Raw genomic sequence first — 128,474 nt, forward strand, 5'->3', positions numbered from 1 at the left:
GCAGAAACAGCCCAAAAGTGAGTTTTATAGCACCCTGTCGCTCAGTTTTATTTGGATTACTTTGGCATTCCCAGCTATCACCGGCCCCTCCGTACAAGAAAGTCACTGAGGCCCTGGAGCATGTCCAGGGAAGAGCAAGGAAGCTGTAAAGGACCTGGAACACAGGTCTTATGGGGAGCAGCTGAGAGAACTGGGATTGTTCAGTCTGGAGAAGAGGAGGATCAAGGGAGACCTCATTGCTCTGTACAACTGCCTGAAAGCAGGTGGTGGTGATGTGGGGGTCAACCTCTAACCCCAGATAACAGTGATAGGATGAGAGGGAATGGCCTCAAGTTGCTCCAGGAGGAGTTCCGGACAGACATTAGGAAACATTTATTGTCAGAAATAGTGGTGAGGCGCTGGCACAGGCTGCCCAGGGTGGTGGTGAAGTCACCATCCCTGGAGGCATTCAAGAAACATGGAGATGTGGCACTGCAGGACATGGTCAGTGGGCATGGTGGGGATGGGTTGGTGGGTGGACTAGATGATCTCAGTGGTCAGCCTTAATGATTCTGTGATTCCACCAAGTTACTAGGAAGATTCTTTATCCTTTTATTTTCTAAGAACTGCTTGGTCTACCCTGTTTTGCATGGGAGACATATTTTTAAGGGCCAGGGAAAGGAGGGGACATGGATAGAACCTCACCTGCCACTCTCACTTATCTTCTGAGAGGAGTATGTCTTTTACATCTTTGGCAAGGCGTCGGTATATCCAACTTCATGCAAGTAACTATCAAAAGAACTACCACAGAGATAATTTGGTATTGATCACCATCTTTCCAAAGTAAGTTTCCAAGCCTCAAAGCTAAAGAGAAGCACCAAACTCCATTGGATAGCAAATATTTTCTTATACCGATGATAAAGTGGTTGAAGTTTCATTGAAATACAATACAAGATCTTCTGCTTGGAGTAATTTTAATGTACATAAATACTCTGGGGTTTTGTTTAAATTTGAAAGGAAGGGGTTAGAATAACCTCAGGATAGTTTATTATTCTCATCTTCTCTAATTTTAGCTGTAGAAAGCTTGCAGCTGCTTGGATTGCATCTCTGGTAGCGTAAAACCAAATAACAGGTTGAAAATACACTTGCTCAAGGAAACATTTTCCAGTATGGCATACTAAGTATTTAATACATGCAGCTCATACAACCTTCTAGTGCAATAACACAATTAGACAACCACTTCCAGTATGAACTTGCTTTTGAAGCAGTCCTTACTAATGATATCTTATAAGATGTGGAAGTTCTGAGGTTTCAATGGTATCAACAGAAATCAGTGGGACTGAAGCCATCACTGATTAATCTCTAGTGAATAACATAACAGAACCCATTTAAATTTCAATAGCTAACTCATACATCTTTTGAGAAAAACATGCCAACTTTAAACGCTGCCTTATTCAAAAGTTAGCAGTTTGGTGAGAGGAGGAGCAGAGGAGGAGGAGGAGTTCAGTAGATAGAGAAGGGTATGCTGCAACACTACAACTCCAAGGCTGGACTAAGCTTTAAATATTTTGTATAGTCAGAGAATATATATATATATTAGAACTAGGAAACCTCGGGAGAAGGAAAATAAAAATCATCAGAGACATGGAATAGTTTCTTCATTTGGAGCAATGCAACAGTCTGGGGAGTTTTGGCAGGGAAGAAGAAATAACACAAAGGGATATGTTAGTGGACCATGAAATCATGAGTGGTATGGAGAAGATGGATGGAAATTGACTGCTTCATGTCTCTTTTAACACAGCCAGAGGCTGGTAGGAATTAGATAAATAAATAAGCAATCAGCTTTTCACGCGATGAATACCAGTTAGACCTGTACAACTTTTGTCAAATTATGCTGTTGATTAAAAACAAAAAAAAACAAAAAACAGCCAACAGTGCTCTTGTGACCAAGAAAGCCAGTGGTAAAACGGTACCCTGGGCACATTAAAAAGAGCATGGACAGCAGGTCGAGGGAGACAACCTTCCCCCTCTACTCTGCCCTGGTGAGGTCACATCTGGAGCACCGTGCCCAGTTCTGGGCTCCTCAGTTCAAGAAAGACAGGGAATTTCTAGAGAGAGTCCAGCAGGGAGGCACAAAGATGATTAAGGGCCTGTAGCATCTCCTTCATGAAGAAAGGCTGAGAGACTTGGGGCTGTTCAGCCTGGAGGAGACTGAGAGGGGACGTTATCAACACTTATACAAAGGGCAGAAGTCAAGTGGATGGGCCCAGGCTCTTTTCAGTGGTACCCAGGAACAGGACAAGGGGCAATGGGCACAGACCGGAACACGGGATGTTCCATACAAACTTGAGGGAAAAATTATTTGAGGGTGACAGAGCACTGGAACAAGCTGCCCAGAGAGACTGTGGAGTTTCTTTCTCTGGAAATATTCAAAACTTGCCTGGATGCCTTCTTGTCTGACCTGCTGTAGGAAACCTGCTTTATCAGCAGAATTGGACTAGATGACCCCCAGAAGTCCCTTCCAACTCCTACAATTCTGTGATTCTGTGAAAAAGTTCACAAGTTCAAGTACTTGGGGAAGAGGGTCACTGAGATTAACTGAAAAGACAACCAGATCAGGCTCAGAAAATCTACTGAGCTCAAAGCAGCTAGAGGCAGGGAGAGAATTCAGCTGCAGTTTGCCAAGTCCCTGCACATCTTTAGGCATCTGCTGCCAGCTCCCTCTAGAAGGCAGGAAACCGAGTTCTGGACCATTCTGCTGAAGCATTATGGCTGTTCTCATGTTCACCATAATCAATCAAAGCATCCCTCAGGGAGCCAGTAGCCCCAGATCACTAGGGAGTTTCAAAAGTTCAAATGACTCGTGAAATTCTTGGCTTCTAGTTACAGACCAGTATTTGGGGGTACCTATTTCGAAGAATATCTCTTAACATAGGTAGTATAGCCTAGACATACAAGATAATAATTAGAGGAGATTACATGTCATTAAGTATTACTGGGTTATTAAAATTTACCTAGAGCAAGGTAAGAAATAATAGCAAAATATAGAAGTGAAAAGATTTGCACCGTCTGATTAATCTTTTACTTCTATTTTTTTTTTTGTTTACACAATTTCTAGGTTTACCAACATACCTTTCTTTTCTTAAAGACTTACCTTAAAAAACTGTCTTCACAGCTACTGTACATCAAAATAAAGAAAATAACTACTTGCTACAGGAACATTCTCTCTACACCAAAAAATAACAGCAGTTGATGCTGCTGTGTCGACGAGTTACTGTCTTCTGTCTCCAAAACATGCCTACCACGTAAGAAATACAGCATTACGTTCCTCTAACAGAGCTCCCACACGCTCCGGTACTGCACAGCAGGGCAGGCCGCCCACAACCAACATGGCGCCTGAACCTCACCCTGCCCTGGCCCAAGATGGCGCCCCACCCTCGGCGCCGGCCTACCCGGAACCAAGATGGCGGCGGGACGCCGAGACAGCCTTTGGACTACAAGTCCCACAGGCGAGCGGGCGTGGCCTAGCCACCGCCCTCACGGGGTAAGCGGCGGGCAGGGAGTCCGGCGGCGGCGGGCGGAGCTGGCGCTGCCCTGGGATAACCCCTTCTGGGGGCGCCGGGGCTTGGCGGAGCTGTTAGCGGGGCCCCGCAGGGCTGGGCCCGGTCCTGGGCCCGCCGGGAGGTAAAAAGCGGAGGGCGGGGGTCGGGGTTTCAGGGGTCTCCGGGCCTGAAGGCGTTGTGGGGCCTCCGCCGGGCTTGGGCGCCGCGTCGGGCCCCGCTGTCCTTCAAGGCGGCCCGGCAGCTGCCGGAGAAACGGGCCCGGAGCCCCGGAGGGCGCGGCGCCGCGTGCGGCTGCGGGAGGCCTGGCTGTGGCGGCAGGTTGCTTTAAGCTCCCGCTGCGGGGGCCAACGGAAGTCGGCGTAGGCGTGAGATTTCTTTGCTGGCTGTGGCGCCGGAAAGGAAGCGAGCATCGGTACCCTCTGTTTCCTTGTCGTCTGGGCACGATCCAGGTCAGCGCCTCTTTCAACAAATTCCCGACTTCTTGCAAGTCAGTGCTATTCTGACTCGTTTCAAATAGCCTTTTAGAGAAGCTAAAGTGGCATGCAAAGTGACCTTTTGTAAAAGTTGTTCTGCTGAGCACTTGGAAGATGTGGCATTGAATTCAACAAGGTGGAGAAGGAATTGTAGATAGTTATTAAGAGGGAGAGTGTGAAAATTAAGTGGCATTTGTATCCTTTTCCCTCTTCAGCATAACAAGATTGGTTCCTGAGGTCTCACTTTGTGAGTCATAGAGGTAAAGGTTTACATTTCTACATGGGCCAACTACATTTGTAATAAAATGTAAATAAGAGGTGATAATGTGTAAGTGGTATCTAAAAATGTGATTCTTCTCTCATGTAGCTGAACTAGAACTAATAGAAAAATGAATATACTGTATGCGTTAACTTGTAGAGAGGGAATAGCTTTTATAAATCATGGCCTGGGTGACTTGCATCTACAGCCTTCTACAGGCACATTTCATTGCATTTAAGTAATAAAACGTATACTTTCTTTGGTAGACACCCCATGCTGCCCCGTCATGTGCAGAGGCTGGGCCGAGACTGGATCACCCACGTCAACGGTACTCAGGTATTTGCCTTCAGCAGCCCAGTTCCCACCTGTATGAGATGGGCCGGACACTGCCCATGGGCGTCTTTCCCTCTGCCTGTTCCAGCTGATTTCTCAGCGAACTGGAGGCTCCCACCGTTTTTTGGACCTTGGAGGCAATTTCAGAACTCTAATTGGCAGCTCGATAACTTTGCACAACATTCTTCCTTTCACCTACCTAACCCCAGTATGAAAGCTGAGGGAGAAGAACCCTTGACAAAGAAGAGGAGGCTTAGTGCCCAGCCAGATACTCCAGCCCTTGAAGAAGAACCAAACTTCTCTGATCAGAAAGAAGCAGTATGTGTTTCTGTCTCACAGGATGAAAACAGTGAGAGTAACAAGAAAGGTAAAAGATGTTTTTTGCTTCTTTTCTGTGTTTGTTCCTATTACTAAGAATGTAGAACTTGTAACAACTTATAGCGAGTTAGAGGCAACATTGCCCACATCTTTTGAGTTACTATTTTTCTTGGCACCTCTGCCAGAAAACAACTGTTTTAAAAATGTTACAGTGTCTTATTGCTGAGACCTTTCTTATCTGCCCTTCCCCTTAGCAAACACATCTTAATGTACCTATATCTGAGAGAGTGGTCGTCTTTCATTCACATGTTGTGACAGTACATAAAGGTACTCAAAAAGGCACAGTGTGGCTTCTCTCCCACTGTGAGAATAGTATCTGAAGTCTTGCTGAATTCGTTGCAGATACATTACATTGAGGATGTAGGGGCAGGCAGTGATATAAGCCATAAGTGTCATAAGTCAGAGACTGGATTTGGCTTCCAGGGCCCACAGCATTCCTGCAAGGAAGGAGCAAGGTGAGGTGATACAACAGCAGTGATCTCCTTAGAATGTGCCAGTTTCCTGTTTTCAAAATAATTAGAAATCCAGGGCATGTAATTTGTTTTCTGCTGTGCTGTTTACTGATTCTTATATAAAGATCATCTCCACTGAAGATTCTAAGCCATTACTAATCAAATGAGCTTTTAGAATTGGTTAAGCAATTTCCAAGGCAAATAGTTGTCAATTGAACGATTTCTAAGAGCAGTAAGAAGTCGTATGATTTGTTATGTAACTTGTTTTCTGCTGTGTGTGGTTTTTAACAGGAAATATCAAAAGACACTGGGAATATTTCTGTCAGCGCAGCAGGACAATGAAAATCTTTGAAAGTGCAGAAACTGACCAAAGCAATAGAGAATGTGAAGCCAAATTTGACTTCACAGTCATGTCCTACAACATCCTCTCGCAGAATTTGTTAGAAGATAACTCCCACCTGTACAAACACTGCAGGCAACGTTTGTTAATCTGGACATACAGATTTCCCAACATTCTACAAGAAATCAAACAGCTGGATGCAGATGTGAGTAGAAAACAAGCGTGTGGCAATTAATAAGAACTGATGGAATGGGGTAGCAAATCCTTGCTGGTTTTTAGTTTAGTGGATGGGCTGTCTTGTGAATCTAGCCGAGCCGTTAGTTATGTCATGCCTAGCAGTAGTTCGGATTTATGTTTATGCAATTAATGCATTCCTTGTAGTCCAAACTTACAGGAAAGGCAGACTGTACCGTATATAATGCTCACGGTTGCCTTTTGTCCCTGACTTCGTAGAATGGTCTTTTTGGAATGACTCTGTTCTGCTGACACACAGCAAATTTTTTTTTTTCAATATTAGAACCTTCTTTCTTCACATAAATCTCTCTCATTTTGTCTTTAATGCATGCTTGAATAGTGTGCAGTAAAGAAGGCACTCAATTTAAGAACAGCAATACTTGCATAAGCTAAAGGTCCACTCAGTCCAGCGTCGTATCTTCAGCACATCTGATGACAGATGTAGAGTAGGAAAATAGGGCACCTTTCTTCTGATAGTCTCAGCTTCTGAACCTCTAGAGCTGAAGCATGTGTCTTCAACTGTGCCAGGGGTTATTTAGTGCAAAGGACATGCAAGACTGAATGGCTGTTTTTTACTGGCAAATATTTTGTTTTAAGGAGCATTTTCTTTTATGGGAGAGTGAATCCTTTTGTAGGATTATGGGGGCAAAGAAAATTCTAAAATCTTCTTGGGTTTGTCTGAACATATGGAGACTGCCAACAGAGATAAATTAATATTTTTATCTGGTTGCGTCTTTTAATTGTAAACTTCTGCCTTAGGTACTTTGTTTACAAGAAGTCCAAGAAGACCACTATAGGAAAGAGATCAAGTCAAGTTTGGAATCCTTGGGTATGATGAAACTCTTATGGCCAGTACGCTTTTTTTCTTAATCACTGTAATGCTTCACAGGTAATATCAAGAAAAAACCACAAGTCCACTTTGATGTGACTTGTGATTTATATTTTGGGTTGTTTGGTGGTTTTTCTTTTTTTTTTTTTTTTTTTTTTTTCCCAACGTGAATAGAGAAGAACATGCTTGGTATCTCAAACTATTTAAATGCTTATACATTGTAAAGGGTATTACACCAAATTGACTGCAGCATTTAAACTGAAGTTGGGACAGGAGGCCTCTTGTGTTCACTTTCCTTGCTGAATCATATTTTGAAGCCTTTATAAGTAAAGTCAAATCTTAGCATACAGAGAAGGAATGACTGCTAGTGATATTTGATTACGTATGTATTGTTAGTTACGTTAAATAATTTCTCATTTCAAGAATACAGGATAAAACCTTATTTAAAAACTTACATTTTTACATTTTTAGCTGAAATTTATTTGGGGCAGTTAATATTGAACTACTTCCTGACTTGAGATGGCAGCTCAATGCCTTGCTAAAGCAGTTATTTTTGGAAAACAAGAAATAATGGGGATGATCACCATCATCTTGAAGGATGTACAAGAACTAAGTTTTATGTAAATTTCTTTTTATCGTGACCCAGTTGTTTTGGTATTTCTGTCAGAAACCATTCAGGTCTGAGTTCCTCATAGGGAATTTGTGATGGATATTGTTTATGAACTCTGCTGTCAGCTTTGTATTTAGTGACACCAAATAATTCCCACTAAAGTCATTTTTCCTCCAAAACAACATAAGCATGAGAAAATATAACCTCAAAAGATGCAGAGTTCAATGATGGACATTAAAGAAGGGAATGTAAAGAGAGCAGTGAACTTCCCTTAGGCTTCGGTACTTCAGACTGGGTCTTGACTGCACTGGGAGGGTTAGGGTTAGAGGAAAAAGTAGCATGAAGTCTAATTTTTTTGAAAAAGAATCTGTATTTTTACAATAGTATTTTATGTTTTTAATTACCTTTTTTGCAGGGTATCACTGTGAGTATAAAATGAGGACAGGGAGAAAACCTGATGGCTGTGCTATTTGCTTCAAAACTTCCAAATTTAGCCTGATCTCATCAAATCCCGTGGAATTTTTTCGCCGTGATATTCCACTGTTGGACAGGGACAATGTTGGACTAGTGTTGCTTTTGCAGCCTAAATTTCCATGTAAAACTAATGCTGCCATCTGTGTAGCTAATACACATCTGCTGTATAACCCAAGGAGAGGGGACATCAAACTGACCCAACTTGCAATGCTCCTGGCAGAGATTGCTAGTGTTGCCCCTCAGAAGAATGGTACTTTCTGCCCAATTATCATCTGTGGTGACTTCAATTCTGTTCCTGGTTCTCCGTTGTACAGGTTTATAAAGGAAGGAAAGTTAAATTATGAAGGACTTGCTATAGGGAAGGTAAGCTTTTCATCTCTTACCAGAAAAAAGTTGATTCTGATTAAAGAGAATGGATAGAAATTTGCTGTGGAGTTAAGCCTGGGTCTGTTAGCTGTGCCTTACAGGATGTTGTATCTGCTTCATCACTCCAAAATGAAAAATCTGCCAAATAAATTAATTGTTCTTAAAAGGCAGTAATCTGCAGGGTGATTGTGTCGCTGTTTCTAAGTGCTCTGGTCTTTAGGAGAAAATAACCACTTAATCAATTGCATTCTGTGTTCTCTCTGAGAAGATGACTTTTGTCAGCTTTGAATTACAGTGGTTAGAAAATTGTAAAAATCAAATACGTGATTGGGTGCTGAAGCTAAACTGTTTCAGGTTAGATGATTTTCTGTGTAAATTCTCGTGTGCCGTAGCTCTTGGGTATGTCAAAAGCTATTTAAGAGGAAGCATTGAACTACATACAATGAGAAAAGGGAAAACAGCCCCAGTGGTGTTTGTTGCCAGTGGGTAGTTGCTGTTAGCTTATCTTTGACCTTACTTGATCCCAGAAGAATAAGCATTAAAAAGATGAAATAAGATTCTGCTAGGGTGATGTCTATACTCAGTCCTATTATGTTGCTAACTGTGTTCTCGGTAATCTCTCAGCTTCATGTCACAACAGCTATCTTGGAAAATTAGGTAGCTGCAAAAAAACTCAATAAGAGTAAATAAAGGGAATGTACATTCTGATGAGACCCCACTGGATTACTACGTTCAGCTCTGGGACTCTAGCACAGGAAGGACGTGGACCTGTTGTAGTGGTCCAGAGGAGGCCTTGAGGATGCTCAGAGGGCTGGAGTACCTCTCCTGTGAAGACAGGCTGAGGGAGCTGGGCTTGTTCAGCTTGGAGAAGAGAAGGCTCTGGGGAGACCTCATTGCAGCCCTTCAGCACTTACAGGGGTTCTACAAGAAAGATGGAGAGAAACTCTTTATCAGGGAGTGTAGTGATGGGACAAGGGGTAATGAGTTTAAACTAAAAGAAGGTAGATTTAGATAGAAGTTTTTCACAGAGAGGGTGGCAAAGCACTGTCATGGCTGCCCAAGGAAGCTGTGGGTGCCCCATCCCTGGAGGAGCTCAGGGCCAGGTTGGATGGGGTTGGGAGCAGCCCTGCCCACAGCAGGGGGTTGGAACTGGGTGATCTTTAAGGTCCCTTCCAACCCAAGCTGTTCTATGATAAGGAGCATTTAGTGTTTTTATAGAGACTTGACAAGCCATTATAAAAGATTTGTTCTAGGGGGCTGTTTTTTGCTTACGATTTTAATGTACAGAAAATGTGTGGTCGTGTCAGGGTTTTCTTAATCAAATTTATTCTGAAAAAGCTTGTTGTCTTCCTTAGGTCTCTGGACAAGAACAGTTTCCAAGGGGACAAAGAATCTTACCTATTCCAATTTGGCCCAAAAAATTAGGTATTTCACAAAATTGTGTGTATGAAATAAAACAGCAGCAAAAAGAAGAAAATGCAGGTCAGTTTCGGGATTCATGGATTTTTTGGTCCTTTGAAAACACCCTTCAGGTAGCACTGAAAAACAGATCATCTTTTCTAGTAGAAGGGAAAAAATAGCCTTGAGCTTGCACAGTCTGATTGTTGGACTTGTTAGAGCGTAAAGTTATTTGTTCCTGTAGGCATGTGCAAATTTAAATATTGTACAAGATAAGCATTTTCAGATTTAAATCTTTGAGAAGACACAATTTGCCATTCAGGAGCTGACAGATAATCACAAAACTACTTTGTTTGCATCAGGACAACTTCTTGTGCTGTGACAGGGAGAAGAGAGAGGAATGCAGCATGTGTGTAGCGTCAGCCTGCTGCTCCTGCGTCCGTGTATTACAGTGAGAGTATCTCATGGGACAGATGGGAAAAGCAAGCGATTCCTTGTTGAACATTATTGCATCTTTCATCCACCTTTTTTGTGTGTCAGACAAAACAATTTGAAATGAATGTGATGTAATTTGAAAGATTCTTTGAAGGGAATCTAAATAATGGAACGGAATAATTTAACAGCTTTGTGAATTGCACCTTGCTTGCCGCAGGAAATAAACATACGTGGAGATATTCAGATATTCTATTGTAGCTTTTCAATACTGGTCTCACCTACATCCTATTTTTTAAATGTAAACTGAATGTATTTTTATTTGACAGGAGAAAAAATGGAAGAAGCAACGTCAGATAACACCAAAGAGATTGTAATAGCATCTGAAAAGTACGTGCTGTTGGGGAAAAAATGCAATCTCTTGACTGGATCTTAGATTTTCTGGGGAGGTTATATTGGTTTTGTTTTTAGACCAAACCTGTATTTGATTTCAGACATGGATACTAAAATGCACACTCATCCCAGTCTGCCTATCTGGCAAAATAATCAATAGACTGCTGTGAAGAAACATGTCATTTTTTGGAAAGGAAGAATATATTTGCATTTACCAAAGTGGGAAAAGCATGTAAAATAAAGCAAAGAAGAAGGAAGCTCCTGTAACAGTATATGTGTGATGTCAGGCACTAAGCCACATCTTATCAGAATTGAGATCTTGGTATCACTGCCAATAGATTAAAACTTCTGGTAATCAAAAAGGCAAGGAATAACTGTTCTGAGGAAAGGAGTAGATAACAGTACAGAAAATGCGATGCTACAGTGTAAATAAATCTATAGCATGCCCCGTGTTGAAGACTGCTTGCAGGTTTTTTGCTTCATCTCATAAGGGAAATGAAGTAACAAGGATGATCAAAGTCATTGGAATAGCTTTGATCTGAAGAGTGACTAAATGGACTTGGGTCTCTTGATTTAGAAAAAAAAAAAAAAGCTGGGAGGGGATTAAGTGGAAAATGATTAAGGGCTAGCAGAACACAAGCAAATATTGAAGGGGTGTGTAATGAATACACTGATCGTGACAAATTTCCAGACAGTAAATATAAAACAGACAAAGGTTCTTCGCTCTCAGCACAAGTAAAAGTAACTGCTAAACAATGTTGTACAAATATTTCAGCAATGGTAAGGAAAACTCATAGAAGAAAAATCTGTTGTACGTGATGTAATTGGTGTAGATGCAATGATTGTTGGCTAGGCTGTGAGTCACAGGATTGCCGAATGTTTTACCAGTTCTCACTCCCTGCCTAACCATTTGGCACTGGCTGGTGTCAGGCTTTCAGGGCAGGCTCTGCTGACTCAGGAAAGCTGCACTTCTGCTAAACACGGATGGAAAATGTCATCAAAATGCAGAGTGCGGAAGTCTATGGAAGCTGCAACATATAACCATTGGCAGTAGAATCAATTGAAAAGAGGAACTTATTCCCCATCCGTTTCCAGAGCAGAAAATACTACTTTCCTGTATTGTACCCACTGCCATCCAGGCCAACTTAATTGATTTAAAAAAAAAAAAAAAAAACTTGATTTTAACCAGAACTTACAGCAGATTAGGTTTAAAATGCAGCCATGCAGAGCAAGGCAGGTACAGCTTAGGAAAGGGTAATTTGCTGAGCTGATGGGAGCAAATAGTTGGGAGGGAGAGAAGAGCTCTTCTGCTGAAAGGTGCAGTTGTGCCTTTTTTTTTCAGGATTGAATATACAGATGAGATGAGATGAGATGAACTGAAGAGGAACAGAGTGGCTGATGATGAGGAAAGGCAAAACAGGAGCCTGAGAGCCTGAGTAGAGGAAAGTTTAGCCATAGCCTAACTTGAAAACAGTTGAGTTTTAGTTCAGGAAAAAAAAAATTCTTTACATACTGCAGGGCCCAGGTAGAGACGAGTTCATAGTCAGTCCCTTTCTTGTAAGCTTTTCTTATGTGAACATTTCTAGAAAAAAAGGTGATGAGACTGAATGCTTAAAAGATACACCGGTTTGCATGTGCAGATGATTCTTTTGTTTGAACTGGAAACCATTCAATTGTTTGTTTGTTTGTTTTTCCTAGGAAATACAAGAAAATAAAATGTTTTTCTTTGATTCCTGTCTAGATTGTCCTCAAAATTGCAGCACCATTTTAAGTTGTCTTCAGTCTATTCTCACTACCTTCCTGAAACCGGGATCCCAGAAGTAACAACTTGTCACTCCCGCAGTGCAGTCACCGTGGATTATATTTTCTATTCTGCAGCAAATGATGATTCTGTTGCCCCACCAGGTAAAGAAACCAACTTTTAATTATTTTTCAGAAATGCTAAAAGGGAACTTCTGGATCCGGTTGTAAGGGAAATGCGATAATTTGATCCGTATCGGGTACCTCAGAGGTATGGCTGCCTTGTCAATCTACCACAGCTGGAATGTCACACAGGGCAAAGTCTTTCACCTAGAGAAATATTCCTGTAGTTGCCATCTCAGCATGGAAAGCAAGAGCTGAGGCTACAGAAAATCAGTGATGTAAGTAGCACCTGGAAAATACTGTTGACAGTAACTCGTGCAGGATCTTAGTGGCAAGACCTACAACAAAGTAGTTTTTCCAATCATTCAGGCCATAAAATGGCAATTTACGACGTGCATTAAAGTTGATAAATGACCTTAACTTTTCAGGTAGCCTTGGTGTAATTAATGTCAAGTGAATGGTCTTTCCTCCGAGAGCAGGCACTGGCAGATGCCCAGTTGTCACTCTCCTGATTGCAGTTGCAGCTAAAACTCACCAGATGGTGCAAGAAAGACGTGGTGCCTCTGCGGGTGCTTTTCTTGGTGGGGAACGGCATTGCCTTGATCATAATTTGTGCGCTTAGTGCGGAACTCCTGAGCAGCAGATTTTTCATGTTACAGTTTGCTGTGTGTTTTATGCCATTATCAGACATCAGTGCGCAGTGGAGTGCCACCAGATAAATGGCTCTGCAGAACTCTAGCAAAGAAACCTGGATTCCACTCCTGCTCCCAGTGCAAATGGCTGCTGATTTTTGTGAATTAACATTGTTCATGGTAACTGAAATGAAACTTGCACCTTCATCTCTCAGACCTTGAGTCTAGATCGTTAACATTCATTGAGTCAATGTACCATCACTTGTCATAGCGCATACAGCAAATGTTTAGTGTAAAATATCAAATACAAAAGCTTAAAACAGAAATAAAAGTTTCTGAAAAGTTTTTTAAAACTTTTATTTCTGAGTGTCTAAATTCCTCCTGAATTCTGTGCAATCTAAGTGCTGTGTGATTTAAAAATTTATGGTATGCTTAGCCAAGAACTTAGTTTGGTGTTCAGAATTTACTGTGAAAATGAGAGTTAGTACTTACACATGGGTCCTGCAGGATTCCATTTGGCTGGTTCCAGAGTGCCCTGAGCTGGCATGAATCACTGCATACAGACCACGCTCTGTAACAGTGAACTGCTGCTCTGTAGATGTGTAGGTGCTGCCAAATAATACATTTGGCTCAAGAGCTGAGCAGACGTGTGCTTTAGAGATGTTGAGGCATTTCTGCAGCAAGAAGGATTTCCTTCAAGGCAGCAGTAAGCAGCTGTTGTGTAGAGGCCTGGAAAGCTAGCAGTTGGCAAAGGGGTGAAACTCCTGACCTCTGCAAGGAGTTTAATAGTTGCTGGGTGATCCTTTGTATAGTTCTACTTGTAATCCAGCCCTTAAAAGGTTCAGCTGGAAATTCTAAAAATCTGATCACTTTCATACACATTTTTGTGAAAGTTGCAGCTGCTGTTTTGGGGCCATTCCTGAAAAGCACTCGGCCCCCTCTGTAGTATCTCTCTGCTCTGACACCAACAGGTAGGGTTGCAGAATAGTCTGCTCTCTCAAGGAGGCAGCTCAAGAAGTCTAAAAGTTTGATGCAGCACTGAAGGATTTCATTTTTAAAGGAATTTTTTTACTCGATGCAAAAAAAAAAAAAAAAAAAAAGCTTGCTACTTCTTGCTGCTGCTTCCGGCCTTGTGTTGTGTGGTTTTTTTTTGTTTTTGTTTTTTTTTTTTTAATGAGGACACATTTTTAAATGTAGCATAATAATAACAAGGCTGTAAGAGGCTGTCATTCATCTTCCCCTCTTCCATGAGCAATGTGGTGCTTTTCATTTGGGGGAGGGGAGGATTTTTTTGGTACTTTTATTTGCTTGTTTGTTTTAAGGCTATGATAGAAAGTAGCAGGAAACACTGGGAAATATCCATTTCTTATGCTGAGCAATTAGGAATGAAGATGCCAGAAGGCTTTCATCCTCAGCAGAGAGAGAATTGCCTGCCTGCTGGAGAACTGCATGCTTGAGGATATAGAAATGTTATGTGTACTAATAACTCTTATGACATTCTTAATTTTGCAAATGTCAGCTCTGTACAGCCATGCTGCTGTGCTAGAGAATAAGACTGGATTGTATGAGGCTTTTTCAGGGAAGTTACAATGAACAAATAAACAAATCCCTTTCCCTTATAAGCTCAGTTCCCTCCTGCAGAGTGGAGGGGCTGTGTCCTTTTGAGTGCTGCAGCTCTGCTGGGAGCAAGTCCTCCTGTGAGGGAACGGTGATAGACTGAAAGAATTCCAAACCATCTTATTTGTGGTTTTACATGGAACAATAACCAGATTATTTGTCATGTTTTCTTCTTTCTGAGCGCCATTTGTTTATTTATTTTTTACTTTTTAGTTTAGTCTACACTGAATGTTTTTGTCTGTTTGTTTTCACTTAGGAACGGAGGATTCTCTTCATGGAGGTCTGAAGCTTCTCGGTAGGCTGGCGCTTCTAACAGAGAAAGATCTCTGGACTGTTAATGGTCTTCCCAATGAAAATAACTCCTCTGACCACCTGCCGTTGCTCGCAGAGTTCAGGCTCATTGAACGGTAACACCCAAAGGACTTTCCATGCAGCTACAGTTACTTTCACCTTCTCTCTTAACGTGATTTTTATTTTTAAAAGTTAGTTCAAGCACTGCTGGTTCGGTTTAAATGTTTTGCTTGCATGCTGATTTGGTAGCGTTGGGTAAAGTAGACTTTTTAAAGAGACTTTTCTAAGTGTTTTAATTACTTTATGAAGTCTTTGAGGCAAAAAATAAGGAAGAGTTTACATGAGATTCCTCTTTGATAACGGAAAACATCTGTGCCAGTCTTAAAATGGCATTATTTTTCACAGAGATGCTGTAAATGGTCTTTATTGTAAATTTGAGTAAAATTGATTATTCTCTGAGAACTGTGTGTTTCTTCAAGCAAAAGGGAGAGAGTTTGTGTGCACAGCACAGTTTGTAATGAGCTGGAAATAATATTCTGTTACGGAGTTCCTTTTCAGCCACTTTCATCTGAGTACTTCTGCAAAGGAATTTAACGGGAGAAGATAGGTAATAGAGAAGGATCATTCTAAATAGTAGGACTTAACTTGAGAATCCCTTGTCCGGCACTCAGAGAAGTATTTGCTTAAAGCCTCAGCTCTTTCACAGGATGGGTTTCACATGAGTTCCAATCTCTTCTACACCAAGAAGTACTTACGTAGACCACTCCAAACATCCTGTAGGGTTGGTCTGAACCTTAAATTTTACACTAATTTAAAAGTAAATGCTTTAGATGTGCACATCAATGGTTTTCATATTTGTCTTGTATTTAAATACTCTGCGTCACTGTGACATTTTAAAAACAACGTGGGTGTTTTCTGGAATATCACAACCTGGACACTTCCCAACAAGAGCTGGTGTTAGACAAGATAAAAGTAACCCTAAGTCATTACAAAGACTACCATGATATTTTATTGAAGTTTCACACTGTGCGTAAGCATACAAGTAATGAAAAAAAAAAAAGAGCAGCATGCATGTTTTCTACATTATTTGACCATTTTGCAGGAAGTTTAAAAAAAAACAGCCACTAGAACCACCATTAAGACAAATGCCATAATAAGCAAGTTTCAAGAGAATATTTCAGTTGAATAAGAACCACCTCAAAACAGCTCTGTAGCATAGAAGAGCTTCAGTAAAGTTAGAGGTTAAGAGAAAACTTGGATTGCTCTGGACCCTGGTAACAGCTATATACCAACACCTGTTACTTGAGTTAAAGAGTAGTAAACTGTGGTTCCATAGAAAAAACTAGAAACATACCAGATACCCTCATGCTATATGATACAGCTGATCACCATGTCAGTTTTTCTACAGTATTTTACCCATGAGAAATCTAAGAGACACAAGAAGCAAATTGTCACGAGACACTGAGCAGCACAAAGTGTAAACCAAACTCTGTAGCTGATGTCAAATGACACAAGAATTTATACTAAAAGAATTCTTCCCTCTCTTCAACTTCACTCCTGAACCAAAATTCCTGTTGTGAACATAGGAGCGAAAAAGGCTGGGGAAAGAGGGATGAAAAAGGCCTCCCTGTAACTGATCAAGTAATCTTGTATAAAGAAGTATAATACATTTGAAAAGCCTTCTTTCCAGGCCTCATGAAGACTGATTACTGAAAAGCCTTTTGCTGTTTGTAGAAGATTGCTGGGTCTCTGTTGGCTTCCTGTCCTAGGTAGATGAGTTCACTGACTCTTCTGAGCAAGCAATGAGGTTTAGGTATGTGCACTCATTTCCTTCTGTTTTCATTCGTTTCCTAGCTGATACAGGAAGAGTTCTAGGAGCTTACATCATTCCATTTCATTCAGTATTACTGTCATTGTGGTACAATGCCCTGTCTTCTCTGAGATCCCAAAACACGTGCGTGCCCAGAAGAGGAGGTACACAAGGCCCATAGCAGTATAATTCATAAGCACAGCACGAAGGGTAGAGGCTGGATGTTTGGAATAATCCAGTTTCTATTTAGGCACCTAATGAAATATTTTCAGGAATGCAGCGCTCAAATGCTTCCAGAGAACTTCACTAATGTGAAAGGCATGAAAGTCTCTTACCACGTCACTTGTGAACGCTGCCATCCATCACAGGTCCTTAGCCAAGTCTCACAGCAGAAGGGCAGAGGAGGGAGGAAGCAGACAAGCCTGGTTCTTGGTTATTTCAGCCACACAATGTATTTTATTGCTGAACTTCTTCCAGTACAAGCTTCCTTATTCAGGTCTGACTGAGCAGTTGTTGTTACGATGCATACAAGAGAAACTCCCTAGGCAGCACGGTGGAAGCTTAACTTCAGCCTGTGATGTCTGATCTTAATATAAGATGTCAAGGCATCACTATCTGAGACCACTTGGCCTTTCAAAGACAAGGTTCAAAGCTGCACACAAATCTTGAAAGAAATGTGTAAAGACTCAGCAATTTGGACATTTTTTCCATGATTCCAGTAACGTATACAAGGAACAAACCATTATGTGGATTCTTGCCTCTACAAAAACAACAATCTCTTCTTCTTGTGCTTCAGCAGTGTAGTCAGGAAAGACAAAAAGCTTGTGACAAAGTATAAAAAATTATGAAATTTTAGAAATTCATTATTCATCAATTACCATTTTTTTAAAAAAAACCTCATTTCTCCCCAAGAAAACGTGTTTAAGAATACACTTGCATATTACTATTACTTAACATCTTTCAGCAACATGCACAAAACAATAATAGAGGTGGCAGAGCACGTCCAGTGCCATTTTAATACTACCAGGAATGCTGGGAAACAGTACAAACTTGTTACAAAACAATAATACTGACAGTTTTGCATATCTATCAAGTTTTGTGAGGTAATGTTGACACTTCAAAAAATCATGCCACTTCTGCACTGGTTGTTTTTATTGCTGAATTAACTATTAATACTGAATATGAATTTTTTTTTTTAAAACACTGCACCCCAGCACGTCTTAATACTAAGAGTATGAGTTGTAGCCACCCCAAAGGTACCACCCAGCACAATGTCCAAATTCAATTAATGCTCATACAGCAAAACTCTATTTGTAGAAACTCACATACAACTGGTGTTACGTCCTACACGATAGAGTGAAGGTTCTCTTCACTGATGCCTTTTCCATGAACTGAATGAAAATAAATACTGCCACCAAGAAAAATCCTCTCCGTTCTATTTTCTAGGTAAAACCTTTACTATAAATGTCCACAAGTTAATAAATAGTCCCATTCCTTTTTCCTTCCAATGGAGTGAGGGTAAAGTGCAGTGGGAAGCACCGAGGAAGCCCTCTGTCCAGCCTATGGCTTTGTTAGATGCGGAGCTGGTAGCCCACCTCGTTGAGTGTAGCCAGGTCTCCCTTCTTGTCCACCACCGCAGGTCTACAAGGAGAGGAGGGAAGAGGGCTGCTCAGCAGTGATCTGGCACTGCCACGCAGGAACAGAGAGCACCTGCAGAGCCAGGTACTAGGGCTGACTACATCCAGTCTTCTCACTGCAAACACAAGCATGCTGAATTTCTTACACAAATGAGCATAACCTGAACTACTCATGTAGGCTCCCACTATAGCCCAGCACCAGCAAAGAACAAGTTGTCCATCCTCTGGCTTTTACAGTAACATGAAAACTGCTGAGAGTCAGTGGGCAAGGTTTCTGATGTGGCTGTCATCAGAAACAGCTGTCTCAGCCTACTCCTCCCCCTCGCCTGAGTCTGCATGAAATCTAGAGCCAGCCAAACAGAAAGCCTGAGATGAAGACCTTATACTTTCCAGGCATCTTACAGATTGGTACTATCAAGCCATTCACTTCAGTTATCTCACTTAAACACACACTGTTACTATATCCACAACTCCAAGCAAATGAAACTTCAAGACTGAGCAGTCTCTCCCTATTTAGCATGCAATGGAAAAGCTCCTGCAGCAACATTCTTAAACCTAAATAATCCTGGCAGCGTATAGTTTATGGAAGCATTTAATTTGATAGCTGAGAGCCTGGAATAAACTATTCTCACAGCAGAAAAGCAAACATGTCTCAGTTTTTAAGTACTTAACAGAAGAGAATTATAGAAGCAGAACCATCCAGGCTGGCTTTAATTGAAGAGAGGGAGGGTAGAGGGATGGGAATGGAAGAGCATCCTTTCCTAAAACAGAGGAAGGAAGAAAGGACACTGGGAACTTCATATAGTGCATCTCTCGCTGGTCTCAGATCCTGCTCACAGCACCAGTGCTATACATCCCCATGAGATAAGATGCAGGGATTGGTTCAGAGTACCATACAACCGTAGATACGGCCACAGTGCCTACATTGCACTTCTGTACTGCACTGGGAGAGATGCAGAGGGGACCCCATAACTCCAAAAGAACCCAGCAGATGAGGCCAGGGTGGAGCAGGGCCTGCCACAACTATGATTATTCATGCACTAAGCAAGGAGCTCACAGTGATGACGCCTAAAGCACAGCATCGTGGACCGAGTATGAATTCACAAGTTAAAATAAAAGCCTGCTGTGGAATCATCTGGTGCTAAACTATCTGGAAGTTATCTTTAGAAAGTTAGCCTAATGTCTTTGTTAGCCACTTTAAAATAAACAAATAAGTGCTGAGACAGCAGTCCGGGAGCCTATTTAAAAAGAGGTGATCATAAATGCGTGACTAATCTGGGTGACGTCTGGGCTTTCGCAGTTGTCAGCTTCCTGGCACCAAGCAGTGCAGCTCGAGCGCGACTCTTCCGCATCTAAGGTATGGAGTCTGCTGGTGGCTGTAAAAGGCCCGGCAGCTCACTTCTGTCCATTTAGAGGTATCGCTAGCGGTCGGAGTCCGCTCCTCCCCACTCCGTCGCAGAAAAACAAATAGCTACGAAGCATGAATGAAGTGGCCTGGTTTTTTAAACCAATTAAAATCAAAGGTTTACAGTGGAAGAGGTATTTCTGCTTTGGCAAGAAGGCTGACTTCTTCCACAATCCCCTAAGCTGGATAGCAGCCCAATACCAATGCTACTCATGGGAAATCCAACTTCTTTTGAGGCAGTGATAGCTGAGCACCCCACACCACTGGGAGGTCTTCTCCTGTTTCTAATACTTAGGCCTGAACACCCCAAAATGTGATCAAACTGCTTTCCTCCCTGTAAAGGCCTCCTGCACCCCAAGGTCTGTTATTTGTTTCTCATAAAAATGTACTGCGTAAAAACTGAAAAAGAATAAAAGGTGGAAGCCACATTTCTACTGTCACAGCCATCCAACACCCTGTAGAGCTGAACCAAACAGGTGTCACCAGGGCTTCCAGTGACACCATACAGAGGAGCCATCAGGGACAACAGCACCAGGACAAGCAGCACTGCCAGCCTGGAGAGTCTCTCAGGCAGTCAAGGTCCTGGTACAGTTTTCCTATATATGTCAGTGTCTACATTTTGTACACTGTCAAATAATAAATATACCATGCCCCCAACCTTGTACTGCCAGTGATGGCAGCAGTGACAGCACAGGAGTACTCACGATTTGTCTCTTCTGAACGGCCGTCTCGGAGGGCTGGCCTGCCTTCGGCGAGGGGACAGCGACTTACCCCGCGACCTCTCCTTCATGGGAGAATGGGCACTTGAGGGCTTCAGAATCTGCAGGAGGTGGGGAGGGGAGGGAGAGGTGTTCCATGAAGGCAACAATTCATGAAAAAATAAAGATTAAATGAAGGGCCTTAGACAGTAGCACAGATGGCACACACAGAGCCCTCAGTCCCTTGGGGTTCGTTCAAATGTTGCCCAGGTTAAGAGGAAGCCCATCGGCACAGCACTCATGCTTCAGGCTATTTTTAAGATTCAATCCTCCAAGTCAGACCCCTTGCAATGTAAATGCTCCGAATTAAATGGCTCAAGCTCTGAATTAAGTCATCTTGTGACTGACTTAGAGGAGGTCAAGGTGGCATAAGGCACAGACTTAACTCATGTGGGCAGAGCTCAGCACAGGGCTTTCAGCCCTCAATTGTGTGGGGCTGTGGTCCTGGGCTTGAGGACAGGACACAATGGCACAGCTTGGTACAAACACAGAGCTGGTGCCTCTATCAGAAGCAAGCACAAAGTTCAGGAAGCTGTCCACCCGCATGTACTTCTTTAACTAGAGCCCATTCAAGTGTTCTGCTCTCCAGATGGTATTAGAAGTGCATGAAAAGAGAAGGGCAAAAAAAGCTTTATTACAATGTAACCAAGCATATTTGCCTATGATGACATCAGGGTACAAGCCGGCATGGCATCCTATCTGTGCCACTGCCCCGCATGCGGTCTCTCCTCTGAAGCCCTGTAGATCACTTTGGCTTCAGCATCTTTCACTGCTGCCTCCTCCCCCTGCGCCCCAGGCACGTGCCCAGCAGCGAGCACAAAGTCATAGAGGCAGCAGTGATGCTCGCTGGGCCCACCTGGCTGCAGCACGGCTGCAGGACACAGCCCTCTCTGTCCTGGTGGGAACCTTGGGGGACTCCCAGAGATGGACATGCACCAGAGGCAGAGTGAGGGCACTGCTCACCCCTGCCGCCCTACTTGGCAGCACAAGAGAGGGCTGTCCTGCTGTCACAAATGCCAGCAGCAGCACTCCGTCAGGGGGCAGGGAGGCTGTCTCAGCCCCTACCAAAAAGGCACATGGCTGCCATGTACGAGCCATTCCTCAGCAGGGCAGGGTGTGGGAACTCAGAATAACTTGCATACCTCTCCAAAAGAGCCAGCCCCATACTTAGCAATGCACCTGCTCAGTTCCTGCTGCCAGCAGAAGGCTGGAGAGGCCCCAGCTCCCCTTTTGCCTGAGCTGTGACCGGCTCCTTGCCCACAGCCGTGCTGGCAGCACGCTCAGGGACACCCCTCGTCCCAAGGGCAGCCAAACCCCGCAGCCCTATGGCAGCGAGCCCTCTCTCCCTGTGCTTCCCTCAGTCCTGCCAGGCGTTTGCTTTCCTTCCCTCCCCACCTCACCTACCTCGTGACTGAAGCACGGGTGGTGGGAAGCATGCCCTACATGGAGAAGTGACTCTCCTCAACATGTGCTCGCATACCTCAGGGACTGCCATCATGCTCCTCTACAGACTTGCACCTCTCAGCAGATAGAGGAAAGGCCCACTTCCCTCTGCTGCAGGCATCCACCTCTATGTAATGCTGAACCTGCCTGATTTGGAGCTGTACAGCAACCCCCCCCAGCTCCAGCCCCAGTGGCCTCCTCTGGCCACCCTCATCCAGAGCTGGGAAATATACAGAGAACAATCTGGGTGCTAGCTCCTCGACAGCCAGGGAAGAGTGTGGTGTTCCAGTGTTTCACAGGCTGAAGGAGAGATCCTGGAACTAAAACCAGGCACCAGACCTACCTTCATCCTCATATCCCTGGCAAACTTCTCCAGCTCCTTCCTGACTTCTGTGCGCATCATTTTGGACACATTGAGGACCAGCTGTTTCCACTCAATGGGCTGAAAGCTGTGTGGCTCATGTGGGACATACAATCCGATTTTGACTTTTTTGACTGAATGCAAGTACTTTTTATAGGAGTCTTCAAATTCAAAGATGAGGTCGCTCAGAGTTCGGTAAGTCAGAGGTTTGTCCATTAGATCCGAGCGCCTGCTCATACCCAGTGAGCCGTACCGGCCATTGCAGTAAATTCCAAGCACCACATGATGAAAATAGTTCCCTGAGAAGTGGGTTTTAAAGCTGATGGGGAATCGTTCCACAGAGGGCTGCCCATTTGTTAGGTATCTGTGTGCAATGAGTCAAAGAAAAAACGGGGTTGAGAAGAGTGCACCACGTTACAGCTGTGAGACCTCCAGCAGTTTTCACTGCCAGGACCCATGCAAACACAAATGTATTCTCACTGTGCCCCAGCAACAGTCAATACTACTAAAGCCCATTATACTGCCTGGAGAATAAGACGCAATTGTTCAGGCAGGAAAGGGCCTGACTCTACCATGCCTGCGGGGAAGAACAGAAAAACAAAGCAACAATGACAGTGCTCAGTGCAGTATGCTGGAGGAGAGCATCCACCCCGAGTCCCTGGGAACTCCTTTATCTGACACCAAAACCAAAAGGGAACTGCTGACACTTGGTAGGACTCAGGCCGTTTATCCTCATTTTCACACATCTCGGCAGCTGTTAAGCAGTACAAACAGATCAGAATCCTCTCCGGGGTTACAGATCTGGCTTTCAACACCATCCTCAGTCAGGCCACTCCTCATACAAGACCAGTTTTGTACATGTAACACGTTGCTGAGATAAAGACAAGCTCTTGGGTTGACGATTACTGTTTCCAGATTAGCACAGACACATGGCCAGGAACAAACCTTTTAAAAAAGCAGAATTAGTCCCTGAACTGCTGGCTAGCCGTTCCAAATGCACCACAGGAAGCAGCCGAGGGCCAAGCTTTCTGACAGCAGTATGTGATCTCAGATGCGAGCTGCGTGCTGGCCCAGGTGGTTTCCTCAGGACATCAGTGACACTCGCAGAAGGGGAAGGACAGACAGATTCCCTCACACAAGCGAGTCCGCATCAGTGCTGAGTCTGTGCAGCTCCCTGTTGCTAATCCCGAACAGCTGAGCCCCAGCTCCAGGCGCTGAGGCTCACAGGGTCTGCTGGCCCTAGACAGGGCAGGTGCAGTGACAAGGAACAGCTGCAGCACACTTCAGCACCTTTGGGGTACATCATCCACCCAACACTTGCCAAATTTCACATACTCAAACATTTTTGCCACACTCAGAATCAGGCCCAGCGCTATTGTGACAAGCGGAAAACTCAGCCCACTGCCATCTCGTTTAGGTCACCTTGCTCCAGGCCCTAAAAGGAGCATCCTGCATCTATCAAAGTCACGTTACAGTAACTTGTCCTACAGACAGTTTCTTACAGAAGCCCATTGTATTTATCAATCCGTGTAACTGAAAAAGCAGTATCTTTTATTAACACCTATGAAGCATTCGAACATCACCACTATTTTCCTTTCATTATGAAAGAGTTTCCTCTCGCTCCCCAGCGCCCTTCTATTGAGCCCACACAAAGCGTGGCGGCCGCCTGCCACACATACACACTTCCGCCACCAGGCCTTGCAGAAGTTGCAATTTAATCTCATTAAACGCTGGGTAGGAGTAAAAGGCTCCTTTGAGGATGGAAATTACCCGCCATCAAACAACTCAGCAACAACTGCTGTGGAAATTAACCTTTAGGTACAGGTTGCTTCTGCCGAGGGACTGCTTAATGAGAGTCCCCACCCGAGATGAAATACACAGCAAACGGGCTTCCCCTCCGCCCGTGTGTCATTATTAGTTCTTTTCCTTTCTGCTCTGCCCAAGTAGAGCTGTATTGTAGCAAACAAAAGGCAATGACATGCTGACACCACGGCTGCAATCACATTTCTGAGCCAGGCCTGTAACTGCGGGACGGAGAGTCAGGGAGTAAATTACACGGCACAATGCTGACACAGCACGGAGCAGGAGAGGGCACAGGCAGCTGAGAGGAGAGCTCGGTGCACTCCAGATCCCGGTCCCGGTGCAAGTCCAAGCAGCTTCCCAAGGTCTGGCCACGGGGCTACACAGCCAAAAATCAGTACTGAGGGATGCTGATCTCCTCAGACATCACCCAGGACGGCTATCTGTCACCTTCTGGGTAACCACCTCCTGCTCCAACACAGGAAACACATAAGGACAACACCTGGAGCTCCACCAGGGGACACAGTGATAGGACAAGGGGGAATGACTTCGAACTAAGAGAGGGGAGATTTAGACAGAAATTCTTTATTCAGAGGGCAGTGTGAGGCCCTGGCACAGCTGCTCAGAGAAGCTGTGGTACCCCATCCCTGCAGGTGCTCAAGGCCAAGTTGGATGGGGCCCTGGGCAGCCTGAGCTCGGGGGGCAGCCCTGCCCACGGCTGGGGCTGGGTGGGTTCTGAGGTCCCTTCCAACCCAAACCATTCTTTGGTTCTATGAACATGCTGAGCTAAGGCATGATCTGAGTCAGACTCTGTTTTAAAACTCTGGAGCAGAACTAGATTCTGGATGTTTGGTTTTTTTTAAATCTATATACCTACATGATGACTCCAGCAATGCTTTACAGTCAGCCCTTCTGAGTTTTAATTTATTCCCTGGTAAGCTCCACTACCAAAAAAGTCCCACAGAAATCCTAGCATTCTTCCGCCCTGTTACAGACCATTCCCTAAATAGGTGCTCCCCACTGAGGAGTACAGAGCAGCTCCCAGCCAGAAGAGGAACTCTTCATCTCATTCATTTGCCAGAAGCAAATTTAGAAAGGGTTTTCTCTATTGCTTTTTTTTATTTTTAAGTACATAATCTGAGCGGGATCTTTCCATGTGCTAGCACTGCGGCTCCAAGCTTTGGACACTGACATTTCTGGAAATAGGCCTTAGCAGCTGATGCCATCTACGCAGCAGCAGCTGGCTTCCCAAGGCTACCCGACCTTGTGCTGCTTATGACCGGCAGCCTCCTGCAGCCGCTGGGAACTGTAGCCAGCTCAACAGGTGGCAAGGGGACAAGCTGTGGGGGTGCCAGCCCACCGGTGCCCAAACCAGGAGAGTGACTGTCACGCACCCTGTGACAGCAGGCAGGGAGGCTCAGACAGCGAGCGCAGGCCAAGGCGGCCCAGTGCCAGGGAGGAGGACAGGGCAGCCTGGCTGGCTGGGCACAGCCGCTCATGGGCGCCTGCAGCTGACACAGCACTGAAATCCCTGCTCTGCATGGCCCTGCTGACTGAGCAGGGAGCCAGTTCTCTAACGCCCAGGTGCAGCTTGAGATGACTAGTTCAAGGTTAGGCCACGAAGATGAAAGTGATGACAAGCCCTCTGAGCTCTTCCCAGCTACCAGAGGGGCTGCAGCTCTTCAGCAGACCCCTCCCTGCCTCTATTCCAGTTAGAAAACAGGTCAGGCTGCAGACAAGCTTGTAGAAAGCAAGGAGGGGATGGAGGGGATGTCAATATCCCAGACACCCTGCAGTGACCACAGGAAGAAAGTCTCCCCCTTACCGAAGCACTTGCTCCCAGCCAGGAACTTGCCTGCAAGGCAGGAGGGACTCCAGCAGTGAGAAACATCACCCAATGATTAAATGGTTAGAGTGTAAAGCCACTAAATCATCTCTCCTCCTAGGGCACCTCCACTCTCCCCATTTAATGACATTATCAGACAGCAGGAGGTCTCATACACTGCACAGGTCTGCTGGTTACCTCGCATGAACCAGGACAGGGGCACTGCAGTCAGTGGAAGTAAATTAGATTCACCTGTCACAGACAGCACTCTGCGGACCCCTGAGGTTCTGTACTCACCCTCTGTTATTTTGCTCTCCACATTTTAATAAAGAATACAACATGGATACAATTCCCTCGCCACCTTTTGGTTTACTACTCCCTATCCTGAGCACAAGTAGTTTCGATCCTTGCTCATAATGGATGTAGTGAACGCACCATTACTCAGCTGATCTGCAGCTGAACTGAGAAGCATCCTGGGGAAAGCAGCAGGAGGAATGCCTCCGGTTAGGCACTGCTGAGCAGCCCATGAAAGCAACATGACACAAAGCCAGTTCAGACAGCTGCGCAGATGAGATCTGTGCAGGCTGCTGCAATCGATATAATGCTGGAAGATCTGTACGAGCTCTTGGTAATCTCACAGCAGCTGTTCCCTTGCTGTGTGCAGACAGAATAGCTCAGTATTTTACTCACTGCCAGATAAAAATGCTTCAAAATCCAGTGCGAAGGCAATTATGCAAAACTTAATTCTGCACCAAGAGGGACTGCTGAAGTATTTTATAAGAAGTCACACTGCAAAGGCAATTGCACAAGCCAGCAAGCAGCTCAATTAAATGACACCTTGCTAAGCCACTCTGTGCTAGCTGAGCTCTGAATGGAGGCTCACACTGAGGGTCCACCGTCAGCAAAGCTGGGCTTTGCTCCTTTCGGTAGCCAAGCAACAGAACAAGGCCTGTCAGCACACCAATCACAGCAGTACCCTATTTCTGGAGGCAGAAAAGAGAACCAGAGGTTAACACACAAGCACTAGGATGCTCAGCTCAGCTGGATGCAACTCATTGATGCGACACCCAGGAGAGCGAACAGAGGGCAGCAGCATCTCTCATTTGGAAACTGTCTGGCCCTGGAAAGCATGTCATAGCTGCTGCTTCATCGAGTACACACCTGGGAGGGTGACTGAAGATCAGTCTCACAGCTGGTGAAAAAAAATCAGCCAAGGACATGTTATAACAGAGATCTGCCCCAGAAACACACCTGGAGCACACCATGGGGCTCCGCAGGGACACAGGCTTTGTAAGGGCCACTTCCAAAAAGCACACAGTCAGGTGGCCCATCTAATTGTCACTGATATTCTGTGTGCCCACACCTCGCCTTTAACATAAAACCTAAATATTTTGTTGGTATCTTTTAGCTTCCTTTAACAAATGTGTAACTAGACAACCACCTCAGCAGGCAGCGCCCCTGTTCTCACACAATGGACTTCCAACGCAGGAACTGGAAATCAAAGGAAAAGAGACAGCCCTGTCTCACTCTCCCCTCAAAGCCTTCTCACGAGGTAATCTCAACTAAAAGCCTTCCATAAACATTTTGAAAGTACTATCTAGAGACAGAAACACTCATTCAAAGCTCAAAAATCCAACACCAAAGAAACTTCAGATGATACCAAATAGTATAATCCAGAGCTTTTAACTGTTTGCCCCCAACCAAAAAAAATGAAATCATGAAAAAAAAAAAAAAAAAGCACGAAAGTGACGAAAGCAGGAAAAAAAACTTTGGAAAAAAAGGATTTTTCAGAAAACAAAAATAAAAGGGTCTAAACTTTTCAACCAGCAAGAATACTCTTAGGTTACCATGGTCATCCGTATGTCATCACTGTACTCACCCTCCGTTTGAGTTCTATGTGGTTCAGTACTAGAAGTACAGCACCAGAATACACACTGACACTTACCAGTACTGCAGAGCAGCATCAGCTCCTCCTGGGGATTTCCTCCCTGCTTTGTTCCCCAAATAATATAAGATAGAGTCCTGACACAGGTAAGCATGACAGGCCTATAGACACTGGTGTCAGCGTGAGCCACCTGCTGCCACCAAGCCCTCAGGACTCCAAAGCCGACAGCGGGCCCTGCCAGGGCAAGCGGAGGCAGCAGCACGTGGGGGCGCAGCTCCCAGACACCCCCTCACCAGCACCGGGCACTACAACACATGCCAGTTCCTTCTGCCACGAGAGGGGGCAGCAGCAGAACGCGGCAGAGACGTGCCAGGAGCCGCTCTGCGTTGGGGTTTGGTTTTCTTTGTTTGAAATCAAAACTGATCCGTTGTGGTGAGGTATATCCAGTGTACAGCTGTACTTGCAGGCCTGCCTTGCCCTTTTCCAGCGTTTAGGGAGAACGAAGTTAGTTTATCAGTGAGAGCACAAGGGGGTCAGGAAGCGAGTCAGCCTCCCAGTGAAAATATCCTTGTTATTTTCTGAATCTGAGTAGGAAATAGACATTACATTAAGGTAAAGGATAAACGCTTTACTACAGTATACACCTGTTTCTGCACAAAGCACAACTGTGGGCTGAGACAAAAAATAAACACAACTTTGTTATGCAAACATTACACAAACACAGTACAGAACTGATGGTAATCATGTGTTAACGAGCTCCAACAGCAACTGGCAACAAATGACTAAAATAAGGAGGGATCACACGGACAGACACTTATGTGGGCACTGTGGGTCAGATCCTGATGTTAGACGGATTACTAAGGCAGGAGGCAAAGCCAGCACGGCCGCTGTAACATCAGCTGATGCTTGTGAACAGCCTCCCACCTCCTTCTGACACATCTGGACAGCTCGCCGATCCACAGCACGGACAGTCCTCAAGCTGCTTACACTCACCTTTGCCTGTGCACATCTCAGACACCCTCCAGGAGAGGTGATATGTTCAACAGTGCTGCAGAGTAAGAAGTGACAGACACATGAAAGGATACATCCCCAGGATGACTGCTTCAAGGCATTTGATAGGTAAGGACTCCCTGGTCATTTCTCTTGCTGTTTCCATCAACCTAGGACAGAGACAAAAAGCTTTTAGTCCTTATGGTTGGAACAAAGTTTTCTCATGCTCTGGGAACCACACATCCCATTTCTCATCTCTGCAGGAGCTAGAAGTGATCTGAGGTTCGCAGGGAGCTCTTTCAGGTCACTGCGTGGGTCTCTGGGGCTGGAGGGGCCTCAGAAGATACAGAGGACACAGCCTCCTGCCGGGTAAGTGCAATGACCGCAGCAGCGCCTTGTGAGCGGGAGACAGCTGTCCTCAGGAGTGCTGGAAGAACAGCAGCCTCCTGCACCGCGCCATGTCAGCCCACCCCTAGGGCTGCCCGTTAGCAGCTCCCCTGTGCACCACAATCCCCTCAGCGCTGCAGAACATGCCTGCACTGAGCTGATCCCCTCAGCAAATATGTCCCTCTTTCAGCTGATGGCTATAGTTGCAGGCTGGAATTTCAGGTGTTTTATCGAAGTCTGCTCTGCAGCAAGCAAGCTCTGCCAGCACAGACATCTCACATTACTGCAAGTTGAATTATCTTCCTGCTGCTCCCCATCTCCTCTGGGCTGCCCCAAACGTAGGATTTCCTCCAGGAATGCAGGAAGCGACACATCCCTGGGATCACAGCAAGCCCATGAAATTTAGTTACAATCTGGACTCTTTAAAAAAATTATCAGGAGAGAGAAGAGTGATATTAAATGGCAGGAAGACAATGCTAAAAGCCGAAACAAAGAATGACTTCTATTTTGAAGTCTCCTCTAACCCTCCCTGAGGAGAGCTTCATAAAAAGAGAAATATTTCTACCAGAGAAGATGATGAGAATATGCATCTCAAGCCATTAATCTATTTTCCCACTTCCCAATTCACCCATCTCATGCATTCTAAACCTCGTACTCAGTGCAGCTTCCACTGCTATTACTTCCTGTCACAGGGATTCCAGACTAGAAATTATCTTTTCATTTGTAAACAACTGCTCTTTACACGCTGCCTGTCGTACGGCGGGCACAGCAGGGCCAGCCTGCCTCCACCATGCTCACAATCAGCGACAGGAGCCCCAGCACCAAGCAGCAGGTCTGGCAGGGACACAATGGGGTCCCTTCATCCCCCCGCAGCAATGCAAGGCAATTCCTGTGGCTGCTGGGCTTGAGGTCACCACCTCATCACTGCACGCAGCACCGGCTCTCCTAACAGCCGCCTGCACAAGCTTCCTGCCATCAAGTCGTCAGCTTGGATATAACGTTAATGACCCCCCAGCCAGGGTGGGAGGCTTCAAAGTAATCGGCCTAAATGAGCAGCCAAATTAGCCCCGATATATCTGTCACTGCAATACCCATAGTATTTAAATACTGAGTTCTATTTAACATATGCTCTGCTTGCAAGTACAGCCCTTCAAGATGCTACATGATTATTAAGATACATTTAAATTGATCAGGAGAGGCATTCTGCTTGCTTAAAAAAAAAAAAAACAAAGTCACGTTGATATACTGTGGCTGTCCACTCTGAAGCTAGCAGCTGCTCTCCCATTCCTCTATATAGCATCAGAGGCTAATTCAGATTGGCAGGGAGTATGGCAAGTCCTCTTGTCCAGATCCTGCTCCCAGCATCAGGTCGCAGGAAACGCAGCCCTCCCTGGAAGGACAGACTGGGTGGGAAGCCCAGGGCCAGCTGTGGTCTGGTGGGCCTGGGGGCCATCCTGCTCAGGCTCTGCAGAACTGGCTCTCCGAACTCATGGGCTCAGCCATGCTCCACCAGGCAGCTCCTGGGCAGAACGAGCCCAGGTCTCACCTCAGCGTGGAGCAAGGAGGTGCTCAGTACCCCTGTGAGTTCGTGGAGCACAGAAACCAAGCCAACTGAGGGCTAAGCAGAGCCCTGAGGATCTCTGCATCCAGCAATACCACCCTGTCACGCCCAGTCCTGGGCAATACTCAAAGTTTACTTTTTCCTTCACATTTGCAGCACAGGCCACACAGTTTGTGAATGACCCAGTTCAATAACCACCCAGAACCTTTCTGCCACTCTTAACAAGCCTGAGTTGAACCACAGCCTTAAAAACTGCATTTGCATTGGAGACAGTCTTCAGAAAAACCCTAAGCCACTACTTTGCCCCAAGGTAGTACAAGCCAAACCTCAATCGCTCCTCACTGATAATTTTCCAGCCTACTTTGAACTCGGTTCTCAAAGGCTTGGGAAGCCACCAGTAAATCCATCCTATACTTAACCTCACATCTAAGAAGGTCCCCTAATGTTTAAACTAAATCTTTATTTTCGCAATTCAAATGAGAAGCTATTTCTGCTATCCACGGTGGACATGGAGACCATTTATTAACTCTCTTTTGCAATAGACATTTCTATACACAAAAGGCTGTAATCTACCCACTCCTCTGCAAACACGACAAAGCAAACCCACATTTACTATTATTGTTATAGCCCTCCCTCCCCAAGCTTTGCTGTAAGTCATGTTTTCTAGACCTTGGGCAATGTTTCTTGCTTTCCTTTTGTTCTCTTTTCACTTGTAGCCCTTCACTTGAGTCCACCACACCAGTACAAACGCTAATTATCTTCTCAATCCACCTACCCTTTTGCAAACAACCCAGTGTGCTGTTGGCCCTGCTGACTCACACTGAATGTCTTTAAAAATAAATACATAAAATCGGATCCTTCTCTGCAAAATCAGCCTCCCGTTCTCCATCGAGTATCCTCACAGTTGAAGATTCCCAAAACCATTCCCTGCAACTGCCCTTTTTAAAAATACTGCCTGTTTGTTCCAATCCACCTCCTCCTCTCCAAAATCCCTCTGAATCCCAGCTCAATCTTGCAAAGCCTTGTCACTTTGTTCAGCTTGGAGTGCAAAGCACATACATTAGCAAACAGATAGTCTTATCCACACCCTTAAAGAAAAAAAATCATTGACTTGGGACAGATATTGCACATCTCAACCAACAGGCTCTGCTAGACCAAGAACAAGGTATTGTCTACATGCCACTTTCTGAGCGCAGCTTTTCACCAGCTTGGGTCCTTGTGTCAGAATTGTTTTATTTAGGCTGGACATCCCCGCCTTATCTGGAAGCTACCTAAAGCCATACTGAAGTGATCATTTCTGCAACTTCTCCTTTATGCACAAAAGCCTTTACAATCTCACAGAGACAAAACGTGTCAAATTAAATTCATGCTGCCTGTTACTTACCACCTTATTACGTTCCAGACACTTGATTATCTGCACTAGAGTTTTTCCTGAGATTGCAGATAAATTGGAAGTTTCTACCTAAAATCTGCCAGGCAGGTATTTGTCCCAGACCACAGTTAACACTTCTGCCTCTGATAAGCATAGCTAACGTGAACAGGCTACATGCTTCTCCCTCCAGGTCCAGTCCTTGGCACATGGTGATATCTCCTTGTAAATTGACTCAAATCTATTTCAGAGTTTTTAGGTGCCCACTTGAATTACCATCCTTGGTTTCTCCATGGAGTTGTTGTTCCTGCCTCTTTAGGATGCTTTCCATTTAAGACGGCAGCGACTGCAGGCATCCCATGTGAAACACAAATGCCTTTTGCTCCCTGGTTCTTCACGAGGGCACCCTTCCCATCTCACATACAGGTTTAGAAAAAAGCTTCAAACCTGTTAGCATGCCCAGTGCTAGAGGATCTCACCAGCTGGTGCCTACCACACTCATTCAGAGATGAACATGCTTAGGAGAGTTAAACAGTCTTTCCTCACCAAGGTTCCTACAGATGTCAGTAAATCTCGTAATAAAATCCTCCCGCATATTTTCTACAAAGTTCTCCTTCTCCAGGCCTTGGGACTTGCATGAGGCCCACAGAACCTCCCTCTTCTTGGACTTTCAACAGCTCCTGACAGGTTTACTCTTCCCAAAGAAAGCAAAAAGAGACGTGAAAAGCACCAACAGGAGTAAAGAGAGATAAAGCAACAGGCACCGTTCTCATGGATCTTCTCAACACCAGTTTGTGTCAGTGGCAAAAGGGCTTCTCCCACACGCTGAATACAGTGATGTTCTCCCTCTGTGTGAGAAAGAAGCAGAGGTTCAAAAGCCTTCTGCAGTCTATTGTTTGGGAACGGGATGAGCCCATTTTCCTTCACAACTCCATCAGGGTTTCTTAATAACATGGTGCGCTGAAACAGTACTGTGGTTTTTCTCCTCCCTGTTATTTGGCTGCATGGTTCCCACGTGACTGCTTCTATCGCACTCCTCTTGCCATCGATTATCTGCCGCCACAGAACGGCTCCACCTTCACAGCTCAGAGCCAGCTCTGTGATATCTCAGAGCACCCAGAATCCATCATTTTTTGCTTCAGCTGGAGTTACAACGACCAAACAGCAACTGAGTGGAGGGAACAGCACAATACCACACCTACCTACCGTCCCCATTACTTTCTGCAGAACAGAGATGCTTGCTCCACATTGTGGCTCACGTGTCCTAGATCAGAAGCTTGCAGAGGGTTTATTGCTTGTTGTACAGCCAGTAATAAAAGTCTATTAGAACTGAATTAACATTTATAGACATTACTAGATATGTGGAAATACATTTTGTTTTTCTGAAGCTCTGACATGATCTGTGCTTGGGAGCTTTAAAGAGCAATGACTAAAGAATAACCAATTTTTAAATCAGAGTTGTTGTACAAACAGAAGCTGTAATGTAAGTTCTGCCAGCATAATCCTGTATGCAAAAAAGAAAACCAGTCCTGTCGGTAAGTGCCTGAAACACACACATCCCAGCCGCACTCTCACACCTACCATGTATCAGTAGAGCAGAACTCCATCGAGCATCCTTTACTTACCCAATATGGAAGGGCCCACCACAAAGCCTAAACCAAGGACATCGCCCTCGGTCAGGACACCCATGCTATGCCTGTAAATCTGGGTTCTGTACAAGTACAGCAAACCCAGGCAAGCTAAAATCCAGTTCTAGATACACGCTGCCAATACAATAAGAACGAGACAGTTTTTAGGATCACATCTCTACCACCCCTGACTTACAAAGCCATACCAACACAATCTAACATTTTCAGAAGCATCGTCTGTGGTCTAGACAAATTCACAGGGCATCAAGCCGTCTAGATGCAAGGTGATAGCTAACTGACTTTTTCATAAAAGAGATTATAAAGACAAGAGTTGTATCAAGCCTGCATTGCTTAATGTTACGTCTTCCTATGGATAATTCATGCTCTCCTTCCTAAGCCCAGCCAGGCATTTTTATTCTTTCATGTATCACACTGATGCTGACAGTAAATCTCCATAATAGTCCTCCCTCCATAACAGAAATACTCATTAATATGCTCCAGCTGCTTTAGGACACTTTCACGTGAATTTATGAATATTCATAATTTCTACCTAGCACTCAACTTCTTTGTGTCCAGCCACCACTCTCACAAAGAGAGGCTGCCAGAGATCTCGTAATACTTTCATTAGCCTGAGCCTTCATAATATGAAATAAACAATATGCTCAGCATCAATAAATCACCACTCTGGGAACAGTCTCAGCTTCCAAGAGTTGGTGGAAATGGATAGTGCAGCATCTTGCCAGATCCACTTGCAAATACAAACCTTGCTTTGCCAGTGGGCTCCTGCATCATTTCAGCAGCAAGTGAGGGATCCTACACACATCCTGTGCCAGGGCTACTTCTGTCCATTAGGTCAAGGAGCAAACCAGTGCAGGCTTAGCAGCTAACACTGTGCAAGTCCAACGGAAGAGAGAGGAAGACAGCTGTGCCTGGCAAGCCAGCCCCTAGTAGCCAGACCATTTCCAGGGGCCCTCGCTGTAGCTCTCCAGAAGTCCTGTCACCACAAAGTAGATTGCTCAGAAGTGTTGCAGTACAAGGAGAGAAGCCAAACGTGAGTACCCAAGCCAAAACATTAAGGGCAGATAAATGGAGGAAATGAGACCACTTAGAAGAGGATCAAAAGCCCTGATTACGTCTCCACGCTGATTCACTTTAAGGAAAAAGCACTGTTCTCATAAGCCAGACTTTCATCAAGCCAGGAGAACACAGACCTTTCAAGTAGTGAGTTCATCTTATCCTCCACTTCCTTGCATAAAATAGAATAAATTTAAAAATGAGTGACCAGCCTGAAAACTGGTTTAAGCCTCTATAAACCCATTTATCATTCAAAGCACAAGATTTCTTCTAAACAAGTTCCACCAGTACAGTAAAATTGCATAGAGAAAAGAAGTGGGAAAGATTGTTGTCAGCAAGACGAAAACATGAAGTCTGAGCTGTGATGGGAAGAGGAATTTACAGCAACACATTGTTAGTGACACACAGCTGGGGAGAGCTAGACAGGACAGCCTACGGGAGTCATTACATTCTGCTTATCTAAATTTTGCCCTATAAAAAAAGGCACAAAGTTGTCAATATATAAAAAAATATTAAAAAAGGCACAAAGTTGTCCCACCTCAACCTGCCAAGTTACTGGATCCTTTCAAAGAATTGTCATACAGCTCTTACATGCAAGAGGTCCCAACTCTGTTGCCACACTCCCTGCACACATGTTCATATTCATATTGTGCAACTCATTGTCATCCACAGCATGAGTCAACCAGGTGGAAGGAATGACAAGATGAACAGTAAAGGGAGAAGCAAGACCATGACTTGAGCTACTCCTTTGTGATCCACCAAGGTGAAATAACTGAGCTCAAGATAATGTCAAGATTTCTGCAGCACTGTGCACAGTTGATCTTTTCCTACCATCAGCAATGGTATTACAGCGCAAACCAGAATATCAAGACATACATAGTTTCCATAAAAACAGCCCAGCCCTCCCAACCCAACACCAGCAAACAAGAACTGAATTTTTCCAACCCTGCACATTCAAGCTTGGCCAGCTACACTGTGGCTACCGAGCAAGTTCAGCCCTTCTCCCTGCTGGCTTGCTATGAACCCTTGTGCCATGAGGCAGCAAGCTGGGACTCTCCTTGCAAAGGCAGTGACACACAGCTATGGCTGTGCCAGGGCAGACTGCAGCACTAGAGACCTCCCACACCACTACATTGCTTTGCATCAGCTGAGTGCCTGCAGCATTTATTGGGGAGTGGGACAGTATACCACCTCCAGAGACACTTACCCACTTAGAGGTCTGGTTTTTCTGATCTCGAAGAACTGAGTTCCCGTGTGATTGTATCTGAATTTTGAATGTTAAGGAAAGCAACTTAAACAGACAAACAATAAAATCACAATGCTCAAAAGGTTAATTTTGTTACATTACAGAGATGAAACCCTGGCATGAGAAATAAGACAATTACATTTTTCATCCATCCTTCTATGACATATTAATCAGCATTAGGTAGAGAATCAAGCGAAAAGGTCACTTGTCTAATATGACACATTTGGCATTTGGGAGTTGTGAATTCTCTTCTCCTCTAGCTCTCATTTGCCATTGGGTTACGTGAGAGTTTGAAAAAAAGTCTCCCCTTTGGACAAGAGCCCAGACCAACCAACATCATTCACTGTTTCAAACAACTAATTTCCTTTGTAAGATTTAATTCAGTCAGTCTGTAAACCAACCATATGGCGATACATCTATTTACACTTAGCAAATATAAATAATTCCCTAAAATACACAGTGCACTTAAAATGGAACTAGCCACCTAAGTGCAACTCAAGAACAAAAGTTAACACCACGAGCGTATGAGAGTTCATCATGAAAGATGCCAGAGTACAGCCACCCACCAGCCAAATCCCAGCACGGCACAACCAGCACAGCTGCTGGCTGCATGACCATGGCTATACAAATCTTCAGCTTGCATCAGGATGTTCAGAACTGACTTCAGTTAGAGTTCAGAGTTCTCCAGAGAAAAAAAAGAAAAAAAAAAAAAAAAAAGAAACATCTTTCCTTCCCTCCCACCTTTGAAACTTAATTCATGAGGCCCTTTCACAGAGCGCTCTGAAAACATACAGCCTCCTTCAGCCCTCAAAGGAAGCCAGGATGCTGCTCCCCAGTCCCAGCACACTTTGAAGCTTGTTTGAACACAGAGCCAAACCCGACCTCTGAGACTTGTTCCTGCTCCATAGCAAAGTGCAGCATTTCAAAACCACTGGAGGAAAAAATGGGTTTTTTTGAGCTGCGTGACATGGACTCCCCTCCAATGCAGCCCTCCTCCCTGCAGCCCTCTGCCCAAGGGGGACTGCACAGCACTGCCTGCCCTTGAGCTGCTGCCTGGGCTTTGATCCCAGCATCTGCCCTGCTATTTTTGGATGCTCCTCCAGCTGCTACCCACATCCCTTCCTAATCCTTACCAGGACTTCACATTCATTCCTCATCTTCGCCGCTTCCCCCAGCACACACACACGCACAAAAGGAGAGTTTAGAGAAAAAGCAAACAGAGAAGAGCAGCCAAGTCAGCATCCAGGCCAGCAGCTGCTTCCCCCAGCGTTATGTGTCAGCATGGGGAAGGGCTGGCTATCAGGCACAGGGCAGTGACAGAGCAGCAGGGAGGCCGGGTTGATGTGTGCTGCTCCAATGAAACCTCCAAGCTGGGACATTTGGAAAGGGGCCTTCCTTGTTATCACCCTTAACACAGCTCTCCCAGGGGCAGGCTGCAGGGCTGGAATGCAGACGCATGCTCCAAGACCTCCCTCCCTTCCACAGCTCCTGCTTTTCTGTGGCTCATTACAAGCTTCAGAAAAGGCTCAAGAAGCCTGTAGCAGTGCTGAGAGGTGTCCCTTCAACCCCGATGATCCCCAGCCCTCGTGATCAGCTCCAGCAAACCCTGCTAACCCGTGAGGCTGTGCTCCATGCTGGACACACGTCAGCCTTCTCTGCAGAGCTCACATTGTGCGGAGGATACTGCAGCATCTTCATGTAGCTCTGTATTGCCTGCAGCCATTCTGGGATGGACATGGACAGCTTGTAGTTGGGCACCGGCGGCACTGAAGGCTGGGCACAGAGAGAAGAGAAAGAGGTCAGACAGCTACTACTCGCCACAGGAGGCTGAGGTACTCAGACAGAGGTGTGCACTTAACACCGTGCAGCACTGCAACACACAACTCCCACCTGAGTGAACTTGGGCACCGGACAAAGCCATCCCACTTGTGACAGCAACTGCCCACACCCTGCAGCGTGGGTACAGGACAGGCCCCCATGCCTTTGTGGCTACACACACAGGCTCCTCACAGAAATGCAATTCCAGCACTTGCTAGGCAGGGATCAGTGGGGCCAAAAGGCCACCTGAGGGGACCAGATAGCTAACGGTATTAAGGCACTTAGAGACTGTACCATAATGGGATTTTTTCAGAAATCCCCTAAGGCATCTGCTGGTGCCAAAGCACCATCTGAAGCCCGGCCCTCAATCCACATCTAATCCCCACAGCTACGTGGCTCCTCAGCCCACAGCCACACACGGAAGGGGCAGCTCCTTGTCATCACCCCCCTCCTGCAGGGGCAAGGCTTAGAAACCAGGGGTCAGCACCTATTAAAACAGGCGGTGCCTCCATCACACAGACCTGGCTGCCCAGGCTCCCACCTCCGCTCCGAGTGAGCTGCTCAGCGTTTGCTTTGTGACAAGCACCTCCCAAGGAGACCGGCAACCGCATTCAGCTTGCTACTACTGTCAGACAATACACAGGCCTTGGAAAAGGGAAAGGAAGAGACTCACACTACTGACACACAAAAATGTGTTTTAAATGGGAAGCAGACAGATGGCTGTGGCTCCAGCGTGCTGCTAGCACTCTCAGTGCAGCAAGAGGCATGGTAACCCCACAGACAGCTCTGCTACCACAACAAGTCATGAGCGGAGATCGTGAGCGCTTCTTAGTCACAATTTCCAGGCATACGCTCTTCATTAGAGGTAGTTCTTCAGTTTCATCAGTTCCTTCCACCCCCAGCCCCTTTGGCTTGGATGGACCAGTGTGACAGGGCTCAAGTTTCAGGAGCATAAATAGTTTAAAAAAAAAAAAAGTGAATGAAGGTTTCCAGATGTAACAACTCCTGCTGCTCTCCCTCCTATACAGACTCTCCCATAAGATAAAAGCCTGCCTGCACTGCACATGCACAGCACACCGAGGCAGTGGGGCAGCCCTCACCCAAACTACAGGAGCTGGACTGCTGGAGAGCCTTTAGGCCCCCAGCTGCTGGGGGACGGGATGGGTGCTGGGACACACAGCCCCTGCTGCTCACAGTGCAGGCACCCTAACCATCAGGGCTGGGCTGGGCCCAGACCTTTTGGTGCTGAAACCTTCCGTGTCAACATCTTTCCCACATGTGTGTGAACTACACACGGAACAAAATCACCAGAGCACCGTGAGAGCTTGCAGCACGAATGGCTCTGGACTGCTCTGCATCTTGGGCCAGCTCCAGGCACAAACGTGGCTATGCAGGCACCAGGCCCACACTGGTCACACTGCAGCCAGGCAAGCTGATCTGGGCCAGCTGTGTCCAAGGTTCGTGGGCAGAGCTCCACCTGCCCAGAGCCCAATCCCTGCGTATTTCTGAGCGCCTGCAGCTCCTGCTAATACCATTGGAAGCACAGAGGTCCCAGCACACCCCAGAAGGTGCTGTACGCTCTCAGGGACTGGGCAGCATAAAAAATACTACGGTTCCCAGCTTCCTAACCACAGGTCCACCCCTGGTTTCCAGAAGCACCCACAGAGTTGGGGCACAGACAGTGGTGGGAAGCAGAGCGGGGATGGGAGTGGCAGAGGCAGGGCTGCAGCTCCTATCCCTACCCTCGTCTATCTGCGGGGAGCCTCTCCGTTCCTCTGGTCACACTTTACACCAGGCTCAGAAAGGGGAACTCCTGCCAGGGCTGTCATGCTGTCACAGCATTTGTTGCCTGGCATTGTCCTACTCCTCAAAGCATAGCCCCTGCAGAGGACCAGTCCCAGCCCACCAGCAGGGCAGCAGCCAGCCAGCCCCGGGGGTACAAGTGGGATGCCAGGGCTGCAGAGAGGAGACACAGATAGCGCAGTGGATCGCGTGTTTACAAAGCAAGTGGGATTCAGGAGCAGAGCGATGGGAGACTTCGACCCCGCATCGCTATTTCTAAGCAGCAACACCTCCACAGACAACAGAGCCGCTGCAGTGCGAGGGCTGATCCGAATAGCGCAGCGGGGCCAGCGACCGCCCCGTGCCTGGGAATACCAGGAGTCGGCTCGCCGCGGGCAGCCCGCACCGAACTGCCGCCTCCCGCCCCACCGCGCCCCATTGGGAGCAGGAGGCCGCCGCGCGCAGAGCGAGCGCTCCGTTACCCACCGCGGATAAAGCCGGCAGACTCGAACCTGGGGCTTTTCATTCATTACGGTCTGCGCGCACCAACCCACCAGCCCAGGCCCCGCACCGCGCCCAGGGCCCACCCTCTCTCAGCACCAGGCATCAAGGCCAGCTGAGCAGCAGGCAGGGACCCGCCACAGCGGATCGCGGGAGGGACGCGCAGCCCCTTCCCGCCCCTCGCAGCCTTACCCGGGCCAGGCAGGCGGCGCTGCGGATGGCGGCGGCCACGGCGCTGCCGTCGGGGTGCACCCTCTCCACGTGCCCCCACATCCGCTCCCAGGTCTGCCCGTCCAGCGGGAAGCCGCTCTTGTTGACGAGGAACAGCACCCCGCCGTCCCGCTGCTCCTCTTCCTCCGAGCCGCCGCCGCTGCCGCTGCCCGCCGCCCGCGGCTGAGCGCTCCGGGAGCGGCCCCCGCCCTTGGCCGCAGCCGACACCCGGCGGGGGCCGCCACCGCCCGCCGCTCCCGTCATGGCCCCGCCGCCATGCCCCGGGCGGGGGGCGACCGGGCCCCGCCGCCCCCTTCTATCAATAGAGATAGGTATAGACGTGCGTTTGCGCGCGCCGAGGCCCCGGTCTTAACGGCAGATACCCGCCCCCCGCGCGGCGTCCTGAGTCCCGCGGCCCGGGCGCCCCGGCCCGACCCCGGCCGCGCTGCGGGCTCTCCGCTCCATGCCGCCCCGCCGTTACCACGCTACGGCCGGCCGCCCGCCTTCGGCGCGCTCCTATTGGCGGCCGCAACAAAGAGGGGCGGGGCTAGAAGGCGGGGGGAGAAACAATTGGCGGAGACGCTGCCCGGCGCGGCCGCGACGATGGCGCCCCCCGGCGGCCCGAGGACCGTGCCCGGGGGCTGTGACAGGGTTGCCGCCCCGAGCCACCCGGCCCAGGAGCTGCCTGACCCCGCGGCCCTTCAGAGAGCCGTGCCCAGCCCCAGGTAGCCCCCCTAACTAACTGCCTAATAACAGAAATCCCACGTGTCAACGAGCCCCGTAAATGGCACCAAGTGAGTGAAAAGAGCTGTCCCCTCAGGCACCCTGAGGCTGGCATGTGCCCTGCCGTACCCTGTCCGCTCCATGACGGCTCTCAGAAGCCCTGGGTGTACGCCAGCCTTCTGCTATCGGCCCCCACAGGAGCTGGCATCCCCTGTGAGCCCTGCCAGCCACATTCTGTCAGCGTCCCGGCTGGAGGCTGGCATCAGGGACGCTGGAGAAAGGCTCTGCCAGCCAAAGCCAAACAAGGCCCTGCCTGCCAGGGCACCCATGCCCCGGAGCATCGTGGAGGGCACTGTGGTCCTCTCTTCAAGTAATAGGGCTGAGCAGCACTCTTAACCTGTGGTCTTCTTCCTAACAGAGCTTGGTGCCACCACAGCTGTTTTCTGGGCCAAATGAACTAATTTGATCATTAAGTCCTGCAGGAAGGTTCTAACCTTCATTATTTCCAATTGCAGACTCATTCACACGCAGCATTCAGAAGGCACTGCAGTGCAATTACACAACCAACGGAGGAAAAATTAATGGCTCTTAATTGCACCGTAGCAGCAAGGTGATATTAACATCGGCACTGCTTTCAGGAAGCTTTCTCCACAAGCGTGCAGGGAGCCCCAAACTAAGAAAATGGGGAGCTGCTCTCCCTGCTGAGACCAACGCAGACCCCTGTTGCCCCCTGTCCCCACAAAGCCCATTGCAGTTGCTGGGTGAGGAGTGGTCAGGTGCTGGCACAGGCTGCCCAGGGAGGTAGTGGAATCACTGGCCCTTGAGGTGTTCAAGAAACATTTAGATATTGTACTAAGGGACATGGTTTAGCGAGGAAATATTGGTGGTTAGGGGACAGCTGGACTAGATAATCTTAGTCATCTTTTCCAGACTTGGTGATTCTATGGAAAAAAGATAATGTGGGGTTGGAAAGTTTACCTGACACAACTGCATGATGGATGTGCAAACTTTAGTCCATTTCCTGGAATACCCATGGCAACCTCATTTGGTGCCTGGAAAGGAAAATAAAACTCATTTGCTTGGGCTTTTTGTCCTGACCTGGAAATCACGCTGGAATGGGATTTGCTTAGTAATGAACTGCAAGGTTAAATGGTGATAAGGATGTCACCATGGTAATATGTTAATTGCGAGTTTGCAGGAGTAGTTTGCGTAACCACTAAGAATGATAACTTTATGTATAAATCACTGTGATCATAAAAGCTGGGAAAATAAAAATGTAAAGTAGACTTAAAAAAAAAAAAAAGCAAGCTACGAAAGGAAGGCTTGAGGCTGTGCTACTTGGGAGCACTCCCCAAAATAACTCTTTCTGGAAACCCTTAACTGTTTGTTTTGTGCTGCTCTAGCAATACAGCATCAAACTGCTTCAGCTTTAGCAATGAACATCAGCAATGCCTTTTGATTTCTGCCTGAGCAGATCCAGGACCTCCTGCACTAATTCCACCAAAACACATCATTAGTGTTAATTTAGTTTAATGGGGCTCCACTTGATCTCAGTTTAATACAACAGGCAAGGTTTCCAGCACAGGAAACCAAAGTGGCAGGAAAAGCTGACATATCTGGACTAGCATGTAAATCCACCCCAGCATGCTCCCTAGAAATCTATCCTAGCCCTGCTGACAGCAACACAGCTCTTGCCCACCCTGTGCCCATTACGGTCACCTTGCTGACTTACAGCTAGTAGCACCACGTACAATGGACAACCACATCCTGGCTAGCCTGCCCTGCTGTCTTACTCCAAGGCTTCGGCCCCAGCCTGGGGAAATGTCTGCATTAACGCAACTTGTTGTGAAGGTCTCATTTGCCAGCATAGCATATGATTCACTCTCTGCAACAAGATCTGCTTGTAAAAAAAACAACGAAACACTACAGTAACCTTCCATAAATCTACACAAGCCATCTTTTTTGGACTGTTCATTTCCTCCATAACCTTCAGGCGCAGGGTGAACCACCCCACACCATCGCTTTGCTCAAGGGAACTGCATAATAGCAGCACAGGTAGCAAAGAAAGGAAGCTGCTAAAAAAAGGATCTGCTCCTCTGACACAAGATTGCTTCCATCTCCTCAGCAATTGGCGGCACCCCAGCTCTTGTCACAAAGGAACTGGAGTGGCTGAGTAGAGGTGAGAGCGGGGACTGACTCCATGCCAAGGCAAGGCTCTGTGTTTGAGTACTGAGTCACTGCTTCCTGCACCGGGAGAGGAGTGGATGCCGTGCAAACATTGCCTGCTTGAGATCAGGAGTACTTGAGAGTGGACTGAAAAAGTGATCAAGTTTAGCAATAAGACTTGTCATAAGCCCAGCAGCCACAAGCCCTTGGACTGAGCTGCTTTGTGAAATCTGCAAAGAAAGAAACGCATGATTCACTGTTCTCATTCCACAATAATGACAAAACATCACCGCAACACTGACGGTTTCATAAAGCAGCTTTTGATCTGGAGCAGCGCTTCAAGCTTCATTGGATGCCAGTGCTCCACAGATTAAAATTCCCCCCCTCAAGAAAGCAACGAACAGTAGACAAAACACTGCAGAAGCGCCTGCAGATGAGGGTAAAGTTCAAATACTGTGGTCACCTTCAAAACTTAAAGCCCTTAAAGGAAATACAGTCATTTGGAAAAAAATGATTTTTTTCATTCATCTACATTACACGCTGTCATGTGAATCATACCCATTTTGCAACTCTAGCAAGATTCTCACAGTCCATGGCAGAGCAGATGAAGTATGTTGGAACAAAGTCATCCCCAGCTCTTGGCTCCCCAGAAGCCACGGGATCTCCGTATCTCCACTGTCAGCTGCCTGGGTTGGGAGGCTTTGTCAGGCTGAGCCTCTGAGGGCTCCTCTACCCTTCTGAAACTTTTTTTTGAGCAAATACAAGAAGAGAAATCACGGGAGCTTTCGGCTTTAAGCATTAGCCTCCACATGAATTGTAGGCTTTTAGCAATAGGCCCCTAAATGAATTTCAGCTGCACTCTGGGAGCACAGGATACACAAATTGAAGTGCATGGAGCTGGTTAATAAGCCAAGGGCAAGCCATTCTCACCCCAGCAGGATGGTGCAGGTTTCTTCCTGCACCTGGAAGTTGTTCTGAATTAGCTGATGAATTATTCTGAGGAAGCCAAGTTATTTACCAAGGAATCAATGGAGAATATCAGTATGTACAAGCATAGAAAGGGCACTGTAACATTTTAATGTCTTCTACCCTTGACACCAGATGGACAATTCAATTTGTAAAATAATAAGGAACTCACAAGCGGTCCCCATTCAACCCGACCCAACAACTTTAGGACTCTCCCTTCTGATAAAAATCAGCGCCCTAGAGCCTAAGTACTGACGTTACCTGATATTCAGCAGGCACTATCTCACAAATCAGTAACCGTGTCTAAACACTGCCCACATTTTGCCTATTTTTTACTGAGATACAACTGCTGAAGTACTTTGTTATACAAAGTCCAGGATATTATTGTTTTGACTTCTAAAAGACGTTGTCTAAGCAAAGATAGAAATATTGATTCAGAACAAGGTCAGATGAGGTTAGTCAAGGCAGCAGGGAGGAAATCCAGCAAGCTCTAATGAGCCTTCTTAGCATAGGAAACAGCCAGAGTGTTCATTACCTGCACATTTTAACCGTGCAAAATCCAGTTTCTGGAAGCGTATCCCACTTGTTAGTTTTGGATACATAGAACACCCCTCCAGCTATAGAAACAAAGAACAGATTTTCTCTCAAGAATGGCTTTGACTCACAGTCAGGATGCCTTCACATCTCCCACATACCTGGTGAGGTTTCTTTTCTTTCAAGAAACACTAAGCGTCTGCCAAAGAATGAACTTTAAGGCAATAATAATTTGCTGTGATTGTTCCTTTCCGGCTGTGGGAATGTTTAAATTGCAACACTAAATGGGAATATAAGCCTACAGCTATCAGAGGGGTAACGTAAGAATACAGTCCTAACCAAATACAACTCCAAGTTAGCACTGACTTACCACACAAGGCTGGTGCGCCTGGTGCTCTGCACAAACTGCAGCCTCCTTCTAGGATTAATCTTGTAAAAAAGTAGCTCAGAGCTGTGTGGAGAAGGAAGGTGAAAATTAAAATCATTTTCTTACAGCGACTCTACTTTCTTTGAAGCTGGCTCCTTCAAACTTGCTTGGCCCCCAGCGCATGTCCTGGGAATCAACACTAATCATCTGAGAATAAAATAAGTAAAATAATCTTAGCACTACCCTGGAGGAGCTGACTTTTTGGACTGCCCTGCTTTAGGTCTCAGCCATACTTTTTCTCCATAGACCTCCTTCAAAGCAAAGGAGAAACCACTACATTAGAGCACTGCAACTTAATTACCGGTGCAAATACTTTAATTTCATACGCTGACAAAGTTTCCCTGTAAGCCAATAGTCTTGTGTGTAATACTTAGACAACATGTGTATATTCAGTCTGCATATAAATGTATGCGTGTTTATTAAGTGCACAGTATACAATTCACTTATAAAGCTTAGCTGTCCTACAGTAAACGACAGCTCTTGAGGGGGGGAAAAAATGAGTCATTCTTACACATCAGTTGTACCAGCAGCTTTGCTCCAATCAAGTTGCATGCTGTAAGCTTTCTAAGTGACATATAACAGTAAGGAATGATTTCACCCACGTATATACAAATATATAATACTGCATTCAGAGAATATTCATAGGGATTTTTTTATTTTCTTTTGAAACAAAGAATGGGACAATAACAAAAATTACAGCAAAAATCTTCACCATCTCCAAGAGAACAAAGATGAGCGGTAAATAACACAGGTCTTACAAGGAAATGCATTTCTCCTAGGCATATTTTTGCTTGTTCCATTCTATTCTGTGTATTAACATAATTTCACAGATTCCAGGCAGCATGTTATGTGTAGGGGGATAAAACGCAGATACAACAGCTTAGCTCGTGGGCTATGAACCGTTTGCAGTTTCTAACGCTTCAGGAGGTGTTATGTACAAGTACAGCAAGACAACAACCAACACTACATTCCCATTCACAAAGGAAAACCAATGAGTTCACAGAACGGAAAATCAGAGTGATATATACAGCTTAACCCTATTTCACTTAGTCATAGACACAGAAGTTAGTCCAAAGCTTTTTCAAAAAGCATTTTTTCCACTAGGAAACATAGGCTGATAACATTAAACACACACTCCTGTGATAGTTCCAGAGGCAACAGATTATCCTGAACAAATAGGATGGTTAAGAGGATGCGATCATGAAAGCCTTAACTTGAAATGACTCACATATATTCTTCCCACTTCCCTCATTCTTCCTTTTTAAAGATAAGCATTTAGCAACAGGAAGAGATACTGTGGGCAAGCACTTCTCTACAAAATAAATACTCTGAAAGAATTATCTTCCAATCTGTGAAAGGAAGATTCTGACTGCAGAAACCCCAGACTATGCCATACAGGTGTGATAGTTATGCACTTAGAGAACAGAAAGAGGACTTCAGGCTTACATTACAATACAAAAGTGCCAATGTGTCAGTGCTCTCTTGGTCTCTCCCACTTAAGTTAGCAAAAAACATAACATAGTCTGGAAGAAACTAACAGATTTCTTTGAAAGGCTAATCTCTGAATCCTGCAGCTGAAAGCATGCACTCTGATGGACCACGGATAACTTGCAAATGGACCTTTTGCTTGTGCTCAAAATTGCATGATAATCTCACAACCACCAGAATTCTCTTGAAACACCCAAAAGAAAAGTAGACTTAAAAAACACAAATTAACACATGGGACTGGGATGGCTCTCCTCACGTGGTTGCCGACTCCATCCTCTCATAGTTGGCATACACGACCCCATTCCTTGTCTGATTACTCTTTAAGCAGTAACGATTTTTAGCCTCTGCCAGGAGGGGGCTGAACCACAATCTCACGGTTCATGAAGCCAGAAACACTATTTCTAATTCCAGACACATTTGATTGACAAGATATTATTTAAAAACAACAACAAAAAAAAGCAAAAAATAAAGCTCCAATTACCCCAAACCTGTTTCTGCCACAAGCTAGAACCTCGGGGGTTTTTTTGATAAACAGACAATTATTGGTTTATTTGTTCCTTATTTCTCTACTTAACCTTTTATTTCTGTACTCAGTCCTCGCCCAGAAATAGCTTTCAAATAAATATATACTCACAGGTTTCCAACTTTCAAGTTCCTTTTGATCTGCATTAAATCCAGGATGTAATTAAGTCTTCATTATTAAGAATATTTTCTTTTCAGGAACCCTGCAGGCTTCCTAGCATGCAAAAAACCTTGTTTGGACAATTTCAGAGGGCAGCCAAGTAATTTGGCAGAAGATAAAAAACACAAGGAGCCAGCAGGGCTGGAATAGTTTTCAATAATCAAACGAAAACAACTAAACAAACTGGAAACAAGTGGGGAAAGGAATTTTAAAAATAAATTAAGAGCTCAGCCTTAGAATTTGAACAGTGCGTAGTAGACATGCAGAAAGTATTCTGGATACTACCAAAGATTCTACTGGACATTTGAAAGCACATCCCCCAAAACAGAATGTCCTGCTAAATTTTTGCTTTTAAAAGGGAACGTACATAGCAACCACTGTCTCTGAACACAGTAAAAATTTACTGAACCTGTATTCTGTGGAAGAGTTATATATATCACAGCATCACCACTTCTCTAAAGGCAAAAATCACTCACATCAAAAGAAAGGAACTTCCACTTTGCTCACTCAGGCTGAAAATGTGTACATTCCTGGATGGGGCAGCTGATATCAGTTAGTCATTTCATGTAAGAACTGAGATAAATAAATTGTCTCTGCTTTCACTCTTACACCCTTGCCTGCCATTTGAACATTTCCTTTCAGCTGTCTCACAGAGGACACCTCTCATAGAGCTTGTCTCTCCAGAAGCCATACAGTGTGCCCACTCCCTCTCTAGCACTGGACCTGGCAGAGGCACAGACTGGTTTTGGGAAGACAAATGTTCCAGATATGCTTGGCTTTTTCAGATATATACACTGCCATTCAGCCCACTCATGTCTGAAGCATTTATCACACAAAACGCTAAATTAAGAGCAAAGCTTAGAGGCTAAGTTAAGAAAGCTACATGTACAGGTTCTTTTCTATATAAAAAAAAAAATCTCTAAATCTATAGAGAAACAAGGCAGAAGAAAAGCATTTAATTATACTTAACACCTTGAAAGACTATCTTGGGAGTTGCAAAGTTCCCCATACCAAGCTGTAACCCACAGAAAACTTTGAGGAGGATTCAACCTTCTGGATGGCACTACAGCTGTACGAACTCACAGACTGCATCACTGATGGCACTGAAACTGCAGGCTCACCTTAAAGGCTGCTAAAGCCTCAATGCTGCTAACTCTGGCTGGACTATTCAGTACTAGAAGAGCCTCAGTATTACTGCAGCGATGTCAGTTCTGTAGCTGGGTAGATAGTACGCAAGGTGAAGAACAACAACATCAGAAGCACTGCAGTGAGAAATAATAATACAAATAATAATACAAAAGCAAAGAAGTATACTCCTTTTGTAGCTCAGATTCATTATTTAAACAGCAAGTATTTCATCAGACAAAGAGAAACATCACTATTTTCCTTTCAGTCACCCTTACAGCTTTTAACTGTGAGGAACAAGTTATACAACTGTTAAGTTATACAACGAGCACAAAAATTGTACACAAGACAAGTGATACAACACGTAACACAGAAATAAATGGAGGGGAAAAAACCCAACACAACAGGTAGAACACATTTTCTGATACTCCACAAATATTCAGGAGGTTTAACACGCAAAATGGAATTTCTTCAGCAGCACTGTTCAAACTCAAGATGAGGCAAGGATCTTCTTTACTTTGTAAAGGCACCATCTCTTTGTAAACATGTGTTCCTCTCATTTGAACTGAGAAAGCACTCAAAATATGCAGGAAGCAACCTGTGCAATCGTATTCCATTGCCTGTGAATACTTCACCGTAGATAGAGATCAGTGGTCTTTCTTCCTCTTTTCTTTCTATTTAATAAGAAATGTATTGTCTTCAATATGCCTAGTGGGAAACTCTTTAAATCTCCCCAGAAATGCTTGATGAATCTACAAAAAAGTATTTTCTCTCCTCTGCCTGCCAGTATCTAGCAAGAAGTTTCAAGGCAAAAGAAACTCAAAACACATAATTGCAGTCATCTCGTTTTCAGAATTGTGCTATAGACAGTTTCCCAGAAGGAAACACTGTCTTACATCAGAGACATTAAAAAGAAGTATGAACGCCCTCCAGTTATGCAGCCACCTACTCTGACTTCGTAAATGCACCAGAAAAGACTGAACAAGAAATTAACTAACTTTTGATTTCTCGGGGAGAAGATACTTCTGATCACGACTGTACTTTAGGATTCCAAATGCAAATTTTAGTGTGCATCCTAAATGTACATTTCTTCCTAGAATGGAGAGCATTTGGGGGTTGGACTCGATGATCCCCAGAAGTCCTTTCCAACCGCTATGATTCTGTGATTCAGACAGTTCTTCACTAGTGAAATGGCAAAACTTGAAATCTGTTAAAATAAATATTCCATACAAAGTTGTATTGTTTGTATCTTGGGCAAAATGAACGGAGCATCTTCATAGCTCCCACCACACAACTGTCACAAAATCACCAAACACACTTTACTAGCCATACGCATAAATCCAGTGATTCCACTAAATAATATTGTTCAGCATTCAACCAAAATTGTGCGTTTCTAAGCCATCTTCTTTCAGGTTTATAAATCTGACTGAATTTTTAATGCAGTACAAGTTTCACGTCCTACCGGATTGTCAACTGGTACCTGGGGGAAGAAAAAAATAGTAAGCAGGAATTAAGCTGTTACACAGCCAAAGCCACTTTCAACCTCAGCACTCTTAGGTAACTAAGAAGTTAGACTCCAATAGTATATGTAGCTTATTAGTTGGAAGAGACATTTATAGAAAGCCCTATTTTTCCTTCTCTTTCTGAAGAAAAAAAAAAATAAAAAATCCACAGAATTGAGTTTCTTCAGTATAACTCTAAAATACATGTTTACTGCATATAGATATTTATCACATGTAGATTAACTTCCTTTTTTTTCCCCCTCTATCATGCTTAAATACAGAAGAATCTTGACAATCAAGGTTTGGAATTGGTGTATTATTTTGTCTTCATTTACACAGGCAGCTGTTCTACGCTTATTAACACAGGCAGCTCTCATCTATGATAATACTGGGGCGAGAACTCCAAATTTTTGTTTTATTGTGGTTAATAGTAATGAAGTTGTGTGACAGTTGAGATAATTAACAAGGTAATGAGGGAAAGTGGAATAGTGATGGACTGCTATCTACAAGTCATCACATCCATCCCCATGATAACCCTAACCCAAGCTGATAAACTCACAGACTGTCATACCGTGCAAACACAGCCACGCAGGTGAAAGTTTGCTCATATGGCACCAACTTGCAAGTTTCTGAACCTTAAGTGCTCAAACTGATTGCAGTGACCAGAAACTGTTGTATACACAAGACACCTTTATAATAAAAAAAGGCATATACAGGGCCTTAAAATATCTGACTTCAGAAAGCTGTTTTCCTTATCTGCATCCAAAGGGTCAAGAAAATAACAGCATTGAAAAAAGTTTCAGGTGTTGGTCTTAGTTCTACTCGTGACTGAGTTAAGTTGTAAAAGCTGCTGACCCATGGTCTTGGAACCTCGTAAACAACAGGGTGCTCAGCAGAAGAATGACCTGGCTCTTCATGAAAACACAGAATAAGAACTGCAGCGTGACTTCAGTTCCTCAGACACCAACTTCACTTAAAGGGATGGCAGGTATTTAAAATAAAACATGTCATCTACAGCATGACCTCCCAGTGTGATATGCAAAAAAGGCTTTCACAGTTTACAAAACTAATTACAAACATGGAAAAATAAATAAATCCTAGACTCAAGAAATAAAATAAGAGATGAATACTAGCCATATAAAATTCAGGAAAATCTGAGAGCAGAGATTTTTCATGGAAGCTAAGGAGAGAAACATATCTGATGGCAATATCCCACATGGCTATGTCCTTACAAAGCAGCACAGAAACAGTCACATAGTAAGTTTTTGTCAATCACTCTTTTCTGTGAATATTATTATTTCAATAGAAGCCAATCATTCAAGTGTAGAAATATAATCAGTGTAAAAGAGTCACCACTTACAGCTTTAACATCCATATTCATAATTCCTGAATTCACATTGTGTCTTCGCAGATCTGATTTTATTAAGGCTGGGGAAAAAAAATGGAAAAAAGAAAAGAGAGAAAGTTGATTTCCAGCTTTATAATGACATGCATTTCAAGGGCAACATTCATACAGTGCAAGCACAAAGAAGTTGCTTTCAGCAAAGATTCAAAATACACGTATCGACGCTCGTAATTTGAAGCGGTGACAGTTGGAACTTGCTCCTCACAAATCACATGCAAAAAAAAAATGACAACAAAAGCTTTTAAACCATGAGTACGTAAAGCAAAGCTTGGTGGTTTTGTCACTTCCAGCATACTCCCAAGCACTGGCATGTCTAAATCACTCCTAGTTCAGGAATAAAAATCAACATTTCTTACATTTGAAAAACTGCAAACTCAATTTACCTATTTGCTTATGTTCACTATCCTACTTTGAAGGCAGACATCTGCCACAAATTCAGGACAAAGCTCAAGAAACGGGTGACAAATGGTTGTCCATCTATTAGCAACATCACCCTTAAAACAAAGCGTGTGTACACAGCAACTATGTAAAACTTAAACAAAACAAAACATACCCTGCACTTATTAGTCATTTTGGTCCTCAGCCCAGACAAGAAGTCATATACTAATACATATATATTCTAAGTGGTTGAAACATCTCAAAGAACCCCACATTTTTACATTTAAAATAAATCATTGCTTCCACTTCTGCTTAATTACCTGTTAAGATAATGCCCACAAACAGCCAAGCGCAAAGAAAGAGGTTTCCTGCACGAGGACTGTAGTCTGTTGTAAGCTTTCCTTGAACAAGTGTGAAGACAATTCCAAATATCTACAAACAAGTCACTTCATCAGTACCGCATAGAAAAGAGTCATCAGTTTCAGACCACATCGTACAGAACCAAATAGTAATTAAGAAATATATACTTTAAAAAGACCACAGCAACACAATGGAGACCAGCCAAACCTAAGAAAGACTTAGATTCTAGCAGAGCAGCCTTCCTGAACTTCACGCCACTTGAATAAACAAAGTGATATAACCTGTGCTGATGCGTTGAGGAGACCCGACGAAGTGCCCTCAGACTCTGGGTATGTGATTTCCACAGCAAATTCAAACCCAAGCGGCAGATAGCCAGTCATGAAGAATCTGATGAAGAAGAAAACAAGAGGATGATGGGTATAGCTTTCATCTGTTACTATGGCTATGAAAATCAAGCATCAACACCTGGTACTCTGAATTATCTGCTATTCTGAACTGTTTGTTTTCAAGATCTAATATGATTCAACACTTGCTTTGCCTGCCAAACAAACCACATCTACAACCTACAGACATAGGTTGAGAGCATGGTGACAGAACATGCAGTAGAAACAGAGCTAAAACAGCCAAATACTGTTTCTGAGCAGAACTGCAATTAGCCTTCCAGCCTCCTTTCATCGCTCACCCAAGCACTCCTCCAGTCACAAACACCAGTATAAGGTATCCGAGGTCCAGCGTGAAGGTAAATACCACCATCCCAATGAAAGAGAGAATGTAAACAATCAAAGTAGTTTGCCTGCAATGCAACAACAATAAAAATATATTAACATTTTAAACATAAGGTCATAGCACATTGCTGAAGTACAGAACAGTCATTTAAACATTATTTATTCCCTTGCTAACAACTGACCTTCTACAATAATGAAATTTGTTTCCTGTCATTCTGACTTAAACATATCATGCGTTTCAGTGAGAATACAATCCTTCCCCAACTCCTTACTGCCTTAGTTTCACAGCTGCTTCATTTAAGGCCAAGAGAACTACTCAGACTCTCAAAAAATGAATAACTGCACAGGAAACTACTACCTCAAGACTATTTTAGTTCTCCACTGTGCTGCATCTCTTGGCCATTCTGCAGCACAGTCCATTATAAAAAGATCAAAGCAGCAGCAGACAAATCGATATTAGTGATAAAAATCAGTCTAAGAAGCAAGTTAAAAAAAAAAAAAACACTTTAAATCTGGAATTAGGGATGTAATCCAAAACATTAAAGCATGCATCACTCATTTATAAGCCAAAAGGCATGCAGATACAATCTAAAGCACTAGCATCCTATAAATTTTTACAGTGCTCACATGTGAGAATCAGCAAGGGAGAACTCCTCTGCTGCCAGCAGCACTCCGGAGCACTGCCCACTCCTGGGGGGCACCAAGCCACAGGTGATGGACCCAAGAGCCCTTACGCCAAAGCAGAGTTCTGCTGCATGGTCACCCCCTGAATGAAAGCCAGTGTTATGCTTCTTAACAGGTCCAGGAGTAGTACAAGAACTGGGAATCCCTCAACTGGATGCTTCACAAAACAAGGAAGAGTAAGTTTTGAGCCTTTATGCTTTCCCTGGAGAAGGAACCTACCGGGCTACCTGGCCACTACATGTAGGACACACAATGCTTTTCATGTCAACCTAACACTCCCTGCAGAGACAGGAGTAGATGGAAAACCCCTTCATGTCTTTGCATTCTCCACAGCACATGCTATCTCATTTCTTTTGGCCAAGAACCAGTAACAGAGAGTCAGACTTCTACTGTAGCCTCTGAAACTCATCTTCATCAAGGCTGAAGAAGATCAGGGATGTGCTGCATTTTATCATCAGTTCACTTCCACACTTGCAGTATTTTTCTAACATGATTGCACCAGTCTCCTACCCTTAGCCCCATACATGCCTACCCACACTTACTTGTACGTTTTAGTGTAATCCAGCCACAAACCACAAATAATCGAACCCACCATTCCTGCCACCACCAGTGTCAAGCCAATTCTCCCAGCGTTCACTTCTTCTCCCTTTCAACAAATATTTATATGGTGCTCATTAATAACTTGTTTCTACTCAGAGTCAAGTTCAGACCTCTTGGCAGTCATACGTGCAAACAAACATTCCTATGACTCCCACAGCTGTATGATGCAAGAAACTGTATGGGGGGGGGGTACTAAGGAAACCAAATTTAAGTAATAAACACCATCACCTCTGCAAATATAAAATTAAAAAACAAACAATACTTACCTCATAATGAGTTACTATCATCTGGTTTAATAACGTGGAGACAGAATAAAATGTTCCAGTCATAATTCCTGCAATAGCAAAACAATAGCTTCAGTCATCCCACATCTAGCCACACAGATCTGCTACCACAGAGTTAATCTTTTGGTATTCAAGACTCAAACCAGAGGAATAACCTTTTATCTGCCATGTGAGATCTCTTCTCCAGACTGATAAATGGCATTCTGAATACTGCTGGGTTTTCCAGTATAGGCTGCTGAATACATAGTAGTTTGACATTTCCCTCCCTCAATCAAAAATCCACAACAATTAAACCTCACCATGCTTCTGGCACACATTGGAACTGCTCTGCCAGACAACAGCCAGATATAACCACTTACCATAGCTGATCAGCAGAAGTACAAATGGGACGTTTCTGACCAAATTAATAATCGACTGCTTGTAGGAGTAATCCTCAGGAGGCATAGCTTGCAGGAGTGCTTGAGAGTGACTAGGAGGGTATTTGGGTTTCTCTTCAAACACTAGGGAAAAAGAAGAAAAAGATTCTCATCTGCCTTTACCAAAGTCATGCTTGTTCCTTTTTTGAAGTATGAAGTGTGATAGTTCAATACATTTCACAAGATTAATTTGTCTTTTTTAATACTTCCATAAATATATATCCTAGATTTTCTCATGCAAGAAACAAGTCATGGCCAGAATAGACAAGTTAATTAATTTGTTCACAACTCATTGCTACCAGCATATGGTTAGAGACTGACTTCGTCTGCAATGTGTCTAGACCTTTACATCTGAATTGCGAGAATAACAGAAAGAATTTCCATTACATCATAGTGTCCTCAGGGGTCCTAGCAAAAAACCTGCATGTCCTGAGAGAGGTTGCTCCATGTGAAGCATGACACACAGTAAAGTTTGTCTCCTAACCTTGACACAACAGACAGTGAGCACAAGTAACCTGAGAACGGGTTACTTGAGAACTCCTGTGGGCTAAGTCAGATGGCTGAAGTACAACAGCATAAACACTCCCTGTGGCCACAGTACTTTCACGCTTTAAGAAGAGAACACTTACCAACGCCCGTTAAGAAGAACAGAAGTGTGGATACTATTGCTGTTCCATAGAACATGATGCTTATATTATGTGCCATTAGATCAATATCATCAGGGGTATTTGGAACCAGAACAGGTGGCAACAAAAAGCCAATTGCAGTGCCAAGCTGTAAAAGTAAGAAAAGAAACAAAAAATCATTTTCCTGACATTTTGGGTATATGTATAAAGCACTTGAAAACGTCAAGGAACACCAGCCTTAAATTACTCTCCAACTTGTCTCTGCTGCTCCTACAACTCCAGGCTACATTCTTAAGAGCTAGAACAAATTCTTGGACTTAAAAAAACCTGCATCCATTTCAGGTTAAAATAAATAAAATGTCAATGACTGTTAGAGCAGCAAATTCACCCCTCAGAGAGCACTCACACCAGAGGTGTGCCAGCAGGCTTTTCAAAGCAGCCTTTGTGCATTTGCCTTGGAAGTCTTTCCTTTCCTTTTTTTTTTTTTTTTTTTTCCCTTTTTTGCACAGGCGATCCTCACCCTTCAGTATATGAAGCTCATAAGCAGAGTACACTACTATGCTTTTTCTTAATGCATAGGGCTTTTCCCCCCCTCCCCCCCCCCCCATCAGCACAACCCTACGTGGTACCCACAATCATTCAGCGACACCATTTTTCACCTTCTCCATACAGACAGCTGCAGTACAGAGATTATGGTCAGAAGGATCAAGAAAGAGCCTGGTACACTCGATCTGAGGAACTACTTTTGAAAACCTGGTGCTCAAAACAACCCTTGCCGGGTGAACAGCCACGCTCTCAGAGATCTGTGTTTCACCTGCAAGTAAGCAGCACCTCGACAGATAATGTATGTGATGTGGGACTATCCCTGCACTGATGTTCCTCTCCTTCACCAGCATCAGAGCGATGCACAGTCCCACACCCAGTTTCAGCACTAGCTGGGTGGGCCTTGGCCACCTTACTGCCTAATGGAGGCCCCAGCAGCTCCTTGCCACTGGGAGGACTGGTGAGCATCTGGAAGTGCAGAGATGTAGCTGACAAAGAGACCTGAAACGTGATTCTGGAAAGCAGATGCAAAACTGTTGCTGGACTGCTAAAATATTATTATTAATAATAATTTTCAGTTCAAAATGGATTGTTTACTCGTTCAGAGAAAGACGCATAATGAATTGCTGTGGGAAAGCATCAGAATAGTTGCTAATACAGAAGTAGACTACAGCGAGAACCTTAACCTAAATATTACCACTAATAATCCAAAGTGCACAGTCATAAATCATCGGACTCATCAGATGGAAAACACAACCTATATTACCTTAACAAAACCACACCTAAGACCTCAGCCTGCACCAGTGACCTTGCTGGGAGTTCTACCATTTTGCTGCCACAGACAAGCAGGGTCGTGGGCTGAGAACAAGGCGACAGGGGAAGAAAAAGGAGCAGCACCTCATCTCCACCCTTGCTTCCAGAGGTGCCTGGCCCAGCTCTGATAAACCAGCAGGGGATGTGAGGAGATCTGACTCAGTCATACTGCCACCTCACGCCACCGCCTCACACCACACCATCACCTCATGCCACCTCGTATCAGGAAACATTTCTTCTCAGAAAGAGCGGTGCTGCACTGGCACAGGCTGCCCAGGGAGCAGGTGGAGTCACCGTCCCCGCAGGCGCTCTAGAACCGTGTAGATGTGGCACTGAGGGAGGTGGTCAGCAGGCACGGTGGGGATGGGACGGGGCTGGACACGATAACCTTAGAAGTCTTTTCAACCTAAATTCTTCTGTAATTCATGGCACTTCATGCCACCACCACCACGGCCATCACTTCGTGCCCACCGCCAGCACCGCCGCCGCCTCAGCCCACCTCCCCGGCACACAGGCTCGAAGCCAGCGCCAGCCCCTCACCTGGTTGCCCAGCACGGCCACGGAGCAGGCGGTGGAGACCTCGGCAGGGCCGAACCAGACGGAGGCGACGCGGGAGGGCAGCCCCAGGATGAAGACCTGCGCGACGGCGCACACGGCCTGCGCCGCCATGGTGATCGCGTAGCGGCCGGGCGCCAGGCTGGCGCACTTGAGCCACGCGCCCAGCGCGTTGAGCCCCGCACCCAGCAGCGCCGTGAGGCGCAGGCCGCGGGCGTCCAGCAGCCAGGTGGCGGGCAGGATGAGCGGCACGTAGGCCACCATGTACACCATGGAGAGCCAGTCTATCTCCGTGAAGGACACGCCGTAGAAGTGGACGAAGACGTTGCTGAGGATGCTGTACTGGATCCACTGGAAAGCGTTCACCAGCGAGTAGCAGCTGAAGACGGCCAGCACCGCCAGCCGCCGCCGCGACAGCCGCGTCTCCGGCCGCCCGCCGCCCCCTCCGGCCCCGGCCGCCGCGCATCCTCCTGGGCTGCCGTTCTCCGCTTCCTTGCCGGGGAGGAAGCCGTTGTGCTGCGGGGCCCCCAGCATCTCCCCTCTCTCTCCCTCAGCCTCCCCCTCCTCTTCCTCGCTGCCGTCCTCCACCATCTCGGCCGTCTCCCCGCCCAGCTTCCCGGCAGCAGCGGTTTCAGCTTGGCACAGCCGGCGCCCGCCGCCCCGCGAGATCACCGATCTGCCGCCGGGCGGAAAACGGCCTCGGGCACCCGGCGTGGGCAGTGGAAGGCGGGGAGAGGCCGGGGCGGTTCTGAGCGAGGAGGGGCGGGGCGGGAGGCGGCGCTGCGCGGAGCCGGGAGCGGCTGTGTCGTTCTGCGCGCAGCGGGGCTTTGGGATGCGGCGCTGAGAGTGCTTCCCGCTCGCCGTCTGCAGCTCCAGCTCCTGGTGTGGGATGTTTCCAGAGCGGGAAGGTGCTGTTTCTGTATCAACGCCCGCTGTCGTTCTGGGCAGAACAGTCCCTATTTATTTCAGGTGCTGAGTTGCATTCTGAGTGGTGGTGCTTGCCAGCAGGCTGCCCTTGTATTCTATGCTTACAGTCTTTTAGCCTGAACCTCTGAAGTCTCTCACTGCAGATGAGAGGAAAGCATATGGAGACAGAAATGACGTAAATAATCCCCACAGCGTCCCGGAGGTATCAGCAGCATAATCTCGTTCCCATAAGCTCTTTCTCAGCTTTTGCACTCTGTGCCACAGGGCCGGGCGGCTGCAGGCCTGTGCGTGGCGGCCCGCCCATCAGGTGCACTGCAGGCTGCATGCGCTGCTGCCCCGCCACAAAATGCTCCCGGGAACACAGCCCAGTGCTCCCCTCAGGGCATAGGTTCGTCTCTTTGCAGCTCCAGTGTGAAGAAATGCACTGATGGGTTATGACACAGATGGCAAAGATGGAGGCCTGACTTGAGGCAGAGGGTGCCCTGGACTGGCACCGTGCTTGGGAACGTGCCTCTACCTCAGTCCTTCGCTGCATCAAGAGCCATGGGCAAAGCATTCCTTGTTTCCACCCACCCTCCGCAGTTTGATGTGATGCACACCCCAGAAATCAGGCTGCGTGGCTCACATGTAGCATGTGTAGGCTGTCAGTTGTCACCTCAATAAGTGATGTTCCCTTAAACCTTGCCCGATACGTGTTTGTGTAGGAGTGGTATCTGGCAGCCCCACTATGATTTATAATTCTGCTGCTCTGGACAATGTGCCATTATAAAAATGTATTGTTCTTCAAAGAGCATTAGGAAAATACCAAAATATTTAAGTTTATTACTGGCTTCTGTGGAAAATCATTTTACATGTGCTCAGCAAATAGCATACCACAAATTGTTGGTGCATATGTTAGAGCCTAATCAGATTTGTGTATGAGTGGCAGATGGACTTAGCCACCCGCCTTAAGTTTCCTCGCTAATTATGATTTGGTATTTTAGTTAACATCAGGTGATCTATTTAAGCCACAGTTCCTGATCTAATTTAGACCATGAATAGTACTATGAACACATTCTTCAAAATGCTAACTTGGCTATGTTTGCTTTCCCTGAGCACTTAGCTAAGCAACGGTAGTGATGACTGCAGGCACTATGGATTTTTAGAGACTACAGGAAGCGAATCTTGAATTCACAGATAAGCAAACTGCTTTTTTTTGCGATTAAGTTACCTATACCAGATTCAGACCCTCCTTGCCTCCTTCATTCCTTCCAAGAAAAAGCCTGATCTAGTTGTACTTCTCTTGTATCTGATCAGATGCTGGGTAAATTCATTTCTTCTGCCCGACTTAAACTCTGAAGTGCTACTTGCTGCGGAAGCATAACCTTATTAAAAACAGGACTTTGTTTTGGTTCCTCTTCTTCTTAAACATCAAAGCAACAGAAGAGTCTGCTTTCACTTTAGGTGTGTCAGCATTACATGTCAGTAGATGTGCTGAAAAAATATCTTGAGACCACATCTCATACTTCCAACGGTATTTGTTCGTTGTCACTGGAGCCCAGCCGTCTACACTGCTCAACCACTAGAGCAATCCTTACCAAAGGGTTGGCCTGGGATAGTCACTGTTCAGTATTTAGTATGGACTGGGAGCTCCCATACCCCCCCGCTCATTCAGACACAGGAAAATTTCACACTGTAGTAGGCCTTGCAGCATAGTGAAAGGACTACAGCACTTTGGGTACACAGATATAGCTCTTGTTCTTTCCAAAGAAGGTGTAAACAGTGATCTGATTTCATTTAACTTTTTTTTTTCCCATTGTATTTTGGGTCACATTGCAGTCCACCCAATGATAATACTCACCCCTAAAGACATAGGCAATGAGGCTTTGTTCTTCTCTCATACTCCCTTCTCCTACTGTTACACTATTGACTCCGCACAGCAGGCAGAGTTAGTGCTGGCAAATATGCTCTGGGTAAGGTTCAAATTCAGCCTGTTCTAGAGTTGCACACATCTGAGCTTTCACTTTCACACCAAACAGACAGCATCTTCTTTGCATGACAACACACAAAGCTTCACTTGCTTTCTACACAGGAATCCCACACAGAAGAAATAACCAGACACCTTTCTCAAAATGATGTCTGAGGCAGTGAAAAAAGCACCTGGTTGCAATGGACACGATAAGGCAGTGCAGATGCTTGGTATGAGGGAGAACTAGCACAGCCTGGCTTGCACCTCAGAGGATAGGTTTCCCTTAAAGCCCTGGAGGTCATCAGGGGACTTTAGAGAAGAAGAGCCTAAGACTGACAGTAGAATGAGAACCTGGATGAAAGCTAGCTCCCACAAGGAATGTGGATTTTTTCCAGAAAGAAGTTTATTTACAACCGATCAACTTGAAGTCAAGTACATCACTGCCACAGCTACACTGACCTTAGTGAAGTAAAACCAGGTTGATTTTGATGAGATGAAGTCAATGCAATTTCATCTCTGTGATTTATCTCCAGAAGTACATTCCTAAACAGGAAAAGGCAGAACAAATTAACAGCACCAGGAAAAACTTTGATACTTGCATCCTAACTTTTTACACTGCTGTATTTCATAGGCTTCACAACCATTACTTCTGATTTACATCTGTCTGCATGAGAAGCAGGGCCAAGGATGTTGCTGAACAGCAGGAGAAAGTTATCCTGTGAGAAGCAGCCATTCCTCACTTAAAATGTGCATCCTTGGAGTTCAACACGTCCTGGATAATTTATGAAACTAAAAACAGAAGGCTGATGTCAAGGTTTTCAGGACAAATTTAGCTTAGAACTGCTGCTATCCTTTTTCGATCTAGCCTCTCACCCAAAATTCGTTACTATTACTGTAATATATTGTCCACTGAAAAAGTGATATACTTTCATAGCTATTTCCAAACTTTAATTTCATCTTTCAGATAATGCCATCTTTGGATGAAATATTATTCAGAAGGTGCCTTTTTATTTCAGTTCAGAGCATATAACAAAATAAAGGGAAGTCAGCTACAGAGTGCTGCTTTCAAGGTGTAGTTAGCTTTCCAATGCTCCCAGCTAGGTTATTCCAGTGGTATTAATTCCTAGGCACGTTCTTCTTCCAATTCTCACAACAGCATCTAAGCCCTCCACCTAGAAATCCACAAGTGAATCTATCTTTGTGGAACTTGAGCCTAAGGGTAGGAATCTGAAATGAACATTTCACTGGGACTGGGATTGTAGAATGTTGCCAAAACACCAACACTTCTTTGAAAATAAAATTGGAATTTTTGTGTGCACCTGGCACACAATTAAGATTTCCAGGATTTTCTGTTTTTAATGTTCAAAACCACTTCAGTCTTTACTGTCAAGAATTTAAATGTTATTTTATAAAGCACTCAACTCCCAGTTACAGTTTGCAATGCAAACATTGATCTCAGTGCAGGGACAACCTCCACTGAAGAAATGCAGTGTACTTGTCTTTAGACAAAAAAAAAAAAAAAAAAAAAAATCCAACTACAGCAGCTTAAGAAAGTGATTTCAGAACAAAAGATCTGAAGTTCCAGCTGAGCTGGAAATGAACTACTTTAGCAAGATATTAAACAAACTTCAGTAAGCTGGACTTGAAATAAAGGTCAAAGAGTCACATGTTTAAATTTCTTCATTGAAAGCTGTTAAAAGAATACAGGGAAAATGTAAACATCCTCTTCCTCCTATACAGTCCTCATTCCAGCAACATTCTCCTGCTCTCCCCATAAAGCCATAACCTCTCTCACAGAATGAGTATCTGCAATACAAAGCACTTAACTCAAGTTTGTTCATAGATAACTCCAGGTGCTTGTCTGGGCACCTTAATTCTGGAACTTAACTGCCCGTAGTAGGGCTGTTTGTCAGTGACCTGTATGCAATTTTTTTATATACTGGCAGGCACACAGAAGTACAGTCAAGCATCAGAGAAAAGTTCTAAATTTTGAAATATGGGGAGTGGTAAGTGAGCAGGGTACTCTTCTGTAAATAATATTAGACATTAGCATTCTGAGATGTCTCAATCCATACAAAAGATGCAGAAATGTACATCTGGTCCTTCTGTCATGCTGCCATCTGGTTTTCCTTTTGTAGTCAGCTGTCAGTTTGTAATGCATCACAGAATTTTTCTCCTGAGTTTCCAAGCAAAGCAAGTGGGGAAAAAATGTTACATACACAGAATTTGTGTACCAAAAATAAAAGTGAACAAATACAGTAGGTAAAAAGTTGTTGGGTTCTTATTCATCATGGATAAGAGCTTCTTCATCTATTAAAAAAGTGTAACCTCCATCTGAATTCTTTATAAACAGTAAACAACAACAACAACCTGCACCAATTTAATGTGCTATACCAATGAAAAAACACTGTAACAGGACTTCGGTCTCCCTACTCTCTTTTACTACCTGCTCCATCTCAACTTAGCTGTCTGGTCTGCGTGCACACACTCTTTGAAAATTAGATGGAAGGGAAATGCGGATTTGAATCTACTAAGAGCCAAGTATGGAAAGGCGCTTGTATTTTAAAGACAGGTTTGCTCACCCGATCTTGAGAAATGTTTTACTTTTACTACTGAGGAAACCCAAATACTTACTAACAGCTTGAAGTTCCCAATTTCTCTCTGAAGAAGTTATCAGCAGGAAGAGAGCCATGTTCCTTAAAGGCCTACCTCTATTCCATAGGGAAGACTCTGGCTGACTTCAGCGTAACTAAAAATCAGAGGGATTTTTTTTGTTTAGACTTGAATAAAAATAATAATAAAAAAAACAATGCCTGCCCAAGCCCCTGGCTGTGATAGCACATTATGGAAAATGCAATAACATTCCTGCAGCCTACATCACTTAACAGGAACTCAGCCATCCAGACACCAAAAGGGACTTTTTCTGCTCTTTTGTTGGGAAAGCACTGCAAGCATTCTTCAAAGACCCCTTCAGACAGCTCTCTTTATAGTACACCTAGCAAGACTCTGACTATTTCAGATTAGCCGCAAAGCCAGAACATCTCAGGGAAAATTCTCCTCCTGTTTTACTACTGGGGAGATAATTCAGTGTTCTCCAAGGTGTCAATGAATGCATTCACTGGTATGCTTTACTGGAGCAGCTATCACATAATTTCAGCCCAAAAGAATCATAGAATTAGCTAGGTTGGAAAAGACCTATAAGATCATCCAATCCAACCATCCACCTACCACCAAGAACCCCACTAGACCATGTCTCTCAACGCTATATCTAAATGTTTCTTGAACACCTCCAGGGACGGTGACTCAACCACCTCCCTGGGCAGCACATTCCAGCGCCTGACCACTCTTTCAGAAAAGTAGTGTTTCCTAATGTCCAGCCTAAATCTCTCCTGGTACAACTTGAGGCCATTCCCCCTCGTCCTGTCAAAAGCTGACATGCTGACTTACATATTATTTATCTTTTAAATCCTTGTGACTCTTCTTATATGAAATAATAAGACCAGGCCAGTAAAAAAGAAAATATTGTGTTACACTGCACTGAGGCTCTTACAGTGGATGAAATTTAGAGAGAACACGGGAAGAGAGTTTTAAAGAGGCGTAAGTAAGGGGATTGATCTACCTGTTTTTGACTACACCTATTTGTTTGGACCAAGGGAAGGACCCATTGTTTGGACTCATTTTCCAACGTGGAATCTGTTTAATTAATTTCCAGTGCTGCCAGGAAAACAAAACAAAGCAGAATAGCACATGACAAGGTCAATCTCACCGCAGAATCAATATAGGAACATTCAAAACACAAACCAGATTTGCCAGAGTGGCATTCAGACTGTTTAAGCTTCTGGAGATAATCCTGTATTTCCAATGAATTGCAAACACAGGCTAAACAGAGCATTTGTGTCCCTTATGACCTCACACAGTACAAGTGGCTGGCAGCTTTTAGAAACCCTAGGAGAGGAATGAAGAGGAAATAACTTGGGTCCTGAGAATAACTTTTGATTGCTTACTTCTCTTCACAGGCTGTGGAACGTGGGCCCCTTGGAGCTACGCACAGGATGAAAGCTGTGTTGGATGTCAGCAAGCAGACTCCCAGAGCTAGTGGAAAGCCACTGGTTACTTGAACACACTGGTGAAAGAACGCCCTGGCTGGTGGCTTGGGTGCACCATGCTCAGCAGCGTCCCCAGGTGCCTGCTCACTGTTGCCTTCTTTTATTCCTCATTACACGCTAACTCTCATGTTAGCACAGCTCTTCCCAGGGTAAATGTCTGGGTGCTAGAAGCAGTGATAGTTCAGTGGGTAGAGGTGAAGGTAAAAAAGTTCAGCCTCTCATTTCAAAACATTTAAAACCAGCCAGCTGCTACATGAGGCCTTGCTCAAATCCCAGCATCTCATTTTCATTCCAAAGGAAAACAGGTCTGCGGGGAGTACTGGTATCACTGATATTTTCCACGGCGTGTAAGTCACCCCTGGTCACCCGCAGCCTCCCCATCAATCACTTCTCCTTCTGCATTGATTCAGATATTGGAGAACGATAGCTGGAAAATAAAGCAGAAGGCCAAGCCTCGTGCAATCTAATTATAGTGCGCTGAAACGGCTTCCAGGAACTCCGCAAGGATAGATACCCTGATCGTGCCACATAATGGCTGGAAAAAAAGTAAAGGTAACAGTCAGGTGGGTTCCCTCCCAGGGAAGTAGTAAAGGTTCACACATTGTGACTGCGCTTGGTACCAGACCAACACCAAGTAGTACCACCAGCCCAGTGCTGGAGAGCTTCCTGAGCACAGAGCCACATGTCTGAGCACAGACGCAGGCACCAGTCTGTGTCAGCGGAGGCAGTGAATACAAAGACATCTCGGCGATCAGTTCCAAAGGTGTGCCTAAGCCTGTGTCCTGCACCCGCTGGTAAATAAAATGAGGGGCAATTCTGACCTTCCCCCTCATGGGAAGCAATCATTTGCTGACTGAGTGAGAAGACAAATTTTTTGCTCAGTGCAAACCCATGCCTTCAAAAAACAGTGTCACTGAGCAAGTTCATTTTTTTATCTTAATTACTTAATTACTCCATGAAAAGAGCACTATCCTGCAGCGATGTCCCAGACCAAACACAGACAGCTGTCCCTTTCCGCAGATCCTGATCTCTATTTTTTTTAACACTTTTATCAGCATAAGACACATCAGAAGCCAGGTGTAAAGGTAGTTTCACATCTCCCTTTACACTGACTCACTCCTGATGCTGTTCTGATCAGGCTGTCACAGCTGGATGGCTATTATCCAACCCCACCTTTGTAGCTGTTACGCCAGGTCCAAAGGCTATACAAGTAATAGCTGGCAGAAAGCCGTATGAGGACACCTCCGTCCCGAGCCACCCTCTCTCAATCACTCAAAGTGGCTTTATGGCCGGATCACATGGACAGCACATGGCAAAGCGGCTGTGATCTCTGATCTCTGATTTCCTCTAAACATTTATTTTCTAGTGGTCACCACTGGCCAGATGTTATTTTCTTCTTGATCCTATTTGCATCTATCTGAAGTTTAAGACAATCTTTGTAAATGTCGGACTAGATTTCATTTGTTTTTATTGTTAGTGCTCTGAGCACCTGTGTAGGCACAGTTGTGACCCTTCCCCATGTGTATGCACTGCACACAGCATGCTTATTTACAGTAACACGGCTTGTGTATAAAAACAAGGGAAATTTGATCTTGGTGTTCCTGAGGTTCATATTTATGAAATTAAACTAACTTTTTGTTGGTGGTGGTGGTAACAATGTTTTTTTCTAAATACTGACTCACTGGGTAGAGAAGAACTGCTATCTACAATGGAAAAAGGGCTTTCAAACAGACACAGCTCTTTCTTACAACAATCTGACTCCAAAGGTTTGTCAGTCTACACAAAAATAACACAACTAAGCTATGGGTGTTAATGCACTAAGAGGTCTACGCAAGATTTGTTCCTTTCTCCCCTCCTCCCTCCTCCATTCTAAGTCACACCTATCAAGGGCTGAAAGCTGAACTCCAGATGGGGTTTTTAAGGACAGCTAGCCCAGAGGCACGCTGGGTGGTGCAGCCATGCATGAGCAGATCACTGGCAAAGTCCCGTGGAGAGAAAGCAGCCCTCTATCTTTTCTCTCCGCTTGCTTCAATGGGGACCTTTCCTCTGCTGTGTCACGCAGCTTGGGACAAAATTGGGACTATCGCATGTACAAACCCTGGGCAGTCCCATCAGGTAAACACAACCCAGTTACCACCGAGAGAACAGTACCAGTACTAGTGAAAAAAGGTGAAGAACCATAACATGGGGTCTCCGTGGGGAGAAAGGATGGGAAGCCCATAAGGTACCTTATGTCCAATCCAAGATGTGCTGGATGATCATCCTTCTGGGATCTCTTGGTGGATCAGTGTACGTGCAATAAAATACTTAAATGCTTGCTTTGGCTGATTGTATGCGTGAACATGTGTTTTGTGCGAATGCCACATCCCTGATTCCCAACACCCTATAACAAGCACAAAGTCCCAGACAGACACATAGATTGGCAATGGATGTTTTCAGAGGGCACTGACATCTATACATGCAGGTTACATGGCGCTAGCACAGAGCTCAACTCCACCCTGAGCTTCCCATGCAGGTGACCCCAAAACAGAAGGGAAGTTATCCAGGGGTGCTTTGATGGGAGCTCCCCACATGGTGCTCCATTTAACTTCTTCCCACAGTGCTCTGTTCGCTTCCTCCCTCTTTGTTGTGTGTCCAGAAAGACTCTGAGCTCAAAAGTGCTCTCTCCATGTATTTATAGCAACAAGCCCAGGCCAACTGAAACTTCAAAGCTGCCCTTTCCAGCAGCGCACTTCACAAGGACAGGCCTTCCTGCCAGATAACCCCCGGCCCTCCAGTTTCCCAGCCCTGGCAGTGCAGTGCGAGAAGGCCTGGTCCCACAGGGTTGTACCACAGCAGGGATGAGGGAAATGCATGAGGAGCTGGGAACGGGGAGGCTGCCAGTGGGGTGGGACTGCAGGGCTGCAATGGGAGCATGACCGGGCACGCACAGGAGAGCGGGTCTGCCACGGTGAGGAGGTCCCAAATCCCTTGGAAAGAAAATCCCTGCGCTGCTTGTGCAATGAGTTATCTTCTGTTAACACAGGGACTGCCTGATCTGCGCTGAGGCTGGGCTGACAAGGAAACAAGCATCAGCTTTCACTACTCAGTGACAGAACGCACAGCCCTGGCACAACCAAAATAGACCCAAGATCCTAACATGCCCATTAAAGGAGACAAAACCCAAGCGTACACCCGTTGTGGTGCCACAGGGAACAGCTTTGGATAGAGTGGGCTGCATGTCCTAGTGCCTCATTGTTTATTCTCTCCACCATTCTTTTTCACAGTTACATGATTCACAGCAGTACAGGGGCACAAAAGATGGCTAGCACTCAGGGCAGGAAGGGAGGTCGTGTCCATGGAAAACCAGCCCTGGGGCACTAAGGGAGGGATAACCACCTGCTGGAGAGGAAAGCACTGAGACAATGAGTTGCTGTGGCAGTCTGTAATTTTTCTTTGATCTGAACTGCGTCTTTTTAAATTCCATATAGAAAGCAAAGAGAAGAACAACAAACCTTTCTGCTAAGCCAGTAACTCTCTCAAATTCATTTTTCCTGCTCTGTAACGGAAACAAAGGCTCTAGCCAGCATTAATGAAAAAACAAACAAAAGCAGGAGCTCATTAGTGATAAAAGTTGCGTTTCCAGCCAATTATTTACTGTTTCTGCTTCTAAAGAGCCTATCTATGCATTGCATAGGAGCCAGTTGAAAGCACCTCCAGAAAATGCCTTTGGTCCATTTGTTCAAACTCTTATCACAATAAGCAGCAGGATAAGTAGCAGGGGTTCAGCACACATGCACTCGACCTCACTGCTAAATGAACACATTGAAAAGGTGATCTCTTGTGCAAAGAAACAAGCTTATTTCCAGAGCCTGCTGCCCTCAGTGCCAGCTATAGGAGCAGAGCTAGCAAAGGCAACCAAAGAGCAGTCCAGAGCTGGTACAGCTTCTCGTCCTTCTCCATACATGATTGTATTTCCATGCTTCACACAGTCAGCATGAAGCACACGTCAGGTAGCCTGGTATCACCTGCTTAGCATCTCCTGTGACAACATAATCATTAATATCATATAAATATTTTAAAGACTATTGCACACCTGTTCCCTAGAACCACCTGGAGGCAAACTCTGTCCTTTACTAATTTGGTGGAACTGGTGCCTGCAGATCCAGGATAACAAATGGCCCTAACTACTCTGGGTCAAAGCCTCAGGAGATTCACATGGTGCTGAGCTGCATGCAGACTATAATAGAAACTAATTCTTCAAGTTCTGTTGTTTGCTGCAAGACTGCTTAGAAACGTATGTCTACATTTGGTAAGATAACTCTGGGTAAAAAGCAGAACACCACAACATGGGGATGGCTTACACTGCAAGCTTTTGCTCCCATTTCTATTTTACCTGATGGAGCTGATACCTTCCCCATCTGAATTCTCAAAACAGCAAATAAAAACAAAACAAAACATTTGTCCTGACCTGTAAGACAGAAGCATTCAGCTCTAAGCTATTTACTGCTAGCAACTTAATATGCCAATCAAGCCAATATTATCTGTCCTCCTCATCCAACCCACAGAAAGGTAGACATCTGATGAATTCAGAATTGGGCATTACAAACCATTTTCCAAAGGGGCAACCAGGAAGATGCTTATGCAGGAAGACAGGAAGAAGTCTAACCTGGAAAATCATGTGAGTGCCCAATCTTAAAGCCAAACGCTCTTGCCAAGGGCTGGTATGTTGCATGATTTTCTACCAAAGATGGTCATGGACTGAAAACTAATACTTCCCTATTTGCTTCACTGAGCTACTAACAATCTCCAGGGAGACAAGGCCTGTACCTCCCTACTTGGCTCTCAGAACAAGTGTCATTTGTAACTCACCTCTTCATTGTTGTTTAAGTCAACAAAATTCTGCTCAGTATTTCAGCAGATGCACATTCATACAGGGTACTGTAACTGGGTACTGAGGCAACACAATACCCAGTTTTTAGAACACTGGCTATCATAGCAGAATCCACAGCAGACAAGTCCCTCTAAGATCTCAGAACATTGCACTTGCTGCTCCTGATACAGGGCAGACAGAAGAGTAAGCCTGCAGATAAGACCAAATCCAGCGTTCTTCCTTTGAGAGCGATTCAAAAAATAATAATAAAAGCTCAGCCTTCTCAAAATAGCCAAAATCTGAGCAACTGTTAAGTTACTGTATGCAAGGGAAAAGGAGGGGGGAAAGTAGAAGGACTGCCATTCTTTCCTTCTAACTGCATATTGAAAAGATTGGAGTTGCCACACCTGCTCTGCTCAGAGCCCAGTCTGCCTGACACACAGAGCACATCCATCCCGCTGGGGTTTTCAAGCAGGTCCTAGTGGAGCTAACACATCACACACGTGGGGCCACAGACAGGTGACTTCCAGTCAGCGGAATGAAGAACAACTTATCTTTATCACATTTAAAAGACAATAATGTTGTATACAGAAGACCTTTGATGAACTCACTATATTTGTTGTAACTTGTATCTGTACAACACTGTGCTCACTTCTTGACCTCTCTGATAGCAAAACCCCACTTAAGGCCAAGAGGTGAATTGGTTTCATTTATTACATCATAACCAATAGTTTCAGCAACATCATGTATTTCAGTTTCTAAGTCTATACCTGAAGAAAGTTATGAAGTTTGGGGAATACTTTCAGTGCATTCTGTGTTGTCACTTCTATAACTTCTTCAACTGGAATTCCTTTAATTTTAGCAATATATTCTGCAGCAATGTAAACATTTTTTGGTTCATTTCTCACCTGGATTTAAAAAAAAAAAAAACCACAAACAGACCAAATAACAGATCCCTCCAGATGACAAGTGCTTCAGATTCAGTACTTCCTGACACACTTCTAGTCACATTGTAGTATCTTGAGTAGAGAAATTATAGATATCTATCGTCCTTGAACCATTTTCCCCCATGATCCTTTCTGGAATTTCTTTTCCTTTCCCAGCTTCAGGAATGCAACACCTCTTTAGCTACTTCTCTGAATTTCCACCTGGCAATCTCTTTCATGCCTTGTCCATGCCTACACTACTCCTCTCTCCCACGCTAGCAACTAACCTCCACAAGGAGTCATTGTGGATATACATACGTAGAAGTCCCCCCCCATCATTTACCTGTTTTTCAGGCCCCAGAGCAGGAGAGTCAGTTTCCAAGCATATACTTTCCAGAGGTAACAGTTTCACAAGTTTCTGCTTCTTGAAGAAAATAAAGATAACTATTAAATGCTTTACGCACTTCAGACTTGTGGAAAAAATGGAAGATATAAAGATAAGCTCTGCATTTAAAAACAATGTTCTAAGACACTGATGCCACTGTCAGTATACTATCAACAATGGCAGCAAAAATATCAGGAGCTGCCCAAGAAGTCCTTTTAAAAAAGGATTATCCCATTTTTTGTGACTCTAAACATCCGAAGCACTATTACCTAAATACTGGAACCTTCATTACTTTATCAAAGTACGTGATTATTTTGCACAGAATACCCTACAATTAGATTGTCAATGCAGTTTTAATCTGCTACTTTTCTGTTCATACAGTATTTGAATATCTTTTTCCCATCTCTGCTTTTACCCCTCAGCTCCAGTTTGCTCTACTTTCTGCAGTTTCCTACCCTCACCCCCAACTATATCCATCCCTCACAAGCCTTCCACTTGAATGATGCCTCTTCCTTTCATACATTTCCTGAACTCATCACAGAAAATGATGACGGTGTAGGATGGAAACAGACTGCTACCTGAGAAGTCAGCATAGTTTCAGCAGCCCAGACTAGAAATAGAAGCAGCATTTCACTAAGTCCAGCGCTGAAACTGGCCAGTGCTGACCTTAAGCAATATAGCTGATGCTTCAAGGGGCACGCCATGGGCTAATCACAACTTTTCAAAGACCTGTAACTTAGCCAATGGTAAGTGGATTTCCTTTTGAACAAAAAGTGCCATAGCACTGAGATAAAAACTAGTCCTTTTCCACGTGTCATTTCCCTACTCTAAAACATTACAATATCAAAAGTTTCCACAGAAAAGTTCATCAGAACACAACAAAATGAGAAAAAAAAAACACCTATTTTCTTAATGGTTGCTTCTCAGGAATAGCTGAACTGTTTTAGCCAAAATTTCTCCCCCAAACATCAAGCTAAGGCAAAAATCCCAGACAAAATTTAGCCAAAGTAAAAAGGCAATTTTAAAAGTAATTGAAAGCAGGATCTTTTATCAAAAAGCATCAAGTGACTGTAATCACATCTGTCTGTGATAGCCCTTTAAACTATATAGACTTAATAAAAAAACAGCCAAACAACCAAGCATTCTTTTGAGCTGCACAGTAAAAATGCAGTTATGTTTGCCAACGTGCTAAGCTGCCAGCCATCGCCTGCAGTCCCCCAGCACCAAGGAGTGATCCCCTTTAAATATTACCTGATCACTCCTTATAATGGAAGGAGGAATGGAGAAGAAGTATCCAGCTTTCACCCCTTCCATTGCTACAGATGGCTTCCCATCAAATGCATGAAGCAACACCTTTGAAGCGCCTTAGAGAAAAGAAACAAACCAATTCATCAGCAGTGTTTACAGCAGGTTCACAGTGTCAGCTTCCAGCTGAACCTCAGTCCCATTAAAGAGTAAATACAGAATCTCTGCATCGCTCTTCCCAAGTTTCCCGGGCACAAAAAGATAGGAAAGCATTGCAAAACTGAAGAAATTATTTTATGAAATTCAGATGGCAAAAAGTAAGATGGAAAAAAATGCATTAAAAACATACCTTGCTCCTTTAAGAGATTAATGGTTGGTCTACCAGCTGAGCGGGAGTGAACATTTCTGCAAAGGAAAGAGAGAGAGGCCTGGCATTAAGAAATTAAGCAACAGTATCTATATCTATTTTTCAGTAAACATAAATTACAGAATCACAGAATCACAGGGGTTGGAAGGGACACCTGGAGGTCATCTAGTCCAGCCCCCTGCTAAAGCAGGCTCCCTAGAGTAAGCTGCAATGAACCAACAGCACGTTGGGAAGAAAACAATTTATCTGTGTTACCACTTTTACCAGGAAAAAAAAGACTAGAGATATGTATTTAAATCATTTCAGCGACAGTGAGTAATTAGCAACAACATTGTGAGGACTGAATAGACAAGTCCACTCTATTCATGGGCAAAATTCAGTAATTATACCTCAAGCTGAAGACTGTCAGGACACTAATACCAGTTTAAACCACATGAGTTCTAGAGTCTCTTAGTAATTATAAATCGTGGGAACTATTTCCAGAGGTTACTGAGATCTGGAAAACTCTCATATTAGTAAAACTTACAAAGGCAAATCCAGTCTTCTTGCTAACTCAACCTGCTTGATCAGAACCCGTCTTTGTCCTTCCTTCTGTTCATCTGTGCTGGCAAATCTGGGAGTGAAATCTAATCCAACCTATTGTACAAGAACAGAAGTGAGAAAGTTGTCCAGGTCTAACGCTTGACTAAACCACAATAGCATAGAGAGAAAAAGAAAAAAGAAAGAAAAAAAGGCTCAAACCTGCAAGGCATTCCAAAATGTATTTACAAAAGTTTCAAGTTGCGCCAGGGGAGATTTAGGCTGGACATTAGGAAATACTACTTTTCTGAAAGAGTGGTCAGGCGCTGGAACGGGCTGCCCAGGGAGGCGGTTGAGTCACCGTCCCTGGAGATGTTCAAGAAACGTTTAGATATAGCGTTGGGAGACATGGTTTAGTGGGGTTGTTGGTGGTAGGTGGATGGTTGGACTAGGTGATCTTGTAGGTCTTTTCCAACCTAGCTAATTCTATGATTCTATGATTCTATGAAAAGATGGTAATTAAAAAGGCAGTAGCCACAGCTGCAGCTTAATTCAGAAAGGAATTTATTCTTAAAATAAGACTTTCAATTATGAAAGCATTTGAGGGCAGGGACTGTATTTAGCATTTTAATCTGTAAGTAGTTTTCTGAGTTTTTATATACTATTAAATATTATTTCAGATTACAACTCAAAGCTGGATCTCCAGTGTAAGCTGAATTTTTGACTTGAACCTGTAACTTAGTCCTATTGCTAGCAAAAATTACTCATTAATTCTATAGTCTTTTGATCTAAATATATTCAAACAGAATTTAAACTTTCTCAAAGAAACCAAGTTTGCAGTTACACCAACGAAAGACCTTGAGATAAAATACAGGAACAACACAGAATTACAGAATAACAGAACGTCCCGCACTAGAAGGGACCCATAAGGATCACCAAGTTCAACTCCTGGCTCCACACAACAAGTTTAGCTCCAAGTTCTTTCAACAATTGCCTTTCCTCCAGCAAGTGCAGAACCAGCCACAAACCCCTCTGCTACTGACTTACCAAAGGGACAGACTCTACCCTAAACTTTTCAAGCCTCGGTTTGTTTATAAGGGAATACACTATAGTAGACATTATGTGGATAGAGATAGACAAGGGATCACAAGAAAAAAGGACTTACATAAGTTACTGAGGCATGTTGAAACCATAGGTTGGCCTAACTGTGTTGCGGAAGGGAGGAAGGACCTGAACAAGGGTAACTATTTCCTAATAACAATATAATGAAGGAAAACAGGGATTTGGGAAAATCTACGAAGGAGAGCACAATAAGAGAATTACAAATCAGACTTGGTGTTCTTTCAGACCGCCAGCAATATTTATTGCATACACAAAGCCAAGTGTTCACTAAGTTTTTGTAACTCTGGTGGCAGATGCTGTCAAAGCCATACACGTTTAAACCCATTTTGGAAATCTACTTACTTCTCCAATTGCCACCAACTTATCTTTGTAGAGTTCTATAAGTGGCAATGCTCCATCCAGATCCTGTAAGAACAAAAGCAATCTTCACTGACCATATGAGGCGGAAGCTGTATGAATATAGAGTTGTGATTAATTTGGATTTTCTGGCCACAAGGGCACACTGCTGGCTGATGGCCAACCTGTTGTCCACCAGGACACTCAGTTCCTTCTCTGCAGAGCCGCTTTCCAGCAGGTCAGCCCTAGCCTGTACTGATGCATGCAGTTATTCCCCCGCAAGTGCAGGACCCTACACTTGCACTTGCTGAACCTCATCAGGTTCCCCTCTGCCCAATTTTCCAGCATGCCCAGGTCTTGCTGAGTGGCAGCACAGCTTTCTGCTGTGTCAGCCACTTCTCCCAGCTTTGTATCATCAGCCTTTCCCTTCACTCCTCTTAAATTCCGTACCTTAAACTTGCTATTACTGGGAGCTGAGCCACCAGCTGTATTTCAGAGACCTGCAGGATTTTCCTCCTTTACTCAAAGACCCCTCCTTTCAAGGTGAATTTTCCATAGGATCAGAAGAGGTAACAAAGCCCATAGAAAGTCTGTTCATGTTACGTGGCTGCAGACAGCTCTCCAAGCTTCCCAGGCTAAGGGCACAAACTGGTATTCTCTCACTCCCATGCTAACAAAGGGCCATCTGCAAACACGATGCATTCTGTTCACTGTAAGCAAACTATTCACTTGGGATTTTTAGAACTGTTTGGCTGAAGCATCACTAATGGGGCCAGATGGCACCCAGTGCTGCTGAAGTCACACAAGCAGACGCTATCCTGGAGGCCCTGGGGTTTGGTCTGCTGTGTCCTCAACCTTACAGAAACAACTAACTGGGAATCAGGCAGACCAGGACACCCCCTTGTATCTCCAGCGCAGCCATAGCACAGAATCATAGAATTGTTTGAGTTGGAAGGGACTCCCAAAGGTCATCTAGTCCTTCTTCCCTATGTCCAGTCTCAATGTGAAACTCCTCTCTTTTCATTTGAAACAAAGTCCCCCTGTCCTAACACAACAGACCCTGCCAAAGAGTCTGTCCCATTCTTTCTTGTAACCTCATTTTAGATACTGAAAGGCCACTCTCAAGTCTCCCTGGAGCCTTCTCTTCTCTGGTCTGAACAGCCCCAGCTCACTCAGCCTGCCCTCACAGGGGAGGTGTTCCATCCCTTGGATCATTTTTGTGGCCCTCCTCTGGACGTGCTCCAACAGATCCATGTCTTTCCTGCACTGAGAACTCTACATTTGGACGCAATACTCCAGGTGATGTCTCACCAGCGCAGAGCAGAGGGACAGGACCTCCCTCACCCTGCTGGCCATGCTTCTTTTGATGCAGCCCAGGATCCAGTCAGCTTTCTGGGCTGGCTCATGTCCAGCTTGCCATCCACCAGTACCCCCGGGTCCTTTTCAGCAGGGCTGTGCTCCATCCTTACACCCCCCAGCTTGTACTGATAGCGGGGGTTGCCACAACCCAGGTGCAAGATCTTACACTTTGATTTGCTGAACCTCATGAGGTTCTCCTGAGCCCCCTGCTCAGCCTGTCTAGGTCTCTGGATGGCATCCCATCCCTCGGGCATGTCCACATAACAGCACATCACAGCTGCACCAGGTTACCTGCCGTTGCTTTACCTTTAAAGTAACACTGCGTTGCTCTTCTGGAGAAACCTCCTGCACAGGGTGAACGCCCAGACACGGCAGCACGAACCCTGGGAACCTAGAACATAGCACACACACCAGCACCGTGACAGATCACGGGGAAAAGAAAGTTTGAAGTGGAAGCGAAGGCCAGCCGAGCTGCGAGGCGGGCAGCACGGCCCCAGTCACAAAGGGCGCCAGGCCCTCGCCTCGCACCTGTCGGACAGCTCCAGCACGCTCCGGAACTCCCCCGCTCGTTCGGTCACCGTCACCAGCGCCGCCACCGCCGCCTGTCACAGCCACAAACAGCGCTGAAGCCCGTGCTGCGGGCCGCACCGGCCGAGCCGCGGAGTGCGCCTCACCTGCCGGGCCGCCCGCACCACGGCCGCCACATCCTGCAAGAGACGCGCAGACGCCTCAGCGCCGGGCCGGGCCGGGCCGCTACAGCCGCCCACCCGCCCGCCCCGCGGCACCTCACCGGCTGGAAGCAGGGCGCGGAGAGGTGGCAGTGGCAGTCCACCGGCCCCGCCGCCATGCCGCCACCCCGCGCCCGGCCTCGGCCTCGGGAGGGAAGGGGCGGGGGACCGGCGGGTTGTGCTTCCGGGCCGGCATTTTCGGTTCGGAGGAGGCGGGAAATGGCGGCCGGGTCGCCCGCCCGGCAGGACCCGCGGGTGCGGTGCTGCTCGCGGCGCGGCCTGGACGAGGTGGTGGGGCTGTGCGCGCCCTTCCTGCGGGGCCTGGCGCAGGGGCAGCCGGGCGGCGCCGCCGCCGCGGACGACGCGATCTGGGTACGGCCCCGGGGACACCCGCGGCGCGGCCGGGGCTTCCCGCTGCGGCCCACGTCGTCCTGCCGGGCTCGGGCGGTCAGCGGGCGGCAGAGCACCGGGGTGGTGGGGTGAGGAGGTGCAGCGGTCGAGTGCTGTGCTCGGTGCGGAGCTGTCGCTGCGTGAAGGGTACGAAGGGGCCGGAATGCGCTCGGAGGAGAACAAAGAAGCCGGTGAAGGGCCAGAAAACAGAAGTTAGGGAGTGGCTGAAGGAACTGGGGCTGTTTGGTCTAGAGGACGCGAGGCTGAAGGGAGATCTCGTTGCTCTACAACTGCCTGAAAGGCTGCAGCGAGGAGTGGTCGGTCTTTTCTCACAAGTGATGAGGGATAGGATGCAAGGAAACAGCTTCAAATGATGCCGGGGAGGTTTAGATGGGATGTCAGGAAGAATTTATTCATAGAAGGAGCAGTCATGCAATGGAACGGGCCATCCAGGGAAGTAGTGGAGTGCCCCGCCCTGGAGATATTTAAGAAAGGTGTGGACGTGGCACTAAGGGATGAGGCTTAATGCTGGACTTTGTAGTGCCAGGTTGATGGTTGGAGCTTCACAGTCTTAAGGATTCTGTGATTCCTGCCTGCCCAGCCAGGCAGTCATACAGGAAGGGTCCTATGTGCTGATGTTGTACACATGTGTCTAAAGCATAACTTTTGCAGCCCATGCATCTCTTGCAGAACTTTGAGGCAGCAGTGAGAGAGAATATTACCATTAATGGGCAGCCCTGGGCGGAGACATCAACCGACTCTGAACCAAACAGTACGTGTGGTTTTTCATTCATTTTGCATGGGTTTATTTGGATTTTTTAGATGTGGTATTCTTAATTGGGCAGTTCTTCCTCTGGCTGGCTGTGGCAACAATGACAGTCATGAAGCTGATGAGGTGGAACTCAAGCTTGGCTGTGTCTGTCTAAAAAATTGAAATACTGCACAGCAGTATTTCATGGTTCTTGCAGAGCAGTATTCATAAGGGAAAAGCAACTAAAAGGTACAGGAACATGTATCCGTGACAAAAACAAAAGGGAGGACAGCTTTATCAGAAGGAGCATTGTTCTGGTTGACACCTATAGCAAGATGCTTATAGACGGTTAGACACAGATTTTGGCTACCACTGTTACGGCGCCTAAGTAACTTAAAGGATCTATTCTTTACTAGAGAAAAGTAGGTTAGAAACTCCTACAACATTTGATGCTGACACAGAAGAAAATAAGGCTTAACTAAATTTAATGGCAGCTGTCTTGCTGGAAAGTCTGCAGAAAGCTTTTGGAAAGTTGCTATTCCAAAACATAATTTTTAATTCAGATTGGGAAAGAGCGTGTTCCACCTCAACAACTTCGCTCATAAGAATAAAGGAGGTATACAAAATCTGATGGACTAGGGCAAGTTGATCTGTTTTTACAGCTAGAATGCAGCAGTAGGATGGAACCAAGTGTGGAGGTTTCAGCTCTACTCTGGGCAGTCACTGTTTGATTGCCCAGAGGGTGAAATTTTCTTCCTTGTGTCTGCTGGAATTTCTTTTACTGCACCATATCTGTTGCCTCTTGTCCTTAGACTGCACACCTCTGAGAAGAGCCTACCTCCATCCTCTCTAGAACCACCCTTTAGCTAGACAAGGATAACAGATTTCTCCTGTAGCGTTCTTTAGGCTGAACAAACAGCAGCTCTCTCAGCTGCTTCTCATACATCAGGTACTCCAGATGCCAAGCCTCCAAGCAAAGGTGGAATAATCTAGGTAGATGGAAATGGTGGCTGGATCATTGAGCTCAGAAGGTTACATTTAATGGCTCGTTCTTTTACCTCAAGGTTGATTACAAGCAGAGATCCTTCTGGGACCTGTTAGGTTTAGAATGCCAAAGCTCCTCTACACTTTTTAATGGCAAGTCTAAAAAAATAAAGAATCCCACTAACTCTCAAAACTTGTTGGTTTGGGGTTGTTGTTTTTTTTGTTCTTGCTTTGTTTTTTTACTTTCTGAGGTGTATAATCACCTGATTCTGCACAGCTTGACCAAGAGAGGGTGCTCAAAATCCATTTGTTACCACAAGATTGAAAATAATGTATGGCTTGCAAGCTGTATCCGACATGTTATTGGGAACCGAATGTAAATTCTAAGGAGTTTGCAAAATTAAATGTAAAAGTCATAAAGCAAGACTATTTTGGGGGTTTTAAGTTTCTACTGGTGGAGAAAAAATTATAGGTGTCCAAATGGAGGAATACAGAAATATGTGCTACCTCTCAGTTATGCAAAGTTAGAATATAACACTGAGCTGTTAATTCTGTTTTCTTCCATAACTCATAATTTTTATGGTCTGTAATGATGGCTTGTGACGTCAGGACAGTGCAGGCATTTATTTGTCCAAATGCTGAAAGCATTCTTAAAACAGTGTCTTAAGCTTTATAAACTGTCAGGTTTAATTGAAATCTTGGAGAAGCTGCGTACTTGTAGTAGAGTAACAGAAGTCAAAATACTTCAGTCATGTTCTACACATTTAACCTAATCTGATTGGAAAAGAAGGCTGTGAAAGTTGGCTCCTATCAGATGCAGTGTCTTTGGCATCAGATTTTGAAAGCAGACATGATTTTGCTTTTCCCACTCCCTGTGAGTAGTAATTATGGATGTCCTCAGCGTACAGAGTATTTCTGGGAACGCGGTTACGTTAAGGTGACGGTGTATGTTGTCAGAAATGTATGGATTGATTTAATGATTAAAATGTATATCTGTGTTCTATATGATATGAAGTCAGTTAGGCTTCACATTACTGCTTGGACAGCTGCATTTTATTTAATGCTTCTAAATTACACAGATCAAATCATTTTTCTTGCAACATCTTGCTCTGTTTCCTTCAGCTGAAAAACAAGCTAGCTCAAAAGGTGACCACTTCTTTGTGAGACTTTTGTCTCGGATTCAGAGTGCATAGAGCGTTGGCGATTTTTTCCCCACTGGTGGATCCAGGACAGATGTATTCATCTTTGTTGAGAATCATGTTTGATTTCTTATTTCAGCTCTAAAGCTGTCTTTTTCCTTAGGACTTTGTCTCAAAGAAAATACACATTGTAGGTAGGAGCATCATTGCAATAACTTTGTTGCATGCTTGCCATGCTTAGGTTCCAACATCAAAATTCTTGAAGATCAGCTTGATGAACTGATAGTAGAGACAACAACAAAGCGTAAGCAGTGGCCTAAGAAGATACTGGTGCATGCTATCCAAACCATGAAAGCAGAGCAAGAGATGTTGGTGAGTAACACAGATGTTCAGAAAACCTTTGCTTATAGTTGCTGGAGTGTGTAATTTGAAAGAACAAATCATCAAATGTTGACCTTTAAGTTTCTTCCCATCATTGCATTTGATTTTGTCATATAATGAAATTTTTTGCTTGTGTGAATTTGCATTAATTTGTTCTTCAGTAAAATAAGGGTTTATTTCAAACTTCTGTGACTACAAATGAATTGGGCCTGTGTTACAGTTCAGCAAATTACTTAGACGTATTTTTCCCATATGACAATTTGTGGTTTGCAAGTCAATTTACCCCTATTTATCTTGTAAAATCCAGGTTTCTAAAGTTCTTGTCTGAAGGCTGATTGAAGTACTAAGTGTTACGATACTTGCAGGTAGATATTATCACATGCAGTATTTGGCTTTTGAAGAAATGTCTCTGTTTTCCTGAGCACTTCTGTTAACCTAGTAACTACACTGAGTACCTTCAGTAAAAAAAGAAAAGAGGTAGTGTGGATTATGAATAGGTTCATCAATTTCTGTTTTTTGACACTGAGTATAAGGTAATCAATGGTATTAGGCAGCCCAGTCCTGTTCTTGGTGGCTAAGTTTCTTTTCTGCAGTTACACTAGGACTCCTTTTTGCTTAACTGCAGGTTCATTAGGAGTAAGTTTTCTTTCTGTTATTCACTTTGCTATCCTAAAGAGCTGTGACCTTCTTCCCCTCTCCTGAAGTACATTTTTTAAGTATCTGACTTTTGAATACATTCTTAAACCATCTTGGTTTTGTGGCAGGTTAATGGCTTAATGATAGGTGCTTTATTATATGATTTTGGAGGGAAAAAAAAACATCTGAATCTTCAGGAGTAAAAGACAGGAATATCTGGACTACTGTACATTGTTTGAGCCATTTCTGTGTGAGCATGTTTGTGAACAGATTAGATGAAGAAGGAGGAAGAGGAGGACTAGGGAAAACGCTCTCCCTTTCTGAATGGGACTGATGACAAAGGACATGGAAAAGGCCAAGAAACTTAGTCCGTTCTTTGCGGTCTTTCCTGGTAAGGTTTGCCTTCAGGAACCATAGGCCTCCAAGACCTGTGGGAAACTGTCAAACGAGGAAGATGTAACTTGAGGGAATGGTAGAAGAGTGTCAAGTTAGGGAATATTTAAAGAAACAGGGCACACACGAGTCTATGAGCCTTGATGAGATGTGCCCGCAAGTGATGTCATTGCAAGGGCACTAGATAACTGTACAATGAGGCAGATTACAAACTGACCAAATTGCAGCCCTCAGGAGATGTGATCAGCAGTGTGAAGTCTACCTGGAGGCAAATATACCCCAGAGGCTCATGCTGGGACCAGTACTGCCTAACATCTTCATCAGTGATCTGTATGATAGGACAGAGCATACCCTCAGTAGGTTTGCAGACAGCACAAAACCAGGAGTGGCTGATGCACTGCATGGTTATGCTGCTGTTCAGAGGGACCTGGATATGCTGGGGAAATGGGCTGACAGGAAACTCAAAGTTCAGCAAAAGATAATGCTGGGAGGAGAAATAACCAAATGTACCAGGCCAGGCTTCCCAACAGCTGGAAAGCAGCTTTGCCCAACAGGGCCCTGACTGACAAGCTGACTGTGAGCCAGAAACGCACCCTTGTGGCGAAGGAGGCCAACAGCCTCTTGGGCTGCGTTAGGAAGAGCACTACCTACAGGCTGAGAGCATGGTTCTTTCCCTCTTCTCAGCCCTAGTGAGACACATCAAAAGTACTGGGTCCAGTTCTGGACTCCTCAGTGCAAGGAAGATGTGGACAAATTGGAGCAAGTCCAGTGACAAGTCATTGGTGTCATGGGATTGTTCAGCCTGGGAGAGAGAAGGCTTGGGTGTATCTGACCACTGTGTACAAATTTTGCATGTAGTAGGAGGGAAGAAGTGTGACCCACGCTCATCTCGGTGTTTGGACAAGGCTCTCAGACATAGGGTTTCCATTTTGGGTAGTCCTGTGTGGAGCCAGGAGCTGGGCTCCGTGATCCATGTGGAGCCCTTCCAACTCAGGATATTCTGCGATTCTATGAAAATATGCTATTGTATAACACCAAGATTTAACAAGACCTTTTGATCATTTTGCAAAAGGAGAGCTATGTTTGACTTGAATCCTAAAGTAGATGACTTATTTAGGATGCTTCTCAAACTCCTTTATTCTGCAGCTGGCCTTCTCCAATTTTACTACACAACTAGATGATTATTTCAATTGTGTCTGCAAAATACAGAAACATGTTTACGTTCGCATGTCTCTACCTGTATTTCCTTCTTCCCCAATAGTTTCTTTCTTCTAATTCCATCCTTAATATAATTAAATATTGGTTATATTAATTAGTAGTTAACTTCATGCCATCATTCACTGATGAGTCACAAGATTCACAGTAGGGCCAAATAGCCAGAGCGCCTGCCTTGTGAAGGAGAGTGTTCTTACTCTTGCATAAGTAATTGCAGGGATATAATATAGTCATTTAAATCATTTTTCTTAGCTTTTCATTTTAATGTACTGGTTGTTCAAGTTTACTATTCTGTGAAAGCGTACTGTTTTTGTGAATGGTTCCTTAGAAGGCAGAGCTGTTCTTTTTCCTCAGTTGTGCAGCGGATGGTAATGCTTCTTCCAAAACATATGGATTTTAATTTAGAAATTCTCATGCTTTATTCTCATTCCACAGACTAAAGCAGATTTTGGAGACATGTTCTCAGTATGCTTAAGGGTGTAAATCGGAACACTGTTTCTAGTAGTTGAGTATCTGTAAACTAAACATCTAATACTCTGTCTAAATAATTCCACCACCATCTCCTTCTATTAACCTTTCTCCATTGTTCTAACTGCTGTGTATACATTAGATATCTGGCAAAGCAAGAGAGTATTTCAGAATTTTTCTCTTTTGAATTTGCAGAAGCTCTACCAGCCTGTCGTAATGCCAGAAGAAATTAAATCACAGCCTTCTCAAGGTAATGATTTCTCAGGGGAGGGCAGCAGTACCGAGAGAACGTTGCCTTCCTTACTGGCTAGAAACAAACATTTAAGAAGTTTTCTTTCTTTAAATTTATTTATCTTTATTAACTTTTTAAAATAATTAACTAAAATAGCTAGAAGTTTGTTGTAATTGAATGTATTGCTGCATCAGTTTATTAACCTGTATTTCTCTTGTTCTGAATGCTCTCTGCCATTATACACTGTGCTTAAAGGCAGAAGATGCCACTGTGAGGGCAGAGGGAAGAAACTGTCAAACATTCACTCTTTTTCTTGCCTCTGTTTACCCTCTATTCTCACCTCTTCTTCACCACTGGTAGAGGCAAGATGCGGAACTAGATGGACCGCTGACATTATACTTTGACCGTTCTTATGTTCCTTTCTATATAAATACTAGAAATGCTTCAGTCTCTCTTCCTAATCAGGCGGCTTCCTGGGGGAATTGAAAGCTGTCCTGTGGTACTCACTGATGATAGGGTTGACTCTCCTCACTTGTAAAGCATGTATCAAATTTTATCCTGCTTATGTAAAACTGTAAAAGATGTCATAAGTTTGCTACATGTTTTTGAAAGGTTATTCCTTGTTCTGCGGCATTTGTATAAGGTGATATATATTTTGCAGTAGAATAGGATGTGCTTTTTCTGTAGCTGGCCTAAAGAAATGCCTTGCTTGTTTTCATGTACAGAAAAATGACAGAATGTATGTAGGTCACTCCAAAAGTAATGCCTCATATTTATTTCCATACAAACTACAACAGATACAAAGAGCACATTAACACTATTTGATAGAGCATGTTCTTAGCTACAGAACGCTATTTTTCAACATAGTCACCACTGTTAGCTATGCGTTTTAGCCAGTGATGAACAAGAACCTTGAATTCCGCACTTGTAAAAATCTGCACCCATGGAGGTGACCCACTGTTTCACAGCTGCTATGATGGCGTCATTGCTAGGAAGATGTCGCCCACACAGTCCATCTTTCATTGGCCTGAACAGATGGAAGTCAGAAGGCACCAAATCTGAACTATACGGTGGGTGTGGTAGGACAGTCCAGCCAAGATTGGCAGCGTGCTCCATGGTCTCCAGACTGGTATGGGGCCTGGCTTTATTGTGTTGCAAGAGAAAAGCTGCATTCTTCCCTGGCCCAACTCTGGAGGTTCAAGCCTTCAGCTTAATCAGCATCAGGATGTAGTGGTCAGAGTCAATGGTTTGTTTGGGTTCCAGGAAATCCAGAAGGATCATTTCTTTCCTATCCCAAAATACAGTGCACATTGCTTTACCCACTGAGGGCTGCATCTTGACCTTTTTCTTTGATGGGTAAGTCATGTGTCACCACTCCATAGACTGACATTTTGAGACTGACTCTTAATGATGACATGATGTCTTGTCACTGTTAATGATGTGATCCAGGAAACTGTCACCTTCATCCTTGTATTGGTTCAGTAGGTCCTGACAAATTTGCATACAGTGCAAACTTTGAGATATTCCAACGTTGCCACCATTGTATCCAATGCACTGAAGCTGATATTCAGCTCTGAGCACAGTTTTTGAGTTATAATGTGCCAATTTGTGTGGATGAGCTGATCTCATGTTCTTCATTTCGTGGTGTGACAGCTGTGCGTGACTGTCCAGAGCATGGCTTGTATTTCACATTGGTGTCACCATTGCTGAAATGCACCACCCACTTCCTCACCGTGCTCACATCCACTGTTTGGTCTCCATAAACATTCAGCAAACGCTGATGAATGTCAATGGGTGCCACTTTTTCTGCATGGAAGAATTCATTGACACACCTTTGCTTGATACACACTCCCATGTCAGACACCATTTTGTCAGACTGTCCGTGCTGCCATCTGTCGCATGGCAATGACACGTGATGGGATATTGGTGGGAAGGTTCAATCTCTGCTGCCGTACCACCAACATCTGCCTCTGACGTCATAACCCAACATCATGAAATAGGAGGCATTACTTTTGGAGCAGCCGCTGTACCAATGCTGTTTTAAGTGGACAAACATGGTAAGAGAACTCTCACTGTGGATTACTGCACGTGCTGTAAAGCTGGTGTAACAAGCAGAGGTGTTAAATTAAGTTTGAGAAGCAAGGCTCAGGCTTCCAGCTCTCACTCTGCTGATCTGGCTTCACTCTAGGCATCATTTCCTCTTTGTAAACAGGAGATGTTCCTTCCAGAAGTGCCAGCCTGTGCAGCAAAGCAGCTAACAGGAGCAGCAAAGATTGTCACTTCATGTCTGCATTTCTTTTGGTTTCTAGTGTGTAATTCTATGCTCTTCTCATATGAATTAACTACTTACAAGCTAGTAAGAGCTTGCACTATGGTTTTTACCTTCTTATGTTACCTTCTTATAATGGCAAAGCCTCAGTCAAGACAGCATAGAGTTTGTGCTGAATATTAGTATTATGTAGTATTTGGGAAGTTTATGTATCCCAGTTTAGCAAGTACAGCGGCCAGAAACAAAAAATGTTTAGATTACTCAATACCTTTCGTTTCCTCTTTTCATTTCCCTATGTTTTGGAAAGCCTTGAACACTGAGGAATACTCTGCTGTCCATGTAAAGCTGAACTCCTGCAGGCAAATTTCATTTAATTGTGTGTCACTCTTTCTGTATAACTGGAATAATCCCTGGAATTATTTTTACTTAACTCCTTCCTTACAACTAGTCTTCTAATCCCCATATTCTACTGTAAGAATTCCTCTTTATGGACGTGTCCTTCTTTTAGAGAACGTCCATCATAGACTTCCGTGTTGTATTTGAAGAGGCTACTTCTTGAATGTTTTTTCTTCCAAATTCTGAATGATGGTGCATTTTAGCATCCGTATCCATATACGGACTATGTTTCCTAAGCCAGGTTTGATTAGCACTGTTGGCACATGGGCAGACAATTTAACAAGACGCTGTCTCTTCCTGCGTATTACGTTTCAGCAGGAGGTCACTGTCACCCTGCGCTCTAACGCAGTGATTGACTTAAATTATCTTCGGTAGCGTTAATTAGATTGACTTCAAAGCAGATTTGTGTTTTGCTCTGAAATGGTTTAGGACTGCGTGCACCACCTAATGTGGGATTCTTCTGCGGGGACTGGTGACACCCTACAGACAAATACTAGTAGTGCTAGGTGAGACAACTTAGTTCCCAGATGCACACTTACTTAGCTGCTGATGTTAAGTTTTTGTTGATGACATAGTGCTGCAGGCAGGATAATGGCAGAGAGCATGCAAAACTGCTTTATAATAACTTGAAGAGTTTAACTCCTGAACAGAAGAATTATTGTTTGTAAATCAGTCATTAAAAATGTATATTGTGATGATGATCGTATCGCTTCTACAATCAAATATATGCCTTTTTCCCCAGTATTCTGCACTGCTGTCTGCCTCAGTCTTCCTGAAACCTTCCTTTTTTTGTTAGCCCAACAGAATTAATGCCTTGGTTCTTTTTTTACTCCTGCTTGGAAATTAAGCCAGATTAAAAATGTAGTGTGTGTGTTTGTTTGTTTGTTTTAAATAAAAGCTGAGTTCTTGCTATCAGACTGAAGTTGTAAGACTGAGGATTTTTTCCCTCCATGAAATTATTTTCCTTCATGTAATTTTCTCCACAGTGAGGTTTATCCTTTGGACATTTTTTTTCCATGATGTAATATGAATTTGAAAGATTTAAGAACAGATACATATACATATTATTAACTTCCTCCTTTAACTCACATACTGTCTCTGTGTCTCGTGTTTTGGGCAAGCTGTAGGATTTCTAGCAAAGAACTCTGTGGCTTGCAATAGTTGAGATCTCTATGCACTACTGCATTTTGTATGATTAAAAGTAATAAGAGTAATATGAAGCACATCAGCTGTCATCACCAACAATAATTAAAAGGATATGTTGTAGGTTGAACGTTATAGAGGGGGTCCACTGCTTTTCATACCCGGTGTTAAGAAATCAGTAGCAAGGATCAGGGAAGGAGGGGGAGGAGTTATGTATCAGAAGCTTATTGGAGCTTTATGTTTTTCTTAGATGCTTACATTGCAGATCTGAAGCAGGTGACAGAAATGGCATCCGAGCAGATTGGTGAGGCAATGAAGGTGAGATCTATGCATGCTCCAAGTGGATTTTTTTGTTTTGTTTTCTTGTTTTGATAATGTCATGGAACGAGGGTTCTAATTTATCTTGGTTGTAGATTTGTACAAAAAAGCCTCTGTGTACTTTGGAAGCAAGTACATCTTTAGGTTTGTTATTACTGAAGTTACGTCTGTGAAGAATTCTCCCTCAGTTATAGTAGGAAGGAAGAATACCCTCCAGTTTAGGAAGTATTTCTCACAGAGATTTTAAAATCTGCAGCATCTGCAAAGTATCTTCTGAAGACCGGTACAACTTCATGTTGCACGCGACATCTATTGCTATAGCATCAGTTTGCACGTGAACTGTGTTCCTGTGATACTGATTCAGTTTAGAAATGGAATTAAGGAACGTTTAAACTTAGTGTACACTTGCACTCTGAGAGCAGATCCTTGTCACTGTTAGGCGAGTAGCTGAGTTCCCAGTCTTCACCTGCCTTCCTGAGGATCATCTCTGCAGACACTGAAGCTTTTGTGCCCGATCTCACTCATTGTAACCATTACTTTTCCCATGTAACTTGAGATACTTGATTTGTTTTTGCAGTCTCTCCCAGCGCTAATAGAAAGAGCAGAAGGTTTTTCCCAAGCATTAACTTGGCAACCAACCTTGGAACTCTGCAAGCTGCGTCAAGAAGTATTCGCTGGTTGTAATGCAAAGGAGGAAAATAATGTCCAAAACTTTGTATCACCAGCAGAAGTCACACCAACAGGCACTGATACCAGTAACAAGCCTTACACTCTGTTCAAAAGAAAAAAAGCTGCAGATACACCACAGAGAAGATACTACCCACTGCGCCGGAGGAAAATTGCCCTCAGCACATAGATTCCTCATTTAGTATTTTAAGACTAGAAATTCAGAAATATTCTTGTTCAGTGTATTCAGTCTTTTTAAAAAACAAAACAAATTTATTCTACCCTCTAATTCAGTGCTATACAAGGGAGCTTCCTGGATTATTTAGTCTTGATTCTTTTAAGTATTTCTCTTCTTACTGTTACACTGGTGGTATATGAAAGCCTATATGTACCAGTCACACCTGATACCCAGCAAGTATGTTTACTGATGAACTCTCTTCTTTTGCCCTTTTATTACAGCAGTTACCCTCAGTCTTCGTGCTTCTCAGAGCTGTGCAAATGCTTTATGCATGTGGGCACTCCTTCTGCAAAGCACTAAGCGCTCGTATACGGCAGGTACATCTCTGAAGATGTTGGAGAATGTCTGGTTCTCCTAACAATACTTCATTTATACTGAGTTTGGATATTTAATGAATAATTTAAAAATACTTTCAGACTGGAACATCTTAAACCCACCAGTTATAGTACAATGTTTTAGTTTTTAGAAAATCCATGTGCAAATCTAAAATTGATCCCTCCTGTTCCACCTCTTAGGTAATCTTTTAGATCAGCAGGGTTCATTAACAGTCATCTTGATTTGAACTTGGAATTTTAGTAATGATATGCACTTCCCTGCAGTGTGCTCTTCTGTACAATGATTCGACCATCTGCATTTTACCATCTGATATTTCAGTTTGTGTAACTGATTTATGCAATCTGGGGGTTTCCTGGACAATAGATCTACACATTACAGGATCCTGACTTAGCCATATGTCTGTGGCATTTGACTAAACTTTCAAAAAAAAAAAAAATCCAAAACAGTATAGATTAACAGTAAATGGGATTAATTTGAGCTAGCTTTTTTTTTTTTTTAAGCACAGTAGTACCTAGACATTTACATAGTGGTATTAAATTAAGCATTGTGCCTTAGCCACTGACAACTTTTTCCAGCTTATGACTGCATACGCTTACAGTAAGTACTCATGTCTAACTAATACATAATGTATTCCCTCCTGCAGTACATAGAGGATGTTTTGGAAGCTTTGTTAATGGAATGTAGTGTAGTGAGAAGACAGGTGCAGCTTGATATGTAGAGACTGACAGTTTTCAAGAAAATCTGTGACAGACTGTAGCATCATTTATTTTGTAAAGATGAGCACCTGTACTAAGCCTTTGTATATTTAATCATATGTAAATATTTCCTATCACTTTTGTATATACGAACTTCTGTTTTTATACAAAATAAATCAATTAAGAAAGATCAAAGATGCAGATAATGTCTGTCTTAGTCCCGCAATACATGGTGACAGTTAGCGTACGAGTACTTTAGAAGACATCTGTGTTAAATTTTGGCTGGAGTAACTGAAGTAGTTCCACTTACCGCCTTTGAACTTAGGGCTGCTATTAATCACAGGGCTACAAAGCTTCTCACATAAGAGAGGACAGGATGTGAGAGGGACTGGAACTGCAAAGCTGTGGAACGGGTGACCGGGACCGTTTTTTGCACAGCGAATTCTAGTTTGTTTGAGTATGTTTGTTCTGGTTGAAAATCCTCACTGCTGCACAAATGCATACATCTTCACCAAGTGCTTAAGATTTTGCATGTCTACTATTAAAGTATTTGAATGTTTTTTATGTTAATAGGAATACGCGTATCTCTTTCAAGAGGTCCCATCTAAAATGACCAACGTAAGACAAATGTCTTAAGAAATAAGGAGAGCGAGCACTGTGGATTAAGAGCTTGTAAATGAATTAACAAACTCATCCTCCAGTGCCTGTTAGAGGTAGGAGATTGCAGGACAGTCAGTCTGCATGGGGTTTGAAAGAAGTGGGAGTGGATGTCTGCTGCCCTGATCTAGGGCAGCCAGGCCCGGTTCTGCAGCACTCCTTTCAATCACAGCTGGGTAGAAAAAGGAAAATGCATCTGGGAACGCTGCCCAAATAAACGATGTAAAGAAGGGTAAAGAAAACCAGTTGATTCCCAGTGCAGTGTATCAGCTATGAATTTACAAACCTTTAGTGGCTGGTTTTGGCCAAGCAGCAGTGGAAGGTGTCAGGACCTCTCCTGAAATGAAAGCTAGGTGATAAGATGAACTTCGTGCTTGAATGTTCAGCTGTTTTCCCAAAGATTATTACAAATTTCTACAGCAAGTGATATTTCCAACTGGCAGTGTCTGCAATCTGTGTTTCCACTAACAGAAATATATAAAATATTCCTCTTCTTCCCCCCTTCCGGTAGCCTTTTGTCCTTCAGTTAACTTCATAGAAGTGAGCGGTGTTGTGCAAGAAGACTGTCTCTTCAGGTTTCCACTGAAATGTCACAACATCCAAGCTTCTTATTTTTAACTTTGGGTGAATTGGTATTGCATCAAGAAACGTCTGGTCATTTTTCTTTATATAGCCTTTGAATTTTGTCAGGCAGCTCAATGGTGAAGGATGCTTGGGAATATTTGCAAACTTAGTTTGAATTCTGTAGTAATTTGGGGTGAGATTAAACATCTTTTTTTTAGGATGTGCTGCCAGTGGCTTGCATTTTGCTGGGTGAGCCATCCAGACCCAGTGAAATCTTACAAATCGGGAGATTTGTACGCTTTTACTGCATGTAGTTTTTAAACAAAGGTGATGACACTCCTCTTCCAGAAGTCTTCGTGCAGACACCAACATCTGTTTGTTTGAAAGTTTGGGCATGTGGTGCTCTGGGACCCACTTGTGACATGCACCACGTTTCCAAAGAGCCATGCTAAGTTAAGCTGTTCAGCAACTCCGGTCTGAAGGCGCGTAGGCCGCTTCAATGCAGACAAAAGTCACTGATCTGCTGCGATTATAAAGCGTAAGTCAGCTGCTCAGACTGCTTTCTGGGCTTGTTTTCTCTCCCGCATAGAAATGCTCTGCTCTTACTGCTGTGTTACTCGGAACTACTGTGTAGGCATTTCTGCAGATGTACCAGAGATAGCTTTAATACCAAGCAGAAACTTGTTCCCACAAGCAAATTCTGATTTTTCATTTCCTTTGAGCACCAGCAGACTGTACCCAGGCCCAAGGGGACCTTCCTGTGACTTGTCCCTTCTTGTGGGGTCCTGTAGACCTCACTTTACAAATACAGGAGGAATTTATACCCATGAATTATTCGTATCAATAAATTTTTAGAAAACTCGGTGGGACTTAGCTCTGTTAGATCACCTGCTTGTGCAGCTGCCCCTAGGGCACACGTGTATGGCTCCTGTAACAGCACAAACACTTCATGTGGGGTCATTTCAAAGCCCCTCCTGTAGGAAGGGGGCTTTTTTTCTTCTCCAGACACAAACCTGCAAGCCTTCCCCACACCAACAACCACTGGGACCAACAGCCCCACTGGGCCCTTTGGCTCCCTTGCCAAAGTGCCTCAACCTTGTGCATGTCCTGTGACTGCACTGGGTCCATTGTGTATCTACGAAAATGGTTCTGGGGCTCAGTCCTCCAGGGTCCGAGAAGCTCTGGGGAAGGTGAAGGCAGTGCAGGAGACAGAGGCAGGAGGTGCTCTGCGGCACGGCGGGGAGAAGTGCTGTCCCCCAGGGCAGTCCTGGTCAGGCTTTCAGCAATGCTGACCTCAGTCTGACTCCTGGACTCCAGGCAGGGCGCTTCTCCTCCCATCAGCATGAACTGTCAACCAGATCTTCCTGGAAGGATGGTCTATATTTACTCCATTTGCACCCTGCAACTTCATCTTCACCTAAGCTGAATGACTCAGACTTCGGGTGAAACGAAAAGAATAGGGAAGTGGCCGATTTATGAAGGTACCTGGGGTTGATGACGGACTGCACGGCAGCGTGGGGGCACGTTCCCTGGCAGGGACGTGCGTTTGTCCCCGTGAGCTGCGCGTATGCGGTGCTGTACACACGCACACCGTAAAAAGGATGTCGCTGAGTATCTGCGGGGGCACACAGCTATTCACTTCCTTCAGAGCACAGGGAGAAGATAACGCTTCAGTTGCAACGTAGGAAGAGTGTTTAGAAGGATAAAAGCGGCATTGTTCGGGCTGCTAAAACGTTCCCGGCAGAGCGTTCGAACAGAGAGAGTTCTGTCCCGGCAACTGCATTTTCTGCACTCATTGTCTTGCTTCGCCTTTACAATAAACGTGCGGCATTTCCTTATTATTTAAAGGAACCGGGCGAGTAGCGAAAGTGAAAATCGCTTTATCCCAGCCCCGATGCCTTGTCCTCAACCCAATGAACCCCGCCTTGCGCTCCTACCGATTCTCCGAAGGTCGTGCCGCTTTGGAAAGCCGATGTCGCACGTGTTCCGCGGCCAGGAGTGCGCGGGGGTGAGTCAGCCGCGCACCCCTCGGGCGGCTTTTGCGCGGCATCTGCGCAGATGCCGCGCAAAAGCCCCTCGGAGGCAGCGCTCGGGCCACCGCGGCGTTTTAACCATCGGAGGGGCGGCAGGCGCGGCCAGCCCCGGGGCTCTCCGGGGGATTTTCGGGCGGCTCCTGCCCGGCAGCGCCGCACCACGGGGGCTGCGGGCTTCCCCCCGGCTGCCGGGGGCCGGTCGGGCCGGGGCGCGGACCCCGCGGGCGCCACGTGAGCTCCGGGCGGCTCCGCCCCGGGGGCCGCGGCGGGGGCCCCCAGGTGCCGGGGCGGGGCTGGGGACAGCTCCGTGCCGCGGGGCCGGGGGAGCCCAGCGGCGCCGAGAGCGGCGCCCCGGGGCGGGCGGCAGCCGGCAGCCGGCGGGATGTCGTGCGGCGCCCCGGCGGCGGGCAGCGCGGTGCCGCGGAGCGCCGAAGGCGGCCAGCAGGTAGGATAGGGGCGGATAGGGCGGCCGGGGGGGCTCTGCCGGGGTTAGGTGCGGGGAGATCGGGGCTGGCTGTCGGCAGCGGCTCGGTGTGCCCGCCTGCATCTTGGCGCCTACTGAGGCGCTTCTGTCTTCCAGAGCCACGAAGAAGATGATAAGAAGGTAAGGAGGAGAGAAAAGAACCGAGTTGCCGCACAGAGAAGTCGGAAGAAGCAAACGCAGAAAGCAGACAAACTTCACGAGGTGAGCGGGTACTCGGTGCTCTTGGGCGTGGAGTGCGGGACGCTCCAATAACGGGACGCCTTCAGCACGCCTGGGCCTGCCCTCGTCCCGTTCCGGCCCGGAGCTGTCGGCACAGGGGAGGCGGGCGCTGCCGGATGCCGGCTCGGGAGCTCCCTGACACTGTTCAGGTGGGATGAAGCGACTCTGCCAGCGGTGACACCAGGGAGGTGCGTGGTGTTGCCCACAACTCCCATCCCCGTGACCACTTGCGAGCTGGATTCCAGGCTCCTAGGGGCTAAAGCAAACCCACTTTCTGATGCATTAGTGCCGAACCTGGCAAGCTCATAGTGGCAATGCGTGAATGCTTAATGCCTTGCAGAGAAGGTGGTGGTGCAGTGGGATGTCGTGCTGCTCAGTGGCACTGCTGGCTTAACTCAATTCTGAAGCTGTGGTCTGAGACAGAAATACCCAGTTGAAAAGGCTTCTTAGGAACTCCAAAACCTCCAAGTAAGAGAGCTGGGTGCAGTTAACTGCTGTACTCATGTGCTCTGATAAATAGCAGTGGGTGTTTCCAAAAAAACATGAAAGTATCTGATTCTTCCAGAAACTCTTGACGCTTCTCAATATTACAGTGCGGTGGAGTTTTGTTATGTCCCCATTGCAAACACTGGAGGAGAGGAATTGCCGTTCTCTGGTTTAGGACATTGCCTCATACAATGGTGCTTTTGTTGCAGCTGGGGCTCAGGGGGTAGGTGTTGGTTGCGCTGCCACAGTTGTGGCTTCGTTGGTCGCACGGCTCCGGAGGCTCAGCACAGCCTCTTCTCTCTGTGAGAGTGGAAGGATCTGGCAGCGCAGGCCAGGAGGTGTTGAGGTGGGGATCTGGGGTTTGTTTTTTTTCCAGATCTCCTCTGAGTCAGCACCCGAGACAGCCAGGTGCTGGTGTTTCTTTGCAGGGGCAACCCCTGGCTTTTTTGGAGTCACTGCTGGGCCTTGTGCTGTCCTGCAGCCACTCTGGTATTCCTGTTGGATTTAAGGCTCTTCCTCATGCTGGGAATCCTCATCCTCAGATTTTCCCAGCTGCAAGCGGATCTGGTTGAAGGCATTCCTCCTTAGCAAGAACAGTATGGTATTTTCTCCCCTGATGGAGATTTCCTCCCTCCATGGGTTTGGGGCACCAAGAGGAGAGCAGAGGCAGAGCTGGGGACGCTGAGCCCTGCTGGAGTTTGGCTACAATGGTGTGTTAGGAGGATCGTGTCTAGTTTACTCTGTGAGTAGGTGCTGGGAGAGTGTGAGGGAAGGCAAAGGGATCCAAACTGCTGCAGCAAGGAAGGCTAGCATACGTAGTGTGAGGCTGCCCAGAGGAGCGCTGCATGAAAGGCTTTTCCCGTTGCCTGGTAAACAGCCCTTTGAGGGCACGTGCAGACTTTGAAGTTTGCTCTGAAGCTTTCCCCAGGAGGTGAGATTGAGTGGGCAGGTGCTGAGCCCTGGGCCAGCAGTGAGGTGCAGACACCTGTGGGTTTTCCGTGGGCTGGCTCAGAACCTCGAACTCTCTTCTCTTTGGGATGAGAAGTCTTGACAGCAGGGACACTTGAGACCTGCAGTTAGCAAAAAATGTGACATGTGAGTCTCACATCCGTCACAGGTGCACGCTGCAGAGTATCTCAAAACTCTCTTGCAATTAACAAAAGCTTATTCATTGCCAGTGAAGCCCTGGCTCAAAAGCGTCTCAAAATTGCTTGTGACAAAGTGAGGCTTGGCAACAAGCTGGCACGATGCTCAGCTCTTCCTGCTCCTAAGTTCCTGAGCGTTTGAGCAGGTGACTACAAGCCATGGGCTGGAAGAGAGCAGCTGGCACCAGGCGGGTGGTTCTAGGTGTGCCTCCCAGCTGGTGCTTTTCCTCAGGTTGGCCTGGGGCAGGGCACTTCTTTCCTACAGTTACATGAATATACTCAAGGTGGAGCACTGAAAAGAATGTTTTGCCTATTAGTAAGCTTTTTTTTTTCCCTCCCTTCAGGAATATGAATCTCTTGAGCAAGAAAATACCTCCCTGAAAAAAGAAATCGGAAAGCTAACAGATGAAATGAAACACTTGAGTGAAGTGTTGAAGGACCACGAAAAGATCTGTCCGCTATTGCACTGCACCATGAACTTTGTGACCGTACCAAGGCCTGATGCACTCAGCAGCTGCCTACCCAGATGAGACATCCCCTCGACTGTTGTTAAGTGTGATGTGTGAAAGTGCCAGTAAAATGGGAGATTCGAAGAACTGCCTGCTTAAGGTGCAGGTCTGCCTTTGAAGAGGGTTGGACTTGCCCACACAGCTCTTCTCCACGTGTGTCAGTTTTCTGAATCTCAGAAAAACATCAGTATAGGAAAAAAGACAACTTGAACTACAGCTCCTTTCTTTGGTAGAATCTCCGAGCCATGGTTTTGCGGTCAGAAATATCATGGTGCAATGCACCCTACCATCGCACAATGGAATGTAGACAGGGAAAAATACCAGCCTTGGGCTGAGATGCCTTTCTCCCACACGCTCACCACTAGCAACCCTTTGTCAGTTGTCATCCTTTCGTATCAGATTCTGGCTGCTGTTTTGTTTTTTGGTGTTTTTTTTTCCTCTAAACAGATTTGGCTAATAAAAACAATAGTGATATTCTATCTTGATGGTGTTCCCCACCTTCTTCAATATCTAGTGTCCTTATAACATCTCTCCTCTTTGTTTACTGGTCAAATCCAAAGTCTAATGGTAATCTTCCTGTCAGTATTGTTTGCTTAGCACTGCTTCATTAGTCCTCCTTTTGAAATGCATGCAACAAATTAGTTTTCCCAGTCTTCATTTCTTCACGATTCCAAATCACTCTGCCAACATCAATTTTAAAAACATTTTATATCCTAAAATATGGCTCAGCCAACTTCTGGTAATGATTGCCTGCTTTGTATGGAGGAAAAGCAAGACAGAGTTTGCTTGTTTTATACATTGTTTTAAAGAGCAGATTTTAAAAGTTATTGGTTGAATGCATCCACTTGAAATTAACTGGAGGCTTATTTGGGACTGGGGGAATTGTTTGGATTTTTCTTGGTGATGCAGTATCTTTATCCTTCATCTTGAATACTGCTTTTGCTAAATGATAGAATAAGTCAGTTTGGCTGAACGATTAGTTCCATGTCCACATGGCATAACTTCTTGCAAGAAAAGCATTGTTTTATTTCTTCTTTAATTTTTTTTTTTTTAACAAAAGGAATAATTATGACAACATTAGTGAGAAATACACAGAAAAATGTCCTTACTTCCCCTGAAGTTTCTTAGAAGAGCTAAGCTCTAGAAATGTAAATGCTTTAGCCTGGCATCCAGCAAGGAGTTTTTCTCACAGTGCTTCCCAGTCAAAGAGCATCCTCAGATAATGAAAGTCTCCATCCATTTGCCAACTTTCTCACTTCGGCATTCATATTTTTTTCATCTTAGCTTATGAGATCAATTTCTTCACTCATCTGGATCAGTGTATTTATCAGCAGAATATAATGTGAAAAGTTAAAATATTTTTTCTTTTTTAGTTTTACTAGTTTAATTACGCATTACTGGCCACTGCCAAGATAGAATTGGGGAAACTGTGTGGTCAGTTCTCTGTCTTCCAAAGGACCCTCTCATGCCATTGTCTTTGGCTAGAAACTCAAGGTCAACAGGAGGAGAGAGCCTTTGGCTTCTTTAGAAGTTTGCATTAGATTGTTCCCAAGAGAATTTTCAGCGCTTGCAGAAGCCTCCTACAGCCTAAATGTGGTGTTCAAAGTTTCTTATGGTCCTGTAAAAACTGAGTCATCATGCAAAGTAAATCAGGTGCACTCCCTGAGAAGGAAAATGAAAGCTTCAGGACACTTTGTAATGTGCTTTTTGGATACTGTCCTAGATAGGATTCCTTATGTCACCCTTAAGAAAGGAAGTTATCTTAAGTATCTTCATCCACCCACCCACATTCCTTCCGCCCCTGGATGCCGCATTGTAATTCGGGCTGAGTAGAGGTGTAATGGAGAAGGTTGAACATAGTGGAAATTAACAGCATTCACTCTGGAAAAATTCTTTGTAGCTTAATATGGTTGTGGACTGAAACAATATTTTACGTCATTTAAATATATACATGCAGCTGAGCTGGGGCTGGGAATGAAAAGAGCTAGCTGAGGTCAGATGTGATGGAAAGCATGGTCTCTCTCTGTGTAGCCCTACAGAGCCTCAAAAATGGGAGAAAAGTTCAACCACCTTGCCCAAGAGAGTCCATCCCTGCAGAACCCTCCTGAGGATTCTGTCCCACAGGTACTTTCTTCTAGAAGGAAGTACCTAGTCACCTGTGTATAATCCTCCTCTTTCTGTACCTACGGATCTAAACGTCTGTCTAGAAAATGGCTCCAGATTATCATTCAGTAGTCCAAGATCTATTGAGCATTCCTTATCTATAAGCAATAATATTGTTCTGCTATGCAAACCTAATCCACTGTTTCTGCATTTAAGTTTATTGCCTTATTAACTGTGTAATGTCTATGCAGAGCGTAAAATGAAAGACGGCTGAATTTACAGCAATGTTGTGTGCTTGCAACAGCAAGCTAAGCCCAAGGTTGTGCTGCTCTTCTCTGGAAGAGCTGGGAGCTGCACAGGGTCCTCGTGGTCTCAAGTTCTTTCCCCCAACCAGGTGTAGCTCCAGCCTGTGCACTGGGTCCATGAGTAACAGCAGATTTTGAACCATCAGGGCAAGGACTGCTTCCTCCTGCATCTATTTCATCCCCTTTTTTTTTTTTTTCAGCACTATTACCAAAGGGTCTTGTGCATCATTCCTCTTTTTAACAGTTTAATCAAGGCATCTTTTGCAGTGTTTTGTATGAATAAAGTTCACAGGCAGCTGAGAACCCTAAGCAAAAGAAGTGAGCAAAATGAGTGTCCCAAGCTAAATAAATCCAACATACTGACGTATTTACAGAATGAATGTAGTTGCTGAATCATGTGTTGAAAGGAACAATAACCTGTTAAAGCACTGGATTATGTATCCCTAATAAAATTACACGTATCCAGGTTGATCACACTATTTGCAGGAGCTCTTCATAAGGATATTGATTTACAGAGAGTTTTAAAACTGAAAGTATGTTCTGGAGCCTGGGATAATTGTAATGTGAATAGGGAACCAGAAAGGAGAACAGAAAGGAAAAGACTCATTTGTTAAGGAAGCGACAGAAAGTTCTTTTTCAGATTCAGACCTCTCCTTTTGCAGCAGGGTATTACGCCATCAGAAAAAAAAAATGTTTCAAACCTATAAATGGCTAAAAAAGTGCTTGACGTATTCTAGCTGTAAAAAGCTATACCCTATGAATGTGGTCTACATAACACATTATATACTGATGAAGTAGATAGTGAAGATCTTTTCTATGTTCAGATGTTGATTCACATAAAGGTGTACTATGAATTGCAGTCCTGTTTGTTCTTATGAAATATACATGAGAGTTGCCAAGTAAGTTTGGGATTTTCCCTTTTATGTTCGCAATGAAGGTTACAGTTTGCCTACATGTCTACATTGCTAGTATGGATTTCCTCTTTTCTTTGAGTCTAATGAAAAATCAAAATGCTTGGTTCAAACTTACACAAAGATACAAATATTTGTTTCAGTAGCAGATGGAGTCCAATTTGACTATTTGTTCATTCATTTCTTTCAGATGATGTTGGGTCAGATTTAAATGGATCATATTTTTAAAAGATAATTTTAGCTTTCAAAGATTAAAAAAAATCAGCAGAAAGACAAAAATCAAGATTCCTGAAATGGCTACAGTATAACAGAGATCAATTATTATATCTCAAGAGAGTTGGTTAGAGAAAAAGTCCTGCTCACTGATGTTTTGTATTAATGTCTGTGAATGTTTACAATCATCTTCATGTAGTCATCCCAAGCCCTGCAGAAAGTACACCTTTTTTTAAGAACACAATTTAAACAGCCTATTCTACAGATATCACATCTTTCTGTTCTTTCTCCATTGTCTGCTTGTTCCTTCTATAATACCTGCTGGTCTCACCTACGTTTGCAGTAACCCACGTATTCTCCTGTTATTTAACTTGAGACACTACTTTTTATTTTCCCTCCTTCCCTTGTTTTCCTTCTGTTCTTATGTGGTTTGGTGACAATACTGCTAAATGTTGTAAGTATTATGGGAGCAAGTCTAATCCACAGGAATGTATAGAAATTGGACTTTGCTGGCACACCCTGTATATGATTAAAGTATATTATGTGTGGCTAGCTTTGTCAGCTGGCTATTAAGGAAGGTGCCTGTGCAGTCTTTTAAAGTATACTTAGAATGTGACATAACCTTGACTCTAGCCTATAAAACCCATACTATTTCCTGTCCATAGATGAATGCTTTGCTGCATGGTGTTTGGGGTTTCCATTTGTGAATCAGTCTAGAATTTCTGCTTCAGTGAAAGTGATAGATAAAACAACCATTAAAAAAAATCCCTTTACTCTTCTTCCCATCAGTGTGGTGATATAATTCATGTCACAGGAAGGAAGCATGTCTGATAAGCAGGAGAAGCAGTGGGTTTACTTACTGTTACAGAGACTAGTGATGCTTTCTTAACAGGAAGGCTAGGAGTTGTCTGTTAGTAAACCCTCAGTTGCTGTCAGGTGGTCACTGGAGAAACATTTTACATTTACACACATTATCTGGAATGGGCACCCATCTGCAAAGGAGTGAAAGAATTTGGATTAATTGCAGAAATGTGGGTTCTACACTGCTTTCACTGGAAGTAGGAACAGTCCTACAGCTGCCCCAAAGGACGTGTCACACTAAGTTTAGTAACTCAGGTAATATTTAACTAAAGAATAGTTAAAGACTAACTTAAAGTGGGTAATTGTTAATAAGGAAACCATTGTAGCAACCATCCCTGAAACTGCATTCTTCTTTTCTGCTACTTACTCACGTTTTTTTCCCCTAGTTAGTTGCTGTGGAAAAAATCCATAAGAATTGAGTAGTATTTTAAACTATGACATCAAAAGGGCTTGCCTAGTCTGGAAATAGCTGGCACAACTTTTGCAAATACTCTGTTCTCTACTAGCTATGTGTTCATTGTACTCTAAGGGTATCATTATATTTCTCTTTAGAAGTGGATTAGCTAAACCACAAATGGCTCTCTTGGTGTAGAATGAAAAAGTTCATTTGGAGAGTTGGTACAGAATGACTACTATGCTTCAGTTTCACATCTTTTCTTACCCTTAAGCAGCTTCTACATGTAGCCAAATAGAAAGTGATACCCTTAATAGGTGTTTTTGTTTTAGATCTGCATTAGAAGAGTTTTGTATACATTTGGTAAGTTCTACAGACTGCCATTATAGCTTTTTATACTTATTTAGGTATTGTCCAGTTAAGTCTGCTACAGATTGTTCATCTCAAAACTCAGTTCGGGATAGATGTCTCTAGTTATCTCTCCTCTGGAAGAACTTTCTCATTCAAGTGTCTCATCATGAATTTATTGTCACATTTTCATCAAAGTTAATGAATTGTCAAAGCTCTTGAGATTCTTATAAGGAAACTGTCTTGGGATAAGCAAACTATCAACGTTTGTCTTCCATTGTAAATAGTAAGAAAACTAATTTATTATTTGTGTTAGGTAAAATAATTGAGAATCTTGAGTAAGCAACAAGACTGCTTAAGTATTTAATGCAATGTTAATATGAGATACAATTAGTTCACCTGGAGATAATGTGAGTTAATATAAGAACTGAAAAATAACCAGAGGATGAGCTGAAGGAAGATGGCAATAACTTGTTTTGAAAAGAGAGCTGTCTGGCTAATGCTTATAAGGGAAGGCTCGCAAGGATCGATCTCAGACCAGCGGTGTTTAATATCTTTGGTAATGAGTTTGGGCATGGAGGAACCATTAGTACAGAGGAAGACTGAAATATCATTCAGAAGGAACTGTGTGACCTTGCAGGTGAGAACAGAAATGCAAAAATAATAATAATACAAAGTTTACAGTCATAAACGTGAAGAACTAATAACAAGAATTTCTGTGGAGACTCGTGCATTAGTTGGAAATGACAATAGAATGAAAAAGAAATATTATCTTAGTCAGTAACTGAAGCTTGAGGCACCAACACAGTGGGGCAGAAAGGAAGTTAAATGACAACTTAGATGTGTTGTAATGAGGCTATTTCTTTATGTGTGTATTTGTGTTCTTTAAGAGAGAAACTTCCATACAACCATGCAAGAGCCTGATGAAACCCCACTGGAAATTCTGCATATATTTCTGCTAAATCATGATAAAGAAAGATGAATCAAAAATAATACAGGTACATAGAAGGGCTGATAGGAAAAATAAGATAATGACTTTTTTTTTGTTTCAGGTTGTTAGGCAAATAAAGTCTGAGAAATAGTAAGATTGTTGTCTATGTAATTATGATGAAATAAAGAATATGGCAGGGAAAGAAGTAGTGTAGGTAAGTGATAGGGTTTGTAGAAAACTAAATAAGAGTAATTTGTACATATTTTTGAGCTATATATGTTCAGAAGTTTCAACTTGTAATAAGAAGGAGATTCAGGAATAGTTTTCCAACAGAAATAGCGTGTGAACAATGCCACAAGTAAACATGTACACATGCAACCTGTTTTAGGATGAAACCTGATTATTTGATGTGAGACCAATGGAGTATTCTGGTGATCTAAAATATTTCCTCCTGTTCCACGTACTTGTTTTCTTTAGAAAAGGTCTGAAATTGTTCTTAAAAAGCAAGATCTTAATAAATAAATAACAATAAACAGAACAAAGAAACCCAAGCAATCTCTGAGGTCCCTATATCTCACCTCATTACGTAGCAGCTCATTTAGTCAGGATTGCTAACAGAGGTGTTAGATTTTGTCAGCAGAAGCTCTATCTCTTGTCAAATTAAAGAACTGATTGAAGTAGGAAAAGAGCAGAGAAGAGAGGGAATTTCTCTTTTCCTCTGTGTTTCTACTGAGCAGTTCTAGAACAATCAGAAAACTCTTCACAGAAAAACAGAAACAAAATAAAACAGGAATGTGGGAAATTTCCCAAACTGTTTGGTTGTTTACTTTAAAAGCTGAGTTACTCCAGCTTTAGGAATACGCATTTGACAGAAGATTGCAGGAAATTTTCGTTTCTCTCACATGCAGTTCATTGATTAAATATATAAACAGGATGTCTTTAAGGGCAGAAAGTTTTAAAACAGGATTTGATACTAAGCAAGAGAGCTGCTAGTTCCCTTTTAGCTATTTGAGTTTCATCTTTGCTTATCAGAGCTGTTTTAAGGCACAGTAATTTCCAAGTGCACTATTGGGTTGTGAGGTAAATAATCTCTAGAGATGAATTCATTATTTTTTTTTTACTGTAAATGACAATAGTACACAGGACTAGAAATTTCCCTTGTAAATTCTGATCATCCCATTTGTTTTCTAAGTTCCAGTATGGACTCAGAACCTATTCTGCCAGTGCATTGAGAAGATACGTACTCATGCCTTTCTAGGGGGACTTGATACATCAGCTGGGTGTAAGGGCTTGATTAACATCCAAAAGCCGTGGAATTTGAAAGGGCCTTTTTTATCAAACAGGTGAGGTGAAGAAACTATGTATATATTGTTTCTATAAGAACAAAAGCCCAGTTCTCAAGGCTAATAAAATACTGAGAGAGCCTGCCTTGGTTTGAGCCATTGTCCTATTGGTTGTTCCGCACTTCTCCAGTCTGGAGTTTCAGGTAACACAGGGAATCTTGAAGAGTCAGCGAGGTCAGCCCAGGCAGAGCAGCTTGCAGCTGTGTAAGTACAAACAGGGGTACAGGTGACTGAGAGTTGTAACATGAAGCTATATGATAACTCAAGTTTGTTGTTGGCTGTTCTAAATGACACTCACGTGTGAGCTCACTTGTATTTTTTTACTACTCTGTTAAGAAACTGTGTGATCAAAACACTTTCCCCATGAATTGTTAGATTACCAAATTTTATATCAGTCACCTATATTGTAATATTCTACTTAATTCATATGAAAAACTATTTCTACAGTTTTTCACTAATTGGTTTTGCAACTCTAATCCTTTCCATATATTTTCTTTACATTTCCAACTAGAAATGGTCACCATCTTTAAAATTCAGGAAACAATACACAATTATCTAAAAGTAGGTAATTACTTTTATTTCAATTTTTATAATGGTTGAGAAAAATGAAATTATTCTAAGCATCAACTATATATGTTTAAAGAAAATATGTATAATGTTTTTCTTTTCTATTTCACTTTTAATACAGTATCTGACATCAGATTCTATGGAGAGACTTCTATCTGTCTTGTTTTCTTGATTTGCTCTCACAAACTGGAAGAATATATTATAAATGACAACACAAGGATATTAAACTGTTGAATGATTCCTTGATAAAAATTCCATTACACAATCTGCATACTTGTTCAATACCTGAACAGCAGGGCTTCAATAATCTATCCCAAGTCAATATGCAGAATCTCTCCGTTCTTTATAGTATAACAGAATGGGTAGGGCTGGAAGGGACCTCAAAGCCCACCCAGCCCTACCCCCAGCCGTGGGCAGGGCTGCCCCTCCCAGCTCAGGCTGCCCAGGGCCCCATCCAACCTGGCCTTGTGCGCCTGCAGGGATGGGGCACCACAGCTTCTCAGGGCAGCTGTGCCAGGGCCTCACCGCCCTCCAAGTAAATAATTTCCTCCTCATATCTAATCATAATTTTCTGTCTTGTAGTGTAAAAGTGTTACTTTTTGTTCTATCACTGTACTTCCTGATAAAAGCCCTTGCCGCCTCCAGCTTTCCTGGAGGCCCACTTTAGCTACTGGAAGGTTGCTATAAGGACTCCCTGGAGCTTCCACTTCTCCAGGCTGAATAATCCCAACTGCACCTCCAATTTACATTCTGATTTTCCTAATAACAGTAACTTTTTTTGAAACACTTTTTACATTTTCCAAATGCTCTTTAATGAACAAGTGTTTTTTATTGGGCTCTGTCATACACTGTGAGTTACATGGCTGTTTGTCATTTACCATGTAACATGTATGTCACTCCAGCACCATCTGCTTTACCTACAAACCTTGTGAGCCCTTCAGGGCAGAGGCATTTCTCGCAATGAATAGTCAATTCAGGGAAATGTTCCAGTACTTTTCTGGTCTTTCCATGCCCTGATACACTTGATTAAAAGTCCTCTGCTATTACGTATATTTCATCATGCAATATGACGGCTGTGGGAACATCAGCCTGTATCATGTGGTCTGCAATGGTTGGTTCTGTGTAAGCCCTACCTTGTGACATGTGATGCCCTGTGCACATTACTTTTAACTTCCCTTATTATCCCTTCACAATACATAGCACCTACTTGTACTTGGCTCAGGTTGGGGCATTTGAATTGCAATAATTCAGTGTCATTTCCTTTTAACTTCAGTGACATTTTCTTAACTACAGAAGAATTGTGTCAGTGCACATGTAAAGTGTATATTTCCTCACCTTAGCTCTGCACTTGCTTGGAACCCATTCAGCACGGAGTTCAGCAAGAGTTCAGCCACATGGCACGCAAAGGGCAGACTACGGTCCATAGCATCTTATGTACAGTGATTACGACACATTTAAAAAATGTGTCCAGTCCTGCAGCATGTTCAAGAAACTTGGCACATTTACATGGTGCTCTATATAGCCAGAATCTACTGCTCTGTTAAAGGAGTGCAGTCTGAAAGATTATGCCTTAATGTGAGAAATGAGAAATAAAATTTTCTGCTTCAGGGTTCATTTTTGTTGTATAGCAGCTAGATTCCTGCATCTATCTGTTCTCTCTAAAATGTTTTTATAGCAAGCCATGTTTGCCAGCACAATATTAAATGGTCTCCAAACACTGTTTTAGCTGACTTGTCATGTTTTCTTCACCATACCTCACTTCATAATTACTGCCTCCCATTGCCAATAACTCATGCCCTCCAGAAGGTCCTGTTTAGGAGTGAGTAATAAAATACTGAGAGATTAATATTAGGTTGATGACAGATCATTTAATACAACTCTTAGCAAAACTCCCTGGTGTCTAGGAAATTGGCAGAATGCCGTTATGGCTGCTTTCTGATGTCATTCCATTAGCAACAAAGGGTTAGGTCTCTTAGGTTATTCTCTTGAGTTTAATGGAACAGGTTTCTTTTTAATCTTCAGTCCTCTCAGGGAATTGTATGAGGTGTGTTTCATTTGTGTATATCTGGCATGAAAGTGGATCTTCCTAGATTACAAAACAATACTGTCACAATATTGTAGTTAGTAAATTTAAATATTTTCACTTAGTTCTGTGCTAATATTTCCAGAGAGAGCAAAAGAGCCTCAAGTACATGGATCCACATTCATGCTCTGAAATTGCATTGTACAGACTAGGTTTTTTACATGTCCTATGGGAAATTTTGAATGGTTGCCTACATTGCCAAGCACTTGGATGAACTGCCTTACTGATTTCAAAAGTGTAGTCTCAACAACTCAACTAAAACAATAAAACATCACACCTGTTTCTTTCCCTGTACCACCTTTATGCTATCCTGATGATACAAAGAAGTTTTCAAAATGAGTGCAGGTTATGCTTATCTCGTTTACAAGATGATTTCAATTGGGATGTTCATGCAGGTACATTCCAACTGACTAAGAGCATTGCTAAATTGGCTCTGGTAAACTCATCAGTCACAGTTTAAGATACAACTACTGCTTTGCCATTTGTTACCAGAAGTTACAGAAGGGGGTACATACCCCAGCTTATCCTTACTTCAGTTTGCACTCAAATGCCTTGGTTCCCTTGAAATGTTTTAAGGTAAGAAATTGTGTGATGCTTATTTGTCTTTCATTAACAACAGAATCAAAGAATAAGAAGTATTGATTTTAAATCTGGGAGAAGTGCTGGAATGAAACCCTCTCCTCTAAGTCAGTGGGGCTTGCCATCCCCGACTGCCTTTCTGCCAGAATTTCAACACAGGAGTTCAGCTCCTATTCAGTATGGGGAAGGGAAACAGCAGATGATACAGATACCCAGGGATAAAAATGAGCATTTGTTCTCCCTGAAATCAAATGATGCCAGAAATTTCATGCTAGATTAGCCTTATGTGTGTACATTTTCAGGATGCATAGCTGTAAGATGTAAAACACCAACAGCAAATGCCTGCTTGAGAGAGTAGGTGTACATATCGTTTTCTGGGTGACTATGCCTTATCTGCCCACCCCTAGCTGCTCCTTCTCCCATATTGCTGTCCTGCCAATGACGCCAACACAATGTTTCTAGGTTTCATAATAAGCCCATTCAGTGAAACTGGTTGAAAAGTAATCTTGAGTGAAGAGGGAGCCTTTTTTTTGGGTATCAGTTGGCTGATGGTGTTCACAGAATAGCTGGACAAAAAGCAAGAATAGCACAGTTGAAGGGGGAGAGCTTGCCATGACAGGGAGATAGGCGAGGCTGGTGGCAGGAGAATGCCTTGGATCAGTAGGTTGTGCTTACCACCTAACGCGGTGTGTCATGGACCAGCTTTGGCCTCGTTTGGTATCCAACATTTGTATACACAAAAGGGATGGATAGTCTGCCATTTGATATCTGCCTGCATATCTTAGCTGCCTTGTTAATGAGCTTTAGTAATAGCTGAACTCTTGGATATTAATAGGCAACTGCTTTCTAAATTGACTACTTTCAAGCAGTGAAGATTAGTCACTTACCCAGAATTATGCACTTAATGGTCATAACTTCTCTGGAACGTTATTGAATCAGAAGTAATAATCTGAAAAGATTTCCCTCCCTCTCCATTCTCCTTTGGGAATAAACAAAGTAGAGAGAACTTTGTAAGAATTTGACTGATTTTGAAGTTTCTCTGTAATTGAAATAATCACTTTTCTATTTTGTATATGAAGGTATTCTTGTAGTATCTTCATGAGTCTTTTGTGAACCATTGGGTGACATAAATATCTATTTAAAAAGAAATTCACGCCTTCAAGAGAAGGCAGCATATATGCCATGAACAGTTTTCACCTCTATCTTGATACATGCTAAGGCATTATTGGTTGATACCCAGTAGGATATTGCTCTTCATGATTGCTGTTTTCAGTATTTAAAAACCCTAATCTAGCCTTTGCAGAAGTGTGAATGGGGTACTGCCCAATACTTTTGAATCCTGTGACTCATGAAGGATTGGCAGTCCACCCATGTGTTAATTCACTCTGAAGTAAGTCTTGCCACCACCAGTGGAAAAAAGTCACTTCAAACTGAGCACTACTTGTCGCTTCCTCGTGCTTTTAATTTCAGAAGGAGCTGAATAATGTACATTAGTGGAAAAATAATGTCTTAAATGGCATCTGATGTACAGAACAGTGGTTCCCAGCCAATGAGGCAAGACTTACGGGCAAGGAAGGAGTCTGTGACATTCAGGAATGTGCTCCACAGGACTCCTCTGAGAGCTGGAAGGCATTAACAATTTCCTCAGGTGACGTTCATCTCCCCAAAAGTAAAGTACTAAAACTGTTAAGATGTTTAAAAGAGAAATTGCACCTGATATAAAGCATGTTCTGCTTCCAGTTGAGAGAGAATGAATTGAGCTAACACCTTCTGAAAGTGCTTACTGATTGTGTTAACAAGTTTATGTTCATGCTTTTTAAAAGATGTTACATATTCCTTTGCTCAGAATTGCAAAGACAATGTGGCTTAAGTCACGGGGGCTGTTACTATCAATGAGATCTTGGAGATGTTTGTTACCACTTTTTTTGCCAGAAGTTATAGTTCTATACCAGAATTAGCAGAGTAAATGATTCTTGTCTACTATCAGTGATCAAACTGTTCCTGAACCTGCCTCCCAATCTTTCTACTAAAGTAGCTGCAGACAGGCTGGGTGATTTGTTACACATACTCTCTCCTGGGCTGCTTATAATTACTTTAACTGTTTGCTGTGTGCACGTATAAACCTGATAGGAGGTATGTGCAGCACAATGCCAAGCAAAATAAATAAAATAATGTATTATGAGAAGCAAAGCTGATGAATTGGCAGGCCATGAGATAACTATTCTTTCTGAGAAGCAGAGCTGATTGTCACCCAGGACTATATTAGAACAGTGCTGGTAGGGAAACCACATGATGGTGCAGCATTTTCACCATTATATGACCTAGGCAAGAGTGATGTGCTGCAATTCTCTTGTGCCATAAGTCAATGCTTGCTAAAATGGCTTTGAGGCCTTGAGTCAGTGCTTCTGCATGTGTACCGTGAGCATGCACTGAAAATATTGGTTCAGATTTCTCTGGTAACTAACTCAGTGCTCACACTCCTTTCATTCAGTGTTAGCGTATACCAATACCCGGCTATGATTTGAAATGCTCAATATTGCACAACGAGAGGGCGGTGAGGCCCTGGCACAGCTGCCCTGAGAAGCTGTGGTGCCCCATCCCTGCAGGCACTCAAGGCCAGGTTGGATGGGACCCTGGGCAGCCTGAGTTGGGGGGGCAGCCCTGCCCACGGCTGGGGGTAGGGCTGGGTGGGCTTTAAGGCCCCTTCCAACCAAAGCGGTTCTGTGATCCTACGAGCGATCGTGGTATATTTGTTACCCATGCAGCAGCAAAGGCTGCAGGCACACACCCCGCACACTTTGGGGCCTGTAGCTGCTGTTATCTATGCATCCTGCTTTCACGAGGGCGGTCTGCTGGGCTATACCTGGAAGCCATCAGAAAATCCCAGTGACCGTATTTTGTTACTCGTGAAATACAGTCTATAAATTGCCTTCAGGGACTCTCCATCCAGATAACCAGTGGGTTCAGAATTTTCATTTACAGGATCTCAGCTTGCCGAAAGAAGGGGAAGTCCCTGTCACATAGCATAACGCTGCATGAGCCCGAAGTGCCTGGAAGTTACACGACAAGCCACGCTGACTCGCATGTACGCTCTGCATCCCCGCCGGGACGCGTGGGGCAGGGTTTGGCCACGAGCCTCAATCCTGGCCCCAGGGAGGCCCGGCCGCCTCAGCTGGGCAGAGCGGGAGCCCACGACAGGGGACAGCGGGACCGCATTCCCCTCACGCGCCCCCGCTGGCGCTGTAACGACCGCTCCCATTAACTGCCGCCGCCATTAACGGCCGCCGCGGACGCCCTCGAGCCCTCTCAGCCGCGGCAGCGGAGGGGCTCGGCCGGGGGCTCGCGGCGGCCGCGCAGCCGGAGCCACAGCGTCCCCTGGCGGCAAAAGCCTCCCCGCGCCCGACCGCGTCCGGAAAGTGAAAGGCTTTCAGTTGAGTGTTCGAAACGGCTGAAGGAGCCGGCGCTGTGGCGCGCGTTCCTCTGGGGAGGAGAAGGAAGGGGCCCGCCTACGGCCATCGCAGGGAGCCCCGCTGCAGGCCGTGAGGCTCGGGCCGAGGAAACCAGGCTTTTACTGCTGGGTAAAAATAGAAAGTGTGCAAACCGCTCTCCAGTCTGCTCGGTTGGGTTTATGGCTGTTGGGAACATGCTGGGCTGCCATGAGCTGGCTCTGACAGTGCCGTCCATAAACCCACCGCTGTTATAAGAGAAATCGTCATCATCCCAGTACAAATCCCAGCAGCTGTGGTGTGACTGGCTTTGGTAACTGCTGGATGTTGGCTTGTCATGAAAAAGCCAAACTCAGAACAGTTTGCTTACATGTAGTCCTGTTTCAAATTAATAAGAATCACATCAAGATGATGCAAGAGAGATTTATAGTCTAATACAAGAAATATATACAAATCTTGCACAAACCACGCGTAGCAATTGCATCGTTTTGGCACCAGTAACAGTACATTTGCTGACACACTGCTGAGTTAAGGTGAGAAACAAAAGATGAGATGTTTCAAAGAACTGTGCTTGTTGGGAGGGAAAGACTCCGTTCACTCATGCCAACGCACTGTCCTAGCGCCAGTCAGTGGGGAGAAGGAGTGGAACGGCAGTGAGTAAAGTGCATCTGAAAGCTTGTTTCGCTTCTGCTTGGTGCTGCTTACTACCAGCTGGCAAATAGCCGGTTACCACCTTTGGGCTGTTTGTGAGAGCTGCTCGGGGGACAGTCTGATTGAGAAACGCATTCTGGAAATACCACATTTCATCGAAGGAGACAGTGAATAGAAAGCTTGCATTTGGGCTCTTATTTCTTACTGTCTGTACTAGAAGACATGAAATGCCTCACAGTTTTGTGATTCATTGTTGGGCTACTCACAGCACGCTCGTGGTTCTTGTTGGAAGTGCTCTGCACAGATGCGAATTAAGAGGTCTCGGTATGAGCTGGACCTTTCTACTTTTGAGCAATCAAATTACATACAAGAACCGAACCACTCATTAGAGGACTAGCAAAAGGACTAGCAAAAGACTAGATTGCATGAACTGCATTTTGCCTTTTGTTATACCTGCTGGGATCAGCCACTGGTTTTACTCATGCTGAAGCCTCTGTTATGAAGAGGAGAAATCTTGATTGTTCATGCTGCCCCTAAAAAGAAATGATTATGTTCTTCCCTTCTTCTTGTCTGGAGTCCTAATACTTCCTTTCATTATCTTCATCCCTGGGGACAGTGACAGCTTTTCTTAGAAAACTCAAGAGAGATGCAAGAAACTGTCTTCTTCTACAGACCACATATACTTATCTATGATTTATCAGAAATGTGAGTAATTGAGGGAAATGCTCTCTCTGAATTTCTGGGAATGGTGGTATCTGAGGGATCCCCCAAATTATATATCTCTCTTTTTCTATTTTCCTATTGTATTTTGTCTGCAGGTGATACTGGCAGTTATCTCCTTTTCTACTTAAAAAGCAGAATATTGTATTTTCCTCTGTGTTAAACAGCTCTTTGGCACAATTTCCCTTCTTTGCCAGCTGAGGACAGTAGCATGTAAACCCCTGAACCAAACTGCAATTTCTTGTATCATTCCATCTAGTAAGTATTGCTGGCATGCTCCTGAAATAGATATTTGCAATCATTTGCTTTACTTTTACTCTGCTAAAGTAATGTTTGGTGTTTTGCTTTATTAAATACACGGAGAATTTGCCAGTAGAGCCAAAGAGAATTCTCTTACCTTTCTTTATGAATTAATGTCTATCTCTGTGTATTTTATGCAAAATTAATCCATATTTCTTGAATGAATTTTTCACTTTCAGTCTATGATTTTGGCTTGCTAGTTGTCTGTGCAACCATCTAAAAGCTTACGGACAGAAGAATGTTTCTGTTTTCTTTTGGTGAGAAAATTACACCTACCTCCGCAAGGCTAACCAAAAAGCTGGCTATCCAGGTTAAAGTCTGGTCCGAAATTGACTGAAAGGTTGAAGCGTACAACTTTGCCTTGATTTTTTTCTTAGCTAAGTGATGAAGGATGAGGTAACAGGAGGTGTTTGGTTGGTTCCAGGGCTCAAGAAACTGACCTCAAGCTCCAAGTGCTGCTTGCTCCTTGCGAGGCCTTACGTTACAGAGATTTGTTTGTCTACGCCCAGTCAAATGTGGTTCCACTGTGATCAGAACATATTGAAAATTAAAACTGGTATTGTAAAAGAGTGCAGCTTATTTTAGTGCAGAGAGGTTGAAACAAACTTTTGCTTATGCCTTTTTTATTAATACATTTTGTTTTCCGTTTAAAGGAAAACAGTTTTCACTCTTAGTCATTAAATGGCCTACCCAACAACAATGCATTGAATAGTGTAGATCTCCCAGCAAGTGTCATGGCTTGGACTGACTTCCCATCTATTTAAAAAATGTGTTCAAACCCCAAAAGGCAGTAAAAAATATCTCCCTCATCCCCACTCATAAATCTGGAACTGAAACACTCCTTTGTATCCTGCCTGGCTTTTCAAGATGGGATTTTAGCGCTTCAGAAAATTGCCCGCAATTTTGTATTTGTACACTGCATGGTGGTAAAAGAAAGCTACAAATTCATTTGTGGTTTCTAAGCACTGCTTATTACGATATGTATTCAGGCAAGTTTAACAAGGACTTAAATCATGGTGTAAGTTTCTGATTGTATGTAGATTATTCCTAAAAGAAGAATATGTGATAAAATGCAGTAAGTTGAGCTAATTCAGCACTCAGCAAGCATGCAAAACAAGTGTAATGGAGATGCTTAAGAGGAAGAAGTGTGGGAAGGTGATCTATACATCTGGGAAGAACTGGTAAATCCTAAACTCTCCTGTAAGTTACTCATGTTGTCACGGTCTGGGGATTAGGTGCTTTGGAGAAATTGCCACCAGTGATGCATTTGGCCTCCCTGCAGAAGCTATTGAGCACACAGTGTGTGCAGCAGCACTGGTGAGTGTGGTTGAGTTTGAAGGAGCTGGAGATGCTCTGGGTTGTACTGGGAATCTTGGGATCCACAGGAAAGAGATTACATCGAGAGCTGTGTTGGTGGTTTGTGCTTTGAGGAGGCATAGGAAGGGCCAAGGGTAGGAGGGGGGTAAGGCTAGAACTGAAAAAGAGCAAGAGTGGGAAAACTGTCGTTTTCAAATTTCTCTTACCCTTTACTGTAATACTGTCACACTGTTAATACAGAAAGACAAACTGAAAGGGAAATACTTTATATCCCTCTTGGCTTTCAACTTTTTCTGCTAGAAGAGCTTCTCTGACAGCCTTGGCACAGGAGAATATTTATTTTTCAGTTTAAAACTGTAGCTTATCTGTTGAGGTGGCTAGATGGATATTATTGAGAGCCTGTGGCTTTCTCCTGTAAGGCAGATAGTGCCATCTTCCTTTTTGCAAGCCAGTGCATATTAAAGTTGCGCAGGTCACTTTGCCCGGCAACTCTCTGTGAACAGTCTGTATTACCTGTAAGCTGATTCTCATCTTACACATTCTGAAGAATAATCACTCAAGTCAATGTTTCTTTTGGACACCAGGATTATAGCTTGTGCCACTATTCAGTCACTGTTAATTTTGACCCATAAATGTTTTGGAGATGGATATGCCTACTCTGCTTCTAAATCTATCTTGATGCACTCTTACTAAGTAAAAGCCTGGAAGGGACAAAAAGAGACCTCCATCTAAAATTTAATCCAGATCACATGCATTGTATGGTGCAGAACAAGAACCACAGAGTCCTCTGCCAGTCCTAGATCTTATAAAATCTAAACACACCAATAATCATGGAGGCTATTTTTAAATGTTTACCATGACTCTCAAAGGCACATATGCATTTAACATCTGTATCTTTTTAAAGTGTTATTTATTCTAATATACCACATCTCTGGCAGTAATTTTGTGCTAATTGCTCAGAACATTATGTCCTTGGGGAGGTTATAAATTTGACACTGTGTTTTTTCAAATTTACACATATTGAATATTTAACTAACTCAACATCATTGGCAGCTCAAGGTGCCTGCCCATTTCACTTCAGAAGTGTGGATTTATTACCATGAGTCAGAGAAGTAGAATTACCTTTTCCTGAGGTTGGAGTGATCTGTCTTTCCATATAAGATGCTACTATGGTAATGTCGGTCATGTTACTAGGGTGACCTAAAAACACTAAATGAATGTTTTGCACAGAATTCATTTTAAAGGAAACTGAGCATTACCTTCTGTTCCCTTACTAATGCATATGGTTATCCATATTTAGAAATACTTTTTAGTTCTTGAATTTTAGTTACTTGAAATTAGACCCCCAGAAGGATTTAAACACCATTAAAGTCATCACAATTCCAGCTCTCTGCTGCCTAAGCCTACACTTCTGTTCACCTAGGCATGCACAGACATCAAGTTCCACCCGTGGTTGTGCAGACCCATAGCTCTTGTACTGTGCCCTGAGCAGGACTCTGCCCTGCTATCTGTCTGTCAGGATCTGATGTGGCGTTCATGCTGAGAGTGCACACATGTGGCAGCTGTGTATGTATTTAGAAGGCTTACTTCCAAATGTGTCTTCCATGATGGCTGTACAGATTGCAGTTGGCAGAGGCTGGGCTGGAGATACAGTATGTTCTCTTTAGGACCACAGAGTTCTTTATCAAGATAGCCGGGTTTTTTTTGGTGGGATATTTTCTCCAGACCTTGGGTCATTTGTATCTTTCTTTCATTCATATGCAAAGTAGTAGGACACTAATGCTTTCCTACGTAAGGAACAGCCTGAAATACCAGACATAACTGGATATCCTCTCAGCAGCGAGGACACTGACTATGTATTTATATGCCTGGGAATAACAGAACTGAGGTTTGGCAAAAAGAATAGAGTCCTATGGTGCACTCGGTATCTCTGAACATATGGAAGGAAGGGGTCAGTTATGAAGGAATCTAACTTTTTCTGTATTTGTGCTTGTGACAGGTCAGCTTTTAGAGGGAATCCAGTTTCCAGTGTGTAATAATTGCCTTGCTGTTTCTGAGCTAGCAGTGTTTTATCTGTACTTTAGAAAAGTGTCACTAAATAAGTGTTCCAATAACTGTGAATGCTGGTAGGGCTGGTGGTACAAGCAATTAAAACTGGAAAACAATTAAATGTATCTTAAAGTAGCTGGCTGGGGACGAGGGGAGAAACACTCCAAGTTTCTTTAAATAGTTGCAATGTGTTTTTGGGAAGAGCTGGAAAATGGCCCTCTGACAGGTTCCATGTCTTCCTTCTCTGGTGTATGCATCTCAGTGCATGGAAAGTATTATTACTCTGGAATTTAAATATGTGTTGTATGTGCCACAGTCATTAGTCTGGAGTTTCTGGTTTGGAGGGGAGAGAAACATGAGAAACCAAAGAAGGAATTGAATCAGATTCCCCTGCCTTAGGCCCTTATCATTTCTTTTACAGTTATGGAGATCCCTCATACCCTTTTTTCACTGCACAGAACCTTCTGCTGCCCAGACATGGCCCTAGATATACTAATGCCTTAGTCAAACATAGGATTGTTCCTATTCTCTCCTGGGTCCTTTTGTCTCAGAAAGCTTGTCCCTTTATCTAGTTCTTCATCCAAGTGGCCTTTCTGAGGCCTGGTACTCGTTGGCAATGCACACCTCCTGCCCCCAGGCACCTGGGAATGGGTGCCTGCTGCTCTGGGAGTCGAGGGTTCAGTGGCACAGGAAAAGGAGCAACTGTTCTTATCTCAGGGTGGGAGTTTGACGGGCTGACTGCCTGCACGTGAGGGTCTCTGTGCAGAGGAACTGGAGGTTAACAGCTGACACTGCTCAGTAGTAGTTTTCTGTCTCTTTACAAATGCTGCTGTAAGTAGTCGTCTACTTAATTTCCGCTAAGATTGCTTTTGCTGCTGTTGTCACAGTATCCAGGAGAACCAGAGGAGCTAGAAGTGCTTCTTTGGAAAGCACTTCCAAACTTCCCTTGTTTGGTTTTTTTATTACCTTTTTCTTTACTCTAACCTGTGGCTTCTGCCGCAGTGACCTTTTCTGGCCCAAGCATATTTATTATTCTCCCTTCCAAACGTTTTTACAGAATTCTTGCCTGTGCTGAAGAGGATTTGAACACGTCTTTTTTGAAGGACATTGGCTCTCACACTGACTGAAAGCATTACCAGCCAAAGCACTCACTTTCCTAAAGGCACAACACCTTTTGTAATTTAGACATTTATTTACAGTATAATTATCAATTATGCTATGCTTTTGTGCTGCACACACTTTAGATGTATTGTAGTCCCTTGCAAATATTTTGGAGCCCTAGATGTGTGGTTATCTGTTCATTTGAGTTTGTAAGTGCAGTTTTCTTCAGTAAATAGCTCCTAGATGAGATTATCTATGAATCTATTTGCATGGCAGTAAGAATCTGAAGACTATTTGTTTAATGTTTTCTGTAGACCTGTACTTGAAAGATTGTGTTCATGTTAGATATGGAACTGTGCAAGCTACTGCACACAGAGAAGGAGGAATGTGGTATGTTATCTTGCTTGGAAATACTTGGTCACACAATTAGAAGATATTTCATCATTCATGTGTAAGATAGCAGAGCTGACCTTCTGCTTGCACTCTCAACAATGGCATTTCCTGCTTTTGAATACGTTTTTGTGCAATTTAGTATTTGCTTTAGCTTCCTGTAGAATAGTTTCTCTTCTCTTTAGGGGAACTATTGAGTTGTTTCTATAAAACAGGTTTGGCACATTCTGTACATTTGAGTAATAACTTCTAAAAAAAGGGAGTGGAGGGGTAAGTGCACAGAGGGGTAGAAGAGTCAAATATGTTTTGAGTAAATTCAGATAAAAGTAACAGCTTTTCACTGCATTTAGTTTAATGCAGAGGGGTGCGTTATTATTTGAAAGGCGGGTAATTTTTGAAATTAATTTGTCCTTTCTATTGCTAGTCATTCTAAGGAATTCTTTTTTCTTTGAACATAATGTGGGAAACCCTTCAGAATTAGCACTCATAAGCACTAGTTTCTACAGCTACCCTCTCCTTGGTCCGTGGATGGTTTTCTGTCAGCAAGAGAATGTGACACGACCAAACCCAGACATATAAAAATCCTGTTTAATAGAGCCCTCCGCTTCCCCAACAAACAAACAAGCCCTAAGTTCCCAGAACATTTGTTTCTAAACATGAAACACTAACAGTCTAATGCACTGAATCTTAATTTGTTTTCTTTTGGTTTATGAACTTCTTAGTTCAGAAATAAGTAATATTTCTAAAGCTTTCACTTTAGCAGTGAGGAATGATGTTCTCATCCCACAAAGTGTAACTCAGATCTGGGGCTCCAAGAATACATAATAAAACCACAGGAATTAGCTACAAACGTGGAAGATACAAGTCCTGTGTGATCCAGTTTTGAGGGTTGTAGGAGATAAAAGCAAGAGGGGAAGTTCTCAGCATGCCGCTATCAGAGATCTGTGTTTATCCCAGTCAGGTGAGAAAGGATCTCTGTTCTAGCCAAAGAAAGGTAGCTGCACTCAGTCAGCAGAGGGGCTATTGTACACTTGGTTACTCCCCAACTATTTTCTTTTGTTCCAATCTCAACTCTTAACCAAGAAATTTGTCAGTAGATTGACAATTTTGACTGCAGTAGCTGTTTGGATAAAGGCATCAAATGAAGTGCACATATGCTCTTCCATTACAAAAAAAAAAAAAAAAAGTATTTATGGGGTATTCATGAAAACCAGTTGATCTATTCTAGTCCTACATGTGGGTAATTCCTAAGTTAAATACCTATAGGGAAAATTGATTTTGCCATCATGTATGAAATGATGAAATGTTGGGCTTGATTTTGTCATTACTTCTTAGGAGGGAGACTTGAGGGTTATGGTAGATAGTTCCATTGCACCAGGCTCAATTCTTGGCAGTTATCAAAAAAACCAAACCAAATTCCTGGACCTATTAGGGAAGGAATAGAAAACATCAAGATCTCACCGTATTAATCCATAGCTTGGCTTCGTCTTGAATACTTTTTATAGTTATGGTCTCCTGATCTTAAACTCCTGGAAAGGACACAGGCCTTTCTCAGAAGAACTGGGTAACAGGAATGATTGAGGATGTGAAATTTGCTACCAAAAGAAAAAGTGACTGAATAGGCTGGGACTCTTCACTCTTCATAGTGGAGCATAAAATCATGAGTGGCATGGAGAGCACGGACATGCATGAACTCTTCCAGTGCAAGGATGAGGGTCTGTCAGGTGAAGCTGCAAGAAATGGGGTCAAAACAAATAAGAGGAAGCTTTCTTGTGAGTGGTGACAGCCCTATAAAACTTGTCACCAAAACATATTGTCGGTGCTGGTATTGCGGCTAAATACATGAGAGAAAGACCTGATGAAGGTTACTATCTAAAGGAGTCATGCTGAGCTTGTGCGACTACTAAACTGAGAATGGTCAGACTGTGGGAAAGCACCCAGGGCGCATATACTTGCCCTACTCTTGTTCTTCCCTGACTGGCTGCTTCTGATCACTGCCATAGAAAGAAAATGTTGCGGGAAGGACCTTTGAGTTGAACCTGCAGAGCCGTTTGTCGAGAAGCCAGGCAGCTCCTCAGCAGGCAGCTCTGGGATCTATGCTGACCAGAGGAGCTGAATGATACTGGACCTGGCTGTAAATGAGCTACCTCAGATGCCAGGAGCAGCTGGTCCTCTGGCTGCATGGAGGTCCCATCCTCTCAGTGCCACCAACCAGCCTGTGCGGAGTTTCTTGCTGTCATCACTGGGTGGTTCCCCCTGCTAGCTTGTACAAAAGCATTGTTACACCACACTATTTGCTGTGTGGACATGCCTCCAGTCTAAGTGGATGCAGTGGTGGGCCGATTATTTCACTGCAGCCTGCAAATATAAACTACTAAATTCTCAAAAGTGGGGAAACTCAACTCCAGCGTCAACTGCCACTTTGTTTTCATTTTCTGTTTAATCTAGCCACGAGTCTGATCATTTTTTTCTGAGTGTCAAATTGACCATTCTTAACTTGGAATCAGAAAGTCGTTAGCTTTTTTTTGGTTCACACATCACTGTCAGTAGTAATAAAGCTATGCAGCCAGAATTGGTGCTGTATCAAGAATAGAATCTGGTGTATCCTCTTTTAATGGCTCTGATGATCTGACAGAACTGAAAATTAGTAAAGAACTAATTTTATCACTGAAGTCAGCAGTTCTGATTCAGCGTCCACTAGGGTCCACTTGGAGTAATGAGATTTTTTTTAATATTTTCACTCTTCATCTTAACTACGCTTTATAAAGGAATTATGTCTATTATATAAGCAAAGCTGCCATTATAAACTAGTGAAGAATGTTGCTAAGTATTTCTATGCAAATAAATATTATTGAACATTTTCATCGTGATTCTCAGGGTCTCCAGTTGGGGGCACTGGGCAAACACAGAAACATGGCAATGGCCAGACTAAGTGAGACTGATAGTAGCCCAGTATACTGCTACATAGGTTGAAGGACAGGGAAAAAAAAAAAAGGATGTTAGATACAGTTGCCACTTTGAATTTAGACTTTTTTTTTTTTTTAATGAAGTAGATTTAGCTTTTCAAACTTTTTGTTACTAACATCTGTAGTGTTTTATTTTCCTTATCCAGTTTCTTTGGTAAAACCAACGACAGTGACTTCAATGCCACCTCCTTAAGAAGTAATTTCAAATTCTTGATGGGACCAAGTAGAAAAGTTCTTTTACGTTTAAATTTGTTAGCATTCAGTGTTGTTAAAAGAATACCTAGCGTGAATCACTGGCTTTGTCTACCTTTGATATTAGTATTTCTTCATTTATATCAAGGGAAGAGCTAGAAAAAAAGTAGAACATGTGCCTTCTTAGTGTACAGGGTAAAGATGAGCATGCATTAAGGTCTGCATGGGCCAGTACATCCAGCTTCTGTGTCTCAAACAAGACCAAAGGAGAAGACACAGCATATTATTTAGTTCAAGGAATATTAATTATTTATTAGCAATATGTCACAGTGACCAGCTGATTGTACAATTAGATGGTTTCAAATGAGATCATTTAAAGAAAAGATTGTAAAATATCAGTTTAGGAATTCATAAGTCTAATTTTGTTGATAAGGTTTTCTAAGATGAGGCAGATAGATGATTTAAAGATTTATGAAATTGGAATTGACTCAAATATTCCAAACTAACGTTTGGTAAAGAGTTTAGGAGAATGCATAAAAGGGCATATACATGGGAGAAGTACACTTTGGGACTGCACATCTTTAAATGGATGTGCCAGTAGGAATAAGCATTCAACATTGCCTCATTTATAGTAGCCTACATCTTCATTGCAACTGATATTTTTAACTAGATTTTGTAATAGTGCAGTAGATTTCTTGGTCCCTAGAGCTCCTGGCCTTCTATCTCATCTCTGTAGTACAAGCTAGGATTGTTTGCTAAGGATTGAAGCCAAAAGTTTTGTCCACACCACCAGCTATCAAAACACAGGGACTTATGTCTGAGTGCAGATAGTTTTGGAAAGGCAGGATAGAACATTTTGTTCATCTTCCCTCGTGCTTCTCCACACACGCGCCTGCACACACAAACACACACAAAAACAAACCAAAGCCCTAATTGTGCTGTGCTTCTTTAGTCTTCCACATAACCATAGAGAACAATCTGTAAATATTAAAACTTCACAGCAGCAAAAGTATTAAGCCCCTTGGGTAACTGGAAAGCTGAAATAACTATCAGCTGGTTAGTCATAAGATTTGGAAGGACTCAGAAGTTCTAACTTCCATTCCTTAATCTAAGTCTAGACCAAGAATGAGAAATTAGCTGGAATCCACAATCAGCCTCATAATAACAAAGCTTTGTTTATATCTTGACAATCAGTGAGCAGTACCAGTATCACCTGGTAAGATGCTTATTTTTGAAAACCTATAAAACGTGCTTGTTTTCTTTTAATAGCTTGACATCGTTTTAAGCAAATGAAGTTGCTCCTGGAAATTAAGAATGAATTAAATGACACATAAGTAAATATATATTATTTTTTTATTAAAGTATCAAAACAAACTTGAAAATAGAAAACAAACTGCTTTTAATGCATTTTAAAGGTTCTCCTGAATAACGTATACTTTTAGAAAACTCATGCAACATACTGCTCCTGTCTAGCTGTTCAAACACTCCTTCATGGGCATAGTCAAATCAACTTGAGTACCATCACTTCTACAGTAGTGTGCAGGAGCACGCGTGCACACGCACACATACACACAGTAGAAAGCAGCTACGACTCCACATACAAAGAAATAAAAATAATTATCTTCTAACAATAGTAGTGGTACCCTATTAACATTTGGCATGCTGAATACATAACATCAAACAACAAAAGCATGACGCCTGCGTCACCAGGAATACGGTTAAAAGCAACCATACAGATTCCCTAAAGGAGAGACATTAATTGTGTCATTATTTTCTAGTCTCTGCTGGAACACTTTGTAACAGCATAGGAGGCAAACTCTTTTGTCTGCTGGTATCTGATGTGCTAAAGGCAAAGCCAAGGTGCACGATACTGTGATGAGGCCTCAGTTTTGTACTCCCATGCTGCAGAAGCCAGACATCGCTGAATACTGTTTGACAAGTTAACACACTTGATGTGTATCCATTGTCTGACGAACGACTGGCCCAGTTCCCTATGAAACTTTCCCCATGGGCCAGTGAAGCTGCAACTTTCCCCGTGGGCCAGTGAAGTTGCTGCAGAGGCTCCAAACTCTGTCTGCAGGGCATTAATAAAACTCTCACTGAAGTCAAAGGCAGCTCCTTCCAACATACAGAAAGAAAACAGATTCTCAGGACAGAATCAGACCTAGCGTGTTGTCTTTTTAATACATTCATTTTTCAGATATATGAAGTACATAGCTTTTAAACATGATATAGGACATTACAATATATCCAGATCTTAGGAAAATGTACTAAGAAGTTCTGTTGCAGAATATAAAGATCATATAAGGATCAGGCGTGATATCTGATACATTCAGCCAGGACTTGCAGAGGAAGAAGCTTATGGCTGAGGTATCTTTAAGTTTAGCCTTTAGAATAAAACCACAATTTCAAAACTGCATAACTGGTGTAAAATATTATGTACTGTAAGCTCCATTTAAATTGTGACGTTGAGCAGCTAGACACCATTGATCAAGATACAGAATTTTGAGAGGTATATTCTCTACACCCAATCATTCAAGATACTCAGTGCCTCATCTGTGGAGATGATGAAGGTTAAGTGGTGTCACTTGCAACTCCTGAAGTTTAGGAATATATAATATTAAACACCAAGACATGAAAGTAAAAAGACAGCACAACACTTGTGTTTTCAGTTTTAACTTGCTTGCAGTATTTATTAACTTTACTCATTATGATATTAGTGATAAATAAGGATATTTTCTTTTACAAAAAATTGTAAGGATCTATTTCGTAGAATTAAACAATCTGAGAATTTCACAGAAACATCAGAATTTAAACACTCGTAGCTCCAACTGTATTGTCCAGCAGCTCTTCTACTAGTTCAGAAACATCTAAGGTTAGTATTTAATAAAAAATGAGAACAATTATTCACTACATCAGAACTCTTGTCTCCTTCAGATTCTAAGTAACACTTTTGATTGACTGTAGTTACCACCTAAACGTAAAATAAAAGTAGCTGCAATCATAATTTTTCCCCTCTGAATCATCTGGCAAAAGGAAGCAATCCTGACAAGGATGGCAAAAGCTTTGTCTAGGTCTTACTCCTGAGAGCTATCTGTATAACCAGATCACTACAGGTCATGGAACTTCTTCTGTCAGTGAGGGTTAAGGCTTGTAGGATTAGATCCCAGATGATTTTTTTTTGTAAACCTTTCGTGGTTCATGAACCTGGGATTCAGTCCTGCAGTTCTTTGCTTGGGCAAAACCATATCAAAATCCCTTCATAATTACTTTCCTCTTTCCAGTGGGTCCAATTCACCCAGTTGCCAAGTGATGGTACCAAATGCTCTCCTGAATGCAAGGAAACACTGTACTTCCCAAAGGATAATAGATGGGGTTCCAGCTCCTAAAATACCAACTTAGCTACATGGATATTTTGCAAGAAACCTTTCTTTGTCACACCTACTAGGACTTATCAAATTCAGTCTCTGAGATGAGTCATAGGAAAAAAAAAACACACAAGTGTTGTGAAAAAAAGTTACAAAGCTTAATTGGAACTAAACGCTTTTTGTGTGTTTGTGTGTGTGTTAGGTTAGAATGCAAAATTACATATCAGTACATTCTGCCAGAAACCATCCTCCTGGAAACTACAAAACTTTAAAAATACTCTGTCTGCTTTCCCTGCCAGCCACAAGGAAAAGTAGTGTCCATCCAGCACAGCTGTATGTACCATGTGCATCATCGAAGTCATAGTGTTCTAGCACAAACGTCGTGAGTGCAGATACTGTATACTAGCAGAGAGCTAAATCTTCTGAAGCTGTTGTCTGTAGCTCCTAGGAACAGCAAGTATGACAGGTGCAAAACCTATATTTGAGGCAGAAGGCTCTTCAGTTTGACTGAGACCAGATCTTCCAAGGGGAAGTATCTCTGACAAGCCAAAAATGATTCTTTCTGCTTAAGAAAGCAATCTGCCCTTCCTAAACGCTCTTTACTAATAGAATCCTACACATAAGTCAGATCCTCTGTGGATTCCGTAGCTGTTAAAACATACTATAAATATTTCCACATTTGCCATATCACTTAACCTTGTAATGTTCCTTCTTTGATCTGTTGAATAAAAAGATTCCTTTCATCTTCAGGTGTCCTTCCATTTTGTGCCCGAACTATACAGGTGGGCCTGTGAAGATTTAGCATGTATATCAAATGCTGCTTCTCATTCTTTAGCTCTTCAATCTGGGCTTTTAATTCCGCATTGATAGTTTCCAGCTTTTCCGATTCCTAATCACAAGGTACAGACACAACTATTAGAGTGAGCATTTCAAATAGTTAATTGCAGTATTTATCTAATAATTGCAGATTTTCATTGGTGGAAAAGCATACGGTTAGAAGTTACATGCTATTAGTTTCCCATAATGGTGTATAGTTATACATCCCCAATTGATAATAGTCTTAAGAACTGATTGACAGTTGCATTCTTTGATCTTTACAGAACTGTAACAAACACTGAAAAGCCGAATTCAGATTTACATTCACTTACAATAGCAGGCATCCAAAGTAATATTTCTACATTTTATAAGATTATTCTGAGCTTTTTGGGTCAACTATTGACCCAAAATTATTTATGCTACTTACTAACTCCCCAGTACGTCTTACCACATATCTGTAATTTTTGTTAAGCCATCTAAGTAAGGAAATAGCTTTCTATCAAAACCCCTGGATATAGAAGCACAGGCCTGATGCTGCTGTAAAATAGTTTTAAATGTTGGCAGATCAGGTGAAGATCATCATTTACGGTATGATGACAGACAAAAAAATGCATATATATAAAAAATCTAAAGCCAGATACTTACCTTCTGCAAACATTCTGTTTTCTCCTTCTTTTTGTTTCGGCACTTTGCGGCAGCAATTTTGTTCCTTTCCCTTCTTCGCTTTTTTCTTTCATCCTCTTCAGGAGAAAACTGTCCCATAAAAACAGATACACGCAATCCATAAGATGTGGTAAACACTCTGCCTGTATTTCAATAATTTTGACATATTTAAAAGCAACGCAGTGCTGTCAGTGCTCACATCATGAGTTACATAAGGATGTGATCTGACCTTGCTTGCAGTACTGTAAAATGGTAGTAACTCCATTTAAATTGTCAATAAAAACCTGACTGGAGTTTGGATGGATGTGATGGCTCTTCGTAAATCAATGTCACCCCAAAAAAATTGCCAAGTGTCTTCCCAGGCTGCATGCCGAAGAGGGGGTGCTGGGCTCAGACCCAGGTGTTGCCATTTCCCTAACTTTATCTGTTTCTTCACTTCATATTATAATGTTTTCCATCGAGATTATTATCTTAAATTAAAAGCCTAGTGGCTAAATTGTAGCATGAAAAGGACAACCGCAGTGACTTATTCCAAGTTCAGCCGCACGTAGGCAGAGAGACCAGATTTAGCACTTACTCTCTAATCACTGTCAAATACTGTCCTTAGTTCATAATTAAAGTATTAACTTACAGGCTTCAGTGGAAATTAGAAATACCATAGGAATTTCCCAGAAACGAGTAACAGAAAACCAAGCAACAAACTTAAAAGGAACAAATAAACTAACACGTTTAGATGGTGGAGCGGGTTGTTTGTATTTGACATAATTACTGCTCTTCTGGTGCAAGTTGCTTAGAGAACTGACCATTCACACGGAAATGCTGGTCAAAGTGCCATACCTCTGTTTTCATGATCGATGATTCCATCGGCCTTTCGGACACAGTCACCGTATCCAAAGTAGAAGACATCCTGTGGGACTGACGTTTGTTTTGGATGGCGAATCTAAGTTCCTCTTTCACCAATGGGGTTAAATTTGTGAAATCATCAAACCCCAATGATCCTGCAGGGGACAAAGTGGGAACAATTGCGGAGGCGCTGACTTCTAATGCAGATACCTGGCCAGAGTGTTGGACCATCATTTTGCTGAAAGGTAAAAAGAGACAGGAATAGTCTTTCAACAGCTGTACAGAGGAAAATAATACCTCCTAGAGGTATATTTCATACTGTGAAATAATTAATTATATTTCTTGCATTGCTTCAGCCCACGTTCCCTACGTACCTCAGTCTCTCATGAGAGAGACATAGTTCAGAATTTGATCACTAGTAAGAACTTTCATATTAGACTTACTTCAAGATAGCATTTTAAGATAATAACCAAAAACGTTAAACAAAGAATTATTATTATTACTTAAAACACGGGAGTATCTCCATCTTCATAGCCACCTTCCCACCACAAAATCACAGCTTGAAATTGACGGAGCATGTCTTAATCTCAGCTACACTTAGGTAAAGATTAAAGAGTTTTACTAGAAGCTGAAGTTTGCTAACCAAGATGGAATCAGCTACAAAATGCTCACCATGCTCAGTTTTACAAACAGACAGAAAAATCTATCTCATTATAAACTCCTGGAAACCAGTTCACAATCAGAGCTGTCAGAGTGGTGAAAATCTACACATGCTCTGGAGCTTTGAGGCACAAACTGAGATAGAGGGATGGAGTCATGAAAAACGTAATGCCGATTGTTTCCTCCCTCTTCACTCACAAAATTTGAAACTGTCCTCACGTGCCCTCAACAACAAGTTTTTAATTCAGATCTCCCGCTGATATAAAGCTGTGTAACCAAAGAGACTTTGGCTGAGACTTTGGCTAACGGGGCACCCATGGAGGAACTTCATTTCTAGCAGTTTTCTGACAGAAATAAACCTATCTGGCAGTGCTCTCTACTTTCCCCTTTTTAGCCATCCTCAATTTTTTAGCCAATTTTGGAAGAGGCGGAGAGGCGCCCTGTATGCTTTGTGAAAATTGGTGACCCCACTGAGGGAGAAATACACAAAACTCAGCAGTCAGCCATCCAAACACCATTGGCAACCCAGCATGAGCCATCCATCCCTCAGCAGAGGCGAGAGAAGGGGTCTGGAAGAAAGCCGAGCATTTTGTGTGGCTGGCTTGCAAGACAAGAGGTGCAAATCCATAGGAACACAGGTTGTACTACCTCCCCTAATCATAAAGCATTTTTTGTTAATTGGATTTTACTGTATTGCTTTTCCTGCTTTCCTTAGTGTGGGGAATTTTGAGTTTTTTGGTTTCTTGGATTGCGCTGGTAAATACACTACATATAATCTATTCTTGATTAGAATTGTAAGAATTATAGCAGTCAATTGTAATTAACTTAATGCAGGTAAACAAATAGTTGCCTTGGGATAGCAATGTGGTAAGTTAAATTTCCACATGGACAACCCCAAATTGTGCAGTTCCCTTTTTGCTACTACTGTGACATGGCAAGAAATGGTTGGGGTCACGTGCCTTGACAAGATGATAGATTTTGCTCAGAGATATCTAAAAATATACTGTAAATCCGCATCGGTGCGAAGTAGAGTAGAACCCAGTTCTTCTCTAAGCAAGGTAAACACAAAAATCCAAGGGCAGTGAACTGCCAGCGGGCAGAAAATCACTTGTCCAGGTGTAGAGGTTTCCTCACTTTGTGTGTCAATGACCACAGAAGAGCCAAAAGATTTCCCACATCCCGGGGGTGAAATGCTGAAACCACTGAAATCAAAAGGGGCTTTGCTGTTGACCTCAGTGGGGCCAGGATTTCACCCTCGGTTGTTAAATATGTGGAAATTATTTGGAACAATTTGTTATTCAGAAAGACCTTGGGAAATTTATGTAATTCTCTTCAGAAAGCCCCTGCTCATGAGTCACATTTAAAGTACTGATACAGTTTAATCCTATAATCTCAGAAAGCTAGCAGTTACTTTTTTTCCCGAGTCAGAAAGGCCCCGTGATTTCCAGCTGAACTCCTCCTGGCATTATTTACCATTTATCAACATTCAGCCGTTCAGCTCATTGAAACAGGCTGATTGCGGATGATATCGAGCCCCCCATTGTTCGCAGAATTTGTAGCTGTGCTCCCTGACTGTCAGGCTCCTCCATTCCTGCTGCTGCCTTCATTCAAAACAGTTAATGCCATATAATTCAATCAAACCAGGAGTCTTCAATTTACAATAAAACCATTTCTCCAGCACACAGAATAATTAATTGGGTTAAGCATTTCTCAGCACGGGGGGTTTATTCATTTATATTTCAGTTTAGGTCAACTTTAATTCAAGTCAGCAGCGGCACCAGAGGAAACCACGAACGACTGTGTTTTAGTAATGTGTCTGAGAAGTGCTTACCTCCCAGGCAGTGCTATTCTTACAAGAGCTAAGCATATCATGAGCCCCATCGCAACCCTACTGCAATGTCCTCAGGTATCCATTGATCCATCATCAGGTTAAAAAAGAGGGAAGGGAGGCTGCCACTGGGAGGGGAAGCCCAGAGAGAACAGTGCCCTTGCTGACATGGCTCGCTGACCTCCCAGGCACCCTTTACCCACATTTTGGGGTAGGGGCCCTGCCAGGGGCTGGGCAGGCTGGAGGGATCCTGCCCCCAGCCCACCACAGCTGGCAGGGTTCCTTGCCCCAGGCTCGCTCCCCAGGTGCTTGGCAGCGGGGCTGGGGCTGGTACATGGCATGGCAGGATTCCTTCCAATGCACAGCTGAGGTGGTCGGGAGTGACAGGGATATCAAAAACAATTAGTCTATGTTGAGCCAATAGTAAGCCAAACAGATTGGTTTTCCATAACAAAAGGTAGATGTTTTCCAGTTTCTGAGGAACAGATCTACTTTTAGAAATGCTTTACAAGGATGAAGATTAGATTTTCCTATTAAAAATAAACTGCAACGGCTTGCCCTTCCTTCTCCCAACCTCTGTACAAATTGTTCCTCTGTCTATCAGCTTTCAAGACTGGCATGCCACTCTTCCCTAGGTCTGCATAGCAATAGGGATATCTAGCCTCAAACTGCGATTACATCTGGGCTTCCTGATCCTATCCATTTACTTCGTTAAACCGTGCACATGGATGGCAGCTCCAGTCTATTTTGAGGACTTCTGAAGTTACTGGAGCTGAAGGTGTCAAACATTTCACGGACCTGACCATAAAGGCACAGCTTGCTCCCACTGTGAGCTTGTGCTTCTTTGCGTTATTCTTAGTTTGGTAATTCTCCAGAGGGAACAACTCTCCGATCGATGGCACCTTCAGCTTCAGGTAGATTCAAAAAGCTTTGCTCCCCGCCACTATGCTTTGTTTGTTCTTTTGTTAGTGGCTCTTTCCATCCTCACCAAATCTACACATCTCCTCTGCCGATGTTTTAGCTTCGGTACACGCTTCCTAGCCGTGCACTTCAGTTAGTTACGCGTACTCCTGAGCAACTGCTTGGAGTCTTTCTGCTCAGCTGCTGACGACTGACTGTGCCTCTCGGTTTTGCTTCTTCACATGAATTCCTTTTCCCCCGGTGCTGATGCAACAAACCCCGATAACCATTGAGGTTAATCTTAAACAGCATTAAGGGCAGTTACAGTTCACAACCTCCGTGCACGCCGGTTGACCTTAAGCTTTCTGACATCCCACATCACTCCCGAATCACTTTCCGCCGGCTTCCAGCCGCTTAAACGCGGGAACCCATTTCGAACGGGAAGCTCCTTCTCTCTAATAAGTTTTCTGCCGAGCCACGCCTGCCTTCCTTAGGCAAGACTTTAGCAACCGGTCTCCGCGTCGGACATCGGCACAGAGAGAGAAGCGAGCCAGTCCCTAGCGCTTTTCCTCCCGGCAGCACGGGCTGCCCGGTGCCCCGCAGCTGCACCCCGGCGCCCCGCCGGCAGCCGGAGCGGCAGCGGCCCGGCAG

The 128,474-nt window shown here is 43.8% G+C and overlaps 6 protein-coding genes and 1 long non-coding RNA gene across 25 annotated transcripts in view; 3 read left to right on the plus strand and 4 right to left on the minus strand.

Moving 5' to 3' along the window:
• Positions 3,428–15,375, plus strand: ANGEL2 (angel homolog 2). Of its 4 annotated transcripts, none has more exons than XM_021390392.1 (10): positions 3,522–3,663; positions 3,861–3,991; positions 4,541–4,974; positions 5,729–5,982; positions 6,771–6,840; positions 7,866–8,287; positions 9,646–9,772; positions 10,450–10,510; positions 12,255–12,418; positions 14,882–15,375. In XM_021390392.1, the coding sequence occupies exons 3-10, from the start codon at positions 4,548–4,550 to the stop codon at positions 15,034–15,036; spliced, it is 1,680 nt and encodes a 559-aa protein (XP_021246067.1). In that variant the 5' UTR covers positions 3,522–3,663; positions 3,861–3,991; positions 4,541–4,547; the 3' UTR covers positions 15,037–15,375. The 4 variants fall into 4 exon arrangements, with proteins under 4 accessions (XP_021246065.1, XP_021246067.1, XP_021246066.1 ...); XM_021390393.1 differs by lacking the exon at positions 3,522–3,663 and having other exon boundaries at positions 3,673–3,991; positions 4,541–4,610; positions 4,696–4,974; XM_021390390.1 differs by lacking the exon at positions 3,861–3,991 and having other exon boundaries at positions 3,428–3,663.
• Positions 15,908–45,712, minus strand: VASH2 (vasohibin 2). 3 transcript variants are annotated; one of them, XM_021390406.1, is made up of 8 exons: positions 45,166–45,712; positions 42,108–42,181; positions 37,780–37,868; positions 36,057–36,113; positions 28,926–29,000; positions 22,313–22,694; positions 20,473–20,588; positions 15,908–18,367 (listed from the first exon to the last, which is right to left on the minus strand). In XM_021390406.1, exons 2-8 carry the CDS (start codon positions 42,120–42,122, stop codon positions 18,298–18,300), a joined length of 804 nt encoding a protein of 267 aa, XP_021246081.1. In that variant the 5' UTR covers positions 42,123–42,181; positions 45,166–45,712; the 3' UTR covers positions 15,908–18,297. The 3 variants fall into 3 exon arrangements, with proteins under 3 accessions (XP_021246081.1, XP_021246082.1, XP_021246079.1); XM_021390407.1 differs by lacking the exon at positions 42,108–42,181; XM_021390404.1 differs by lacking the exons at positions 42,108–42,181; positions 45,166–45,712 and adding an exon at positions 40,389–40,893.
• LOC110395691 (putative deoxyribonuclease TATDN3) lies at positions 45,856–76,403 on the minus strand. 11 transcript variants are annotated; one of them, XM_021390396.1, is made up of 18 exons: positions 76,291–76,403; positions 76,175–76,207; positions 76,029–76,102; positions 75,807–75,891; positions 74,148–74,210; positions 72,691–72,800; positions 72,147–72,202; positions 71,804–71,916; positions 70,511–70,588; positions 55,501–55,645; positions 54,815–54,955; positions 54,438–54,505; positions 54,114–54,217; positions 52,845–52,955; positions 52,444–52,549; positions 52,123–52,234; positions 51,380–51,447; positions 45,859–49,997 (listed from the first exon to the last, which is right to left on the minus strand). In XM_021390396.1, the coding sequence occupies exons 1-18, from the start codon at positions 76,345–76,347 to the stop codon at positions 49,932–49,934; spliced, it is 1,590 nt and encodes a 529-aa protein (XP_021246071.1). In that variant the 5' UTR covers positions 76,348–76,403; the 3' UTR covers positions 45,859–49,931. The 11 variants fall into 11 exon arrangements, 9 of the variants coding, with proteins under 9 accessions (XP_021246072.1, XP_021246071.1, XP_021246069.1 ...); XM_021390394.1 differs by having other exon boundaries at positions 70,511–70,591; XR_002436578.1 differs by lacking the exons at positions 45,859–49,997; positions 51,380–51,447; positions 52,123–52,234; ... (4 more) ...; positions 54,815–54,955; positions 55,501–55,645 and adding exons at positions 59,135–60,826; positions 62,918–63,032; positions 63,903–63,997; positions 70,012–70,149 and having other exon boundaries at positions 70,511–70,591.
• On the plus strand, positions 76,331–89,073 carry NSL1 (NSL1, MIS12 kinetochore complex component). 3 transcript variants are annotated; one of them, XM_021390408.1, is made up of 6 exons: positions 76,331–76,600; positions 77,291–77,390; positions 79,734–79,864; positions 82,781–82,835; positions 86,876–86,943; positions 87,521–89,073. In XM_021390408.1, the coding sequence occupies exons 1-6, from the start codon at positions 76,346–76,348 to the stop codon at positions 87,797–87,799; spliced, it is 888 nt and encodes a 295-aa protein (XP_021246083.1). In that variant the 5' UTR covers positions 76,331–76,345; the 3' UTR covers positions 87,800–89,073. The 3 variants fall into 3 exon arrangements, with proteins under 3 accessions (XP_021246083.1, XP_021246084.1, XP_021246085.1); XM_021390409.1 differs by having other exon boundaries at positions 77,309–77,390; XM_021390410.1 differs by having other exon boundaries at positions 76,331–76,483; positions 77,309–77,390.
• On the plus strand, positions 89,213–95,733 carry BATF3 (basic leucine zipper ATF-like transcription factor 3). Of its 2 annotated transcripts, none has more exons than XM_021390411.1 (3): positions 89,213–92,107; positions 92,713–92,817; positions 94,811–95,733. In XM_021390411.1, the coding sequence occupies exons 1-3, from the start codon at positions 91,994–91,996 to the stop codon at positions 94,994–94,996; spliced, it is 405 nt and encodes a 134-aa protein (XP_021246086.1). In that variant the 5' UTR covers positions 89,213–91,993; the 3' UTR covers positions 94,997–95,733. The 2 variants fall into 2 exon arrangements, with proteins under 2 accessions (XP_021246086.1, XP_021246087.1); XM_021390412.1 differs by lacking the exon at positions 89,213–92,107 and adding an exon at positions 92,454–92,577.
• On the minus strand, positions 102,476–110,779 carry LOC110395695. The gene is made up of 3 exons (XR_002436579.1): positions 108,477–110,779; positions 106,501–106,592; positions 102,476–102,584 (listed from the first exon to the last, which is right to left on the minus strand). It is a non-coding gene; the product is annotated as an uncharacterized LOC110395695 (long non-coding RNA).
• Positions 120,898–128,474, minus strand: part of ATF3 (activating transcription factor 3) — an 8,026-nt gene continuing 449 nt past the window's right edge. The window contains exons 2-4 of the mRNA XM_021392404.1: positions 124,430–124,673; positions 123,575–123,682; positions 120,898–123,002 (exon numbers count right to left, since the gene is read on the minus strand). Of these exons, the coding sequence (XP_021248079.1) occupies positions 122,805–123,002; positions 123,575–123,682; positions 124,430–124,669 (546 nt within the window). The 5' untranslated portion in view covers positions 124,670–124,673 and the 3' untranslated portion in view covers positions 120,898–122,804. The remainder of the gene's footprint in view (positions 123,003–123,574; positions 123,683–124,429; positions 124,674–128,474) is intronic.

The sequence above is a fragment of the Numida meleagris genome, chromosome 3, assembly GCF_002078875.1.
Source record: "Numida meleagris isolate 19003 breed g44 Domestic line chromosome 3, NumMel1.0, whole genome shotgun sequence".
Taxonomy (NCBI): Eukaryota; Metazoa; Chordata; class Aves; order Galliformes; family Numididae; genus Numida; species Numida meleagris.

What these genes read in the sequence shown, in the direction of transcription:
- ANGEL2 (XM_021390390.1), top strand. Translation starts at nt 3,443, where the DNA reads ATGGCGGCGGGACGCCGAGACAGCCTTTGGACTACAAGTCCCACAGGC. An exon ending in CAGTGAGAGTAACAAGAAAG is followed by an intron (nt 4,975 to 5,728) that starts GTAAAAGATGTT and finishes GGTTTTTAACAG; the next exon opens with GAAATATCAAAAGACACTGG. An exon ending in TCAAACAGCTGGATGCAGAT is followed by an intron (nt 5,983 to 6,770) that starts GTGAGTAGAAAA and finishes CTTCTGCCTTAG; the next exon opens with GTACTTTGTTTACAAGAAGT.
- VASH2 (XM_021390404.1), bottom strand. Translation starts at nt 40,670, where the DNA reads ATGACGGGAGCGGCGGGCGGTGGCGGCCCCCGCCGGGTGTCGGCTGCG. An exon ending in AGCTACATGAAGATGCTGCA is followed by an intron (nt 36,114 to 37,779) that starts GTATCCTCCGCA and finishes TTCAAAATTCAG; the next exon opens with ATACAATCACACGGGAACTC. An exon ending in GAAGCAGTCATCCTGGGGAT is followed by an intron (nt 22,695 to 28,925) that starts GTATCCTTTCAT and finishes CATTGCACACAG; the next exon opens with ATACCTAACAAATGGGCAGC.
- NSL1 (XM_021390408.1), top strand. Translation starts at nt 76,346, where the DNA reads ATGCCGCCACCCCGCGCCCGGCCTCGGCCTCGGGAGGGAAGGGGCGGG. An exon ending in CCGCGGACGACGCGATCTGG is followed by an intron (nt 76,601 to 77,290) that starts GTACGGCCCCGG and finishes TAACTTTTGCAG; the next exon opens with CCCATGCATCTCTTGCAGAA. An exon ending in AACCGACTCTGAACCAAACA is followed by an intron (nt 77,391 to 79,733) that starts GTACGTGTGGTT and finishes TGCCATGCTTAG; the next exon opens with GTTCCAACATCAAAATTCTT.
- LOC110395691 (XM_021390394.1), bottom strand. Translation starts at nt 76,347, where the DNA reads ATGGCGGCGGGGCCGGTGGACTGCCACTGCCACCTCTCCGCGCCCTGC. An exon ending in CTCTGGGGCCTGAAAAACAG is followed by an intron (nt 55,646 to 70,510) that starts GTAAATGATGGG and finishes TTACTTTTACAG; the next exon opens with CTTGGCACTGCAATTGGCTT. An exon ending in TGATAGTAACTCATTATGAG is followed by an intron (nt 54,218 to 54,437) that starts GTAAGTATTGTT and finishes ATTTGTTGAAAG; the next exon opens with GGAGAAGAAGTGAACGCTGG.
- BATF3 (XM_021390411.1), top strand. Translation starts at nt 91,994, where the DNA reads ATGCCTTGTCCTCAACCCAATGAACCCCGCCTTGCGCTCCTACCGATT. An exon ending in GCGGCCAGGAGTGCGCGGGG is followed by an intron (nt 92,108 to 92,712) that starts GTGAGTCAGCCG and finishes TCTGTCTTCCAG; the next exon opens with AGCCACGAAGAAGATGATAA. An exon ending in AAGCAGACAAACTTCACGAG is followed by an intron (nt 92,818 to 94,810) that starts GTGAGCGGGTAC and finishes CCCTCCCTTCAG; the next exon opens with GAATATGAATCTCTTGAGCA.